We start from the raw sequence: 117,502 nt of genomic DNA, 5'->3' as shown, positions 1-117,502 counted from the left end.
TGAAGCGCGTGGCGTCATTTGTGTACAGCGCTTAAAGATGAGTATGACGTCATCTGTGTGACTCAAGGAAATGCGTGACCTCATCATCAGACATGGTCCATCCACTGCTGGACGAGTCGTCCCCAAAGTCTCCGTCACCCCTCACGATCCTGCGAAGCAGCGATCCCTCCCAATTGGCAACGTTTCGGTGCAACTGCCCTTATTCGTGTATGCGCTGTCTCCCTTGATACTGGTTTCATTTTAATGGTCGCGCAGTGTTGGTGACGGACACGTGCTGGGTTGTTGCTGTTGACTGATCCTGTTGGCTGTGCACCGCTGCCATCACCACGGGGGAATTCCTCACCGCGCACCATCACCGTTCACCCCCAAACAAAGAAAAAGATCCCCCGTGTAGCCTGTAACAATGTTAGGGCAAGTGCTGTTAGCGAGTGGCACCGATTAAGGCCGGCACTGTGGCACACGATGGGATGGGTGCCCAGCGCCACGCCCGGCCGCCTTTGTCTCCCCAGTGGCGATGTTTGTGGCTGAGTCGACCTGGGGGAGGCCCAGGACCGGCTCACCGCCACGCTACTGCCCCCCACCACCATCAATACTAACAGCCGCCATTCGCCACTAAGTGGCGGTGATGTCACCACGTCGCCTGTGCCAGGCTAGGTGCACTTTGAGGCGACCACGTGAAGTGTCAAAGGCTCGCTGCTGGCGGCAGGTCACGGAGCAGACCCAGCGGGTGGCAATGGGGTTGACTGACCGAGATGACACCTGGCCGATGCACCCCCACCTGTAACAAGAGGCTGTCGTCCAAAGGCGACTTCCACACAGAGAAGAGGGGGGGGGGGATCGCCCCCTCCCTGCCACGGCAGTCATCTCCACTGCATTTTCAGAGGCGGTTGGTGGGCCCCTCCTTGAGCCGATCAGACATCACCAGTGCGAGGGTGGTCGCAAGCCGCCCGCGAGACAAAATCATTCCATTCCTAAACGCAATGAATGTTACACAGCAGCTGGGTGAACTCGAGCAGGCGTCTGCGTTTAAGAATCGGTGTTTCACCCATCGTGCTCAGACGTTCAAACACCAAACAGAAACTTTTTGCTTGGAATGAAGTGCTGCATTAAGTACACGGCAGTACTTGTAGGTTGAATATGCGGCCGATATTATTATATTAGCAGAGCATGGCTTTTTTTCGGCATGTTCACCACGAGCACGTGTGGTCAATGCTGACATGATTCCTTGCAAAAAGGTGTCTGGTGTTTGAACGTCTTAACACAACTCCTGTTTTGTACGCCAGAAAGGGTGAAACATCTATCATTATACTTTGATACTGGCAAGGAAGGTCCCATGTTGATGCTGCTCACCCCAAGCTATAAATGCCCGTCTAGTGCATTGTCCTTGTACTGTTCGCCTTTTCACGTTCTCTCGTCTAACACTGGTAGTGAGACTATGCCCTAAAGAAGGATGTCTCTGGTGTAGACCAATCCGTTTCAAAGACAATGCACCACATATCATCAGAGCATGCGTTTCTTTGCGTGTTCACCACAGATACTGCCTGTGGTTAACGCAGTGCTTGATTCCTTGTGTAGTGGAGTAGAAGATACACATGGGTAAATTGGCCATATACAATACATACAAACAGTGTGGGTCATGTAAGGTCGGGCAGGTGATGAAGTCACGGGTGGCGTAAGCAAGCCAAAGTAATTAAGGGAGTCAAGGGACGAGGGCTGTGATTGGTCGAGAGGCTGTTAGCGTTAAGTGGCGGCGTCACGGAGTCTGGGCCGTTGGACAGGTGCGGAGCTGGCGGGAAAATGCCAGCGAGGCACGTGGCAATTAATTAAGGCTGATTGGAAAGGGGATAAAAACGCTAGGTGATTTGGACGGCGGGGGAGTTGTTGGCGAGAAGTGGAGACAGCAGCGGGTAGAGAGAGATGCGAAGAGGCGAAGCCGGCAAGTTTTAGTGGGAAATAGATTGAGAGCCGAACCCAGAGGACAATAAATAGCGAAAGCGAGAGTTAGCGTTAGCAGAGTGGAGATTAGGGTATAGGTAGGTACAGGGAGAGTTAGCGATAGATAAGTCACTGTGTGTGAAGAGATAGATAAGTCACTGTGTGTGAAGAGATGGATAAGTCACTGTGTGTGAAGAGATAGACGAGTCACTGTGTGTGAAGAGATAGACAAGTCACTGTGTGTGAAGAGATAGACAAGTCACTGTGTGTGAAGAGATAGACAAGTCGCTGTGTGTGAAGAGATAGACAAGTCACTGTGTGTGAGGAGATAGACAAGTCACTGTGTGTGAGGAGATAGACGAGTCACTGTGTGTGAGGAGATAGACGAGTCACTGTGTGTGAGGAGATAGACGAGTCACTGTGTGAGGAGATAGACGAGTCACTGTGTGTGAGGAGATAGACGAGTCACTGTGTGTGAGGAGATAGACGAGTCACTGTGTGTGAGGAGATAGACGAGTCACTGTGTGTGAGGAGATAGACGAGTCACTGTGTGTGAGGAGATAGACGAGTCGCTGTGTGTGAAGAGATAGACGAGTCGCTGTGTGTGAAGAGATAGACGAGTCGCTGAGTGTGAAGAGATAGACGGGTCACTGTGTGAAGAGATAGACGGGTCACTGTGTGTGAGGAGATAGACGGGTCACTGTGTGTGAGGAGATAGACGAGTCACTGTGTGTGAAGAGATAGACGAGTCACTGTGTGTGAAGAGATAGACGAGTCACTGTGTGTGAGGAGATAGACGAGTCACTGTGTGTGAGGAGATAGACGAGTCACTGTGTGTGAGGAGATAGACGAGTCACTGTGTGTGAGGAGATAGACGAGTCACTGTGTGAGAGGAGATAGACGAGTCGCTGTGTGTGAGGAGATAGACGAGTCGCTGTGTGTGAGGAGATAGACGAGTCGCTGTGTGTGAAGAGATAGACGAGTCGCTGTGTGTGAAGAGATAGACGAGTCGCTGTGTGTGAAGAGATAGACGAGTCGCTGTGTGTGAAGAGATAGACGAGTCGCTGTGTGTGAAGAGATAGACGAGTCGCTGTGTGTGAAGAGATAGACGAGTCGCTGTGTGTGAAGAGATAGACGGGTCACTGTGTGTGAAGAGATAGACGAGTCACTGTGTGTGAGGAGATAGACGAGTCACTGTGTGTGAGGAGATAGACAGGTCACTGTGTGAAGAGATAGACAGGTCACTGTGTGAGGAGATGGACGAGTCACTGTGTGTGAGGAGATAGACGAGTCACTGTGTGTGAGGAGATAGACGAGTCACTGTGTGTGAGGAGATAGACGAGTCACTGTGTGTGAGGAGATAGACGAGTCGCTGTGTGTGAGGAGATAGACGAGTCGCTGTGTGTGAGGAGATAGACGAGTCACTGTGTGTGAAGAGATAGACGAGTCACTGTGTGTGAGGAGATAGACGAGTCACTGTGTGTGAGGAGATAGACGAGTCACTGTGTGTGAGGAGATAGACGAGTCACTGTGTGAGAGGAGATAGACGAGTCGCTGTGTGTGAGGAGATAGACGAGTCGCTGTGTGTGAAGAGATAGACGAGTCGCTGTGTGTGAAGAGATAGACGAGTCGCTGTGTGTGAAGAGATAGACGAGTCGCTGTGTGTGAAGAGATAGACGAGTCACTGTGTGTGAGGAGATAGACGAGTCACTGTGTGTGAGGAGATAGACGAGTCACTGTGTGTGAGGAGATAGACGAGTCGCTGTGTGTGAGGAGATAGACGAGTCGCTGTGTGTGAAGAGATAGACGAGTCGCTGTGTGTGAAGAGATAGACGAGTCACTGTGTGTGAAGAGATAGACGAGTCACTGTGTGTGAAGAGATAGACGAGTCACTGTGTGTGAAGAGATAGACGAGTCACTGTGTGTGAGGAGATAGACGAGTCACTGTGTGTGAGGAGATAGACGAGTCACTGTGTGTGAGGAGATAGACGAGTCGCTGTGTGTGAGGAGATAGACGAGTCGCTGTGTGTGAGGAGATAGACGAGTCGCTGTGTGTGAGGAGATAGACGAGTCGCTGTGTGTGAGGAGATAGACGAGTCGCTGTGTGTGAGGAGATAGACGAGTCGCTGTGTGTGAGGAGATAGACGAGTCGCTGTGTGTGAGGAGATAGACGAGTCGCTGTGTGTGAGGAGATAGACGAGTCGCTGTGTGTGAGGAGATAGACGAGTCGCTGTGTGTGAGGAGATAGACGAGTCGCTGTGTGTGAAGAGATAGACGAGTCACTGTGTGTGAGGAGATAGACGAGTCGCTGTGTGTGAGGAGATAGACGAGTCGCTGTGTGTGAGGAGATAGACGAGTCGCTGTGTGTGAGGAGATAGACGAGTCACTGTGTGTGAGGAGATAGACGAGTCACTGTGTGTGAGGAGATAGACAAGTCGCTGTGTGTGAAGAGATAGTCACTGTGTGTGAGGAGATAGACGAGTCGTGTGTGAAGAGATAGACAGAGTCACTGTGCGTGAGGAGATAGACAGGTCACTGTGTGTGAAGAGATAGACAAGTCACTGTGAGAATAGATAGACGAGTCACTGTGTGTGAGGAGATAGACGAGTCACTGTGTGTGAGGAGATAGACAAGTCGCTGTGTGTGAAGAGATAGTCACTGTGTGTGAGGAGATAGACGAGTCGTGTGTGAAGAGATAGACAAGTCACTGTGTGAAGAGATAGACAAGTCACTCTGTGAAGAGATAGACAAGTCACTCTGTGAAGAGATAGACAAGTCACTGTGTGAAGAGATAGACAAGTCACTGTGTGACGAGATAGACAGGTCACTGTGTGTGAGGAGATAGACAAGTCACTGTGTGTGAGGAGATAGACAAGTCACTGTGTGTGAAGAGATAGACAGGTCACTGTGTGAAGAGATAGACGAGTCACTGTGTGTGAAGAGATAGACGAGTCACTGTGTGTGACGAGATAGACAGGTCACTGTGTGTGAAGAGATAGACAAGTCACTGTGTGAGGAGATAGACAGGTCACTGTGTGTGAAGAGATAGACAGTCACTGTGTGAGGAGATAGACGAGTCGTGTGTGAAGAGATAGACAGGTCACTGTGTGTGAAGAGATAGACAAGTCGCTGTGTGTGTGGAGATAGACAAGTCACTATGTGAGGAGATAGACGAGCCACTGTGTGTGAAGAGATAGACGAGTCACTGTGTGTGAGGAGATAGACAGGTCACTGTGTGAAGAGATAGACAGGTCACTGTGTGTGAAGAGATAGACAAGTCACTGTGTGAAGAGATAGACCAGTGGTTCTTAACCTTGTTGGAGGTACCGAACCCCACCAGTTTCATATGCGCATTCACCGAACCCCTCTTTAGTGAAAAATAAAATGATTTTTTTTCAAATTCAAGACATAGATATGTTTTTTACTGGTACACAAAATGAGCCGTGCATGAACATTACCTTGTTCAAAGAATAAAACCAACACAATGCATAAACTCACAACAAATTACATACCTGGAAATCAATGTGACTTCTGCTGTTGCCTTTGAGAGATCAGTTCAGATATGCGTGGCTTCACCTTGGCAAGTGCCACTCTCATGTCATTTTCACAGCAAAGTCTGTTCCTTTTCGTTTTTATGTCCAGCATCCTCGAAAAGGATTGCTCACAAAGATATGTTGTAACAAATGGTATAAAAAAAATCCAGGGCTTTCTTAGCAATAACTGGATACTTGTTCATTTGTCGACACCAAAACGTTGAGAGCGTTGTTGTTCTGAAGAGTTGCTGTTGAACCTGGCTCTGCTGAATTTCAATGATTTCGTCGAGGAATTCATCATTGACATCTGCTGTTTCAACAGCAAACGTGAACGGCTGTCTCACCCATGCTGGATATGACTCTCTTGTAGGGAAATATCCGTCGAGAGACTTTGCAAGCTCATCTAAGTGCGTGGCAATTGTTTGCTTCAGTTCCGTGGATACAGAAATATCTCCGATTCCAGACACATCTTCGATCTTACTTGCACAGTCGTACAGAAGCGGGAAGTTTGCGAAGTTATTGTTCTCTGTTCGTCGTTTCCATAACGGTAGCTTTTTTTGAAAAGCCTTCAGGTGTTCTTCCGCTTCCATGATATTGACTCCACCACCCTGCATCTGCTGATTGAGATGATTGAGAGCTGCGAATATATCAGCCATGTACGCTAAAATGAGAATGAACTCAGGATTTTTGAAGCAATCTGCATGGCAGTGTTGGTGCTCTTGCAAAAACAGGGCTAATTCCACACGCATGGCAAAAACACGATTCAGCACCTGTCCCAGGGATAACCACCGAATATTAGAATGGAGCAGAAGTACCTCAAATTCAGAGCCCATTTCTTTACACAGCTCACTGAAGATGCGGTGCCTCAGAGCACTTTTTCGCACATAGTTCACACATTCCACCACAGTTTTTAATACTTCTGCCATTTTTGGAGGTAAGGTTTTTGTTGCCAACGCATGCCTGTGCAGAATACAATGCGTCACAATGATGTGTGGTGCATCGGCCTTTACTAGCGCACCAAAACCAGACTTTCTTCCCAGCATGACTGGAGCTCCGTCCGTACAAACTGCAGAAACCATATCCCATGAAAGATTGTTGTCTCTGAAGAAGTCATCCACAAGCTTCTTCACATCGGCTGCCTTCGTTGTTGTTGTAAGAGGCTTACAAAATAAAAACTCTTCTTTTATCATGTCGTCTTTCACATAGCGTACAAAAACAGCAAGCTGGCTTAGATCAGAAACGTCTGTGGTTTCGTCGAGTTGAAGGCTGAATTTTGCCGGGCTTGAAATCAGGTCCGCGACTACTTGAGCCAAGATGTCTTTACTCATGTCTTCTATTCTGTCACTGACGGTGTCATTTGAAAGGGGAATTTGGGATAATTTACCTTCGGCCGCTGTTCCGAGTATCAGATTCGCCATCTTTAATGCAGCTGGTTTCACAAGTGTTTCACCAATGGTGTGTGGCTTGCCCTGCTTTGCGATCAGGTAAGCAACTTTGTACGATGCTGTCAGGATCGGTTTGTTAACAGGTACAAATCCAAGAGCAGGCAGAGTGGCCCTTTCATCGAATCTGGCTCTCTTCACCCTGAATTCAGCAAGTGTTGTGTTCTTGTATTCCCCGTCTCCATGCAGCTTCAAGAAGTGTTCCTTTAGTTTTGCCGGTGCAAGACTAGAGTTGCTCAACTTGGCGTTGCAAATCATGCAGATAGGACGCTCACTCCCATCACGTTCCGTGATACATGAGAATCCATGTTGTACATATTCGTCCGACCACTTTCTTCTTTTGCCCGACATAGTTAGTATGGATAAAATATTAAAGAAATCACACGACGTACGACAACAACAGTCACACGTTGACTACTGAGTACGCACTAAATTCCCCGCAGCGCTGATTGGCCAAGCAGTGTAGCATGATCATCTGCAGCCAGTGATGGCCAAGCGGGCCGTGTGTGTCATCACAAATTTACACAATAATTCAAGTGTGTCCGGACCTCCGTGGCGGGGGCTCTGCCGAACCCCTGAGATCGACTCACCGAACCCCTGGGGTTCGATCGAACCCAGGTTAAGAACCACTGAGATAGACAAGTCGCTGTGTGAGGAGATAGACGAGTCACTGTGTGAAGAGATAGACGAGTCACTGTGTGAAGAGATAGACAAGTCACTGTGTGTGAAGAGATAGACGAGTCGTGTGTGAAGAGATAGACAGAGTCACTGTGTGAGGAGATAGACAGGTCACTGTGTGTGAAGAGATAGACAGTCACTGTGTGTGAAGAGATAGACGAGTCACTGTGTGTGAAGAGATAGACGAGTCACTGTGTGTGAAGAGGTAGACGAGTCACTGTGTGTGACGAGATAGACGAGTCACTGTGAGGAGATAGACAAGTCACTGTGCGTGAGGAGATAGACAAGTCACTGTGTGTGAAGAGATAGACAGAGTCACTGTGTGTGAAGAGATAGACAGGTCACTGTGTGTGAGGGAGATGGAGATAGAACCCCTGTGTGTGCGGGGAGTGAAGAAGAGACTGTGTGGGGAGACAAGGAGTATGAGCGGACGGTGCCGAGGGGAATTCGAGTGTTCGAGTTGGCGGAGCGCGGAGAGAAGACATTATATAGTGTGTGTGTGTGACATTATATAGTGTGTGTGAAATTATATAATGTGTGTGAGAAATTATATATAGTGTGTGTGTGAAATTATATAAAGTGTGTGTGTGAAATTATATACAGTGTGTGTGTGTGATTATATATAGTGTGTGTGATTATATATAGTGTGTGTGTGATTATATATAGTGTGTGTGTGTTTGTCTGTGTGTGTGTGTGCGGAACGATGGAAATAAAAGTGACGGTGGAAGAAAGGCGATTGTCGTCCGAGTGAATCCAAGGCACCACACTTGCAAAAGGTTTCAATTTTCTGCTTAGAAACATCTTAACGCAACTCCTACTTTATTGGCAGAAAGGGTAAACACCAATTTTTAGACTTTGACACTGGCTAAGAAAGGTCCCATGTAGAAGTCTGCGTATTACAAAATTGAAATAAGATCGGCTTAATTATTAAAAACCCAAAAATGCCACCCGAAGCCAACCGACTCATTGCCGGGGGGGGGGGGGGCACTAAAGGCCACCAGGGGCAGCCATTGGCCCGCGGTGGCCTTGCAAATCAAGATCGCCGCTTCACGCCACAGCGGTTCTCAAGATCGTTTTGTCTACCGTGCAATCCCTCCCCCGTGTTCAATTTAGTGACTGTGCCTCCCTTGCCTGACCCAGCATTTGAACTAAACTACTTTGTTTCAATTTTGATTTAAAGCTTTCGTGACTGCAGTAATTCATATTCTTAGTTTTTTCGGTAAAGTCACGTTGAAGAGAAACAACAAAATAATAAAATATATATAAAACAATAAAAAAATTCTCACGACGTTTCGACCATAACTCAAGCGGTCGTCTTCAGGTGTGTTGGTTCGCATAATTTTTTTTTTAAACGGCGCATTTATTTATATATAAAAAAACGTTAGCGCCACGCGCAACGATTTGGCAGTTTACCCAGGACTAGTCCGTCTATATTCTGAAAAGAGGAGGGGGGAGACGAATTTTTTTTATAATGTATGCTGTCTGAAAGCCACTGTAAGCGTGAACAATCAATTAAGACCTGAAATGGTTTATCAAATCTTTCCAATGATTGCTAAGATAGAATCCATATTCTCGGTTGAAATTGTCTCTGTGCTTGTATATGTGGATAGCCTCATGAACGAATCTCTCATGGAAGCCAGATGGCTTACAAAGAACCTCTGTCTTGGAAAAGTCAATGGCATGTGAGCCTACTGAATTAGAACAATGATCTGCCACGGCCGAGGTGTTGGTCCTACCGTGTTTAAGGTCTGCTTTGTGTTCACGAATGCGGTCCGAGACATGGCGTTTGGTTTCTCCAATGTAACTACTACCACAGAGGCAACTTAGTTTGTAGACACCAGGGTATTGTATGTCCGGAATCACATCTTTTACAGACGGAACCAGATCACGGATTTTATGTAATGTGTTGAAACGGACCTGGATCTTGTGTTTATTCAAGATTTTGGAGATCTTTTTTGTGATCCCAGCAATGTAGGGTAAAGTGATGGTTTTGAAAGGCTCCTCAAGAGGGTTCTTCTTCATGGTTTGAGTGATAGCTTAAAAGTGATAAAATTTCGTCTCCCCCCTCCTCTTTTCAGAATATAGATGGACTAGTCCTGGGTAAACTGCCAAATCGTTGCGCGTGGCGCTAACGTTTTTTAATATATATAAATAAATGCGCCGTTTAAAAATAAATTTATGCGAACCAACACACCTGAAGACGACCGTTTGAGTTATGGTCGAAACGTCGTGAGAATTTTTTTTATTGTTATATATATTTTATTATTTTGTTGTTTCTCTTCAACGTGACTTTACCGAAAAAACTAAGAATATACTTTGTTTCATTTTAATAATGTAACGACCGACTGAGCTGTGCAGTTCTTTTTCATAAGCGACCCTGGTGATCACAAAGTGATCGCCCAACGAAGTGGCGGCTTGTCATCATCACGGGGAAATTGAGAACGGCAGCCAAATACTCGAAACGCGCGATGTCGATTCTAAATGTGGAGGGGGAAACCGGAGGACCCCGGAGAAAGATCCACGTGACCACGGAGAGAGAGTGACACGCATACTCCAAATATACAGCAGGCGTCAGGGTTGGGATCGAACCTACGACCTTCAGCACACCAGGGGAAGTAGTTAACATCTCCTAGCCACCTTGGTGATGATGATGAGAGGGAGAGACGCAAACTACAACTACACAGCAGGCGTCAGGGTCGGGATCGAACCCACGCCTCCTGCACACCAGGCAAGGTAGTTAACATCTCCTAGCCACCGTGATGATGATGAGAGAGAGACGCAAATTCCAAATATACAGCAGGCGTCGGGGTCAGGATCAAACCCTTGACCCTCTGTATACCAGGCCCTCGGTTAACGTCTCGCCAGCGCGGTGCCCAAGCATGCTTCTGAGAAATAAATGTTACGAATGATGATGTGGGGGCCGACGTCCACTCCACCGCCCTCGCTAGGCAGGTGGGGCGTGACGTCCGTCGGTAGGCTCTTGCCGGGCCCCCGCCGACAGAGTGATCAGGCCCCCCACGCTAGCGCCCTCTCTGAGGGACATAGCTGGACTGCTGGCTCACCGCCGAACGAAGTTGACGCCCCCCCTTTACATGCAAACCACAGCTAACGCTAACACAGCACGCAGCGGTAAAACTCGCGCCCACACCGGCGAGCGATTACCTCTACGCGCACTCGTGCTGCGGCTCCACGTTCATCCTCGCAGCGCCTTTCCCCCCGCAGCCGCTCCACACGTACATCACAGACGCCACACCGATGCTCTGCGCTAACTTTTATTCGCGGCGCAAACCCCGCACTGCCCGGAGGGAATGTTCTACGAGCAGAGCCTAGCCTACTGCTACCCAAGTCCCCAAATACTCACGCCCTATCACGTACCTCGTGGCTGTACTCACGGCGTCAAATGGACGCTGTAAGCATCGCAGGGACGATGACGAAAGAGGACTTTACCTATCGCTGCCTCCGTAGCGGCACTCGCTGATGTCGCACGGATGCTGCGAGCGGCTCGAGAAGGCAGGTTGGCAGGGAGTTGGTCTTGGCAGCCAAGAGGTTGAAGACGAGATCTGATCTGAACGGTTTCAAGCTCCCCTTTTTATGCCCCCTGACTTAAAAAATCCAGGGTTACGTTATCCCGCATGGCCAATCGTGCGCTTTACCTGTGATTCTCGTTCGTTTTATTTCCCTTACATGGAGCGTTGCAATCTTTGTAAGAATGTAATCAACAAGGTAGGGTGTTGACTGTTATGTTAGCCGACTCTCTGTGTTGTATTGCATTATATTTCTAAGTTTACTAGGTTTGTTTTCTCATTCATTCGTTCCTGATGACGATTTCTTGTGTTGCAATCGAAACGTCGTATGCTATTATTATTTTATTTATTTCTACGTGACTTTACCGAAAGAACCAAAGAATAATCAGAGTCAGATTTGGCACGGTACATAAAATACGGAATTTAATATCTGGTACAAAAGATGTATTACCGAAGTTGTGTACAGGATTAACTGCACGTGTGGTAAATGTGATTTTGGGCAAACAGGACGAATGATCAGCACGAGACTAAAAGAACATCAGATAAATATTAAATACTCCCAAATGCAACTGTCAGCAGTAGCAGAACACGCGTGCCAACAAGGACACTCAATTGATTTTTATAATGTTGAAGTTCTGTGCAAAACTAGCTACTACTGGCCAAGACTAATTATAGAATCTATCGAAATTTAAAGAAATCAAAATAGCTTTAACCGTTCGGATAGCTACCGTCTTAGTGCTGCGTGGAAGCGAATCATCAAATAATACATTATTTAAATGCATGCCTACAAAGGGCAGCGTACTTCAATAGCGATTAACGTTGGTAGGGCTATTTTAATAAACAATAGACGGGAAGGACAAGTTCAAAGGGCGCGCATAATGCATCATGTACGTTGACTCAATAACTCCCCCCCCCCCACCACATTGTGCAAGAGCGCAGAAGCGTGGTCACCACATCTATGCCTCTATATGAGGAACGAAACAGTAAGACTTCTCCACAAATCTGGCTGTCGCCTGATGAAGCTAGTTGTAATTACTGGCGAAACGTCGTACTCAGGTTGTAAATGTTGTGGCTTGGCTCTCCAACACACCGGTGTGCTGTACTAGTGACGAATTGGCCACGTTCTGTTTAGGTGACAACTCTTACTAGTTGGCTGTGTCGGGTGGTGGTGGGTTTTAACGACACATGTATATATTTACGCGATCTAACCCAAAAACCTGTATTATGGATGATATTAGTCCGCGAAAACCTACGTGTTAAACTCAACGAAGTGGCATATCATCATTTTGAAATTTACAGCAGCCAGGGAAAAACCACAGGACTCGGAGAAAAATCCAAGCCACCATCCCTGGCATTAGGGTCGGGATCGAACCCACGGCCTCCTGCATGCCCGGCGAGGCAGATAACATCTCCTAGCCACCCCCGGCGTCCCACACTCACCCACGTGCCCTGGCAGCCTCGCACTACCCCGACTCTCTGTGTTTGCTCGCATAGATGAACATGCTGGTGCTGACCCTGGGGAGGGGGTGCTGAGGGAGAGGGGGTGGGGTAGAGGGGGGGTGGGGTAGAGGGGGGTGCTGGGGGAGAGGGGGGGTGGGGTAGAGGGGGGTGCTGGGGGAGAGGGGGGGTGGGGTAGAGGGGGGTGCTGGGGGAGAGGGGGGGTGGGGTAGAGGGGGGTGCTGGGGAGAGGGGGGGGTGGGGTAGAGGGGGGTGCTGGGGGAGAGGGGGGGTGGGGTAGAGGGGGGTGCTGGGGTAGAGGGGGGGTGGGGTAGAGGGGGGTGCTGGGGGAGAGGGGGGGGGGTAGAGGGGGGGTGCTGGGGGAGAGGGGGGGGTGGGGTAGAGGGGGGTGCTGGGGGAGAGGGGGGGTGGGGTAGAGGGGGTGCTGGGGGAGAGGGGGGGGTGGGGTAGAAGGGGGTGCTGGGGGAGAGGGGGGGGTGGGGTAGAGGGGGGTGCTGGGGTAGAGGGGGGGGGGTAGAGGGGGGTGCTGGGGGGGGAGGGGGGGGGGTGGGTAGAGGGGGTGCTTCTTGAGCTGTGGACGCGAGTTCACGGGCGCCGTGCGTTGGAGCAACGTTGACGATCGCCGCTTTGCTCCTACCAGCCTGACCCTGCTGATGAGACACTGAAAGTGGGAGCCAATTCAGAGACAGTGTTTGCCCGGTCACTATAGACTCACAAAGAGACCCCATAGACACTCACACAGAGACCCATAGACACTCACAAAGAATCATAGGGCTCACACAGAGACCCATAAGTCGAGGTGGGTACTGCAAAGTTTGGACTCCGTATATTCTATCCGTGCAGTATAGAGCGTTGCTCCCTCACACGCGTGGGTTTTCTCTGTTGCTCCGTTTTCCTCGCACGCGTAAAGGCTCATTCATTGGCCGGTAACATCTTGTGTGTGTATTTTGAAATTTCTTTCACACTGTATGTAGCCAACCGCGCTAAGCGAGGTGCGGGGGAAGGACATCAAACCAAAACACACAAACAGCAGCTTTAAAATAAATGAGTTTTAAATCTAGATGATGATTTAAAAGTACATCATAGCTCCATTGGCTTCCTAAATATCGCAAACAAGAGCGTTCCAGACAGCCGCAGGAGCGCATCCGAAAAGCCGCGTCATGCAGTGACCACTGTCCTTGTTCAATGGCCAGCCAAAACGCCTCATATGTAGAGGACTCCAGAGCTTGGTGGCTTGGAAATTGGCGCCGGTTCCCTGACTGCGTGACCGCTGCAGCTGTTCCATTTACACTCTTCATCTGTGGGTTCTCATCCCGGCGCCTCCGAGTCGCCCCCCTCTCTGCCCACCACCCCGCCCCCCTCTCTGCGCGAGAGCGTTTGGCTGTGCGCTGCCGATTCATGCCGGAGACAGGCGGGGGTTTCCCGCCTTCGGTGGGCAATGGCGAAGGACGGCGCCAACGCTCAGACGTCGCACGGCCACGCTCTGTTTTTGGGATCTCTCCCCCCCCCATCCTTCCGTTACTCTGCTCGATATCCTAAACATCCCTCATTAGGGGTTGGATCTTCTTCCCCTCCCTCGTCACCCCCCCACCCCCCCCATTTAAACTTACACCCCCCCCCCTTCGTCTCAGATGGCCCCAATTACTTGTGTAGTTGTGACAGTTGGCCCCTCCAACCCCCCCCCCCTTCTATACCTCCATCTCCATGACCGTTGAACCCTGGGGTCGACTGAGCGCGACGGGGTCACAGTAACGGGGTCACAGTAACGGGGTCAGGGTAACGGGGTCACAGTAAGGGGGTCACATTAACGGGGTCGCAGTAACGGGGTCGCAGTAACGGGGTCGCAGTAACGGGGTCACAGTAATGAACTGGTTACCTTGCAGATAGATCGAACAGAATACGGCAGCGATGTCTGACGTTTCAGAGCAGACCACTTGCGGCAGCGTCGTCATCATCAGACATCGAGGTGTGGAGCTCATGACCAACACCTGCCGACGATGCTGATGGCCGCTGGGTGGGGTCCGCGGCGGGACACCGCTGCCCGCATTCGGCTCGTCGTGAGGCCGTGTGGTGGTGGAGGACGCACAACACAATATCCCCCGTGTAGCCTTCACAGGCTGTTGCGGCAAGTGCTGTTAGCGAGCACCACCTATGAAGGCCGGCAGGGCACACGAGCGGGTCGGTGGCCAGCACCACGCCCGGCCGCCTTTGTTTCCCCAGTGGCACCAGGTACTCGTTTGAGACCGAGTCGACCGAAGGGAGGCCCGGGACCGGTTCTGATCATCGTCACCGGTGTTGGTCGTGAGCAGGGAATCGAACTCGGCCGGCCGGGTTCGTGGTGCAGTGCGCTAACCGCTACGCACACCCACACAGACACACCCACACAGACACACAGACACACCTGCACAGACACACCCGCACAGACACACCCACACAGACACATCTGCACAGACTCACAGACACACCCGCACAGACACACCCGCACAGACACACCCGCACAGACACACCCGCACAGACACACCCGCACAGACACACCCACACAGACTCACAGACACACCCACAGAGACTCACAGACACACCTGCACAGACACACCCGCACAGACTCACAGACACACCCGCACAGACACACCCGCACAGAATCACAGACACAACCGCACAGGCACACCCGCACAGAATCACAGACACACCCGCACAGGGCACACCCGCACAGAATCACAGACACAACCGCACAGGCACACCCGCAACAGACTCACAGACACACCCGCACAGACACACCCGCACAGACTCACAGACACACCTGCCCAGACACACCCGCACAGACACACCGACACAAACACACCCACACAAACTCACAGACACACCTGCACAAACACACCCAGAACAGACTCACCAGACACACCTGCACAGACACACCAACACAGACACACGCGCACAAACACATCCACACAGACACACCCGCACAGACACACCCGCACAGACACACCCGCACAGACACACCCGCACAGACACATCCATACAAGACACATGCGCACAGACACAGTGAGACTGCGTGTTGTATAGGGGTCAGCCGACCGATAGTTTATTCCACAGAAGATTGACTTAACGTGTCCTATCAACGATTCACAGTGGTCATCTTGTGGCGTCGCGCGACTTATTCCTTCCCATTATAAAACCACCGGCGCGGAGGGCCCGTGTGCCAGAACATATGACAATCACACGTCGCCTCCTGCTACCGCGCTCCGCCTTCCGCCCCGTTTCCCGGTTCCGCTGGACAACGTCGTCGCTGCAACGCGACCCCCCCGATCCCCTGTGCGGCTCGATTGGGGTTCGCGGGTTTCGGATGCCAGGGGGCCGCCCCGGTTAACAGCGCGGACCGCGCCTCTAGCCGTGACGATGCTGCCAATTGCCGCCCGCTTCGCTCGCAGTGGACATTAAAGACCCCCCCCCCCCCCCCGTGTGACGTTGTTCCGAGCGGCAGCGAGCTTTGGTCCGCGCTGGTGACCACCCGCATGTTCCGGCTTTTTGCCAAATTCGGGGATGACTCAAAATTACTCGATCGGGATCACGCGCAGCGCCAATCATCACCTCTGCTACCCCCCACTGCCAGCAAAACGATGCCTGTCTAAACTAAACTTATCTTTTTAATTAATTTTACCAGGTAAGGCCCCATTGAGCTACCTGGCCATCACAAATGACAGCTCAAAGAAGCGGCGGCTCATGATCATCATCGTCACGTGGACATTTACAGCAAGAGCCAAATACTCTAAACACGCGACGTTGATCCTAAATGTGGAGAGAAAAACCGGAGGACCCGCAGAAAAATCCACGTGACCACTAAATAGACAGCAGGCGTCAGGGTAGGGATCGAACCCACGACCTCCTGTATATCAGGCGAGGTAGTCAACAGCTCGCCACCGTGGCACCCCACCATGGCAGCTGCTCCTTGTGCCGCACAGGAGCAGCTGCCACTGGGGGTAACCCCTTAGCACGCAGAGATACCCCACGCGGTGTGCATGAGGGCGGCTACATCACAAACACAACTCATTAAGACTCATTAGGGGGTGTCTGTAGGCCCCCTCCACCTCCCCGTCTTTACCCCCCCCCCCCCCACTCCTCCTCCTCCCTCCTCCTCTCTCTCACGGGCGGCTGAACAGCTCGGGGAGGAGGTAGTCGGAGAGGCGCCCGTCGATGAGTCCGTGGCCATTGTTGTGCACGAACCAGCAGGGGACCTCGTCCCCCTGGGCAGCGTCCTCCAGGTGGTTCTTCTGTACCCCCCTGCGCTCACCACCGCCGCCGCAGACAAACTCCTCCACTCGCCCACCAACAACAACCGCCATTCGCCACTAAGTGGCGGTGACATCACCACGACGCTTGTGCCAGGCCATGTGCACCTTGAGGCCACGTGAAGTGTCGAACGCCCGCGGGCAGGAGGTCACGGGGCAGACCCAGGTACCACGGGTCGACTGACTGAGATGACTGGCTGGTGCACCACCTGTGCCCCCTACTGTGCCAACCTGCTGTGCTTTAGCCACCCGGCGCTCCGCTCATTGTTGTGAGCGTCGCTCCTCCACCCTTCGTTGTTGTTGGAGGGCGACTGCCTCCAACTGCCCAATAGCATCCTTCACGAGCCTCCTCCACAGAGGCCGATCTTGACACCGCTGTTACCAGTCATCGGCAAGTCCACTCAGCTCCACGTCCTCCTGTACCACATCACTCCATCTCTTCTCTAGCCCGTGCCGCGCCCGTTTAGCCCCCTCGATCCGGCCGAACAAAAGCTGTTTCGGCATGCGGTGGCTGGGCATGCGGGCTACATGACCCAGCCAACGCAGCCTTGCCTGCCGGAGCAGCTCACCGATGGGACCTTGCCCAGATCTTTCAAGGATTTTTGAGCTCCTCACACAATCCAGCCTGGTTAAACCCAGGATGGATCGTAGGCAGGCCAGCCTAAATGTTTCCAACCGGCGAAGATGCTCCATTAAGGGGGTCCACGTTTCGCAAGCGCAGAGAAGGGAGGGAATGACCATGGCCGAGAAGACCTGAAGCTTAGTGCGGAGCGACAGACCAGGTAGCTTCCACACAGCATTACGCAACCGATGAAAAGATATTTCCGCTCGACTGATTCGGAGTGAGACCTCTGCTGATTAACTGGAGCCGGTCATAAGCACACTGCCCAGGTATGGGAAACTCTCCACTCTCTCCACAACTGCCCCATCACCGATTGGGAGTTGTGGGGGTGGATTGTCCGATGGTACAAAATACCTAGGCAGGTGCTTGGTTTTGGTGGGGCTGATGGTAAGGCCCCATCTCTTAGTGGCACGCTCCAGTCTCAGCAGCAGCGTCTCCAACTCCTCCTCTGAATGAGCAGCTATTACCAAATCATCAGCATACATAACGTGGTTGAGCAATAGGGAGCCATCCCTTGACCGCACCCGGGCATCGATCAGCCTCCCATTATATCTGTACCAAATGGAGATTCCCCCGGTACATCTATTGAAGGCTTCACGAACTACGTGGTCAAAATAGATGTTAAATAATGTGGGAGCCAGGACATCCCTGTCGCACCCCAAGGTGTACAGGGAATGGCTCTGACTCCCGGCCCACCACCACCACCCACACGCAACCCCCCCCCCCCCCCCCATGTATGAACCCTGGCAGGCTGCTGGGGCAGTAACGAGCGCAGCGTAAACACAGAGGGCACCCGACCATGCCACCACCGCCGAACAAGAGATAAGCGGTGGCGGCACGGAGCCTGCCCACGTGAGGTCAGTGCACGTGCGTGCGGTTGTGTGTGTCTGTGTGTGTATGTATGTGTCTGTGGAGAGCAGTAGTGTAGTGATTAGCGCATATTCCGCTGCGAACACGACGACCCGCGTTTCATTCCTGCAAACGGCCAACACCAGTGACGATTATCTGAACCGGTCCTGGGCCTCCCCTAGGTCGAATCAGTCTCAAATGAGTACCTGGTGCGGTGTATAAACATCGCCATTGGAGAGGCAAATGCGGTCGGGCGTGGATGCTGGTCACACACCCCCGCATGTGCCGTGCCGGCCTTCATAAGTGCCAACCGCTACCAGCACCTGCCCCAACAGTCTGGTTAAGGCTCGATGGGGGATCCACCACACATTGACCAACTCACCCACCCACACACTCAGTCCTGTGATGCTACCACGACCGTAGCTTCCGTTCTTGTAAAATTTTCCTCCCCGATTCCTCTGATCATATCGAATAATCGGTTTCCACTGACGTCAGCACTGTGGAGGCAAAGGCAAGCGGGCAAGGCGCTTTGCCACCCAACCCCCTCGTGCGCCACGCTGGTCCTCGAAGGCGCCACTCGCTCGTGGCACTTACCCCACCGGCCCATGGGGCACTACACGGGTGACCTTTGTCTGCTGGTGCAGCTGGTGAGCAGTGATGGTGCGGGGAGCTACAAACCCAGCGGCCCAAGTTCCATTCCCACTCACGGTCAACACCTCAGTGACGATTATCTGAACCGGTTATGGGCCTCCCCTAGGTCGACTCAGCCTCAAATGAGTACCTGGTACGATGCGTAAACATCGCCACTGGGGAGACAAAGGCGGCCGGGCGTGGTGTTGGCCACCCACCCCTTCGTGTGCCACAATGCCGGCCTTCATAGGTGCTCACTAACAGCACTTGCCCCAACAGTACGTTACAGGCTACACGAGGGATATTTGTCTTTTTGGTGCAGCGGTGATGGCGGCGTGGACTCACCGTGTGACCTTCAGCTTGTGACCCTTCACCAGCATGGTGGCTGTCGGCTTCCCCGGCTCTTCTCCGGGCTGGGTGTTGAACACCGCGACCTCGGGCTCGGCGAAGAACTGACCTGCGGCGCAGTGAAACGCGAGCGCGGTGACCAAGGGGATCCCCGGGGTCCCCTGGACGTATTTTGTTGTTGTTGCCGGGAGGGCACTCAAGGCCTGCGGCTCGCCAGCTGACAGGAGCAGCGGTCGCGTGGTGTCAGCAACGGCCGTAAGGCTGGAAGGTGAACCGGATTTTGTGACAATTCGACGTTTGGCTATGTCACGTATCTATGTGTACTTGTATATGTGTGTATGTATGTGTACATATGTATGTGTACGTGGCCTCAGGGTGCACATAGCCTGGCACAAGCGTCGTGGTGACGTCACCGCCACTTAGTGGCGAATGGCGGTTGTTGTTGTTGTGTACGTGTGTGTGAGACGCGGAAAAGCGCCGGGCAGAGACGATCTCCCACGTGAAATGCTGAGGGAAGGTGGCATCTGTGTGCAGACTGCCCTACATGACATCATCACAACTGTCTAGACCACAGGACGGTTTCCGCAGGTTTGGAAGGATGCCCACGAGGGCATTCACCAGGACATCCTTGTAACATCTATAGAGGCATTTCTCTTCTCAGTGTGCCGAGAAAGGTCCTGGCAAGGATTATTCAACATCGCCTTGCCAGACACACTGATGAGAGGCATACGGAGCCCCAATGTGGTTTCAGACCAGGGCGGTCCTGCACGTATGCCAAATTTCTGTCTGTCTGCAACAGCAGAGGTATAGGAAATTCCAACGAGACCTACATCTCTACTTTTCTGACCTGGTCAAGGCCTATGATACCATCAACAAGTCAGGGCTGTGGGCAGCTGTTTGTGCTTTCGGAGTCCCTGACTCTCGGCTCACAATCACTAAGGGCCTTAATGATGGTGGGCAGTCCGGGGTAAAGCTAGGTCACAGGAGTCGGAGCCATTCCCTGTTCTCCTTGGGGTGTGACAGGGATGTCCTCTGGCTTCCACATTACATGGTGATTTAAAAAAATGTTAACATTTCCGATAATTTTCAACAATACCACAAGAAATGTGCTGCCTCTGGGCTCTGGAGACCACCTGGAGAAGATTCCAGGCACGTGTTGATAACGATGGCGAACAAGTGGAGACCTTGACTTTTTGAAGCTATTAACATTACATTTGTTTATATTCTTAGTTTTTTCGGTAAAGTCACGTTGAAGAGAAACAACAAAATAACAAAATATATATAAAACAATAAAAAATTCTCACGACGTTTCGACCATAATTATTTCAAAATAAATTTATGCAAACCGACACACCTGATGATGACCGTTTGAGTTATGGTCGAAACGTCGTGAGAATTTTTTATTGTTTTATATATATTTTGTTATTTTGTTGTTTCTCTTCAACGTGACTTTACCGAAAAAACTAAGAATATTAATTACTGCAGTCACGAAAGCTTTAAATCAAAATTACATTTGTTATCATGCTACGGTGTATTATCCGTTCTTTTCCCATTAAAAACGATACTCCCATGTCAGTGTTCATTTTTTTTTAAAGCACGCTGTATTTAACATGAGCTTTGACCACATAGTTCGAGAAGCTTCCTATGGCTGTACTGGAGGAATTTCCATCTGGTACAGATACAACTGGAGGCTGATCGATGCTCGGGTGGGTCGAGTGATGGCTCCGTATTGATCAACGATGTTATATATGCTGATTATCTGGTGAATACTGCTCACTCAGTCGAGGAGTTGGAGGCACTACTGCTGAACATGAAGTGTACCACTAAGAGGCGGGGTCTTACCATCAGCCCCACCAAAACTAATCACATGCCTGGGTATTTTGTGCCACCAAACACTCCACCTCCTCAGCTCCTCATTGGTGATGCAGCAGTTGTGGAGAGAGTGGAGAGTTTCCCATATCTGAGTAGTGTGCTTATGTCCAGCTCCGGTTTGAGAGCAGAGGTTTAACTCCAAATCAGTCGGGCGGCATTATCTTTTCATCGGTTGCGCAATGCTATGTGGAAGCTACCTGGTCTGTCACTCCACACAAAGCTTCGGGTCTTCTCTTTCACGGTTATGCCCTTTCTTCTCGATGCCAAGAGAATGAGCCCTCACCACTGGGGTTTCCTCCAGAAACAACAGAACAAATCCACTGTGATTGGCCATGTGAAATGTCCGAATGCTCACTGTGGAGGAGAGGCTGCCACTCCTTTGTTGGAAGCTGGACTAGTACCGACTGGACCTCTGTGGAATATGGGAAGTTTGGTGGGCTGGTTCTGGTTCCAGTCTATACGAGGGGTGGACAGTCCTCCACTCAGGTAAAGAAGCTGACAAAAGAATGAAAGGGTCGTGTGAGCGTGGTGGTGGGGTGTGGGAAGCTGTATCAGGCTACTGCGGGCTCGCCTCCCCGCCAATAGGAGGTGAGTAATAGTGGTGGTAGTGGCTTAAGCCCCCAGCGAAGATGAACATCAGTGGAGGGATGCCTTCTATGACCTCCTGCCCCAGGTGTGGGCTAAAGTTGCCCATCGGGATAGAGTCATCCTGTTGACGCAGGCACCTTGCGCTGGAGTGATGGGAAACCATGGGCGAGATCAGCTCTAAGACATGGGGGAGGACACAGATCGACAAGGAGAAAGTGTGTGGCGAGGGGCCCTGTGTACCGACGAGACCGAAGTGTGTGGGGCAAGAAGGCCGGCGAACAATGTGGAGGCACGGATACCCAGAGACACAGTCACACAGAGACACAGACATGGATAACACGGAGGAGACACAGAGGCACAGACATGGATAACATGGAGACAAAGGAGATGCAGAGACAGTCCCTGGCCAGGTGGTGCCCTGGCACAATAAAAGCGTACTGCAACGGAATCACCGATCTCGCTGATAAGAGCCAATCGAGTGAAGGGGGTGCTTGCCACATCACTACTCGGCCCAAGCATCGCTTGCCAATGAATCGACAATTTTCAAGACGGCTGTCCCGATGCAACTTTGAGCCACAACCTGAGCTGAATTTATTACAGATTAAAACCTCGATTCACGATCCACTAAGAACACACACACCAATAGCCGCCACTAAGTGACAGTGACGTCAGCAGGGGCGGAGCCAGGATTTCAGGCCGGGGTGACATTCAGCAAATTTTAATTTCAAGAATGGTTAGAGAGTCAGGCTGTTGAAATAGACGCCATCGGTTGGCGACACACTCTGACAATGCAGTTGCACGGAGTCCGCCAGACCGAGTGTCGTACACTTATACGCAGAATGTCACCCGTGTCACCCCCCCCTGGCTCCGCCCCTGGACATCAGGCCAGGTGCACATTGAGGCCACGTGAAGTGTCGACGGCTCGCTGACAGGACGTCTCGCGACAGACCCAGGTGCCATGGGTTGGCCGAGTGAAATGACCGGTAGATGCACCAGTGAGTACCCCCCACTGTGCCAACTTGCTGCATTTTAGCCACCCGGCACTCTGCTCGTTGTTGTGAGCATCGCTCCTCTGTGTTCCATTGTTGCTGCAGGGCGACTGCCGCCCCCCCCCCCCCCCACTTCGACCAACCATCCTGCCGGACTTTCTTCCGTATATATGAGGGGGGGGGGGGGAGGAGGGCAAATTCTGATCGGTGATTTCGTCCGATTTGGTCGCTCCGGCATACCGATGAGGCCGTGCGTGCTAGCTGACAGGAGGCTCTGGTCCACGGTGTAGAAGCCCAGGAAGTCTCGGTGCACCTGGTGGCCTTTCCACACGCGGTGGAGGACAACGACGAAGGTGGGGCGCTCGTCCAGCAACACCGTGAGCCTGCGGCCTGCCTCCACGTGCACGCGGACGCTGCGGGGGAAGGGGTAGGGGGCACATGGGGGGACAGAGACACGGAGACACGGGGGGTGGGGAGAGACAAGGGGACGCACGGAGAGACGGGGAGAGATACGGAGAGACGCGGAGATAGGAGACACGGGGACACGGGGACACGGGGAAAGGAGATAGAGACACAGGGGCATAGGGACATGGGGTACAGAGACACGGAGACACAGCGAGAGGAGACACGGAGATACAGGGAAAGAGACACAGGGATACGTGGGACAGACACGGAAACGCGGGGAGAGGAGACACAGAGATACAGGGACAGAGACACAGGGATACGTGGGACAGAGACACGGAGACACGGGGAGAGGAGACACAGAGAGACACGGAGACACAGGGACATGGAGGACAGAAACACGGGACAAGGGAGACAAGGGACAACACTCAAATCATTCATTGTAGATTTTTGGTTAGGCCCCATGATGGCCTCTACAAATGTTGTGTTGTGTAACCCTCCACCACCCAACTCACATTCATAACCTGTGCGACACCTCATCACTTCCAACAGACCTCACTGGTCCTCTTCACACTTCATCTCTTCCAGCGCACCTCGTCACCCCTCCGCGCACATCATCGCCCCTCCCAGCACTTCTTCTCCCTTCCCCGCACCTCATCTTCCCTCCCCGCACCTCGTTGCCTCTCCCTGCCCCTCGCCACACCTCGTCGCCCCTCCACACACACCTCATCGCCCTTCCCCGCACCTTGTCGCCCCTTCCCGTATCTCGTCGCCGTGCCTCACCTGCCATGGGTGATGGTGGCCCCCGTGGCCCAGGGCAGGGTAGTCTCCCGCACGCCGCTGCCGTTGTTGGCCCCGTTGCCGACGGCGACGACAACGTCGTCCGTGCCGACGTTGAGCGTCACGTCGGCGCGGTCCATCGCCACGGCGACGCGGCCCAGGTAGGTGGCGAGCCTCGTGGCGCCGACCTCGGGCCTCTTGGCCCCCACGAGCTCGGCGTTCACCACCACACCTGGCGCCACCACGAGAGCACAACCGGCACGGTTAGCGGACGCGGGGTTACGGTGCGTGGCCAATTACCCGCGCCCACTTGAAAAGTCCGCCTGCCCGCCCACCTTTGTCTCCCCCCAGTGTGAATGTTTTTACACATCGCACCCGGGTACTCATTTGAGGCTGAGTCGACCTAGGGGAGGTCCAGGACCGGTTTAAATAATCATCACTGGCGGTGTTGGCCATGAGTGGGAATCGAACTGGGGTCGCCGGGTTCGTAGCGTGGTGCGCTAACCGCTACACTCTAGCTCCTCACCATAGACACACAAAGATCCCCCGTATAGCCTTTGAGAGGCTGTTGGGGCAAGTGCTGTTAGCGAGCAGCACCTATGAATGCCGGCATGGCACACGAGTGGGTCGGTGGCCAGCACCACGCCCGGCCGCCTTTGTCTCCCCAGTTGCGATGTTTACTACTCACCGCACCAGGTACTCGCCCAGTGCAGTGCCACGGTGGCGAGATGTTAACTCCCTCGCCTGGAATGCAGGAGCTCGCGAGTTTGATCCCGACCCTGACGCTGTATATTTGTAATTTGCGTGGTCCTCTCTCTCCCCGTGGTGGTCGCGTGGATCTTTTTTCGGGTTCCTCAGATGTTTCCCTCCACATTTATAATGAACATCAGGCGTTTATGGAGTATTTCACTGCTATAAATTTCCACGCGATGATCACAAGCCGCCACTTCGTTGAGCTACCGTTTGTGGCCAGGTCACTTCTGGAAAGAAGAGTTTACTTTAGTTTACAGACGACACATTAGCAGGAGCACAGATTGAAAAGTTCTACTGATATTAAATGGACCGTCTGTATCCATTAGTCCCACTTCTTTGGTACCAATATCTGTTGTTATTATTACGATTACTATTTAACGTCTTCCCAACATTTTCTTCTGCCGTTTCAACTCAGCTCAACGTTTTCATTGCTAAACAGGTCAAATCCCGTGTAGCCAGCAGCCCAGCTAGTTTCGGTGGCAACGGCCCAGAGGCCCCCGGACAATGGGGGAGTTACTGTCGGACATCGAGAGGAGCCCAGAGCCAGCAGCGAGCCAGCAAACCGTAGGCATCGATCGTTGTTAGCAGCAGGAAGGTACGTCCCCACAGCTGTCAACCCCTTATCAGTGCCTACCCTATTAGAGACCAATTCAGACTTTATTGGTCACTCTGTGTCCCTTATATATCTCAACGTTCATCCTACAAAGTCCCATCACAAGGGAGAAACGCAAAAAAATAGACAAACATTTTTTTGCCCATATTTAAACGACTGTATGCTGTACGGACCTGAAAACCTGTACAAGAATACGAGTGAACCGTATGGGTTGACAGCTGTGTGTGCCAATGTATAGATCAGACTTTTGATCGATACATTGGCACGTAGCACCCTGAGAACGATTGTTTAAGTGAGCCTGTCAATAATAATGATGTCTGTGCAAACAATCAAGTTTGGGTGGTTGAGGGCTGACAATGAGGATGCTGGCGTCAAACTAACACCACGTGGCGAAACCCAGAAGCAAGCATGTGTCGTAGCGCGAGCACTGTGCGAGACTACGGGTCTCTGTGTGAGTCCATGGATCTCTGTGTGAGTCTACAGGTCTCTGTGTGTGAGTCTATGGGTCTCAGTGTGAGTCTACGGGTCTCTGTGTTAAAAATCTATATTTGAAGTTTTCGTGACTGCAGGATCCATACTCTTTGGTTCTTTCGGTAAAGTCACGTAGGTAGAAAATAAAATAAATTAAATCACGACGTTTCGGGCGCAACACAAGTGTCCGTCATCATTCTTGCTGTGGGACAACCACAGCAAGAAACAATTGCTGAAGTGGGCAAAAGGGCTGCTGTAACAAGAGGCTATATAGGCAAGAGAAGGGGGGGAGGAGCCAGGGAGGAGAGACAAGGAGGGTGGGGGTGTGGGGTAGGGGGAGTGGAGGCGACAAGTAAGACACAAGCACGGCAAATATGCCGGGGTGGGGAGGGGAAGTGGGCGGGGCTGGGTGTTGGGAGGGTTCGGAAACCGGAGATGCGGATATGAAGGCAGGCCAAAAGCAGTTTAGGTTTCACCTGGTTAATAACACCCTTCCAATGATTGCTCAATCTGTATCCATCTTCCCGGTTGAAGTTATGTCTATGTTTATATATCTGGATGGCTTCATGAACAAGCCTTTGATAGTAGCCCGAATGTTTGCAGAGTACCTTGGTCTCGGAAAAAAACAACATCATGGGAGCCCACCCTCCCTGTCTCTCCTCCCTGGCTCCTCCCCCCTTCTCTTACCTATAAAGCCTCTTGTTGCAGCAGCCCTTTTGCCCACTTCAGCAATTGTTTATTGCTGTGGTTGTCCCACCTGATGACGGACACTTGTGTTGCGCCCGAAGTGTCGTGATTTAATTTATTTATTTTATACCTACGTGACTTTACCGAAAGAACCAAAAAGTCTCTGTTAGTCTAAGGGTCTCTGTGCGAGTTTGTGAGACCCCTGCATAATCGCTGTGGTTGGGCAGCTGATGATGAAACCCGGACGTGAAGCCAGACTCTCAGCAGTGCTGACTGGTGACTTCTGCACCGGTCGGCCAGCCCACACACACAGACGGAGAGGTTGTCACGACGGCCACCTCGCTCTGGGTCGGACACGAGGTTGATGATCTTCCCCGGCTCCTCGTCCACATTGAAGCAGACAGTCACCTTCCACTTGGGCAGCGCGATGATGAAGTGGGGATCATTGTCGACTGGGAGACGGCACGGGCAGAGACACACAGCCATCAACACCCCTCCTCCACCCCCCACCGCCGCTCCTCCACCCCCCACCACCTCTCCCCCATCCCCCACCACCCCTCCCACACCCCCCTACCCCATCCCTTCCACATCCCCCACCACCCCTCCCCCATCCCCCACCACCCCTCCCCCATCCCCCACCACGCCACCCACACTCCCCACCACCCATCCCCCACACCCCAAACCCCTCTACCATAACCCACCCCCATCCCCCGACTACCCCTACCATATCCCCCACCGCCCCTCCCCCATATCCACCACCCCTCCCCCTATCCACCAACCCTGCCCCCACCACCCCTCCCCCCACTACCCCAGCACCCATCCCCCACCCCTCCCACCCCTCCCCCATCCCCCACCACCCCTGCCCCATACCCCACAACACCTCCCCAACCCCCCACACATCCCCCACTACCCCCCCTCCCCCATCCCGGCGGGGTGGTGTGGGCGGCACTCACCCACGTGGGGGGGGCGCGGGGTGATTCCCACGGGGAGGACGGTGGGTGGGGTCTTGACGAGCGGAGGGCACTGCTTGGGTGGTGAACCTGGGCAGCGCAGTGGCGGCGGCGGTGGTGGTGGTGGAGAGAGGCGGGGCAGGGGGGCAGGGGGGCAGGGTAGGAATCACATAACGTGCGGTTCAAGCACCTAAAGCCACGGCCCTGGCAGCGGTGAGCGAGCACAACCGATATAAAACACAACTCGGTACCTTCGTCATCGCGTGCGGCCCCATGGGGAACAAATACACATACAGGGACCCCTCTACTTAAGAAGATTCCTCTGGAACCTAACCTGCCCGTTTGTAAGTCCAACTTTACTCTTGTCCATTCGAAACGTGTTGTACGGCATGTACACTAAACACCGGGAATAGCTTTATAATCTTCTGCAGGTATAGATGCCACTGGTTCTTCATGTTCTGCAGATGTAGATGCCACTGGTTCTTCATATTCTGCAGATGTAGATGCCACTGGTTCTTCACGTTCTGCAGATGTAGATGCCACTGGTTCTTCACGTTCTGCAGATGTAGATGCCGCCACGGTGGTGGCATCTATTTATGACTCTTGGTTCTGAATAGGCAACTGGACATACGGATCAGGTTTGTGCATATCTCTCAAAGTTCGTAAGTCGAATGTTCGTAAGTAGAGGAGGAGTCCCTGTATCATAGCTGACGTTTCGGGCAATGGCCCCTCCCCATTTATGTGCTATTATAGTAAATATACATTTATTTTCTGTTGTGGGTCACGAAGGCAAATGCCAACGTCACTCGTGAAGCCTTTAACAGACTGTTGGGGCAAGTGTTGTTCGCGAGTAGCTGCACCTATGAAGGCCGGCACGGCACACGCGGGGTTCAGTGGCCAGTACCACGTCCGGCCGCCTTTGTCTCCCCATTGGTTATGTATACACACCGCACCGGGTAACTCATTTGAGGCTGAGTCGACCTAGGGCAGGATCAAGACCGGGTCAGATAATCGTCACTGGTATTGGCCGTGAGCAGGAATCGAACCATGGTCGCCGGGTGTGTAGTGCAGCTTACTAACAGCTACATCACCGCTCCCCGCACACACACAGACACACACACACAGACCCGCACAGACACACGTACACGCACACACAGAAACGCGCAGTGTAATTGAAAAACGCGTTGCGAGTTGTTTTAGTTGGAGGCGATCTTCTCTCCGTCGGGGCATCTCAGCAACGAATGAGTTCGTGAATGAGAAAGTTCATTCATGAGCAAAGTGAATGCATGAGTGAATGTGTTAGTGAATATTGAGTGAATGTGTGAGGGAATAATTCCGTGAGTGAGTGGATGAGTATGAGTAAGTTGATAAGTGAATGAGTAAGTGGATGGTTGAATGAGTTAGTGCATGAGTTAATGAATAAATTAATGAGCGAGAAAGTGGATGAGTGAGTAGATTAGTAAGTGGATGTGTGAATGATTGAGTTAATGCATGGATGAGTGAATTAATTAGTGGATGAGTGAGTGAACGAGTGAGTGAATGAGTGAATGAGTAGGCATCTCACACACATGGAGGGTCGGGCTCGGGCTGGTAGGGTTGGGGCGTCTGTCCAGGGGGGACTCGTCCTGTGGAACACAAAGATAAAGACAGTGGTCCCCTGTTTAGCCAACACACGCTTTTAGGGCAAGTACTCTCAGTGAGCACCTATTAAGGCTGGCACGCCACACGAGAGGGCAGTGTTGCCAGAACCACGCCGGGCCGCCTTTGTCTCCCAAAATGTTGACGTTTACACACCATACAAGGTACTTGTTTAAGGCTGAGTCAACCTAGGGGAGTCCCACGACCGGTTAAGATATTTGCAACTGATGTTGGCTGTAAGTGGGAATTGAACTTGGGTTGCCAGGTTGGCAGCACAATGCGGTAACCACTACATTACCGCTCCCCACTCACAAACAAACATACAGTCGGCTCACCCAACAGCAACAATAGCCGCCATTCACCATGAAGTAACAGTGATGTAGCCACGGTGCTTGTGCCAGGCTAGGTGCACTTTGAGACCACGTGAAGTGTCAAAGGCTCGCTGCTGGCAGGTCACAGGACAGACTCAGCAGGTGCCATGGGTTGACTGACTGGGATGACCGGCAGATGCACCACCTGTGATCCCCACTATATAAACTTGCTGAGTTTTCACCGTCCGGCGCTCCGCTCGTTGCTGTAAGCATAGTTCATCTGCCCTCCGTGTTGCTGGAGGGCGACTGCCTCCAACTGCCCAGTAGCGTCCTACTCCTCCATAGGGGCAGATTTTGACATCGCTGGTAACAGTCTTCCACAAGTCCGCTCAGCTCCATATCCTCTTGTACCACATCAGTCCATTTCTTCTCTAGTCTGTTTAAACATGAACTCCTCTGGCATGCATTGGCTGGGCATGCGGTGGCTGAGAGCTTACTGATGGGAGTATGTTCAGATCTTTCAAGGATCTGTGAGCTCGTCACGCAATCCAGTCTGGTTAATCCCAGGATGGATCGCAGGCAGGCAAGCCTGAATGTTTCACACTGGTGCAGATGTTCCATAAAAGGGCTTCATATTTTGCAAGCATCGATAAGGGAGGGCATAACCGTGGTCGAGAAGACTTGACACTTCGTGTTGAGCGACAAACCGGGTAACCTCCACAAAGTGTTACGTAGCTGATAAAAGGAAAATGGCACCTAACTGATTTGGAGTGAGACCTCTGTTGTCAAACCGGAACTGGTCATAAGTACACTGACCAGGTAAGGGAACCTCTCCACTCTCCCCACAACTGCCCCACCAGTCACAATAAACAATAAGGAAGGTGCTTTGTTTTAGTGGGGCTGAGGTTAAGGCCCATTTCCAAATAGCATATGGCAGGTTCATCAGTAGCATCTCCAACTCCTTCTCAGAGTGGGCAGCAATTACCAGATCATCAGCGTACATAACACATTTGACCAACAGGGAGCTATCGCTTGACATCACCTGGGCATCGATCAGCCTCCCATCGTATTGTACAAAACAGAGATTGGTCCGGTACAGCTGTGGTGGTCAATCTGTAAACACGCACACGCTACACAGTACCTACCAGAGCGGGGTTACTGATAACCCTGACCAAGACCCCGCCTGAGGGGTCGAGGCTGTGAAGTGTGTGTGTTGTGAGTGTGTGTGTTGTGAGTGTGTGTGTTGTGAGTGTGTGGGATCCCCCAGAACCTTGGCCCTAGGCAGAAAGCGGGATCAAACAAACACAGATTGGTTGGGCTTCCTGTGGCCAGAACCCCTCCTGAGGGGAGGGGGCTGCGAGGGATCTGTGATCACTCGGAACCCCGCCCCTCGGTGGGGAATCGTATAAAAGGCAGGCTCCTGAGAGCAGAGTTCAGTTTGCCTCAAGCCGAAGTCGAGGAGCCGCCTGAAGAAGAGACCCTGGACCCCAAGCCCCGACGTCCTTCTAAGGGCCGGGGCACAGTGTGGTGCCAGCGGTCGGTAGGCTAGGACCCTGAGGTTCCCTCAGCCCGACGTCCTTCTCAGGGCCGGGTCTGGATGGGCCAGTGGTCAGAGACCCACCGGTGCCAGTGGTGGGTCAGCCTCCCCTAGGTCCAGCTAACCGGAGGACTATAGCAGTAGTCAGGCCAACGGCTAGGGTACATAGCCCGGAGGCTGTACCGCCACAGGTTGTGGGTAGAAGGGGTCATTACCCCTTCGTGTCAAGGACCTAGTGAGTCGTTGTTAAAGACATAAATAGAAGTATTGCTTCCTACTACGACTCCGTCTCCATCTACGACTACTACACAGCCATGGGAAGCTTCTCGTGGTCAAAAATAAATGTTAATTAGTGTAGGAGCCAGAGAGCATCCCTGAGAATAACCCAGTGCCCTGGCCTATTGATGGTATAATAGGCCTTGACCTCCTCGACCTGAAACGACATTCGGGTTCCGCGAGCCTCTCCTCAGCGTGCCTGGCAAGGCGATGTAGAATCATCCTTGCCAGTGACCTTTCCGGGCCTCACACTGGGGAGGGAGATGCACTTCAGCCAACCACTCACTGGGAGCGACTGCTTCCTCCAATATTTGAGGCACAGCAGCCTTAGCAGAGTCAACCCCACCTTGGCCCATGATATGTTTTTTTTTAATCTGAAGGGCTTTCGCTCCCCCAAGACCTCACAGATATGCTAAACCAACCTACGAACCTATTCTTGGGGGTTGGAGATCGGATGACCGTGCTTTATAATTAAGATTGGTGGTATGTGTAATACTGCAAGTTACTTTTTTGGAGTTAAATTGTGATTTGTGATCACGCGCTGCTGAGGTTGTATCCATCTCCTCATCAACCCGCGACCACCACACATCCCTTGCAGCACCGCACAACTCTCTGAACCTCCGAGCAAAGGCTGTGGTAAGCCTCCTCATTCTCGGCTGTGGAATGTTGTAGAGGGCGGGAGTGTGCCTGTTGATTTATGTAAGACAGCCGGAACACCTCCTCCTTTAGCCAGGGTCTCTCTGGGAGAGGTCCGGACCGTGTACCCAATGCAGCCACAGCAGCTGCATGTGCCACAGTTATGAGCGTCACCCATTTCCCCTTGGCATCGGGAGGAATCGTGGGGCGATGCCAACGCGAGCTATCAGTTATGTGCCCCATGTGTAGGGGCTGTCCCTCCCCTCGTAGTGACTGGAGCCAGAACCAGCCCACCGGAACCTCCTATAATCCACAGAAGTCCAGGCGGTACCATTCCAGCTCCCGACAGAGTAGTTGGCAAGCCACTCCTCTGCTGTGAGCATTCCAATATTTTATGTGGCCACTCGCAGTGGATTTCTGCAGGAACCCTGAGGGGATGGGGTACAGTTTTGGGTTTGACCAGAATTCGTCTTCGAAGGTCCCCTGAGGTCTCCAGCACAAGCTTAGTTGGGAGTTTTCACCGTGGGGTTTCAGTGATATAATTGAAACTGTGGAACGGTTGCCAGCACATCACACACACCAATCTAATGAGTCACCTGCACACTCATACAAGAAGACAAAAATCCCCGCTATTGCCTTAACATATTCTTAAGGCAAGTGCCGTTAGCAAGCACCTATGTAGGCTGACACGGTACTCAAGGGGGTGGGTGGCCAGCATCACACCCGGCCGCCTTTGTCTTTGAAGTGGTGAAGCTTACACACTAACACAACAGGTTAGTGATCAGCCTGAGTCGACCTAAGGCAGGCGCAGGACTGGTTCAGACAATCGTCACTGGTGTTGGCCGTGAGCGGGAATTGAACTCGGTTCACCGAGTCTGTAGCAAGGCACACATCACCGCTATGCACACAATCACTTGCTCACCTGCCTTCTCGCCCGCCCAGTCACGCTCACTCGCCCGCTCAGTCACCTGCTCACTCACCCGCCCGTTCGCCCCGCAAGCTCACCTGCCCGCCCGCCTGCACACTCGCCCGCCCACCCACACACTGGCTCACCGACGCAGCACTTGCGCTCCCCAGCGTGCCCGCCCACGAGGTTTTGCTTCGGGGCGTTAGGCACGGTGAGCACCATGGCGGTGAGCGGGGTCACGAAGCCATAGCGCAGAGAGAGGTCGAGCGCACGCTGGGACAGCCGACTCTTCTCCTGGGCGGACAGCGAGATCGTCCTGCAGGGCGAGCGGGAGGGCGAGCATGAGGGCGAGTGGCAGGGTGAGTGAGAGCGTCAGCTGGAGGGTGAGTGAGAGGGTGAGTGGATGAGAGAGTGAACCGGTGATTGAGTATAGAAGTGGGCGGGCGAGTCGGCGATTGATTGTGCTGGTGAGAAAGTGGGTAAATGAACGATTGAGGTGTGAGTGGGTGAGAGGGTGAGTGGAAGAGAGTGAATGGGTGAGCCGGTGATTAAGTATGTCAGCGGACAGGTGGGTGAGTGGGTGATGATTTATCGGGTTGTTAAGCGAGTGGGTAAGTGAACGAGTGAGGAGTGAGTGGAAGAATGAGTGAGTGAGCGATTGAGTGGATGAGAGAGTGAGTGGCTGAGCCGGTGATTAAATATGTAAGCGGGCGGGTGGGTGAGTGGGTGATGATTGGGCTGGTGAGCGAGTGGGTAAGTGAACGAGTGAGGAGTGAGTGGGAGAATGAGTGAGTGAGCGATTGAGTGGATGAGAGAGTGAGTGGCTGAGCCGGTGATTAAGTATGTAAGTGGGCGGGTGGGTGAGTGGGTGATGATTGGGCTGGTGAGCGAGTTGGTAAGTGAACGAGTGAGGAGTGAGTGGGAGAATGAGTGAATGAGGGATTGAGTGGATGGGAGAGTGAGTGGCTGAGCCGGTTATTAAGTATGTAAGTGGGCAGGTGGGTGAGTGGGTGATGATTGGCCTGGTGAGCGAGTTGGTAAGTGAACGAGTGAGGAGTGAGTGGGAGAATGAGTGAATGAGTGATTGAGTGGATGGGAGAGTGAGTGGCTGAGCCGGTGATTAAGTATGTAAGTGGGCGGGTGGGTGAGTGGGTGATGATTGGCCTGGTGAGCGAGTTGGTAAGTGAACGAGTGAGGAGTGAGTGGGAGAATGAGTGAATGAGTGATTGAGTGGATGGGAGCGTGAGTGGCTGAGCCGGTGATTAAGTATGTAAGTGGGCGGGTGGGTGAGTGGGTGATGATTGGCCTGGTGAGCGAGTTGGTAAGGGAACGCGTGAGGAGTGAGTGGGAGAATGTGTGAATGAGTGATTGAGTAGATGGGAGAGTGAGTGGCTGAGCCGGTGATTAAGTATGTAAGTGGGCGGGTGGGTGAGTGGGTGATGATTGGGCTGGTGAGCGAGTTGGTAAGCGAGCAGGCGAGGAGGAGGAGACCTCTGCAGCAGCAGCTGGTTGATGGTGAGGAACGCCCAGAGTCGCTCGGCGAAGGTCGGGTCGGTGAAGCGATGCTCGCTCAGGAATCTCTCCGTGTCACCCGCGTCGGCCACCACATCGAGCGTGAGGTCGCTATCCACCTGCCGCCACACGGTGGACTCCACTTAGAAGTCACTCGCTGACCCGGTCCCTCACCCGTCAGATTACCGGGTCACTCACGCACGCCAAAGTCACTCGCTTGATGAGTCACTCACTCGATGGCCAGTCATTCATTCGCTCACTCGTGGAGTAATTTACTAATTCACAGAGTCGTCCAATCACCGAGTCACTCACTCGATGAGACGTTCATTCATTCGCTCATTGATTCCTAGAATCCCCGCTTCACCACGTGCTGTTTGCTGGACACTCGCAGCTCTCACCCGTGTGTTCCTGTGGAGAATCCAAAAAATACTTTACATGTGATGAGTGAGCGAGCGAGTGAACAAGGGGGAAAGTTTGCGAGTGAGTGGGTGATCGATCAAGTGATAGAATGAGTGACTGAGTGAGCGATCAAATGAGTGAGCGATCGAATGGATGAGCAAGTGACGGATCAAATGAGTGAGTGTATGAGTGATTAAGCAAGTGAAGGAGTGAGCGACCGATTGAACAATCAATTAAATGCGTGAGTGAGCGAGTGATTGGATGTGCGAGTGTCGAATGAGTGAGTGTATGAGTGATCGGGTGAGTGATTTAAATATTGATTGATCAATTGAGCAAGCGAATGAGAGAGTGAGCATTCGAATGAGTCGGCAAGTGAGTGCGAGATTGAAGCAGCGAGTGACTGATAAATTGAGTGGGTGCATGAGTGAGTGAGCACGCGAGTGAGAAAGCGATTGAATGATCGATTGAGCGAGTGAGTGAGCGATCGAATGAGTGATCATTCGAATGAGTGACCATTTTAGTGAGTGAGCGAGTAATTGTATGAGTGAGTGACTGATTGAAAGAGTGAGTGCACGAGTGAGCAGGAGAGCGAGTGAGTGAGTGATTGAATGATCAAGTCAGCAAATGAGTGAGTAAACGAGCGCTTGAATGAGCGAGCGAGCGAGCACATGAGTGAACTAGCGACTGACTGAGCGAGCGAGCCAGCCAGTGAGCGAGTGACTGAATTATCTTTTGAGCGAGTGAGAGAGCGATCGCGTGATTGAGTGATCAAATGAGTGAGCGAGCGACCGAGTGACTGAACAATCAATTGAGCGAGCGAGCTTTTGAACGAGCGAACGGGCTAGCGGGCGAGCGAGGCCGCATCTCACCGACTCGGCGGTGACGTGGGCGCTCAGCTTCGGCCCCCCCGTGGCATGCGCCGCCGTCTTGCCAGCGACCACGAGCTCTGCGCCGTGGAAGTAGTTGTCGAAGGAGGTCTGCGTGAGCGCGGAGACGGGCGCGCCCGCATAATGCACTGCCACGCGCGACAGGAGCGGCGTCGCCACCTCGTCGTAGAAGCCCTGGCAATGATAATCGCGTCGGATTTTTAAACCCTCTCTGCCAATAAAACCGGAGGTATGTTAAGATGTTCAAACACCGAATAAATACCTTTTCGCAAGGCGTCAAGTCTGCGTTAACCACACGTGGGACTTGTGGCAATACATGCAAACAAACGTAATATACGCATCGAGTTTGAAACTGATTTGGCCTACACCAGAGACAGCAGCCTTCTTTATGGCCTAGTCTCACCAGTGTCAGACCAGAGAACAATACGAAGACAATGCAAATATCAGAACATGCATAGCTCAGGTAGAGCAGTTATATCCATGGGGCCTTTTGCATGTTTTGCCACAAGTATGTGTGGTTAATGAAGAATGTATGCCTTGTAAAAGGTGTCTATCTGGTGTTTGAACATTGGAACACCTGTCTTATTGCCAGAAAGTGTATGAAACCTATTCTTATTTTTCATCATTTTGGATGCTGGAAAAAAGGTCCCAGAAGATATCGACACGGCAACGCTCGTGGACAGTAATAGCTGCCACTGGGGGTTCCCTAGGATAGACCACATCGCTATCATGGTCTCCTATTGGTGGACTAATGCACAGGGACAGCTTCCACTGGGGGTGCCCTATGGTAGAGCACATCACTATCATTACCTCCTATTCACAGGCTCATGCACAGGGACAGCTGTGACTGGGGGTGCTATAGGGTAGACCACATTGCTATCATGACTCTTATTGGCAGGCTAATGCACAGGGACAGCTGCCACTGGCGGGTGCTCCTGAGATGCAATGGGATGGAAAGTGCCCTAGGCATATAAGGTGGTGCTACTTTACAGACACATCATCATCGTTATCATCATCGATTGATTTTCCAATAATAATCATCCACTATACTTGTTTTCAACTTTGTCATCATCAGCAAGATCGATATCATTATCATTGTCGTCCATGCATTGTTCATTCATCATCCTCATCGCCACCATGCGACTATGTGGGGACTGCCTGTTGGCGGGGCCCCGCATGGCCCAACATGGCCCCAACGTGGCCCCAACGTGGCCCCACAAGGCCCCTTTGGCTCGATGCGACCGCATGGCCCCACGCAGCCCCGCATGGCCCCAACGTGGCCCCACGTGACCCCCAGGTAGCCCCACACGGCGGCGCAGGCCACCGCGTGGCCCAGCACGGACCTTGAGCTGTGCGTCGGCCTTGTTGTCAGCGAGGATGCGGCGTGCGATGCCGCGGTTCTCGAGCGCGAGGCGCTCCAGGAAGTCGTAGTCGACGTCGAAGCCGAAGCCGAGGGCGAACAGAGAGAAGTTGCCGGCCATGGCCGCCTTCACGTTGGCCGAGATCTCGGCCAGGTCAATCACACCTGGGGCAAACGATCCCACATTACCGTGGCGAGCAGAAGGAGGGGGAACGCTTTAGCGTGGCACCAGAGCGAGGTCAGCGGTTTGGAATCCGGCGGACCACCACTGCGGCACTGTCCGCTCTTGCTCGCAGTGTGGACGTCTGAACAACAACCAGCAAGATATAGTGGAGACGTCTCCAAGACGTCCCGATTTGCTCACAAGTGACTACATCACATTCACCCCCACCTCTATTTAAGACCGAAACAGTAGGATTTTTACACAGCTCTGGCTGTCGCCTGATGATGCTGGTTGTTGTTGTAATTACTGGTGAAACGTCACGGTACTCGATTTGTAAATGTTGTAGTTGGTTTATTCTCCAACACACAATCTCTGAGTGCTGAACTTGTATACTAAACTACACTACTATACACTACACTATAATTGTTAATGTAGTAGTGGGTTTACTCTCCAATGCACAACCGGTTAGTGCTGTACTAGTAACAAATTCGCCACGTTTTGCTTACGTGACAAACCGCTTACTAATTGGCAGTGTGTGGTGGTGGCAGTAGTGGTGGCAGGATTTAATGAAGCATTTATATTTACACGATCTAACCCGAAAACCTATATTATTATGGATAATATTGGTCGCGAAATCCACCTCCAATTACTACTACTCGATGTTAAACTGACTTGGGGGCATTCACCACGATGCCGCTCGCAAGAGGAGCTGGCCACTCTGTGCCGGTGTCACTGCCCACAATTTGATTAACTAAAACGATGAACTAAAACAATTTTTTTATTTTACCACGTCCTACTATGTAGCTCTGAAGTCATTCGGCCATCACAAATGGCAGTTCAACCAAGTGCCAGCTCATCATCATTATCATCACGTCGAAATGCATCGCAACCAAATGCCCTGAAAATGCCGTGGGAAAAACCGGATAACTCGGAGAAAAATCCACACGACCAGGGGGGAGAGAGAGAGACGCAAATTCCAAATATACAGCAGGCGTCAGGGTCGGGATCGAACCCACGTACTCCTCTATACCAGGCAAGGTAGTTAACATCTCCTAGCCACTGTGATGATGATGAGAGAGAGAGAGACACACACGCAAACTCCAAATATACAGCAGACGTCAGGGTTGGGATCAAAACCCACGACCTCCTATATACCTGGTGAGGTAGTTAACATCTCCTAGCCACTGTGGGGTGTGCGGCGCTGCAAGGGTGAGTGGTGGTCGTGGTTTGCTAATGAGATGGAGACTCTGTCAGTCGCCCGCGATCACAAATCATTCATTTCATTCCATTAAAAAAAGTGACTTGCCGCCCACGCGCATCCAGCCACCGCATGCCCAAGCAGCTTCTGTTTGGCCGGATAGAGGTGGCTAAATGGGCACGGCATGCCCTGGAGAAGAGATGGCGCTTTTTACAGAATTAACAAAGGTACAACGTGTGGATGTAATGGTGGAGACGCGGTGAGTGAAATACATGAGAGAAGCGATGGGGACTAATCTGCGATAATCCGTGAATTCGGTGATGACAGTGAATGATAATGAATGTATTTGTAGTGAGTCCAACTGAGTCGCAGATGTTGTTCTTTAGAGGCAACACTTTTAATGTAACATCAACCTGCTAACACAAAGGGGTAGCTGCCCCTTCACCAGATACAGCCTAGGGTGGTGACCACCCAGCTAACTACTCTATACGTAGGAGTTACAGCTACGAAGGGTCAACCCTCACGCGGGTCTCCGACCACGTGTTAATGCCTTGTAGGACGTAGAGCTTCCAGCTTGTAGACGTGGAGCTTCAGCTTGTAGAATGCAGCGACCCCGGTCCCTCTCAGGGACCCACCTTATATCCCCTCCCAGGTCGGGGCTGCTCTGCCCTTGGCCCCGCCCACCTTCGAGAGCGTTCTAGCTTCCTCTCGATCCCTCTCGACAGCTCTCCCTGGACACGTGATCACCACCTAGCACCCACCACCTGGGGGCCATTCTGTGGACACTCCGGATCACGTGTCTACGGGGTCAACCAGAGTGCCATGGCCCGGGGCAACCTTGCCCCTGGGCTGACACTCTACCACTCCCCCTGGTGGGAGCTCGCACCACACGCTATGCGCGGTGCCCGCGCTATCCCTGTGTTCACCAAGCCCCGCTAGGGGCTGGTACTACACCCGCCCACGGGGTGTACGCGATGACGGTGCATCGCACGCCATGCTATGCTAGAGCCGGCCTCACACAGCAATCCACCCGGTGCTGTCCGCGATGTAGGGACATCGCACGCCATGGCCCTCTCAGGCCGGCACCATACAGTGACATCCCCGATGTCACTACATATTGAATGAATGGGGTTAATGAGTGAAAGCCGTACAATGAGACTGTGAAGAGGGAAGAGTAACGGTGGGGGTAGTCAAGAGGGGGAGATTAAGGGGGGGGGGGGTCGTGGGGTGATCTAGGAGTAATAATAAGTGAGCTATGAGTGAGGAGTGGAAACTTAGTGAGCGACGGTGACAGCTTCACGTGAAGGAGGAGCTGAGTGGAATAGCCGATGAGCGGCACGAGCGAGCGGCCGGCCGGCCATGGGGGAGGCTCCTCGGCGTACCGACTGTGGGGTCACCATCGGTGAGCAACACCAGGATGGAGGTGGAGCGCTCGGGGAGGCTTCCTTGCAGCTTGGCGGAGCAGAGCATCTCAACGGCTCGCAGCACCGCCTCGTTAATGTTCGTGCCTGGGGGGAGGGGGGTGGGGGCAGAACGAGGAGGATGCCATTGCTGCTCGTACAAGATAAAAAAAATGGTTTCTGTGCACAAAACCTTCACTGTCGTTGTCCATCATTGATCACGCCAAATCACGAGCACATTCGGACCCGAGTCCCCACATCTCCACGTCCTCCCACATCTCCGTGCGCCTCATCCCTTTGTCCTCGCGTCCGAGCGTGCCTCTGCGCACCTTCCCATGTGTTCCTTCGCGTCACCCCATGTTCCCCCAACGCATCCCCCCAAGCATTGCCCCCCCCGCCCCCCCCGTGAGTCCCCCCCCCCCCTTACCCCCTTCGGCTTGCAGCCCCTGCACATATTTCTTGGCGTCATCCACGTTGCAGGCCGAGGCCTGCATGAGCTCATCGGTCCACGCCTCCACGCGGTGGTCGAAGCGGATGATGCTGAAGTGGTCATCTGGACGCAGCTCACTCAGGATGGTGCTCAGCGCCTGCTGGGTCTGCCCGACGGCGCAAACAAACAATGTCAGACAAGGCCGGGCGCGCCACGTCGGGAAAATCATTGTCGCCCTCGGTCACCAGCGGTCGTGGCATTCATTGGTCACCTGTCACTGCCTACAGTCTGCACAGCAACACCAAAAGTATCCGCTGAGATATTAACCACCGGACGTATGGGTCTCTGTGTGAGTCTCCGGGTCTCTGTGCGAGTCTATGGGTCTCTGTGTGAGTCTATGGGTCTCTGTATGAGTCTATGGGTCTGTGTGTGTGTTTGAGTCTATTTGTCTTTGTGTGAGTGTATGTGTATGTGAATCTTTAGGTCTCTGCGTGAGGCTATGGGTATCTGTGTGTGTCGATGTGTCGCTGTGTGAGTCTATGGGTCTCTGAGTCTATGAGTCTCTGTGTGTGAGTCTATGGGTCTCTGTGTGAGTCTATGAGTCTCTGTGTGAGTGTATGGGTCTCTGTTGGAGTCTATGCGTCTCTATGTCAGTCTATGGTTCTCTGTGTGAGTCTAAAAGTCTCTGTGTGAGTCTATGGGTTTCTGTGTTAGTCTATGGGTCTCTGCGTGAGTGTATGGGTCTCTGTGCGAGTCTTTGAGTCTCTGCGTGAGTCTATGGGTCTCTGTGTGATGAGTCTACGGGTCTCTGTGTGAGTCTATGTGACTCTGTGTGAGTCTAAGAGTCTCTGTGTGTGTGAGTCTATGGGTATCTGTGTGTGTCTATGTGTTGCTGTGTGGGTCTATGGGTCTCTGTGTGAGTCTATGGGTCTCTGTATGAGTATATGGGTCTTTATGTGAGTCTGTGATTCTCTGTGTGAGTCTATGAGTCTCTGCGAGTGTATGGTGGGTCTTTGTGTGAGTCTATGCAACTATGTGTGAGTCTATGTGTCTCTGTATGAGAATATGGGTATCTATGTGAGTCTATGGGTCTGTGTGTGTTTGAGTCTATTTATCTTTGTGTGAGTGTATGTGTATGTGAATCTTTAGGTCTCTGTGTGAGGCTATGGGTATCTGAGTGTGTCTATGTGTCGCTTTGTGAGTCTATGGGTCTCTGAGTCTGAGGCTATGTGTGTGAGTCTATGGGTCTCTGTGTAAGTCTATGAGTCTCTGTGTGAGTCTCCGGGTCTCTGTACGAGTCTATGGGTCTCTGTGTGAGTCTATGGGTCTATGTATGAGTCTAAAAGTCTCTGTGTGAGTCTATGGGTGTCTGTGTGAGTCTATGAGTCTCTGTGCATGTGAGTCTATGGGTTTCTGTGTTAGTCTATGGGTCTCTGTGTGAGTGTATGGGTCTCTGTGTGAGTCTAAGAGTCTCTGTGTGTGTGAGTCTATGGGTCTCCGTGTGTGTCTATGTGTCTTTGTGTGGGTCTATGGGTCTCTGTGTGAGTCTATGGGTATCTGTGTGTGTCTATGTGTCACTGTGTGAGTCTATGGGTCTCTGTGTGAGTCTATGGGTCTCTGTATGAGCATATGGGTCTTTATGTGAGTCTATGATTCTCTTTGTGAATCTATGAGTCTCTGCGAGTGTATGGTGGGTCTTTTGTGTGAGTCTATGCAACTATGTGTGAGTCTATGGGTCTCTGTATGAGAATATGGGTATCTATGTGAGTCTATGGGTCTGTGTGTGTTTGAGTCTATTTGTCTTTGTGTGAGTGTATGTGTATGTGAATCTTTAGGTCTCTGTGTGAGGCTATGGGTATTTGTGTGTGTCTGTGTGTCGCTGTGTGAGTCTATGGGTCTCTGAGTCTATGAGTCTCTGTGTGTGAGTCTATGGGTCTCTGTGTAAGTCTATGAGTCTCTGTGTGAGTCGATGGGTGTCTGTGTGAGTCTATGAGTCTCTGTGCATGTTAGTCTATGGGTTTCTGTGTTAGTCTATGGGTCTCTGTGTGAGTCTATGAGTCTCTGTGTGAGTCTATGAGTCTCTGTGTGAGTCTATGGGTCTCTGTGTGATAAGTCTATGGGTCTCTGTGTGAGTCTATGTGTCTCTGTGTGAGTCTAAGAGTCTCTGTGTGTGTGAGTCTATGGGTCTCCGTGTGTGTCTGTGTCTTTGTGTGGGTCTATGGGTCTCTGTGTGAGTCTATGGGTATCTGTGTGTGTCTATGTGTCGCTGTGTGAGTCTATGGGTCTCTGTGTGAGTCTATGAATCTCTGTGCATGTGAGTCTATGGGTTTCTGTGTGAGTCTATGGGTATCTGTGTGAGTCTATGGGTCTCTGTGTAAGTCTATGAGTCTCTGTGTGAGTCGATGGGTGTCTGTGTGAGTCTATGAGTCTCTGTGCATGTTAGTCTATGGGTTTCTGTGTTAGTCTATGGGTCTCTGTGTGAGTGTATAGGCCTCTGTGTGAGTCTATGAGTCTCTGTGTGAGTCTATGGGTATCTGTGTGTGTCTATGTGTTGCTGTGTGGGTCTATGGGTCTCTGTGTGAGTCTATGGGTCTCTGTATGAGTGTATGGGTCTTTATGTGAGTCTATGATTCTCTGTGTGAGTCTATGAGTCTCTGAGAGTGTATGGTGGGTCTTTGTGTGAGTCTATGCAACTATGTGTGAGTCTATGTGTCTCTGTATGAGAATATGGGTATCTATGTGAGTCTATGGGTCTGTGTGTGTTTGAGTCTATTTATCTTTGTGTGAGTGTATGTGTATGTGAATCTTTAGGTCTCTGTGTGAGGCTATGGGTATCTGAGTGTGTCTATGTGTCGCTGTGCGAGTCTATGGGTCTCTGAGTCTGAGTCTATGTGTGTGAGTCTATGGGTCTCTGTGTAAGTCTATGAGTCTCTGTGTGAGTCTCCGGGTCTCTGTACGAGTCTATGGGTCTCTGTGTGAGTCTATGGGTCTATGTATGAGTCTATGGGTCTGTGTGTGTGTTTGAGTGTATTTGTCTTTGTGTGAGTGTATGTGAATCTTTAGGTCTCTGCGTGAGGCTATGGGTATCTGTGTGTGTCGATGTGTCGCTGTGTGAGTCTATGGGTCTCTGAGTCCATGAGTCTCTGTGTGTGAGTCTATGAGTCTGTGTGAGTGTATGGGTCTCTGTGGAAGTCTATGCGTCTCTATGTGAGTCTATGGTTCTCTGTGTGAGTCTAAAAGTCTCTGTGTGAGTCTATGGGTGTCTGTGTGAGTCTATGAGTCTCTGTGCATGTGAGTCTATGGGTTTCTGTGTTAGTCTATGGGTCTCTGTGTGAGTGTATGGGTCTCTGTGCGAGTCTATGAGTCTCTGTGTGAGTCTATGGGTCTCTGTGTGATGAGTCTATGGGTCTCTGTGTGAGTCTATTTGTCTCTGTGTGAGTCTAAGAGTCTCTGTGTGTGTGAGTCTATGGGTCTCCGTGTGTGTCTATGTGTCTTTGTGTGAGTCTATGGGTCTCTGTGTGAGTCTATGGGTATCTGTGTGTGTCTATGTGTCACTGTGTGAGTCTATGGGTCTCTGTGTGAGTCTATGGGTCTCTGTATGAGTATATGGGTCTTTATGTGAGTCTATGATTCTCTTTGTGAATCTATGAGTCTCTGCGAGTGAATGGTGGGTCTTTGTGTGAGTCTATGCAACTATGTGTGAGTCTATAGGTCTCTGTATGAGAATATGGGTATCTATGTGAGTCTATGGGTCTGTGTGTGTTTGAGTCTATTTGTCTTTGTGTGAGTGTATGTGTATGTGAATCTTTAGGTCTCTGTGTGAGGCTATGGGTATTTGTGTGTGTCTATGTGTCGCTGTGTGAGTCTATGGGTCTCTGAGTCTATGAGTCTCTGTGTGTGAGTCTATGGGTCGCTGTGTAAGTCTATGAGTCTCTGTGTGAGTCGATGGGTGTCTGTGTGAGTCTATGAGTCTCTGTGCATGTTAGTCTATGGGTTTCTGTGTTAGTCTATGGGTCTCTGTGTGAGTGTATGGGTCTCTGTGTGAGTCTATGAGTCTCTGTGTGAGTCTATGGGTCTCTGTGTGATAAGGCTATGGGTCTCTGTGTGAGTCTATGTGTCTCTGTGTGAGTCTAAGATTCTCTGTGTGTGTGAGTCTATGGGTCTCCGTGTGTGTCTGTGTCTTTGTGTGGGTCTATGGGTCTCTGTGTGAGTCTATGGGTATCTGTGTGTGTCTATGTGTCGCTGTGTGAGTCTATGGGTCTCTGTGTGAGTCTATGAGTCTCTGTGCATGTGAGTCTATGGGTTTCTGTGTGAGTCTATGGGTATCTGTGTGAGTCTATGGGTCTCTGTGTAAGTCTATGAGTCTCTGTGTGAGTCGATGGGTGTCTGTGTGAGTCTATGAGTCTCTGTGCATGTTAGTCTATGGGTTTCTGTGTTAGTCTATGGGTCTCTGTGTGAGTGTATAGGTCTCTGTGTGAGTCTATGAGTCTCTGTGTGAGTCTATGGGTATCTGTGTGTGTCTATGTGTTGCTGTGTGGGTCTATGGGTCGCTGTGTGAGTCTATGGGTCTCTGTATGAGTATATGGGTCTTTATGTGAGTCTATGATTCTCTGTGTGAGTCTATGAGTCTCTGCGAGTGTATGGTGGGCCTTTGTGTGAGTCTATGCAACTATGTGTGAGTCTATGTGTCTCTGTATGAGAATATGGGTATCTATGTGAGTCTATGGGTCTGTGTGTGTTTGAGTCTATTTATCTTTGTGTGAGTGTTTGTTTAAGTGAATCTTTAGGTCTCTGTGTGAGGCTATGGGTATCTGAGTGTGTCTATGTGTCGCTGTGTGAGTCTATGGGTCTCTGAGTCTGAGTCTATGTGTGTGAGTCTATGGATCTCTGTGTAAGTCTATGAGTCTCTGTGTGAGTCTCCGGGTCTCTGTACGAGTCTATGGGTCTCTGTGTGAGTCTATGGGTCTATGTATGAGTCTATGGGTCTGTGTGTGTGTTTGAGTGTATTTGTCTTTGTGTGAGTGTATGTGTACGTGAATCTTTAGGTCTCTGCGTGAGGCTATGGGTATCTGTGTGTGTCGATGTGTCGCTGTGTGAGTCTATGGGTCTCTGAGTCCATGAGTCTCTGTGTGTGAGTCTATGGGTCTCTGTGTGAGTCTATGAGTCTGTGTGAGTGTATGGGTCTCTTTGGGAGTCTATGCGTCTCTATGTGAGTATATGGTTCTCTGTGTGAGTCTAAAAGTCTCTGTGTGAGTCTATGGGTGTCTGTGTGAGTCTATGAGTCTCTGTGCATGTGAGTCTATGGGTTTCTGTGTTAGTCTATGGGTCTCTGTGTGAGTGTATGGGTCTCTGTGCGAGTCTATGAGTCTCTGTGTGAGTCTAAGAGTCTCTGTGTGTGTGAGTCTATGGGTCTCCGTGTGTGTCTATGTGTCTTTGTGTGGGTCTATGGGTCTCTGTGTGAGTCTATGGGTATCTGTTTGTGTCTATGTGTCACTGTGTGAGTCTATGGGTCTCTGTGTGAGTCTATGGGTCTCTGTATGAGTATATGGGTCTTTATGTGAGTCTATGATTCTCTTTGTGAATCTATGAGTCTCTGCGAGTGTATGGTGGGTCTTTGTGTGAGTCTATGCAACTATGTGTGAGTCTATGGGTCTCTGTATGAGAATATGGGTATCTATGTGAGTCTATGGGTCTGTGTGTGTTTGAGTCTATTTGTCTTTGTGTGAGTGTATGTGTATGTGAATCTTTAGGTCTCTGTGTGAGGCTATGGGTATTTGTGTGTGTCTATGTGTCGCTGTGTGAGTCTATGGGTCTCTGAGTCTATGAGTCTCTGTGTGTGAGTCTATGGGTCGCTGTGTAAGTCTATGAGTCTCTGTGTGAGTCGATGGGTGTCTGTGTGAGTCTATGAGTCTCTGTGCATGTTAGTCTATGGGTTTCTGTGTTAGTCTATGGGTCTCTGTGTGAGTGTATGGGTCTCTGTGTGAGTCTATGAGTCTCTGTGTGAGTCTATGGGTCTCTGTGTGATAAGTCTATGGGTCTCTGTGTGAGTCTATGTGTCTCTGTGTGAGTCTAAGATTCTCTGTGTGTGTGAGTCTATGGGTCTCCGTGTGTGTCTGTGTCTTTGTGTGGGTCTATGGGTCTCTGTGTGAGTCTATGGGTATCTGTGTGTGTCTATGTGTCGCTGTGTGAGTCTATGGGTCTCTGTGTGAGTCTATGAGTCTCTGTGCATGTGAGTCTATGGGTTTCTGTGTGAGTCTATGGGTATCTGTGTGAGTCTATGGGTCTCTGTGTAAGTCTATGAGTCTCTGTGTGAGTCGATGGGTGTCTGTGTGAGTCTATGAGTCTCTGTGCATGTTAGTCTATGGGTTTCTGTGTTAGTCTATGGGTCTCTGTGTGAGTGTATAGGTCTCTGTGTGAGTCTATGAGTCTCTGTGTGAGTCTATGGGTATCTGTGTGTGTCTATGTGTTGCTGTGTGGGTCTATGGGTCGCTGTGTGAGTCTATGGGTCTCTGTATGAGTATATGGGTCTTTATGTGAGTCTATGATTCTCTGTGTGAGTCTATGAGTCTCTGCGAGTGTATGGTGGGCCTTTGTGTGAGTCTATGCAACTATGTGTGAGTCTATGTGTCTCTGTATGAGAATATGGGTATCTATGTGAGTCTATGGGTCTGTGTGTGTTTGAGTCTATTTATCTTTGTGTGAGTGTTTGTTTAAGTGAATCTTTAGGTCTCTGTGTGAGGCTATGGGTATCTGAGTGTGTCTATGTGTCGCTGTGTGAGTCTATGGGTCTCTGAGTCTGAGTCTATGTGTGTGAGTCTATGGATCTCTGTGTAAGTCTATGAGTCTCTGTGTGAGTCTCCGGGTCTCTGTACGAGTCTATGGGTCTCTGTGTGAGTCTATGGGTCTATGTATGAGTCTATGGGTCTGTGTGTGTGTTTGAGTGTATTTGTCTTTGTGTGAGTGTATGTGTACGTGAATCTTTAGGTCTCTGCGTGAGGCTATGGGTATCTGTGTGTGTCGATGTGTCGCTGTGTGAGTCTATGGGTCTCTGAGTCCATGAGTCTCTGTGTGTGAGTCTATGGGTCTCTGTGTGAGTCTATGAGTCTGTGTGAGTGTATGGGTCTCTTTGGGAGTCTATGCGTCTCTATGTGAGTATATGGTTCTCTGTGTGAGTCTAAAAGTCTCTGTGTGAGTCTATGGGTGTCTGTGTGAGTCTATGAGTCTCTGTGCATGTGAGTCTATGGGTTTCTGTGTTAGTCTATGGGTCTCTGTGTGAGTGTATGGGTCTCTGTGCGAGTCTATGAGTCTCTGTGTGAGTCTATGGGTCTCTGTGTGATGAGTCTATGGGTCTCTGTGTGAGTCTATGTGTCTTTGTGTGGGTCTATGGGTCTCTGTGTGAGTCTATGGGTATCTGTTTGTGTCTATGTGTCACTGTGTGAGTCTATGGGTCTCTGTGTGAGTCTATGGGTCTCTGTATGAGTATATGGGTCTTTATGTGAGTCTATGATTCTCTTTGTGAATCTATGAGTCTCTGCGAGTGTATGGTGGGTCTTTGTGTGAGTCTATGCAACTATGTGTGAGTCTATGGGTCTCTGTATGAGAATATGGGTATCTATGTGAGTCTATGGGTCTGTGTGTGTTTGAGTCTATTTGTCTTTGTGTGAGTGTATGTGTATGTGAATCTTTAGGTCTCTGTGTGAGGCTATGGGTATTTGTGTGTGTCTATGTGTCGCTGTGTGAGTCTATGGGTCTCTGAGTCTATGAGTCTCTGTGTGTGAGTCTATGGGTCGCTGTGTAAGTCTATGAGTCTCTGTGTGAGTCGATGGGTGTCTGTGTGAGTCTATGAGTCTCTGTGCATGTTAGTCTATGGGTTTCTGTGTTAGTCTATGGGTCTCTGTGTGAGTGTATGGGTCTCTGTGTGAGTCTATGAGTCTCTGTGTGAGTCTATGGGTCTCTGTGTGATAAGTCTATGGGTCTCTGTGTGAGTCTATGTGTCTCTGTGTGAGTCTAAGATTCTCTGTGTGTGTGAGTCTATGGGTCTCCGTGTGTGTCTGTGTCTTTGTGTGGGTCTATGGGTCTCTGTGTGAGTCTATGGGTATCTGTGTGTGTCTATGTGTCGCTGTGTGAGTCTATGGGTCTCTGTGTGAGTCTATGAGTCTCTGTGCATGTGAGTCTATGGGTTTCTGTGTGAGTCTATGGGTATCTGTGTGAGTCTATGGGTCTCTGTGTAAGTCTATGAGGCTCTGTGTGAGTCGATGGGTGTCTGTGTGAGTCTATGAGTCTCTGTGCATGTTAGTCTATGGGTTTCTGTGTTAGTCTATGGGTCTCTGTGTGAGTGTATAGGTCTCTATGTGAGTCTATGAGTCTCTGTGTGAGTCTATGGGTATCTGTGTGTGTCTATGTGTTGCTGTGTGGGTCTATGGGTCTCTGTGTGAGTCTATGGGTCTCTGTATGAGTATATGGGTCTTTATGTGAGTCTATGAATCTCTGTGTGAGTCTATGAGTCTCTGCGAGTGTATGGTGGGTCTTTGTGTGAGTCTATGCAACTATGTGTGAGTCTATGTGTCTCTGTATGAGAATATGGGTATCTATGTGAGTCTATGGGTCTGTGTGTGTTTGAGTCTATTTATCTTTGTGTGAGTGTTGTTTATGTGAATCTTTAGGTCTCTGTGTGAGGCTATGGGTATCTGAGTGTGTCTATGTGTCGCTGTGTGAGTCTATGGGTCTCTGAGTCTGAGTCTATGTGTGTGAGTCTATGGGTCTCTGTGTAAGTCTATGAGTCTCTGTGTGAGTCTCCGGGTCTCTGTACGAGTCTATGGGTCTCTGTGTGAGTCTATGGGTCTATGTATGAGTCTATGGGTCTGTGTGTGTGTTTGAGTGTATTTGTCTTTGTGTGAGTGTATGTGAATCTTTAGGTCTCTGCGTGAGGCTATGGGTATCTGTGTGTGTCGATGTGTCGCTGTGTGAGTCTATGGGTCTCTGAGTCTATGAGTCTCTGTGTGTGAGTCTATGGGTCTCTGTGTGAGTCTATGAGTCTGTGTGAGTGTATGGGTCTCTTTGGGAGTCTATGCGTCTCTATGTGAGTATATGGTTCTCTGTGTGAGTCTAAAAGTCTCTGTGTGAGTCTATGGGTGTCTGTGTGAGTCTATGAGTCTCTGTGCATGTGAGTCTATGGGTTTCTGTGTTAGTCTATGGGTCTCTGTGTGAGTGTATGGGTCTCTGTGCGAGTCTATGAGTCTCTGTGTGAGTCTATGGGTCTCTGTGTGATGAGTCTATGGGTCTCTGTGTGAGTCTATTTGTCTCTGTGTGAGTCTAAGAGTCTGTGTGTGTGTGAGTCTATGGGTCTCCGTGTGTGTCTATGTGTCTTTGTGTGGGTCTATGGGTCTCTGTGTGAGTCTATGGGTATCTGTGTGTGTCTATGTGTCACTGTGTGAGTCTATGGGTCTCTGTGTGAGTCTATGGGTCTCTGTATGAGTATATAGGTCTTTATGTGAGTCTATGATTCTCTTTGTGAATCTATGAGTCTCTGCGAGTGTATGGTGGGTCTTTGTGTGAGTCTATGCAACTATGTGTGAGTCTATGGGTCTCTGTATGAGAATATGGGTATCTATGTGAGTCTATGGGTCTGTGTGTGTTTGAGTCTATTTATCTTTGTGTGAGTGTATGTGTATGTGAATCTTTAGGTCTCTGTGTGAGGCTATGGGTATTTTTGTGTGTCTATGTGTCGCTGTGTGAGTCTATGGGTCTCTGAGTCTATGAGTCTCTGTGTGTGAGTCTATGGGTCTCTGTGTAAGTCTATGAGTCTCTGTGTGAGTCGATGGCTGTCTGTGTGAGTCTATGAGTTTCTGTGCATGTTAGTCTATAGGTTTCTGTGTTAGTCTATGGGTCTCTGTGTGAGTGTATGGGTCTCTGTGTGAGTCTATGAGTCTCTGTGTGAGTCTATGGGTCTCTGTGTGATAAGTCTATGGGTATCTGTGTGAGTCTATGTGTCTCTGTGTGAGTCTAAGAGTCTCTGTGTGTGTGAGTCTATGGGTCTCCGTGTGTGTCTGTGTATTTGTGTGGGTCTATGGGTCTCTGTGTGAGTCTATGGGTATCTGTGTGTGTCTATGTGTCGCTGTGTGAGTCTATGGGTCTCTGTGTGAGTCTATGAGTCTCTGTGCATGTGAGTCTATGGGTTTCTGTGTGAGTCTATGGGTATCTGTGTGAGTGTATGGGTCTCTGTGTGAGACTATGAGTCTCTGTGTGAGTCGATGGGTCTCTGTGTGAGTCAAAGAGTCTGTGTGTGTGTGAGTCTATGGGTTTATGTGTGAGTCTATGGGTCTCTGTGTGAGTGTATGGGTCCTTTTGTGCGTGAATCTATGGGCCTCTTTGTGAGTCTATGGATTTCTGTGTGAGTGTATGGGTCTCTGTGTGTGTGAATCTATGGGTCTATGTGTGAGCATATGGGTCTCTGTATGAGTATATTGGGCTTTGTGTGAATCTATGGGTCTCTGTGTGAGTTCTTGGGTCTTTGTGTGAGGCTATGAGTCTCTGTTTGTGTGAGTCTATGGATCTCTGTGAGAGTCTATGAGTCTCTGTATTAGTGTATGGGTCTCTGTATGAGAATATGGGGCTCTGTGTGAGTCTATGGGTCTGTGTGTGTTTGAGTCTATGTGTCTTTGTGTGAGTGTATGTGTATGTGAATCTTTAGGTCTCTGTCTGAGGCTATGGGTATGTGTGTGTCTATGTGTCGCTGTGTGAGTCTATGGGTCTCTGAGTCTATGAGTCTCTGTGTGTGAGTCTATGGGTCTCTGTGAGAGTCTATGCGTCTCTATGTGAGTCTATGGTTCTCTGTGTGAGTCTAAAAGTCTCTGTGTGAGTCTATGGGTGTCTGTGTGAGTCTATGAGTCTCTGTGCATGTGAGTCTATGGGTTTCTGTGTTAGTCTATGAGTCTCTGTGTGAGTCTATGGGTCTCTGTGTGATGAGTCTATGAGTCTCCGTGTGTGTCTATGTGTCTTTGTGTGGGTCTATGGGTCTCTGTGTGAGTCTATGGGTATCTGTGTGTGTCTATGTGTCGCTGTGTGAGTTTATGGGTCTCTGTGTGAGACTATGAGTCTATGTGTGAGTCTATGGGTCTCTGTGTGAGTTTATGAGTCTCCGTGTGTGTGAGTCTATGGGTTTCTGTGTGAGTCTATGGGTCTCTGTGTGAGTGTATGGGTCCGTTTGTGTGTGAATCTATAGGTCTCTGTGTGAGTCTATGGATTTCTGTGTGAGTGTATGGGTCTCTGTGTGTGTGAATCTATGGGTCTATGTGTGAGTATATAGGTCTCTGTATGAGTATATGGGGCTTTGTGTAAATCTATAGGTCTCTGTGTGAGTTCTTGGGTCTTTGTGTGAGCCTATGAGTCTCTGTTTGTGTGAGTCTATGGATCTCTGCGTGAGTCTATGAGTCTCTGTATTAGTGTATGAGCCTCTGTATGAGTATATGGGGCTCTGTGTGAGTTTCTGGGTCTCTGTGTGAGTCTATGGGTCTGTGTGTGTTTGAGTCTATGTGTCTCTGTGTGACTGTATGGGTCTCTGTGTGTGTGCATCTATGGGTCTCTGTATGAATACATGGGTCTCTCTGTGAGTATATGGGTCTCTGTGTGAGTCTATGTGTCTCTGTGTGAGTCTATGAGTCTCTGCGTGTGTGAGTCTATGCGGCTGTGTGTGTGTATGTGAGTCTATTTGTCTTTGTGTGATTCTATGGGTCTCTGTGTGACTGAGTGTATGGGTCTCTGTGATGAGTCTATGCGTGTCTGTCTAGTCACCTGCTTCATCTTGAGGCCCCACATGGATCCGCTGACGTCGATGATGAAGACGATATTCTTTGGCGTGGGAGGGATGTTCGCCGGAGCAATGAAGTGAGCAAAGTAGCCATTGGAGATCTGGCGGTCACAGTGAGAGACACAGAGAGAAACACAGAGAGAGACGCACAGACACAGAGACAGTGAGAGACATACACAGTAACAGTGAGAGTGACACACACAGTGACAGTGAGAGTAACACACACACAGTGACAGTGAGAGACATACACAGTAACAGTGAGAATGACACACAATGACAGTGAGAGACACACACATTAACATTGAGAGTGACACATACAATAAGCGTGACACACAGTGAGAGTGAGAGACACACACAGATTGACAGTGAGATACACAGTGACAGTGATACACACAGTGACAGTGACACACAGTGACACACAGTGACAGAGTGAGACCTCTGTTCTCAAACCGGAGCTGGTCATAAGCAAACTGCCAAGGTATGAAAAACTATCCACTATCTCCACAACTGCCCCATCACCAACGGGGAGTCCGAGGGTGGAGTGTTTGATGGCACAAATACCCAGGCAGGTTCTTTAGTTTAGGTGGGGCTGATAGTGGCACACTCCAAGTTCAGCAGCAGTGCCTCCAAGCCTGCTCTGAGGAGCAGCAATCACCAGATCATCAGCATACGTAACATGGTTGACCAATAGGGAGCCATCCTTTGACCGCACACCGGCACCGATCAGCCTCCCATTGTATCTGTACAAGATAGAAATTCCTCCGGTACAGGCATAGAAGGCTTCACGAACTACATAGTCTAAAATGATGTTAAGTAATGTGGGAGCCAGAGGGCATCCCTGCCACACCCCAAGGTGAACAGGGAAAGGTTCCGAATTCTGGTCACGAAGTTTTACCCAGGCCTGTCCACCATCATGAAGGTCATTAATGATTGGGAGCAGAGAGTTAGGGACTCCGAAATCAAGAAAAACAACCCAGAGCCCAGACCCATTGATGGTATCATAGGCCTTGACCATGTTAATAAAGCAGAGATGTAGGTCCTTTTGGAATTTCTTATACTTCTGCTGTAGCAGACGGACAGAAAATATGGCATCTGTGCAGGAGCATCCTAGCCTGAAACAACTTTGGGGCTCCACATGCCTCAGAGTGCCTGGCAAGACGATGTTGAATAATCCTTGGTAGGACCTTTCCCAGCACACTGAGGATCGAGATGCCCCTGTAGTTGTTACAGTTACAATCTGTGCGGTCCCCCTTCTTAAAGAGGGTGACCACCATGGCATCCTTCCAATAGTGCAGAACCTGTACAGTGGCCCAGATTGTTATTATTATGTCATATAGGGCAGTTTGCACACACACGCCACCCTCCCTCAGCATTTCGCGTGGGAGATCATCTCTGCCTGGTGATTTTCCTTCGTGTGGCCACATTCCACGTAGCCACACGAAGTGGCTTTTCGTTGTTTCTGGAGGAGCCCCGAGGGTAGAGATTCAATCTCCTGGCTCCGCCAATTGGGGTTTGGCCAGGAGACGTCATAGACGCCTGTCCCCAAGGGCCTCTGGCACAAGCTTATTAGTTACATTTTTAATTCGTGGTTTCGTGGTATTTTTTTGAAGGTGGAGGGGTTACCAGCCCCTCGCACCTGTCCAGAGCCCCCGTTTAGCCACTGTGGTGGTCACAGATGCCATGAGGGGAGAGGCCAATCGGAATTGGCCCTCCCCCCACAGCACTGTCCACGACAGAGTTGCCCGTCCGGCACCAAGTACACACACATACACGTACACACAAACACACACATGTACACACAAACACGCACACACACACACGTACACACACACACACGTCCACACACACAGACACATGTACACAGACACGTACACACACACACGTACACACACACAGACACATGTACACACACACAGACATGTACACACACAGACACATGTACACAGACACGTACACACACAGACACGTACACAGACACATGTACACAGACACGTACACACACACACACGTACACACACAGACACATGTACACACACAGACACGTACACACACACACATGTACACACATGTACACAGACACGTACACAACAACAACAACCGCCATTCGCCACTAAGTGGCGGTGACGTCACCACGACGCGTGTGCCAGGCTATGTGCACCCTGAGGCCACGTGAAGTGTCGAACGCCCGCTGGCAGGAGGTCACGGGGCAGACCCAGGTGCCACGGGTCGACTGACTGAGATGACTGGCTGATGCACCACCTGTGCCCCCTACTGTGCCAACCTGCTGTGCTTTAGCCACCCGGCGCTCCGCTCGTTGTTGTGAGCGTCGCTCCTCCGCCCTCCGTTGTTGTTGGAGGGCGACTACCTCCAACTGCCCAGTAGCATCCTTCACGAGCCTCCTCCACAGAGGCCGATCTTGACACCGCTGGTACCAGTCATCGGCAAGTCCACTCAGCTCCACGTCCTCCTGTACCACATCACTCCATCTCTTCTCTAGCCCGTGCCGCGCCCGCTTAGCCCCCTCAATCCGGCCGAACAAAAGCTGTTTCAGCATGCGTTGGCTGGGCATGCGGGCTACATGACCCAGCCATCGCAGCCTTGCCCGCCGGAGGAGCTCACCGATGGGACCTTGCCCAGATCTTTCAAGGATTTGTGAGCTCCTCACACAATCCAGTCTGGTTAAACCCAGGATGGATCGTAGGCAGGCCAGCCTAAATGTTTCTAACCGGCGAAGATGTTCCATTAGGGGGGTCCACGTTTCGCAAGCGTAGAGAAGGGAGGGAATGACCGTGGCCGAGAAGACCTGAAGCTTAGTGCGGAGCGACAGACCAGGTAGCTTCCACACAGCGTTACGCAACCGATGAAAATATATTGCCGCTCGACTGATTCGGAGTGAGACCTCTGCTGTTAAACTGGAGCCAGTCATAAGCACACTGCCCAGGTATGGGAAACTCTCCACTCTCTCCACAACTGCCCCATCACCGATTGGGAATTGTGGGGGTGGAGTGTCCAATGGTACAAAATACCCAGGCAGGTGCTTAGTTTTGGTGGGGCTGATGGAAAGGCCCCACCTCCTAGTGGCATGCTCCAGTCTCAGCAGCAGTGTCTCCAACTCCTCCTCTGACTGAGCAACTATTACCAAATCATCAGCATACATAACGTGGTTGAGCAATAGGGAGCCATCCCTTGACCGCACCTGGGCATCGATCAGCCTCCCATTATATCTGTACCATATGGAGATTCCCCCGGTACAGATTTTGAAGGCTTCACAAACTACGTGGTCAAAATAGATGTTAAATAATGTGGGAGCCAGAGGACATCCCTGTCGCACCCCAAGGTGTACAGGGAATGGCTCTGACTCCCGGCCACGTAGTTTTACCCGGGCCCGCTCACCATCATGAAGGTCCTTAATGATCGTGAGCAGAGGGTCAGGTACTCCAAAAGCACGAAGAACGACCCAGAGCCCAGGCCTACTGATGGTATCATAGGCCTTGACCAGATCAATAAAGCAGAGATGTAGGTCTTGTTGGAATTCCCTACACCTCTGCTGTAGCAGACGGACAGAAAATATGGCATCTGTGCAGGACCGCCCTTTCCTGAAACCGCATTAGGGCTCCGCAAGCCTCTCCTCAGCGTGCCTGGCAAGGCGATGCTGAATAATCCTTGCCAGGACCTTTCCCGGCACACTGAGGAGTGAGATGCCCCTGTAGTTGTTACAGTCTATGCGGTCCCCCTTCTTAAAGAGGGGGACCACCAGGGCATCCTTCCAATCCTGCGGAACCCGTCCAGTGGTCCAGACCGTTGTTATAATGTCATATAGGGCAGTCTGTGCATAAACGCCACCCTCCCTCAGCATTTCGCTTGGGAGATCATCTCTGCCCGCTGCCTTTCCTGGTCTCAGACTCCGGATCGCCTTTAGTACTTCCTCAACAGATGGCACCTCAGCCAGCCACTCACAGGGGGTGATTTCTTCCAATATTTGAGGCACCGCAGCCTCAGCAGGGGCATCCTCACTTTGTGCCACGATGTTTTTCTGGCTGAGGGATTTTCCCTCCCCCAGGACCTCACAGAAATGCTCAGCAAATCTGAAAACCTGTTCCTGGGGGTCGGAGATTGGATCACCGTTTTTTCCCCTAATGATGGTAATAGGTGTGGCGCTGCAGGTTACTTTTTTGATGGAGTTAAATAGAGATTTGTGATCGCGGGCCACTGAGGCAGACTCCATCTCCTCAGCAACCCGCGACCACCCCCATCCTTGCAGCGCCTCACGGCTCTCCGAACCTCCGAGCGAAGGCTGCGGTAAGCCTCCTCATTCTCTGACGTGGGATTCTGTAGCCGATGACAGTGGGCCTGTCGCTTTTTCTCAACCATCCTGAACACCTCCTCTGTCAGCCAGGGTCTTTGGGGAGGTCTGGACCGCGTACCCAAAGCAGCCATTGCAGCTGCATGAGTCACAGTCCTAAACCTCGCCCATTTACCCTCGACATCAGGAGGAGTCGGGGACGATGCCAATCCCAGCCGCAAGCGATGATGAAATTCTCGCTTGCAACTTTCATCAGATAACTGAGACCAGGCCACTTTAGGTCGGAATGGGGTCCTGGGTGTACACCCACCACCGGAGTGGAAGAATGGCAGGCGCATCTTACAGATGACTAGTCGATGGTCAGAGGGCAGATCAGCTCCACGGTAGGCCCTGGTGTCAAGGACATGGGCTCGCATCCGCTGGTCCGTCACTATGTAGTCCAGCAGATGTTCTTGCTTGGACCCGGCATGCATCCGTGATGTTGTGTGGATGCGCCGATGCCGGAACAGCGTGTTGGTAATTACAAGCCCATGGGCTGCACAAAAATCTAGCAGCCTCCTACCGTTGTTATTGAGCTGATCTGGCCCATGCCCTCCAATCACTCCAGACCAGGTGCTAGTATCATGACCAACTCGGGCATTGAAGTCATCCAACATGATGACTCTATCCCGAGGGGCCACTTTAGCCAGCACCTGTGACAAGAGGTCATAGAAGGCATCTGACTCATCGGCTTTGCCTGCATCCCTCCACGGATGTTCATCTTCGGTGGGGGCATAAGTAACCACGACCACCATTCCTCGCCTCCGGTTGATGGGAAGGCGAGCCCAAAGTAGCCTGGGGCTTACAGCTTCCCACACCTCACCGCCACGCTCCCACGCCCCCTTCATTCTTTTGTTCAAAAGAAGAGCCACACACACACGTACACACACACACGTACACACACACACACGTACACACAGACACATGTACACACACACACACGTACACACACACAGACAGTGCACTGGCAGGCACCTGCACGTCCCCGGCGCTGAGCTCTCGCTTCACGTCGTAGCGCACCGCCATGCTGCCCTCCAGCACGGCGCTGCTGCAGCCCGGACATGGCCCCCCCTCCACGGCAGCCGGGGGGCATGGCCGCAGGCGGATGTGGGCCTGGGCAGGGGGGCAGGGGGGTAGGGGATCAGTGGGGCAGGGGGATAGGGGGGTAGGGGCTCAGTGGGGCAAGGGGGCAGCGGGGCAGGGGGGCAGTTGGGTAGAGAATCAGGGGGACAGCGTGGCAGGGGGGCATGGGCGTGATATTTGTCGTTAGGTGTCTGTGGTGAGTGCGCTGTGCGTGGCTGGTGAGCGGTCACGAGCAACTGGTGAGTGTGTTGCGCGTATACGATGAGCGATTGATCATTCAGCAGGTGAGCGTTGCTCTGCGGGTGAGCAGGCGAGTGGGTGAGCGTTTCTCTGTGGGTGATCAGGTGAGAGGGTGAGCACCACTCAGCAGGTAAGCGGGTGAGCGTTGCCCTGCGGATGAGCAGGTGAGCAGGTGAGCGTCACTCATTCGGTGAGCAGGTGAGCTTTGGTATGCGGTTGCGTAAGTGAGCGTCGCGCAGCGGGTGAGCATCGCTCAGAGGGTGAGCAGGTGAGTGTTGCTCTGCGGGTGAGCGGCGGCCTCCCTCACCTTGTTGTTGCTGTGTGTGATGTTGATGATGTTGCTGGGAATGCCGGGGATGGGCGGCACGTGGATGAAGCTGATGCCCTTGGGCTCCATGACGTAGACATCCACCTGGGGGAGAGACTCCTCACTCAGAGGTGCGTGCGCGCGCAAGCGAGTGACTACGTCGACTCAGCCTCAAATGAGTACCCGGTGCGGTTTTTAAACATCGTCGCTGGGGAGGCAAAGGTGGCCTGGTGTGGTTTTTGGGCACACCACCCCATCGTGTGCCACAGTGCCGGCCTTCATTGTGTACCTGCATGCTGTGTATGTACATGCACGCGTGTGTCAACATGCGCATATGTGTATGTGTGTGCACACGAGTACCTGCATGCCAGCATGGGCCCAGCATGGTACAGGATATTTTCCACTGGCTCTTTAACTAGCCAAGTAGAGCCGGAACCAACACGCTGACCTCCAAGTTGTCTGAATCTTGCTCGGAGCCAAGCAGGGCCAGGGGTGGGGCTAATGATGTGCGCGTTGCGTGGGACGTCGTCGCGTCTAGAAGAATAGATTAAACGGCTCTCCAAGGACCTGCTGATCCTTAGATGTGTTGAAGAATCGTGCGTGACAGTGTACATGTGTGGGTGTGTGGGATGGAGTGACGTGGTACAAGGATGTGGAGCTGAGTGGACTTGCTGATGACCGGTACCAGTGGTGGTAAGATCGGCCTCTGCGAAGGATGCTAATACTGGGCAGTTGGAGGCAGAGGAGCGATGCTAACAACAATAAGAAGTGGAGTGCCAGGTGGCTAAAACATAGCAAGTTGGCACAGCAGTGGGTACAGGTGGTGCATCGGCCTGTCATTTAAGTCAGTCTACCCATGGTACCTGGGTCTGTCCTGTGACCTCCCGTCAGCAGCGAGCCTTCAACACTTCACGTGGCCTCAAAGTGCACCGAGCCTGGTGCAAGCGCCATGGTGATGTCACCGCCACTTAGTGGCGAATGACGGTTACTGTTGTTGATGTTGTTATTGTGTGACAGTGCGAGTGTGCGCGCATGCACGGCGGTACCTGTGTAAGGACAGTGCGTGGCTTAGAGGCCGTGAGTGATAATTATGGTTACAGGAGGGGGCGGGGCACCAAGACAGTAAGCCAGGTGGGGAGAGCTGCGAGAGAGAGGGTCGAGAGAGGGGTGGGAGCTGAGTCAGGAGGAATATATAGGGGGAGCATGAAACGGGGCTCGGGGCTGCTGTGGGGAGTCTGGGTCCGGATCGTCGTGGCTGCGATCATCGCTGTCCTCATCGTTGTTGTCGTCCCTGTTATCGTCATCATATAATTTATGAAGTCAACATCGTTGCTGGCGGCTACATCGTCTTCTCCATATATAGTCAACCAGATATACAGGAAACATCGTGTAGTAGCTACATTTAGTCAGCCTACATCCTTCTGTGACACTTTGAATAAATATAAAACATACATTTTCGAATCACTGCCAGTGAGAAATCGTTGTGTGATGCCAGTGGTAAATGCGTGCGTGGCGGCTAATGTAGGGAATATGGAAATTGAGGAGCAGACGGGCACCGACTTCTTGAACAAGATGCCCCTGAAAATTTTGACCAACCAGGGGTACGTCGAGATTCCGTCGGGGCCTGGTGAGGGAATCTCTAGAGATCCCACCCAGCACGCAAATATTGGTCCCGTTGCGGTACCGCAAGCAGTTGAATCTGGATGATCTGGAGGCAGGAGTCCTCCTTACCCCATCTAAAGCAGTGACCCAGCGGCTTACGCTGGTCAGGGCGCAAACAAATTTGTGGAGGAATCAGGAACCGTTTCTGCAGGTCCTTAATGTGGGTGTAAGACCAACTGTATTTCAGGCACGAACAGTGATGGCCCATGCAACAACGGCGGGTACCGAGGCTGCCAACTCCTCCTTGGAAGCAGTTATAGGCATGGTAGAACAGGCGGTCGAGGCCTATGAGAAATGGATGGACAAATTGTGTGATGAGAACCCAAAATTGTCGCAGGTGCAACGGCTCAAGTTGCGATCGCTCCTGCGGGAGTTTTCTGATGTGTTCAGCAAATTTTACATTGACCGTACCTCCTTGCTGCAACACCATATTGACACGGGCAATGCAGCCCCTATTCGACAAAACCCATATAGGTTGAGCCCGCTGGAAAAAGAAAATATACAGCAAGCGGTGGAGGAAATGTTAGTGGCAGATATTATTTCTTTCTCCACTAGCCCTTGGGGAGCTCCTGTGGTGCTGGTAACGAAGGACGAATGTACCCTGTGGTTTTGCGTCCATTTTCAGAAATTGAATAAAGTTTCAGTCGCAGACACATACCCGCTCCCACAAATGGATGATTTCCTGGATGCGTTGTTGGGTGCTCGGTTTCTGGACTTTAGACCTGTTGTCGGGGTTTTGGCAACTTCCCCTGGATGAGTCATCCAAGCCAAAAACAGCATTTTGAACACCCCAGGGATTGTACCACCTTAACTGCCTTCCGATAGGGTTGCATTCAGCCCCTGACACATTTCAGAGGTTAATATAATTGATTCTGGCAGACCTGCCATGGGACTCGTGCCTCATTTATCTTGACAACGGCATTGTGTTTGGCCACACTTTTGAGAAGCACTTACAACGGTTGCATTCTGTGTTATCTAGGATCCGATGGGCTAATCTCAAATTAAAACCTGCCAAGTTCCATCTGTTGCAATCATCAGTGCGATATTTGGGTCACATTGTGAGCAATTCCAGGATAGCCAAGAACCCCAACAAAACGGCGTGCGTGCGCAACTGGCCAACTCCCAAATCGTAGGGGAAGTGCGCAGTTTTGTCGGGTTTGTGTTCTACTACTGACAGTTTATCCCACAATTCGCAACGGTTGCAAAACCCTTCCATGCTTTGACTATGAAGGGCCAGAAGTTAAGATGGGGGGAGGAGGAGGCCGCATTTGTTGCGTTACGCGAACGCCTTGCCAGCGCGCCTCACCTTGAGCATCCAGATTTTTCCTTGCCGTTCATTTTGGGCACAGATGCGAGTGACATGGGTATAGCGGCTGTCCTGTCACAAGTTAAAAATGGAGTCGCGTCCTGTCGACCATGGAGCAGCGTTACTGCATAACCCAAAGGGAACTGTTGGTCATGGTACACTTTGTGCTACAGTACAGACGCTGCCTTTACGGGAGGGGCTTCGTGGTCCACACGGATCACGCGGCCCTCCAGTACTTCCTATGTGTAGATCAGCCCTCCAGCCAGCTTTCACGCTGGCTGGAAATATTACAGGATTACTCGCTCCAGGTGGTCTATCGAAAGGGGTTAGGCACAGTAATGCTGACGCACTCCAATTGCCGTGAAGTGAACAATGTACACGTTCATCGGGTAAACCGCTGGGGGCAAAGTCGTCAGACATCTTGGCGACGTTAAATTACGCTGCACCTGTCGGGGAGGTCGCGAAAATGGATAAAGCATTAGGCCTCATGCATGCAGAGTGAGGACAGTTGCAGTTGGAAAATGTTTGATTATTGAAATTGCAGCAGCGTGCCGAGCGGGAGCGCGGCTTGTCCTTAGGGAAGGACTGCAGCGTTTTGGCATTGGAGTTCCCACTGCCCTGCGGGGTAAGCTAATGCGGGTGTTACACAAAAAGAAATTGTTACACCTCAGCTTTCGAAAAATGTTGCTAATCCTACAAAGATACTTTTTTTGGCCGGGAATGTCATGGGTTGCACCGACTGTGCACACCGGAAACCACCTGCCAAAAAGTCTCAACCCCCGTTGCAGTCCATCACAGTGTCCTGAGTCAATGAGCTGGTCGCGCTTGACATTCTGGGACCTTTTACCTCTGCGCAAAAAAGGGAATAAATTCCTCCTTGTCGGGGTGGAATATTTTTCAGACAGCTGCATCCATAGCCGATGCATGGCTATATGATGGACAAAGGAGCAGCTCCTTATGGACCAGGTCAGGAATTTTTCCTCTAAGCTGCTGCGCGAGGTGTGCGACGTGCTGGGCATGAAAAATATTTGGACGGCGCCTTACCATCCTCAGACAGATGGCATGGTAGAATGCCTTCACAGGACCTTGACATCGATGCTTTCCCGGAGGCGCAGACAGATTGGGACTTGCATGTTCCTGGGGTCCTTGCGGCATATAGGATGGCCCCTCATGCCTCCATTTTCTTCATGTATGGGCGGGAAAATGAACCCCCCATTAAGGCTCAATTGGGTATGGCCTCCGGGAAAAAGAAGTAGACTATGCCCGTGCCCCTGCAAGTCACGCTGGATTGGGTATCGGAAGCACACGAGGCGGCCACTGAAAACTTTGCCAGGCCACAGGCCACTAATGAAAAGAACGCGGCCCGCCGGGTGGATATGCTCCTGTGGAGAATAGGGGACAGGGCATGGTTGCACTGCCCTCATGTGTCGCTGCATACGTCCCTTAAATTGCACCGGCCATGGCAGGCCCTGTGGAAATAATAGAAATTAAGCGCCCACAGTGTGTGCGAGTGGCAGGCGGGACGTCACCATTGCTTCGTCCACCCATCGTGCCTAAAACCTTATGTGTATCCCCAGTTAGATAGCTCATCCCCAACGTCTGTGCGACCGGTGTCTGGTATGTCTGGCGAGTCGGGGCAGCTGGCCAAAGTAATTGTATGCTGAGAAAAATGCGTTGTGCCGCCCACAGTTTCCGAGCGTCTGATGTCGGGGGAGCCCCAGGATTCCGCCACAAGCGTTGGACCGCCGGTAGTGGACCGGTCGGTTTCTTCCGGATGACCAAAGAGGAGCCCACCCCTTCAAGGCTTGTGTGCAAGCCCCCTGTTTGTGAGCCCCTGTTGCCGAGGGAGGCTCAGCAACTCACCCGGAGCGATGGACTGGCATCAAGGACCCGGTCAAAATGCTTGACATTCCGTTAGCGGATCGCCAGAATTTGTGTTGTGTTAATGTTGCGATCGTTTCATCGGGAATGTTCGTCTGCTGCTGTGTTGATCGAGTTGGTTCACGCCACTTGCGTTATATTGGAAATATTGGGGGTTTTTTTTCTCTCAGGCGAGTCGGGTTATACCGCCCATTCATCCTTATACGCGTTTTGTTCGTCGGTCGTCGGGTTGTTGTTTTTAATGTAGATGGTTCTGCCATAATGTTGAATAAAAAAATCAGTGTTAGCCGGGACGGATATTTTTTTTAGAAGGGGGGGGGTGATGTAAGGACAGTGCGTGACTTAGAGGCCATGAGTGATCATTACAGTGACCGGATGAGGCGGGGCTCCTAGACAATACGCCAGGTGGGGAGAGCTGCGAGAGAGAGGGTCGAGCGAGGGGCGGGAGCTGAGTCCGGAGGAATATATAGGGGGAGCGTGGAATGGGGCTCGGGGCTGCCGTGGGGATTCTGGCTCCGTGGCTACGATCATCGCTGTCCTCATCGTTGTCGTCGTCCCTGTTATCGGCATCGTCTAATTTATGAAGTCAACATCGTCTTTGATGGCTACATCGACGTCTCCCTAAATAGTCAACCAGATATATAGGGAACGTCACGTAGTAGCTACATTTAGCCAGCCTACATCCTTCTGTGACACTTTGAATAAATATAAAACATCAATACAGCATCTCCGAGTGCTAAATTACACCTGCATGGTCTGCACGCACTGTGTGGTGCACAGGCTCAGCGTGTGAGTACACGGGTACCTGCATGGTGTGTGTGTACATGCACGTGCGTGTACCTGCATAGTCTGCACGCGCTGTGCCGTGCGCAGGCTCAGAGTGTGCTCGTAGCGGCCCAGCTGACGGCGCAGGAGTTCATCGTAGCACAGCTCGAACTGCACGGTGCTGCCCGGAGCGAGGCTCACGCCCACCATGAAGCGCTCCACGTCGCGCCCGGGGCTCCTGCGGCCAGCGGCCCCATCGCCGGTGGGACAGATGGACCCCAGGGAGTCACGGGTGGGTCACGGGTGAGCCACGAGTGAGCGAATCAAAATTGTGACGGGGCACCAGATAATAGTCACCGGTGTATGTGTGTCGACCTTGACCGAGAATCGAACCCGATTTTGCCGGGGTTCATAGCGCGGCACGCTAACCGCTATGCTACCGCTCCCCACTACAGATGCACAGAGAAAGACATATCCCCCGTGCAGCCTTAACAGACTGTTGGGTCAAGTGCTCTTAGCGAGTAGTACTTATGAAAGCCGGCATGGCACACGAGGGGGTGGGTGGCCAGCGCCACGCGCGGCCGCCTTTGTCTCCCCAGTGCCGATGTTTAAACACCGCACCAGGTACTCGCCTGGTGCGAGATGTTAACTACCTCGACTGGTATACATGAGGTTGTGCGTTCGATCCCGACCCTGATGCCTACTGTATATTTGAAGGTTGCAGTCTCTCTCTCTCCCCATGGTGGTCACGTTAATTTTTCTCCGGGTCCCCCGGTTTTTCCCTCCACATTTTAATCAACACCAAGCGTTTGGAGAGTATTTGGCTGCTGCTATGAATGTGTACGTGATGATGATAAGCCCACTGAGTTGAGCTATCATTTGTGATAGCCAGGTCGTTTCTAAGAAAGACCTATGTAGCTCAGTGGGCCTTACCTGTTAAAATAAAAATAGATTATAGTTTCGTTTAGATTATAATCTGTATGTTGAACTTATTTCGCATGGAACGCAGCCAACCGTGGCTAATCAGAGGTGCGGGGGAAGAACAACAAACTAAATACAAAAAGCAGTCTAAAGAAATGAGTTTTCAATTATAAATATTTGGCTGTTATGAATTTCCACATGGCGATAAGCCACTGGGTTAAGCTGTCATTTGTGAAATTTGGGTCGCTTCTTAAAAAGAGCGACATAGCTCAGTGGGGCCTTGCCTGGTGAAATAAAAATAAATGCTTAGTCTAGAATTTAGAATCTGAATCTCTATTTTAGACTGGAGAAATCTGATAAGCCATGAAGCTCTTTTTCACAGACGTCCAGCAGGGGCGGGTCAGCGAGTTAGTGGAGGCCCTTCCGCCAGCAGTGGCGCAGGCAAGCGGCTACAGCGCTGCTACACCAATACCCCCAGCCTCACTATATTGAAGAGTTACCTCGGAAGTCACATTTGACGTGGGGCCAGTAATGTTCCTGTTCACCTGGAAGGAATCCTTCGTCTCACCTGAACCCCTTTACCCCCACCCCTCGCCCTTTCCTGCGGCACAACTGAGCCACGTTGTGTTTTGTTTTTCCACAGCACGAGCCGTGCTGCTCAGCTGTTACCATGCGCAACACGACGCACGGCGGTTTGATAAAGGCGTTGCGCGTATCATAAAACACATAGGACACACACTCGCATACCCCAGCACACACTCCATCACACAATCGGATACTCCATCACACACTCGCATACTCTATCACACACTCGCATACTCCATCACACACTCACAAACTCCAGCACACACTCGCATACTCCAGCACACACTCGCACACTCCAGCACACACTCACATACTCCATCACACACTCACATTCTCTAGCACACACTCGCATACTCCATCACACACTCGCATACTCCATCACACACTCACAAACTCCAGCACACACATACTCCAGCACACACTCGCACACTCCAGCACACACTCGCATACTGCAGCACACACTCGCATACTCCATCACACACTCGCATACTCCATCACACACTCACATATTACAGCACACACTCGCATACTCCATCACACACTCACAAACTCCAGCACTCACATACTCCGTCACACACTCACATACTCGATCACACACTCGCATACTCCATCACACACTCGAATACTCCATCACACACTCGCATACTCCATCACACACTCACATATTACAGCACACACTCGCATACTCCATCACACACTCACATGCTCCAGCACACACTCGCATACTCCATCACACACTCGCATACTCCATCACACACTCACATACTCCATCACACACTCGCATACTCCATCACACACTCGCATACGCCATCACACACTCGCATACGCCATCACACACTCACATACTCCAGCACACACTCACATACTCCATCACACACTCGCATACTCCAGCACACACTCACATACTCCATCACACACTCGCATACGCCATTACACACTCACATACTCCAGCACACACTCACATACTTCATCACACTCGCATACTCCACCACACACTCGCATACTCCATCACACACTCACATATTCCAGCACACACTCGCATACGCCATCAAACACTCACATACTCCACCACACACTCGCATACTCCATCACACACTCGCATACTCCATCACACACTCACATACTCCAGCACACACTCGCATACTCCATCACACACTCGCATACTCCATCACACACTCACAAACTCCAGCACACACTCACATACTCCAGCACACACTCGCACACTCCAGCACACACTCGCATACTGCAGCACACACTCGCATACTCCATCACACACTCGCATACTCCATCACACACTCGCATACTCCATCACACACTCACATATTACAGCACACACTCGCATACTCCATCACACACTCACAAACTCCAGCACTCACATACTCCGTCACACACTCACATACTCGATCACACACTCGCATACTCCATCACACACTCGAATACTCCATCACGCACTCACATATTACAGCACACACTCGCATACTCCATCACACACTCACATGCTCCAGCACACACTCGCATACTCCATCACACACTCGCATACTCCATCACACACTCACATAGTCCATCACACACTCGCATACTCCATCACACACTCGCATATGCCATCACACACTCACATACTCCAGCACACACTCGCATACTCCAGCACATACTCACATGCTCCAGCACACACTCGCATACTCCATCACACACTCGCATACGCCATCAAACACTCACATACTCCACCACACACTCGCATACTCCATCACACACTCGCATACTCCATCACACACTCACATACTCCAGCACACACTCGCATACTCCATCACACACTCGCATACTCCATCACACACTCCCAAACTCCAGCACACACTCACATACTCCAGCACACACTCGCACACTCCAGCACACACTCGCATACTGCAGCACACACTCGCATACTCCATCACACACTCGCATACTGCAGCACACACTCGCATACTCCATCACACACTCACAAACTCCAGCACTCACATACTCCGTCACACACTCACATACTCGATCACACACTCGCATACTCCATCACACACTCGAATACTCCATCACGCACTCACATATTACAGCACACACTCGCATACTCCATCACACACTCACATGCTCCAGCACACACTCGCATACTCCATCACACACTCGCATACTCCATCACACACTCACATAGTCCATCACACACTCGCATACTCCATCACACACTCGCATATGCCATCACACACTCACATACTCCAGCACACACTCGCATACTCCAGCACATACTCACATGCTCCAGCACACACTCGCATACTCCATCACACACTCGCATACGCCATCAAACACTCACATACTCCACCACACACTCGCATACTCCATCACACACTCGCATACTCCATCACACACTCACATACTCCAGCACACACTCGCATACTCCATCACACACTCGCATACTCCATCACACACTCACAAACTCCAGCACACACTCACATACTCCAGCACACACTCGCACACTCCAGCACACACTCGCATACTGCAGCACACACTCGCATACTCCAGCACACACTCGCATACTGCAGCACACACTCGCATACTCCATCACACACTCGCATACTCCATCACACACTCGCATACTCCATCACACACTCACATATTACAGCACACACTCGCATACTCCATCACACACTCACAAACTCCAGCACTCACATACTCCGTCACACACTCGCATACTCCATCACACACTCGAATACTCCATCACGCACTCACATATTACAGCACACACTCGCATACTCCATCACACACTCACATGCTCCAGCACACACTCGCATACTCCATCACACACTCGCATACTCCATCACACACTCACATACTCCATCACACACTCGCATACTCCATCACACACTCGCATATGCCATCACACACTCACATACTCCAGCACACACTCGCATACTCCAGCACATACTCACATATTCCAGCACACACTCGCATACGCCATCACACACTCACATACTCCATCACACACTCGCATACTCCAGCACATACTCACATATTCCAGCACACACTCGCATACGCCATCACACACTCACATACTCCACCACACACTCGCATACTCCATCACACACTCACAAACTCCAGCACACACTCACATACTCCATCACACACTCACATACTCCACCACACACTCGCATACTCCATCACACACTCGCATACGCCATCACACACTCACATACTCCAGCACACACTCGCATACTCCATCACACACTCACATACTCCATCACACACTCACATACTCCATCACACACTCGCATACTCCATCACACACTCGCATATGCCATCACACACTCACATACTCCAGCACACACTCGCATACTCCATCACACACTCACATATTCCAGCACACACTCACATACTCCAACACACACTCGCATACTCCAACACACACTCGCATACTCCATCACACACTCACATACTCCAGCACACACTCACACACTCCAAGGCAAAGATAAATATCACCCGTGTAGCCTTAACAGACTGTTGAGGAAAGTGCTGTTAGCGAGCACCTGTAAAGGCCGGAACGGTACACGAGGGGGTGGTTGGCCAGCACCACGTCCGACCGCCTTTGTCTCCCCAGTGACGATGTTTACACACCGCACAAGGTACTCATTTGAGAGTGAGTCGATCTAGGGTAGGCCCAGGTACCGGCTCAGATAATCGTCACTGGTGTTCGCCGAGAGCTGCGCTATGAACCCGGGTCGCCGGGTTCATAGCGCAGCGCGCTAACCGCTGCATGACCCTCCCCACTTCACTCTCATGCACGATTGGCGGATCCTTGGAGAATCGTTTAATCCCTTCTCTTGGACCTGACGATGCCCACGCAACGCGCACGTCATTAGCCTATACCATGCTGGCCCCATGCCAGCTCCAATATGCTCGTGGAGACGGAGAGTGTGTGTCCGTGTATGTCTTCTCGCTAACAGTACTCACCCCGATCGTCGGTTAAGGCGATACGGGCCATCTTCATGTTTGCTCGTTAGAGAATGGCGCAGTAGTGTTGCAGTTAGCGCACCGCACTATGAACCCCGGCTATCCGAGTTGGATTCCTGCTCACGGCTAATACCAGTGATGATTATCTGAACCAGTGCTGGGCCTCCCCTAGGTCGGCTCAGCCTCAAATGAGTACCTGGAGCAGTGTGTATAGGGGGCCATCCATAAATGACGTCACACGATTTTGGACGATTTTTGACCCCCCCCCCTTCGTCACACGGCGTCACAAAAAGTCAGACCCCCCCCTCAAATATGACGTCACAAAGCTCTGCCCCACCCCCCCCCAAAAAAACACATGCTTCAAATCGCTTTAAACTATTGTCATTGTAGTGCGTATTTAATGTGGCGCTGCACTCTGATGCTGTAGGAAAAAAACATTTATTAAAAAGTCTATTTAATTAAGTAGAACGTGTTGTCTATATTTATTTAAAGTTGCGCATTTTGATGTGACGACACATTTCTCAACCCCCCTCCCCCCTTGTCACACATTGTCACAAATGTCTGACCTCCCCACCCCCCAGGTGCGTGACGCCATTTATGGACGGCCCCTAACACATCGCCACCCACCCCCTCGTGTGCCGAGCCCCAACAGTCTGTTCAGGCTTTACGGGGGATCTTTGTCTTTGTCTTTGCTCACCGGAGCAGAACAGGTGGCAGGTGGGACTGTCGCGCCCGCTGGTACTGCAGCTTTGCCTGCAGTCTGTCCTTGACGCTGCCCAGGTAAGTCTTCCCGTCCACCGTCCTGTGGGACAGGTGAGACCCATCGACGAAGTTCAGACACACGGACGCAGGTGAGAGCCAGACAGCTGAGACACTCGTACTGGTGAGATAGGCAGATATGACGTACGGACAGGTGAGACGTGTACACAAGTGAGATCGACAAGTGACACACACAGCCAGGTGAGATGCAGAGACAAGGAAGACACACAGATGAGACAGAGATGAGATATGTTGTACACATGTGAGTTACAAAAAACAGATGAGACGTACAATTGTGTATGTATGTATGAGTCCGCACAGAGTGTATAGTGTACAGTCGTGTGGGGTAGTGCAGTGTATAGCACAGTGTGCAGCATAACGTAGCATGTACGGTGCATAGTTTGTTGTGAAGTGTAGTGTGGTATTGAAGTGTAGTGTGGTACAAGGGTGAACACGGTGAGGTTGAGGTGAGGACGAGTAGGAGTCAGTAGGGGTAAAGCGTTGAGTGTGGTGAGGTTTGGCTGAATTGAGTGTGAATAAGGGTGAGTGGGGAGCGGTAGTGTAGCGGTAAGTGCACTGCACTACGAAGCCGGCGATCAGGGTTCGAGTCCCGTTCACGGCCAACCCCAGTGACGATTATGTGAACAGGTCCAGGTATCCCCTAGGTCTTGCATGCGTAGGGCAGATAACTCCTCCACCTTGCATTGAATTGACCAAAAACCACAAAGGAAACAGCCTACCAAGCTGGAGGCCCCGGGGGGGAGAGGCGTTTGGTGGAGGAGGTGTAAGTCCCCCTCCCCCCTTCTGTTCCACCACGTACACTCACACGCTCCCTCCGGCGCTCACCCCGGACAAAATCAGAAGACCGGGCATGGCTGCAATAACCCCTCTTGATTAGCTCCAACAACACCATCACCACCACAACTACAATTCCAGTCCCAGGTCCTTGTGGCTCCTCGTTCTGGAGAAGACGAGTCGCTAGGGAACAGTGCGGTGCAGAAACAGCCCCAGGGTGCAAGGGCATGGTTCTTGGCAGACCGGGCCCTGGGTAAACGATGGCTGTGAATGCCACACCGGTGCAGGTCACGGATGCATTAAAGCAGGGGGCGGATAGCTTCCGCCAAGGTGGGTCGCGTCATTACCCCCCACACGGACCGAGAGCCACCGGCAGCACGAAGTCGCGAAGAGCGCCAGGCAGCCCGATAATCCCAGCCTGGGGTCAACCGTTAATACCGAAAATGCAACCAAGCGAAAGGGCACTTTGTATTTATATCTGCTGGAATTCCCTGCACCCTGTCCCATGGTTGCAAGGTCAGAAGAGTAAAACGGATAATCCTTGGACTCGCTGCACTCTGTTATTTCGGTTCATTTTCACACTGGGACTCTGGATCTCTTCTTTTTTTATTGTGGTCTTTGATGTCGATGCAGAGCAACAACTACAATTTCCCATTCAGGTGGTTGAGCCAGAGAACCTCGCCAGGAGCAAACAGAGTAGTGTATCATCATCATCATCATAATCGCCGTGATGTCTCCTTCGTATTTGTTGATCAGAGCGTTGGGTCATTATACGTTGTACTACGGTCTGTCCTGGATGACCACAGTCGCACACTGCAGGAGAGAGTTTTTAATCGCCAATTTGTGCATCAGGTATTCGTATGTGCCATTGTTTTTGGAGTGGATGCGGTTTAGGGTGGACAATGAGCTTCGTGGAAAATCAAACTCAGAGGTCTTTTACTTTGGGTCTTTCACAACCAGGTGTTTGTGAGTCATTTTGAACTCCATTCAGCTCTCCAGGCTTCATTAAGGGGGTTGAACCCGCATTGATTAAAGTTAAGCACGTGCATCCAAAAGTGCGTGGCGTGACTTCAAGCGATGACGAGGGACGTTATCGAGGTCCTGATGAATGGGAAGGGGCGACTGTTTACCTCGATTCGCAGGGTTTCAGCGTTGTGGCAAATGGGTGTGGGAGAGATTTGTGACAGCATGGGCAGCCAGGGTGGTGGGGTCTACTTGAGGGTTCCATTGATTTACCGCATTTTCAGTGCTGGCCACCCACACCCTCGTCTGCTGTGTCGGCCATCGTAGGTCCTTGCAAACTTGACCAGCAGTCTGCTATGGTTATATGGGGGATTTTTTCTGTATGCGAATACATGCGCATGTATGTACACGTGCACGCATGCGGGCGTGTGTGTGTACACGTGTGTGTGTACACGTGTGTGTGGGTGTACACGTGTGTGTGTAGGGGATACAGCTGGTGCATCTACTGGTCATCTCTGTCAGCCAACCCATGATACCTGGGTCTGCACCGAGACCTCCTGTCAGCAAACCTTCGACACTTCACGTGGCTTCAAAGTGCACCTGCCCTGGCACAGGCACCGTGGTGACGTCACCGTCACTTAGTGGCGGTATTGGTCTGTGTACACGCACGTATGTGTGTGTGCTAGTGTGTGTGTGTGCTAGTGTGTGTGTACACGCGTGTGTGTGTGTGCTAGTGTGTGTGTACACGTGTGTGTGTACACGTGTGTGTGTGTACACGTGTGTGTGTGTAGACACGCGTGTGTGTGTACACGCGTGTGCGTGCTCACATGCTGAAGTTGGAGATAAACGCTCCCTTGGGCACGAGCACGTGGAAGAGGCTGTGGCGCGCGCGGTCCCCGTCGTTGTGCGCGCGGCTTATGACGCGCGTGCGTGCGAACCGCGACGTCACGATGGACACCACGTGGACGCTCTGCAGCTCCGCTGGCTTGCACGTGGGGGAGTCCCCTGCCTGAGGGCACAGGTGAGGATACTACCTCACACTCCTCAACACCCTCACCACCCTGAGTGTACAGGTAAGGATACTACGTCACACTCCTCACCACCCTCACGATCCTGAGTGTACAGGTGAGGATACTACGTCACACTCCTCACCACCCTCACCATCCTGAGTGTACAGGTGAGGATACTACGTCACACTCCTCACCACCCTCACCACCCTGAGTGTACAGGTAAGGATACTACGTCACACTCCTCACCACCCTGAGTGTACAGGTGAGGATACTATGTCACACTCCTCACCACCCTCACGATCCTGAGTGTACAGGTGAGGATACTATGTCACACTCCTCACCACCCTCACCACCCTGAGTGTACAGGTAAGGATACTACGTCACACTCCTCACCACCCTGAGTGTACAGGTGAGGATACTACGTCACACTCCTCACCACCCTCACCACCCTGAGTGTACAGGTAAGGATACTACGTCACACTCCTCAACACCCTCACCACCCTGAGTGTACAGGTGAGGATACTACGTCACACTCCTCACCACCCTCACCATCCTGAGTGTACAGGTGAGGATACTACGTCACAGTCCTCACCACCCTCACCACCCTGAGTGTACAGGTGAGGATACTACGTCACACTCCTCACCACCCTCACCATCCTGAGTGTACAGGTGAGGATACTATGTCACACGCCTCACCACCCTGAGTGTACAGGTGAGTTTCATTACAGTCCATTACTGAGGCATAATTAATCGGGTTTTCCGTCCGTCCGTCTGTCCCAACCAATGTATCTGAGATAAGATCAAATAGAGACACGCAACATTTTCAGAATATATATTGTACACGCCAACTCGATATTTCAGTCAAATTTACGGTATTTATTCTTGCAGTAAATACAATATTTTGCATTGATACATTTTCAGAAATTAACTATAATTCACATTCCCTTTCTGTTGACATCTGAGTTGGATTTATTGTGGTTCCTGGACATTGTCTGGGAGGGGGTGGTTGCGTGTGGGGGTGGTTGTTTGAAACTGATTGGCATACACCAGAGACAGCCTTCAGTTTCAAAGACAATGCATATATTATCAGAGCGTGTTTGTTTGCATGTTCACGACAAGTACTGCGTGTGGTTAACGCAGTAACTTTATTCCTTGCAAAAGGTTTCTGCTTGGTGTTTGAACATCGTAACACAACTTCTGTTTTATTGCCCAAAAGGGTAAACACCGATTCTTATTTTTCATACTTTTGCAGTGATGATGAGACATGGAGGCACTTATTAACAAGCACCGTTGGGGTTAACACTCTTCATAAGTAGTCCGTCAATTGTCGGCGACAATACTCAGTCAGCAGAGTTGGTAGGCTGCCTGACTGGTGGCGCTCCGAGATGGTGATGACGGAGACAACGACACCAAGAATGGTGAAGATGCCGAGAAGAATGGTGAAGATGACAAGAAGAATGGTGACGAAGACTTCAGCAGCACGCTGGGGATCCCACTCCAACCACAGCCCCGAGGTCCCCTACAGGGGCCCCTCTTTTACTCTCAGCATGGCCTGGCTCCGCCCCCGGCCACGCCCCCTTTCTGGAACCTACCAGCGGGTTCTTGGTGTGCCCCTTCTGTGATTTTTCCCCTAGATTTCCCTCTGGTGTGTATCCTAGCCTGCTGACGTGAGGGCTGCCGTACGCTGCAGATCTCCTTTCCTGCCAGCAGCCAGCGCTATGCCACTGCGCTATGCCACTACACTATGCCACTACGCTATGCCACTGTGCTATGCCACTACACTATGCTGCTACACTATGCCACTGCGCTATGCCACTACACTATGCCACTACACTATGCCACTGTGCTATGCCACTGCGCTATGCCACTACACTATGCCACTACGCTATGCCACTGCGCTATGCCACTGTGCTATGCCACTACACTATGCCACTACGCTATGCCACTACGCTATGCCACTGCGCTATGCCACTACACTATGCCACTTCACTATGCCACTACACTATGCCACTATGCTTTGCCACTATGCTATGCCACTACACTATGCCACTACACTATGCCACTACGCTATGCCACTATGCTATGCCACTACACTATGCCACTACACTATGCCACTATGCTATGCCACTACACTATGCCCCTACACTTTGATACTGGCATAAAGGTCCCATGCTCTTTTTCTTATCTTGCTTGTCAACCCCTGGGCGAGACCCACGAACAGTTTTCTATATCCATAAGTATGTAACAAAAACAGTTTTAAAAAGTTAATTCTGTCTGTCATTGATACTACATATTCCCCCACCTCCAATTACCACGGTTGGCTTACGTACAGTGCGAAAGAAGTTCAATATACACACCTCTTACACTCACCATCATCATTACGGCTCACTCACTTGTAAAGCTATCAATATCTCCTCCCCAGGCTGTGTGCACGTTGGGTAACCAGATCGCTCACAACCACCATCATCGCCAAAGATCCCCCATATAGCCTTGAACAGACTGTTTGAACAAGTGCTGTTAGCGAGTAGCACCTATGAAGGCCGGCACGGCACATGAGGGGTGGGTGGCCGGCACCACCCACGACCGCCTTTGTCCCCCCCAGTGCTGATGTTTACACACCGCACTAGGTACTCGTTGTTTAGGCTGAGTCGACCTAGGGGAGGCCCAGGACCAGTTCAGATCGTTGTCACTGGTGTTGGCCGCCATGAGCGGGAATCGAACAACCCAGGCACACACTACCCACAACCCACACACGCACTACCCACAACCCCATACACGACCATACTAACCACAACCCACACACGCACATGTAGTGGCGTAACGCGCGCAGAGTTTGCACACTGCAGTTGCATTATGTACGGGGTTGCAGACAGTGAGGTCAGCTAAAGATAAGCAGGTGCAGGCGGGTGGCCTGGGTGACAGCAGAGAGAGGGAGACACGCCAGCAATTAGGGTAAGAGGCAGTGATTGGCTGGCTGCAAATGCAAATGCGGAAAAGGCGTCACAGAGGCGAGAGATAGTGGCGATAATGGGGAGAACACGTGCGTGAGGCGTGGGGAAGACGCTGGCTTAATGAGGGCTATCTGGGGCCACTTAATGAGGAGGAGGATAAAAAGGGAACGTGTGAGGCAGAGGAGTTGAGTTGGTTGGAGTGGAGACAAGGGAGGATCCAAGAGAAGTCCGGGACCCCGCTCTCCACACCTCGTCCTCTCCAGCGGTGTTGGCTGATCCAACGCTGGATGCAAGGGCGGTTGGAGGAGTGAGGGTAGACAGGCTAGCAGTAGAGAAGCTAGTGGAATCCTAAGTGTGAGTGTGTGACAGGCTAGCAGTGGAGAGGCTAGCGGAATCCTAAGTGTGAGTGTGTGACAGGCTAGCAGAAGAGAGGCTAGTGGAATCCTAAGTGAGTGTGAGACAGGCTAGCAGTGGAGAGGCTAGCAGAATTCTAAGTGTGAGTGTGAGACAGGCTAGAAGTAGAGAGGCGAGCAGAATCCTAAGTGTGAGTGTGTGACAGGCTAGCAGTAGAGAGGCTAGTAGAATTATAAGTGTGAGACAGGCTAGCAGTGGAGAGGCTAGAATATTCCTAAGTGTGAGTGTGTGACAGGCTAGCAGTGGAGACGCTAGTGGAATCCTAAGTGTGAGTGTGTGACAGGCTAGCAGTGGAGAGGCTAGCAGAATCCTAAGTGTGAGACAGGCTAGCAGTAGAGAGGCTAGTAGAATCCTAAGTGTGAGTGTGTGACAGGCTAGCAGTGGAGAGGCTAGCAGAATCCTAAGTGTGAGTGTGTGACAGGCTACATATAATTAAGCCGATATTTTTTATTTACGATCAGACACTAATAACTACTCCAAACATTTGTATTGTTGACGACTTGATTCAACTTCATTCATTTAAAGACGTCCCCATCAGAAACCGCTCAATTTAAAGATTATGTTCTTTCTTTGTTAAAAAGAACAGACATTTATGAACGTAAAACTCCATGAGGGGAAGCTCTCCCATCTTTTACCGTTTTCGGATTATTCAGATTTGAGCATCATAGAATCCGAAATATCTCAAAAGCATTAAAATATAGAACAATGGTTCTCGCTTTAATTGTATTTGCTCTTTAACGCTCTATCAAATGAAACAACTCGCAATCTTATATTTTGAACGATTTCTGAATGACACCAGGCACAAACATCTTTGTGGGGCACTTCAATTCGAGATTTGGGGGCCTTTAAATAAAAAATCTCGGAATTTCAGATGTTCCCTGTTTGTGTCCTAAAAGCTGCCTGTGTACCAAATTTCAGCTTTGTACCTTTGCGGGAAGTACCCTAGAGGTTTTTGAGACATACAGATTAAGGTCTTTATATAGATCGTATACAGCACAGTCCGCGATAACGAGTGAGATGCATCACGCAGGGCCGAACAAAGAATGAGGCGCGCCTCAGTCTGCGGGTGAGTAGCATCTAGAAGCATCCAGCAGCATCCCAATGCCTTGTTGTGCGATGCCATCCCGAGGCAGCCATTATGACCACTTGTTCCTACTCACGCTGTGACGTAGTTCGCTCGATCGTGTTATATCCAATTCGTATCCGCGTTATAAACAATACGTTCACTCATACATTCACTGCGTCGTATCCACTCTACGTTGTGAAAACAACATGCGGCGTTATAGGAGAACGGACCGCATGCATGTTGAACTTCTTTCGCACTGTACGTAGCCGACCGTGCCAATCGTGGACAATTCAGGGTCCGCAAATCAGTGAGCAACAAGAAAGATAGACAGCAGCAGCAAGACGTCTCGTGCTCGCGAGGAACCACAGGTGAGTGCGGAATCCCCAGCAGCGTTACCCCAATGCGAGCAACACTCCGGATTGGTTTCAGCACACCATGGGGCGCCTCATCAGCAGGGTCAGGCTGGCCTCAACCAATGCTGGTGAACTGCCAGATGTGTAGAGGAGAGGTTCCTCTCTGTTAGGATGCATGTAGAGGGACTCATCGACTTACGAATGAGTTAGGTTCCTGAGGTCTGTTCGTAAGTCGATTTGTTCGCAAGATCAAACTTTACTCCTGTCAATTGCAAACACGTTGTATGGCATGTACACTAAACAAATTGTATAAACTCCTGTAGACGTAGATGCTACTGGTTGTTCATATTCTGCAGATGTAGATTGTACTGGTGCTTCATGTTCTGCAGATGTAGATGCCACTGATTGTTCATGTTCTGCAGATGTAGATGCCACTGGTTGTTCATGTTCTGCAGATGAAGATGCCACTGGTTCTTTATGTTTTGCAGATGTAGATGCCACTGGTATCTTCATGTTCTTCAGATGATCCACCGCCGCCATATATTGAGCAGCGGTTGAACCTACGACTTGCAGTTCCGAACAGGCAACTGGACATGCGGACCAGGTTTGTTATCTCTGAAAGTTTGTAAGTCGAATGTTCATAAGTAGAGGTGGAGTCCCTGTAGAGCGATAATATTGTACCCCCGACAAGATCTCCGATCAGAGATTTGCCCTCCACCCCCCATATTTGGAAGAAAGTTGGCGTGTCTTTGGCCGAAGGGGGCGTGTTTTGCCCATATATAGGCATCACGGATCGTTAATCGAGACTAATCGTATCGATTCCCGCTCAGTCGATCCGTAATTAAACAAACATCGGTTTAATCGCCGTGTGAGATTAACCTGCCAATCGATTCGCGGATCGAGTAATGGTGTGACATGCCTCGACTTCATTTAAATGGCTGCTATCAGCGATATCGATGATTGGGGGCACCATTTTTTTTAGGGTCGTGGTGGCCCTCACTTGGAACGTCGACTGCCAACTAAGTGCCCATTGTTTTTTTGCGGTAAAGTCACGTATGTAGAAATACAATAAAATGATATTAAACAAAAAACAATTATGACGTTTGGATCACAACGCAAGCGATCTTCATCAAGTGTCAAGAACAAATCACGGAGGTAAATACAACAAAAAGATGAGAGACGAGAATTCAACAAACCTGAAAAAACATTATGTGAAGCACTTCCAGTCAGGCCAACAACACAGTTAGACACTTCCTGGCGGACCACGAATTTCAGAAGAGTGTTAAATTTCGTGTTCAACCTTTGGATTGCACATACTAGCATAGATAGAATGAAAAATACGAGGTACACGGTCAGTAGAAATACATATACAAGTCCACCAAGAGGTAAGGAGGGAGGAAAGACGGACAGGGAGGCAGAGAGAGAGGGGGTGGGGGGATGAACAGAAGTTTAAATAGGAAATACGGTTGGAGGGGGGGGAGGGGCCAGAGCGAGAGTGGCAGCTCAAACGCGCACATCTTACACATACAAAACGGCAGCTCAAAAAAGGACCACCTCTTGTAAATACAAAACAGCAGCTCAAAAAATGACCACCTCTTGTAAATACAAAACGGCAGCTCAAAAAAGGGCACATCTTACACATGATTACAACGGTAACTTCCCCGTAGAAGTGTGATAATAAAATATTAAAGCTTTCGTGACTGCATAAAATTACTCATTGTTTTTTTCGGTAAAGTCACGTATGTAGAAATACAATAAAATGATATTAAAACAAAAAACAATCACGACGTTTCGATCACAACGCAAGCGATCTTCATCAGGTGTAAAGAACAAATCATTTATTAAAAAGGAGTTGGAAAGCTGAAATTCAGCATAAAATTCACTTGAAAATATTCGTCTAACTAAAACTGAAAATGTTCAGAATATTACATTTGAATTCTCTTATTATTCTATAATATTAAAAGTAATTATAACTATTAAAAAATACTTGAAACTTTGTAGTCGAACGAAGCAAAATGGAGAGTACAATTATAACAATCACATTTTCATTCCACAGAATAAAAAGCCCTGGTAGAATCATTAGAATCAAAATGTTTAATAACAATTTTTAAAAAATGACAAAATGTATGCTTCTCCATTCTCCCATTGAGAAGCAAAATGCTCCTTCATGGAATAAATAGGGAGAGCTTGGATCTCTTCATCCTGTGGAATGGATATTTTATTCAGATGAAGCTCTTCTTCGTCTATCCAATCTGCACTCTCTCCATTTTCTTCGTTCGCGATTACAACCATTAGTTCACGTTGCCGACGTGCAGCCACTGTCTGTGGCCTGATGCGTTGGGCGGAATAATAATTGATTCCTGCTTGTGTGTTACAGAGTGGCTGCGCAGCATGACTAACGACGCGAAGTATGTGTGACATTTCTTGCAAATTCTATCGCTAAGCACGGATTGTATTGACGGACAGTGACAAGTCATGGAATCGACCGATATGGATTTGAAGGTGCGAAGAAGGATGTCATCCACTTTCAAACTTTGTGCTGAAAACAGATGGGAATTTATGCGATGTTCCTTCTGTTGTCCGTTCTGGAATTTTAAGACCTTCACTTGTTTGAACAACTGGTAAAGGAGGAGGAAGAAATATGTCTGTTACCACACTAAAACAGGAGCTTCTTGGTTTCAAACAGCACTTGTTGTCGGTGCATTTTACAATGTGTGTCAAGTATTGGCTTGTTCGTACGTGGACTTCGTACCATTTATGATAATCTGGACAAGAGGTTTTGTTCCTGGAGCTCAGACTCTGTTGGCTCGATGTATTCAGCAACTGTCGGAAAATGATCGACAATCAACTGTGACCAAATTTCGGCTAAAGTGTTTCCTGCAAACTTAAAATTCTTCTTCTAAAAAGCAGCATCGATGGTAAACCCTCTTTCGTTTAAATGACTACCGTAGCGGTAATGTGGTAACATCAATCCAATAGGTTCCTTATTGAGTGGCGCCATTTTTCTCTCAACCCTATTAAATGCGCTTCTTCCTGTAGCGTTGGTAGCGAGGAATAAAGCATCGAAATCGTGCTGAAGAAAGTGGTGGATGTCTCGTCCGGGCCACCATCAACTTTCGACACTAAAATTAGTTTGACTTATCGATCAATACCACTCCTTGTAATGACGTCAAACTCCTCGAGAGTAAGCAATTTTTTTTTAATCAAATCAATGGCTGAATGCTGTTGATGACGAGTGTTTACTAGATCTGATTGCTATGTAGGTCGGTCCCAAATAACCAACAGCTTCTCAGTTTCCAAGACCATTAGACTGAATTTGGATTCCGGCATAGACCGAAGGAATTAGCTTGTGTCCTGCGGCCACAACCCAGCCATGGTCAGGCATACTGACTCTGTACTCGACGTGCATCAGCAATGGACTTTGCTTGTTAGCAGCGGCCAACCCTATTGGAACACGAGCTTTGTCGTCTTGACTCACAAAGCACACATCGTTCAGTCCTAGCATGGACGCCAACTCTTCCAAGTACCTTATTGTTGCCGTACAAAACAAACCATCAATATGTTTGGCATGGTGATCGTTCTGTGCTCGAGTGAGTTTCACAGGGACCGTTGACATATGATGCAGCTCTTCAAGAGATGACCTGCACTTCGGCAAAAGACGAAGGTAAAGCCCACTTCTACTGATTGTCAAGCTATCCATCTTCAGCTGATCTAATGTTTTTATGCTTCTGTACACATCGCTCTGCCTTCTTTCATGTGATGCCAATCCATGCATAGCAATATCCATAATAGCTTCCAGTAATTTAGGCTGATCTTCCTCAATTTTCGGCCTAGCAGGCTTGGCCCTGGCGATCAGAGATGTGCGTAGGTCTTGATTATCTTCAAACAGAACTTTTAATTTTATTTTCTTCTCATTTACTGGTTTTTGTGCTCTTTTTTGATCACCCTTTTTCTTCTTCAACTGGTTTTCCAATTAAGTTTTTTCTTCTTCTCTGTCAGTTCTACATCCTGTTGCTGTGTAAACATTCCACGTTTTTGGCGTTCGTACAAGCCGACCAGATCAGAATTCAGAATGTCAATCTGTGACTGCAAATGCAGCTGGGCTGTAGCAATTCTTGATGTTGCTGAATTGCTACTACTAGGCACTGAATCGTCAGCCTGAGCATCGGTCACTTGTCGATCAGACTGCGATACAGAATTCTGAGGTATTTCGGCAGGCACATTTTTTTTTTTATCGGCAGATAATGTTTGTTTAGCCCAAAACGTAAAAAGTTATCCTTTTCGCGTGGTGGAATCGCCTTAAATTCTTCCAACTTTTACTTGCAAATCTGTATCCATTTTTTTATTATTTAATTCCACTTTTGAACCAGTTCTTCTTGGTAAACCTTTCTGCCTTTTGCACGCACGCGTCAAAAAGACACCGGTACACTTTTATTTGTATCCATCGTAGCAGTCAGTTCGTTTTAAAAAAATTGTATTTTATTTTATTGGTGTAATATAAACTTTCATTATTCAATTTTATAAATGTTGCATATTTTAATTATGATTTGAGTTGAAAGTAATGACCAGCCTGAATATTTTAAATAGATAACGTTAAATTAATGAATTATTTGATTAGCTATTCTATGATTATTTGATTACTATGATTACTCAATTAACTCAAACTTACACTGATACGAAGTTTGTAAAAAAATAAAATGAGCTAGTACGGAGCACCTTTATAGAAACATGTCAAAAAACTAAATTTCAATTATAAGCGCAATTTATTTTATTTGTGCGAATGGTTAGTTCGTGCGCACAATGAAACAATTTTTTGCGCGTAAAATACTAAATCGTACTCTTTGGTTCTTTCGGTGGTGGGTACAACCTAAGGGTAAGTGGGCGGGACTAGGGATGGAATTTGCAAGTAAATGTAATCGCAGAGAGGGTAGGGGTGAGTGTCGGCTAATCCGAGGAGGGGGGAGCTGTCGCAACGGGCGGGAGGGTTGGGGTGAAATTTACAGAGGGAAAAAGGTGATAGAGAGAAAAGAAAAACATATCAAACTTAGCAAACTTAGAAATGTAATGCAACTGAGAGAGTCGGCCAACACAACGGTTAACACTATACCAGGTTGATCAACGTCCTTCCAAAGATTGCTACATTTTACATCCATCTTCTCGGTTGATGTCATGTCTGAGTTATGTGGAAATCCTCTCCGTAGAGGCGGTTCGATCTGGATTGGAAGCTTTCGTGACTGCAGGAATGCATACTCTTTGGTTCTTTCGGTAAAGTCACGTAGATAGAAAAACTAACTAATAAATCACGACGTTTCGATAGCAACACAAGCCATCGTCTTCAGGTGAAAAAAATGACATACAGCAGTCGGACTGCTGAGGAGGAAATGTAGCGAGAAAGCTTCAAATCAATGCTAAATCATGCACACGATATACTGAATCGTGAGCGGTGAAATTTCTTTTTTCATTTCCATAAGGGAACTCCGTAGTTAAATAAAATATCCTAAATGGTTAAATGCAGTCACTCATGGTTCATAGTCGGACAATGGCGAAAAGAAGCATGACGCCATTGTCTGGGTACAAAGAACTAAAATGTAATGGAGGAATAATGAATCATGGAGGACGCGTTGGCTATTGTACGCTTGCCGAATGACGTCTATTTAGTAGCTACTCCATGATTCATTACCCCACCATGCTCAAAAATGGCTGTTTGATATTTTGTACCCAAAAACTTGTCTCTCTATATTATTATAAATGTTATTGTAACATAATAGTAGAAAAATGTAATACTGATATAAAAAAATGTATATTTAATACACAAATGCGTGTGATGAAAAATTATGTCGATTGATATGACAGGAATGATAGTACTTACGTTTTTAAAATTCTTATTCGAAACTATCTAGCGTTTTTAATGTAACGATTGCATTACAATTTTATTTTCACTTCCTCCTCCTGACGAAGTATTATTCTCTATAAAAGTGTGATGTAGTTTGAATTCCGGTTCTTATGTTTAACATAATATAATCTATACTATAAATAAAAGGTTACCTTAATACATTTAAATAATCAAAAAAATAATAATGAAATATTCTTGGGTCTTTCTGTGAAGCCAAATAGATAGGTTCAAGGAAAATAACAAAACATGACAAAAAACTACGACGTTTCGATCGCAACACAAGCGGTCGTCATCATTTTCTCCTTTGTTTTGTTATTTTATTTGAACCTATCTACGTGACTTTACCGATAAACCCAATAATATGAATTCCTGCAGTCACGAAAGCTTTAAGTCAAGACTTAATAATGAAAATTAATCAAAATTTGTGTTGCTATAACAATAATATTTATTTAAGTAGAACGTGTTGTTTATACTTATTTTTTTTTCTTGTTTTCTTTTATTTTCTACCAACGTGACTTTACCGAAAGAACCAGAGAGTATGGATTCCTGCAGTCACGAAAGCTTCAAATCATGATCTTTATTTAAAGTTGCGCATTTTGACGTGACGTCACATTTCTCACCCCTCCTGGTCATCATCACCATCACGTTGAAATGTTATTGCAGAAGCCAATTCCTCTGAACTGCAGCGTCACTCGTCTGGGTCGCGCAGGCGTGAGCGTGGACGTTTGGTCGCGGTGGCTCGGAGATGTGAACTCCCTCACCTGGTGTGAAGGAGGTCGTGGGTTCGATCTCGACCCTGACGCCTGCTGCTGCTGCTGTGTATTTGGAGTTTGTGAGTGTCTCTCTCTCTCTCTCACCGGTTTCTCCGTTTTTCCCCCCTCCACATTATGAATCCACGTCACGCGTTTAGACCGAGTCTTTGGCTGCTGCTCTCAATGTCCACATGATGATGATAACGCTCTTTGTCGAGCTATCATTTGTGGGCAGGTCGCTTCAGAAAAAAATATAAATACAACTCAGTGGGCCTGAGCTGGTAAAGTAAAAAAAATTTTTAGTTTAGATTATAATCTGTGTTGAATTTCTTTTACACCGTACATAGCCAACTGTGCTCATTGGAGGTGAGACGGGGAGAACAATACACTAAACACAAAAAGCAGTTTAATTAAATTAGTTTTCAATCTAGATGATTTAAAAGTGAGTTGCTCGCAGTGGCTTGCTCATATCTGAAAGGAAGAGCATTCCAGACGGCCGCAGAAGCGCATCCGAAAGCGCCGCGTGACGATGCGGTGGCCGTTTTTGTTTCGATGGCGAGCCAGAAGCTGCCGCTGCTGCTGCGATGATGACGACCGGGGGTCGAGTTAACGATGATTTACATTGTTCCTTGACGAGATCAGCAAAGGTACAACACGCTGGGTGACGTGCGGTGGGTGACCGTGGGTGGTGGAGCTGTCAACCTGGAATCAGGGGCCTACTTTATTAAGGACCAATTCAGACCTTATTTGTGCCCCGTGCACGTATAAATCTCAACGATCATCCTACAAAGTCCCATCACAAGGGAGAAACACAAACAAATAGAAAATCATTTTTGTTCCCGTATTGAAACGGCTGTTCGCCGTTCGGACCTGGAAACTACATTTCCCTGTACAAGAACAGGGGCTAAATCGTGTGGGGTGGTGAGTGTCTGAGGGAACTCACCCGTCCATTGAGGCCCTCCTGCAGAGACGAAGCGAGCAACGCGGAAAGGACGCAAAGCAGCAGCAGCCGCGACATGATCGCGTGTGGAGGAGGAGTTGGTGGTGGTGGCGACGGCGAGGCGGCGATGATTCCGAGTTCCCCAGGTCTCAGACCCGCCGTGCGGCGCTCAGTGAGGTCTTATTGTCAAGGGAGGCGGGCGTGTTGAGGGGGGTGGGAGGGGATACAAAGAGGGGTGGAACACGGGGAGGGGACACTGATGGATGAGCCCTCGGTCATTCCTGGTTTTTGTGAGACATTCTCATCGGTGATGTCGAGGAATTTTTTTAATGCTTTTTGTAACTTGTCCAAAAATTAGAAGCACTCGGAGAAGTCGGTTCCACGAAAAGCCGATTGTGTCATCTCATCCGTTACACCGTGATCAACCACCACCACCACACCACCACGTTCAACCAACACCACAACCACCACAACCACCACCACACCACGTTCAACCACCACACCACCACGTTCAACCAACACCACAACCACCACAACCACCACCACACCACGTTCAACCACCACCACACCACGTTCAACCACCACCACAATCACCATCACAACCACCACCACAGCGTGTTCAACCAACACCACCACACCGTGTTCAACCACCACCACCACACCGTGTTCAACCATCGCCACGACAACACCGTGTTCAACCACAACCACCACCACACCACGTTCAACCACCACACCACCACGTTCAACCAACACCACAACCACCACAACCACCACCACACCACGTTCAACCACCACCACTCCACGTTCAACCACCACCACACTGTGTTCAACCACCACACTGTGTTCAACAACCACCACCACAGCGTGTTCAACCACCACGACCACCACCGTATTCAACAACCACCACCACACCGTGTTCAACAACCACCACCACACCGTGTTCAACCACTACCACCAAAACACCGTGTTCAACCACCACCACCACCACACTGTGTTCAACTATCACCACTTCCACAACCACCACACCCTGTTCAACCACAACCACACCGTGTTCAACTACCACCACCACAAAGTGTTCAACTAAAACCACCACCAGCACCACCACCTCACCGTGTTCAACCACCACCACCACCACCACACCGTGTTCAACTACCACCACGACCACCACAAAGTGTTCAACTAACACCAACACCAGCACCACACAGTGTTCAACTACCACCACACAGTGTTCAACCACCACCACACCGTGCTCAACTAACACCACCACACTGTGTCTAACCACCACCAAAAAGTGTTCAACTACCACCATAACCACTACCACCACCACCACCACACCGTGTTCAACCTCCACCATCACCACACTGTGTTCAACTAACACCACCACCACCACAAATTGTTCAACTAACACCTCCACCAGCACCACCACCACAAATTGTTTAACACCACCACCAGCACCACCACACCGTGTTCAACCACCACCACCACACTGTGTTCAACTAACACAACAAACCACCACCACTACCACACCGTGTTCCACTATCACCATCACCACCACACTGTGTTCAACCACCACCATCACCACCACACCGTGTTCAACCACCACCACTAAAATCGTGTTCAACTACCACCACGACCATCACCAAACACCATCACCACACCGTGTTCAACCATGACCAACCACTACCACACCGAATTCAACCACCACCACTCTGTGTTCAAATATCATCACCACCACCCCACCGTGTTCAACCAGCACTACCACCACCACCACACCATGTTCAACAACCACCACCATCACACTGTGTTTACACATCCCATCAGGCAAACCTGCATTCCTCCCAAGAGTGTTCTTTAAGCGGCATTGGCTCAACAGAAGCAAAACAGAATCGGTTTCGAATTTCAGCGGTTTCATCAGCAGTGTCGGTCTTTTGTTGGACCAATGCTCAATAATCATCACCATGATTTCTTTATCACCATCGTCATTTCCCTACCATCATTATTCCCCCGCTCCTCCGATTAGCACGGTTGGCTACTGACGGTGCTCAAAGAACATCATCATTTTCCTTCATACCATCATCATCATTCTCCATTCATGTCCAATGGCAGTTTGCCTTATTTGCGCCCCCCCCCCCAAAAAAAACCCTTATTTTTTTGTTGCCAATCGTTTTTTTTACTTATTTAAAAAATGCGGTCAATATTTGCTCGGAGAGATAGGAGCGACCACGACCTTCACGGGCCGAGATAAAAATCAAAGCGCTCATCTCGGCAGCCTCCACCCCCGCGTTGCACACGCAGCACAAACACGCGGGCCGTGTGCGGGGAGGAGGGCCGTGCTTGCCGGCCGGAGAGGGTCCCATACGGGGGGTGGTCGTGGTGGTGGCCAATACCCGCCCAGAAGCCCCATTGGGAACGTTTCCAAAGAGTTAAGAACGCGTGCTAATTTCGAGCATTGCGATGCGTAATCGAATTTACATTTTTTCGCATCACATCACGTGAGCACAATGCCAAATGATGTCGTGCATCCTCCGCCACCCGACAAAGCCAAATAAATATAGGTTTGTTGTCTCCACCCACTTACCTCAGAATGAGGTGGTCGCCGTTGGGAGAGAGAAGATGGGAATGAGAGCCTGCGTGGAAGACATCTCAGCCGCCACCGAAGAAGGGCTCGTGATGTAGAGGCCTCACCTCGTCAGCAGGCGGTGATGGGTGAGCCCCCGCCTGGGGCAGACGAGGGGGTAGGCATAAGGGAAGCCGTACCGGGGCGTAGATAGCTGAGGGATGTCCGCGTAAAGGACAGAGTTCTGACGTGTCTAAGCGTCGAGTATAGAGAGTGTAAACAGTGTATAAGAGTGTTCAAGAGTGTGAATAAACGGCAAGCAGCCCTCGGTAAGAATCCTCGTCTCCGTCTTCCTCTACAAGTCTCCTGGGAGTCAAGAGGTACGACACAACATTTGGTGTCGGAAGTGGCCATCGAACCTTCGCCGCTTAAATTCAAGGAAGTTGGCACCTTCCGCTGGCATGGTGTAAAAGCCGGTAGCGGAGTGCAAGACCCAACCGGAGGAGCGGATGGACGGCAAGGGCTGCACCAAAGCTCTCCCCGCGACGACCCCGGAGTCCGGGGCCCGGTGATGTGCCCCGGGGTGCGAATGCAGCCTGCGCAGGAGGCTGCGGGCCCCGACTGTCCGCCATCGACGGCGAGCTGGGGCGACGTCCCTGGCCGGCTCGACCAGTTGCTGGCGTCGATGGAGCGGCTGGGAGTTGGTGGGTGGATGGCGGAGCTGCGGGGGGACGTGGCCACCGTCGGGTTGCTGTGGCGGTTCCCGCCATCCCCGCGGGTGCGGGTGTTCCCGCCATTTTCACGGCGGCGGTGTTCCCGCCGTTTTGCACGCGGCTGCGACGTGGCCGTCAGCCGCCATTGCCGCCGCTGGAACCCGGCGACTGCGAGCGGGGTATGCTTCCCTCCCCGCCATTGTAGAGGTGGGCTCCGACGTCTGGAGCCTGGGGAGCCGCCTGCTTCGTGCTGGTGGGGTGAGCCGGCACGAATGAGAGCGCACCACCAATGCGCGATGGGCCTGCTGCTTGCGGGGGGGAGCAGGCCGCCTCGTTGGTGTGACGGGCACAGCGGGACATTGCTTCGAGGGACTTTTTGACGTCGGCCGTCAAGTATTATGTTCCTCACTGACATTCATTCCCTCTTTGTTTTATTGCATTTTTAGGTTGTTGGCGGTGTTACAATGTTATGTTGTGGCTATTGCGATGTCAGCATGTGGGTTTAGTGTTATAGTGTGCTGTTGTTTGTGACGTTTTTTCCGCTTATCGTAGGGGTTGTCTAAGTTTTTTTTGTGATTATATAATGTGACGTTGACAGCCGAGACGGCTGATTTTTCTTCACGGGGAGGGTGATGTAGAGGAGTAGTGGGATGACGCCATGTCATCTGTAGAGGATTGGGATGACGTGCTGTGATGATGTCATGTCATCGAGGCAGCGGGGTACTTAAGGGGGACCCCGGGACGAGGGCGGGGTCGCTGTGGGGAGAGTGAGGTGGTCGCCATGGGGAGAGAGAAGATGGGAACGAGAGCCTGCGTGGAAGACATCTCAGCCGCCGCCGAAGATGGGCTCGTGATGTAGAGGCCTCACCTCATTGCCGGGCGGTGATGGACGAGCCCCCGCCTGGGGCAGACGAGGGGGTAGGCATAAGGGAAGCCATACTGGGGCGTAGATAGCTGAGGGATGTCCACGTAAAGGACAGAGTTCTGACGTGTCTAAGCGTCGAGTATAGAGAGTGTAAATAGTGTATAAGAGTGTGCAAGTGTGTGAATAAACGGCAAGCAGCCCTATGTAAGAATCCTCATCTCCGTCTTCCTCTACAAGTCTCCTGGGTGTCCAGAGTTACTACACAACACATGTGTAGTGACTGAATCGGAGACACTAAGAGTTGGAGGCACTTTGTTTATTAACACGCACCAACCAATAAATCGGTCTATAGTCGACTACGGCTCCCAGTCAGGACAGTTGGTAGACTGCCTGACTGGCGACGCCGAGATGGTGAAGACGGAGACGATGAGAAGAACGGTGAAGACTCTAGCTGCAGGACAGGGATCCCACTCCAGGGGTCCCTCTTTTCCTGCCATCGTGGTCTGGCTCCACCCCCGGCCACGCCCCCTGTCTAGAACCTACCCGCGGGTTTCTGGTGTGCTCCTTCCGTGACCTTTCCCCTAGATCTCCCTCTGGTGTATCACCTGGCCTGCTGCTGTCAGGGCTGCTGTAAGCTGCAGATGCCCTTCCCCGCAAGCAGCCAGCACTATGCTGCTACATAGCTAATTCTGTGTCACTACATATGTACAGAGGTTTAACACGTAGGCTTTCGTGACCAGTATTATTTAAAATAAAGGCTTTTGGGTTAGATTGCATAAGTATAAATGTGTTGCAACCCTCCACCACCAGACACGGGCAATCAGTAAAAAATATTATGAACATGTACAGCGCACTGAATCAGTTTCAAAATTCAGTGTCTCATCAGCGGTGCCAGTCTTTAGGGTGTTTTTGGTTGCTTTTCAGCACACCAGTGGTTCCCGCCAGCACACTGCATCGGTTTTCAACATTCAATGTCTCAATTTAAAGCTTTCGTGACTGCAGGGATTCATATGCTTGGTTCTTTCAGTAAAGTCACGTAAAAGGGAAATAATAAAATAATAAAAAAGAAAACATAATAAACATTCTCACGACGTTTCCCGCTACCACTCTCATTGACATATTTCTTTGTTTCCTCCTTAGTACCTTTCACGCAGCGGTCAATGGTATGGTGTATAGTAGATTGTATAATAAATAGTATAATAGCGTAATGAGACTAAGGTGCTCTGCAAACCTTCTGGCTACTTTCAAAGGTTTGTCCATGAAGCCATCCAGATACATAAACATAGACATAACTTAAACCGAGAAGATGGATACAATTTGAGCAATCAATGGAAGGATGTTATTAACCAGGTAAAACGTGAACTGTCTATGGTTGTTCCATCATATTAACTGGGCACTAGTCTATTCTGCCGAGTTATTTGCATACCCAGCGTTTGGCAGTACTGCTACTGTTGCTTTGTTGTGTTTCATTGGCTTTACTGTAGTGGTGTTGGCTTTTTTGTACTTCTCCAACGTCTGCTAGTGTTGCTTTGTTGTCTTTCATTGGCTTTGCTGCAGTGGCATTGGTTTTCTGCACCTTTCTAGCCCCGCCCATTCCCCCCCCCCCGTCCAGTAGCATTCCACGCAATGCTCCCCTCCCCTCCTCCCCCCCTCTCTTGCTCCTCCCCCCTCTCTAACCTATATAACCCCTTACCACAGCATATTTCCCACTTCAGTTAAAATTTTCTTGCTGTAGTTTTTACACCTGATGATTGCTTGTGTTGCAATCGAAACGTCGTGAGAATTTTTATTATGTTTAATTTTTTATAATTTTATTATTTCCCTTCTACGTGACTTTACCGAAAGAACCAAGAATATTCAATGTCTCTTCAACGGTGTCAGTCTTTTCGGTTGCCCAGTGCTCTGGTGGTGCTGAAGCAATCACGTCTTGGTGCGTTTGTTCACGTGACAATTTTTTATTAAACGCTTTGGGTGGAGGAGGACGCACGATGGCTCACTGTAATTGTTACTCACGCGCCATCTAGCCCTAGCCAGAATAACAATCATCACTTGTGAATTTAACAGACTCGAGTCGGGCAAGCGCTGTTAGAGAGTCGCGCTGTAACAGGATAAAATTAATCCGTGACAGAATGAATGATAAATTGCGTGTAATGTTTTATGCCCACATATGGAGTAATTGGGCGTATCTGTGCCCATATCAGGAATACTGGAACGGGACTCGACATATTTTTAACGATCCATCGCTCGATTAAATGGAAATTGACCGATTTGTTTTATTAATAGTGTTTGAGCATGGATCGCAAGCTGTCACATTTCGCATGCAATTTCTTTTTAAATTGGTAAAGTGATTCCTGGTCACGTGATTTGTCACGGATTCATTACATCCTGTTACATCACCTATTAAGGCCGAACACGGCGCTCGGGGGGGAGGTGGCTATATGCCACGCCCCCGGCCGCCTTTGTCTCCCCAGTCTATAAAATGGTGCGCGTGACTTCACCAGGGGGAGGTGGTGTCACTTAGCATGTGTTTCGTGAGTGAGTGAGAGAGATACGCGCGGGTCGTTGTTGCCTAAAGGCACATTTGCCACTCCCGAAGTTGACTGAAGACCCGCTTCTCGTGATGAGACTCACTCCGAGGGCGTTCACCTGGAGACTACGTCATCACCGAGGTGTCGAGGAGTAACAATCATACCTGTCAACCCATAGGGGCCGTCCATAATGACGTCACGCACCTGGAGGGGGAGGGGGTCAGACATTTGTGACGATGTGTGACGGGGGGGGGTTGAGAAATGTGACGTCATTTTAAAATGCGCAACTTAAAATAAATATAGACAACACGTTCTACTTAATTAACTAGACTTTTAAATAAATGTTTTCTTCTACAACATCAGAGTGCAGCGCCACATTAAATACGCACTCCAATGATAATAGTTTAAATCGATTTAAAGCCTGTTTTATTTTTGGGAGGGGGGCATAGCTTTGTGACGTCATATTTGAGGGCGGGTCTGACTTTTTGTGACGCCGTGTGACGAAGGGGGGGGAGGGGGGGGGCAAAAATCGTCCAAAATCGCGTGACGTCATTTATGGACGGCCCCATATGGTGGACCATACGTTCATGTCCATACGTTGTACAGACATTTCAATACGGGCAATTTTTTGTTCTATTTGTGTTTCTCCCTTCTGATGGGACTTTGTAGGATGAACATTGATATTTATAAGGACACAGGGTGACCAATAAGATCTGACTTGGTAGGTAATGATGTCGGCGCTAAGGGGTTGACAGGTATGAATAATAGACAACGCGTCCCGAGAAGTCGGTGCTGTTGTGTGCTCGAGAGATTGCGTGTCAAGACCAACACAGAGAGGTATGGAGTCCTTTCATAACAGACGCCTAAGTCGAATCCGCTGCATCTTCTGGCCAAACAAAATCAACGACACCGTACTGTACAAGAAAACCCAGTTGTCCTAATATCATTCATGAGGCATCTAGAGACGGCGACTCAGATAGCCCGTACATGTTATCAGAATGGGCCAGGGGATCGTATACCAAAAATTGCCCTCAGATGGACGCCACCGGGCAAAAGAAAACCTGGGAGACCCAAGACCACGTGGTGCAAGGCTGTGAAGGATGAGCTGACAGCAATCAACCTCTCTTGGGGCGAGGCTCAACATGTTGCCAAGGACAGGAAGAAGTGGAGGGAACTCATTGTGGCCTTATGTCCAAGAGCGGGATGAAAAGGATTAACGAACGAACAACATCCCGAGAAAAGACGTTTAAAAAAGTAAAGTCTCACCATCAGACAACCACGGTGTGGCTGCAGCGAGCGCATCGTCTCTGCGTGTTGACGTCACTGCGGTTCAACGTCTCCCACACTTTGACGTCACTGCGGTTCGACGTCCCCCACACTTCGACGTCACAGCAGTTTGACGTCTCCCACACTGTGACATCACGGTGGTTCGACGTCTCCCACACTAAATTTCGATTTAAAAACCATCACCTTACCCTACATTGCAGGGGTCACTAAAAAGATCTCCAAAATCCTGAATAAACACAAGATCCAGGTCCGATTCAACACAGTACATAAAATCCGTGATCTGGTTCCATCTGTAAAAGATGCTGTTCCAGACATACAGTACCCGGGCGTTTACAAACTAAAGTGCCTCTGTGGTAGTAGCTACATTGGAGAAACCAAACGACATATCTCGGACAGCATCCGCAAACATAAAGCAGACTTGAAACATGGTAGGACGAACTCCTCAGTCGTGGCAGATCACTGTTATAATTCAGTGGGCTCACATGATATTGACTTCTCCAAGACGGAGGTTATTTGCAAGCCAACCGGCTACCATGAGAGATTCGTTCATGAGGCCATTCACATATACAAGCACAGAGACAATTTCAACCGAAAAGATGGATTCTGGCTTAGTAACCATTGGAAATATGTTTTAAACCATTTCGGTTCTTAATTAATTGTATTTTACGGTGACCTTCAGACCGCAGCTCTTTCGCTGGCATTGCCTCTTAATACCTCTCACACCACGGTTACTTAGTTTTTTCACATCGGTTTAATAGTTGATAGTTGGGTAGTTGCAGCCCTTTAGCGTCCATATACTAAATGCCTCTGTTGATATGTAAACTTTGACTTTAACATAGCTATTTCTGTGATCAGTCACAAGCTAATCCCTCAGCTATTTCAATGCTAAATTCTCCTGTTTGATATGTAAACTCCTTTGTCAACGCGATTTACTTCTCTCACCTAGCTTGAAAGACGCTACAAATCTTAGCAGCGTTCATTGAAGTGCTGTCGTCCCGACAGTTCTGTTCCTTCACCTGAAGAAGGCTACTTGTGTTGTGGCCGAAACGTCGTGAGAATTTTATTTTATTATGTTTTATTTTTATTATTTTGTTTCCATTCTACGTGACTTTACCGAAAGAACCAAGAAGATGTCTCCCACACTGTGACATCACGGCAGTTCAATGTCTCCCACACTGTGACATCACGGCGGTTCGACGTCTCCTACACTGTGACATCACAGCAGTTCAATGTCTCCCACACTGTGACATCACGGCGGTTCGACGTCTCCCACACTGTGACATCACGGCAGTTCAATGTGTCCCACACTGTGACATCACGGCAGTTCAATGTCTCCCACACTGTGACCTCACGGCAGTTCAATGTCTCCCACACTGTGACATCACGGCAGTTCAATGTCTCCCACACTGTGACATCACGGCAGTTCAATGTCTCCCACACTGTGACATCACGGCAGTTCAATGTCTCCCACACTGTGACATCACGGCAGTTCAATGTCTCCCACACTGTGACATCACGGCAGTTCAATGTCTCCCACACTGTGACATCACGGCGGCTCGACATCTCTCAACGCTTCCACGCTGCTCTGTTGCAGCCACCGTCGTCTCCTCCACGCTTCAGCGTTGGTGACAGCGCCGGCGGCTCTGTGTCACTTTGCCACTCGAGCGCTAACTCTGCGCTCCGTCGTCGTCGTTGTCTCGATGAATGGCGGGGAAGGGAAGTCGCCGAGATTATTTGAAACCACGACTCGAACGAGGCACACCACGTGCAGTGGGGACCCCCCCCCCTCACCCCCACTGTGTGCTCTGGCATTGCGAGTGGAAGCGTTAAACGGCTAACAAAGCCAGATTCACGGCTTCTCCAGAAGCATGATGACAGCTCTTCGAGACCACCAGTAGAGGCGATAGGATCAGAATCAAAATATTTATATATATACCGTAGAAATCCAATGAGCTATAAAGCTATTTTTGTGTAGGGGCGGGTAAGAACGTTATAACAACAAACTGTACAGAAACATGATAGTACAAGCTATAAGAATGATAAACAAATAACCCAAACGCAGACAAAACTCAATCGTCCCCATCCCACCAGGCAATGCCCACTGAGCTATTCAATTATTTTTCAGAAGCGACCTGGCCGTAAATGATAGCTCAATAAAATGGCCCATCATTTGGACATTTATCACAGCAAAATGATCTAAATAGTCGCAATGCGTGTTTCTAAATGTGGAGGGAAAAACCAGAAGACCCAGAGAAAATAACCCACGCGACCACGAGGAAAAGAGACACGCAAACTCCAAATACACAGGCATCAGGGTCGGGATCAAACCCCCGACCTTTTGCTTACCCGGCGAGGAAGAGAGCATCTCGCCACCGTGGTGCCCCTTTATAAATAAATGAAGATAATGATGATGATGGTGGTGGTGATAATGGACGTGATCAGCTGCATCGTGTCCATACAGCCGGTCTGCCCTGTCCCTCTCCTGTGAATTGTAATGAAGGAGACAGGCCGGCTAAATAGACAAGAACAAGACTAAAGTTAGGAGACGATAAGTAGATACTCTGTGTAACGGAGTGCACGAAATTATACGTGTTAGTCATCACAGGGAAAGCTCACACAGACTACATCGGGATCGACGAACTATGAGGTGATGACGCCTGACCTGAGTCAAAAGTCATCCCGGAGTTCCACCAGTGAAGAAACGAGTGATTCAGCACAGGACTGGCTGCACACCATTAAGACAACGGCGGAACCATCACCGATGGCCGGACACGTTCACGCTATCGTTGGCTCGATTGCATCTCAAGTGAGCCGCACTCAACCAGTATCTGACATGTGCAGACAACATTGAGTCACGGTGGGATTCCGTGCATTGCTTCAAGTGGATTTTTCATTGGCACGCTTTGAGCCTGCCGCCAACTTTGGGAGCGGACAAAGGCCTTCGAGTTCAAGGGAAGCGATGGGCAGGTGCAGTGGAAAAATCGACATATCGAAGTCCGACGATACGCGTAGGTTCAGCCGGACTTGCGAGACGTGAAACAATGGCTGTTTGAGCTGTGGTCACGAGAGCCTTACACTAACACACTACCGCCTGCTCGACAGCCTCCGTGAGTTTGAAGAGATGAGCAGAGGGTGTCCAAACCACCTCCACACTGGTCAATCGGAACAGCGGAAGCCAGGCAAGATGCCACCCAAGTGCAAAAGAAGTTATCACCAGAAACACGAAGTTCTACGGCACCAACTATCCGTCTCTGCAAGGTCTGCTGAGTCGTCAAAGGGCCATTGATGCTCCGGACTGTAGTCATTTGGGGCACATTGTAGTGGACAGCCCATTGCCCCGAAAACCCTTGCACGTGTGGCATCCGTAAGAGGGAGGGACATGGTCCTTTAACCTGCCCTGAGCAGTCGTGTCACAGCGGACGTCCTGAAAGGCACGTTGCTAGTCAACGTAGTGAGTTAATCCGTGTCGCCTGTGTTAACATTTGTCAAGCCAACGCTGGTCAAGGGAATGAACGTGAAATCGATGATTGATCCAGGGAGCGGCGCGATTGAAGCTTAGAGGGCCTCGAGTTACCAATTAAACATCAACGTGAACGGAGCGAAGGCGCTCATCCGATTCGTAGCGGACATAACGCACCCGGTGGATCTATTAGTTGAATGTACATGGACCAGGCACACCCACACTGCCTTCGCCTAGTAATAATAACAATCTATATTTTATAAAGCGCCTTCCATATTGAAATATCTCAAAGCGCTGTACATAAGAATAAAACTACTCACAAAATATAGATACTATCTAAGCGAAATAGAAAGCTGATAATAACAATATCAATAACTTGTCTCGAAATTCCAATAAAATCAAGAACTGTGATAAAGTAATACGTTTTACCCTTTTAACTGGCACAAAAACTGACACCTTTATTCAAGGCATCATGTTTGCAATAACCACAACACAAGCGGTCAAAATGCAAACAAAAGAGACAACTCTGATAATAATATGCACTGTCCTTGAATTTGATTGGACCACACCCGAGACGGATTTTCTTTGAGCCTAGTCTCCACTGGTGTTGGACCAGAAGACGCCAAAAGGCGTACCACTCAAACACAGTGCACTATCAGAGTAGTGAGGGCTCGGGGTGAGCATTTACATTATGAGACCTCCTTTGCCAGTAACAAGATATAGTAATAGGTTTTACCCTTTTAACTGGCACAAAAACTGACACCTTTATTCAAGGCATCATGTTTGCAAAAACCACAAGACAAGCAGTCAAAATGCAAACAAAAGAGACAACTCTGATAATAATATCCACTGTCCTTGAATTTGATTGGTCCACACCCGAGACGGCTTTTCTTAGAGCCTAGTCTCCATTGGTGTTGGACCAGAAGACGCCAAAAGGTGTACAACTCAAAAACAGTGCACTATCAGAGTATTGAGGGCTCGGGGTGAGCATTTACATTATGAGACCTCCTTTGCCAGTAACAAGATACAGTGATAGGTTTTACCCTTTTAACTGGCACAAAAACTGACACCTTTATTCAAGGCATCATGTTTGCAATAACCACAAGACAAGCAGTCAAAATGCAAACAAAAGAGACAACTCTGATAATAATATGCACTGTCCTTGAATTTGATTGGTCCACACCCGAGACGGCTTTTCTTAGAGCCTAGTCTCCACTGGTGTTGGACCAGTTAAAAGGGTAAAATCTATTATTATATCTTGTTACTGGCAAAGGAGGTCTCATAATGTAACTGTGATAAAAGCTAATAACAATTGCAGAGTAATCCAATCAGATAACATTGTTCTTTTAAAATCTGAAGTTACAGGGAAAGCCTGCAGGTACAAATGTGTGAGTTTTAAGGCGGTGATTTAAAAAGTAAAACGGACTGAATCCCTGATGGACCGAGGAAACGGATTCCACAATCTGCAGCCACGCGGAGCATGGCTGCAGAATGCTCCGTGTCTCCCATAGAACAACATCAACAACATCACAGTCTTCTTGTATTTGGCATGATGAGTAGTAGACTAGAATCAGCTGTTCTACATTTTTGCAGTGGTATGCAAAACTTGAGCAGATCGGCAATATATTTAGGAGCCAGCCCATTCGAGGCATTGACGGACTGGGAACTAAACATCCGCCAGGTCACTTGTAAACAAATCGGGCCCAAATTGGGGCTACGAAGGTAGGTGGATGTTGCGATGTGACAGACAGCGTTGTGATTTTTCCGTGCGATCTCTCTGGCACCATTTGGGGCTGGGTCCAAAAACACAAATAGGGGGTGCCGGTGAGGAAGAATCTTTGGGGGGCTGCCGAATATACGGACACTTAATGCAACCTGAGAGCGGAAATAAACAATGAAGCATGGCATGCTAGAGGTTTATAAGAACCGGTTTTCCCATTTTTTCTGGCAATAAAACAGGTGTTAAGATTTTGATTTAAAGCTTTCGTGACTGCAGTAATTCATATTCTTAGCTCTTTCGGTAAAGTCACGTTGAAGGGAAACAATAAAATAATAAAAAAATATATAAAACAACAGTTTTTTAAACAATAGTTTTTATTGTTTTATATATATTTTATTATTTTATTGTTTCCCTTCAACATGACTTTACCGAAAGAGCTAAGAATATATAGGTGTTAAGATGTTAAAAACATCTTAAAACATCTTAACACATGTTTTGTTGCCAGAAAAAAATGGAAAAAACTATTCTTATATTTTGACACTGGCAAAGGAGGTCCCATGATGCGAGAGGTTATTAAAACATTCACTTATTGATTTGATAAAATACCCTGGAGCACACATGCAGTTTGCAAAGGGCGCCACAGTGGTGATATGTTAACAGTCTCGCCTGCCTGGTATGTAGGAGGTTACGTAGGTGAAAATAAAATAACAAAAAATCACGACGTTTCAGCCACAACACAAGCGGCCTTCATCAGGTGAAGGGACGAGACTGTCTGGAGGACAGCGCTGGAGTGGAAGAAGCCACGCTTAGATCACGACCTTTAAGCTGTGTGAGAAGAAAAAGACCACGCGCCTTGACAAAGGAATTAGCATATAATTTAGCATGGAAATGGCTCATTGAAATAGCTAAGTTAAAGTATACACATCCGCAGAGGTACCCCTTGACAAAGGAATTAGCGCTGGAGTGGAAGAAGCCACGCTTAGATCACGACCTTTAAGCTGTGTGAGAAGAAAAAGGCCAAGTGCCTTGACAAAGGAATTAGCATATAATTTAGCATTGAAATGGCTCATTTAAATAGCTAAGTTAAAGTATACACATCCGCAGAGGTACCCCTTGACAAAGGAATTATCATCGAATTTAGCATTGAAATAGCTGAGTGATTAGCTTGTAACTGGTCACAGAAATAGCTACGTTAAAGTTAGAGCATATACATTCACCGAGGCACCTAGTACTCATCAAACAGGAGAATTTAGCGAAACACAACCACGCTCAGACATCGGACCTGTGTGTGAGCAAACAAGGTGTTCTGACAAAGAAATTAGCATAAAAAATAGCATTTCATTGGCGGATTTTAGGAAAGAGGTGGTGTACGTGCCGGTGGACTCGCAGTTTTGCGCATGTACACCACCTCTTTCCTAAAATCCGCCATTGAAATGCTAATGTTTATGCTAATTTCTTTGTCAGAACACCTTGTTTGCTCGCACACAGGTCCGATGTCTGAGCGTGGTTGTGTTTCGCTAAATTCTCCTGTTTGATGAGTACTAGGTGCCTCGGTGAATGTATATGCTCTAACTTTAACATAGCTATTTCTGTGACCAGTTACAAGCTAATCACTCAGCTATTTCAATGCTAAATTCGATGCTAATTCCTTTGTCAAGGGGTACCTCTGCGGATGTGTATACTTTAACTTAGCTATTTCAATGAGCCATTTCAATGCTAAATTATATGCTAATTCCTTTGTCAAGGCACGTGGTCTTTTTCTTCTCACACAGCTTAAAGGTCGTGATCTAAGCGTGGCTTCTTCCACTCCAGCGCTGTCCTCCAGACAGTCTCGTCCCTTCACCTGATGAAGGCCGCTTGTGTTGTGGCCGAAACGTCGTGATTTTTTGTTATTTTATTTTCACCTACGTGACTTTACCCAATAGAACCAAAGAGTATGGATCCTAGCAGTCACGAAAGCTTTAAATCTAGAAATGTAGGAGGTTGTGGGTTCAATACCGAACCTGAACGCCTGCTGTAGATTTGGAGTTAGAATGTTCTCTCCGTGGTCGCATGGATTTTTCTCCTGTTTCTCCGGGTTTTCCCTGCACATTTATAAACATGCGTTTAGAGGAGTGGTGTTCACGCACCCCCTGTGGGTGAGAGATGCCCTTTCGAACCAAATTAAGCACGAGGCACGTAAGTAACAACTTACTTTGTTCATCAAAACCTATGTATGTATTAACATAGATTTTTTTAGGATTGAAAATCAAAGGGGTGCATGGCTGCAGGAAAGGTTAAGAACCACTGGTTTAGAGTATTTGGCTACTATAACAGTTCCATGTGATAAGCCACTTCGTTGAGCTATCATCTGTGTTAGCCAGGGTCACTTCTGCAAAAGAGCCACGCAGCTCAGTGTGCCTTACCCAGTAAAATAAAACAAAATACAGTGAAACCTTGGATTGCGAGTAACTTGGTCTACGAGTGTTTTGCAAGACGAGCAAAATTTGTAAATAAATAATAATTTGATAAACGAGTGATGTCTTGCAATACGAGCAGTACGTACACGATACGCTTTGTCTGCCGAGCGTCACGTGATCACAACTGAGCCAATGGTTCTTCTCTCTCTCGCTGCGGGATTGTGGGTAATCATCTCCCATGCTCGGTCTCAGTCGGCGTGACTCACTCGTATAGTCAACATCCGTGCGAGCGTATACAATAAAACTACAGTATAGTGGTGTGACCACGTGTGTGTGTGTAAAGCATTTTTTTAATTTGTGTCAAAGTGTAGTGACTATTCTTTAGTAACTGTACTGCAAGTGAAAGTCGTCCTACACAACAACCCTCCTCTTCTCCTCTCTATCGTCTCACACCAGCCACTATTAAATGTAATTAGTAAATTTGATTACTTTATATTAAATTTAAATAATAAAACTATGAAAAGGTATTTTGAATTAATCATTTTTAGATGAATACAATATTTTTGGGTTGTGGAACGAATAATCTGAGTTTCCATTATTTCTTACGGGGAAATTCGCTTTGATATACGAGTGCTTTGGATTACGAGCACGTTTCCGGAACGAATTATGCTCGCAATCCAAGGTTTCACTGTATAGATTGTGGAGTGCACTTCTATGCAGCTGCAGTGGTCAGTCATCAATCGAGTGGGGCACTGCTCAATTTTCGTTGTCAGACAGAAATATTGAAAGTCGAGTGAAGGAGCTCGCAATTACATTTCACCCGATTCGTCTTCCAGAAAGAAACCTCGGCGATGAATGCCGTGATGCGACCACGAATTTGCATGTGCGGTGTCTCCGCGCTTAGAGATGGACGTCTCTTTTCAAATCGCAGGACACAAACAACGGTGGGCCTCTACCAAATTATTACTCTTGAAAAAACACTCGATGCGTACGACGGAGGAAATGCTGCCGTGACCTCCGTGGTCATTTGCCGGTGGATCGCACTGTGGTCACGATCCACGATTCCCACAGGTACAGCGGAATGCGTCGCTTCGCGTTTGACGCATTGCTCCCTGCCTTGGGTGTTTTTTTTTCTCTCAGTGTCCTCCGGGTTTTCCCTCCACGTTTTGAAACACGCATTGGCATTATTTAGATTGCTTTGCCGCTATCCATTTCCACAGGACAGGTTACTTTATTGAGCAATTGTTTGTGGCCAGGTCGCTTCTGAGAAATAAGCGAATACCTCGATGGGCTTTGCCTGGTAAGATGGGGATCGTTTAGTTTTCTTTGTATGCGTTTGGGTGATTTGTTGACCTTTCCTGTAATTTGCACTGATATCTTGTTTTTGTATTGTTGTAACGTTCTAAACTCGTGCCCCTACTTGACATCTGTGAAAAGAGCTTCATAGCTCATCAGATTCGTCCTCCTGCAGTATAAATAAATAATTCTGCTTGCTTCCCAGGAACGTAGCGGGTAGATGGATGACAACCCGGGACACTGCATCCAATAACCAATGGGGCCGACGCCGATTCTAAGCAGTTCACCAAGGATCACTAACGTGGAGCCTCATGCGAGAAGCGTTCACGGGCACGGCTGAGATCCACTGTCGCCGCTCATCACCCCGAGTTCACCCAACGGTGTCCAACCCTGCACGCGGGGACCTCGTCACAAGGTGCACCCGAATCGCCGGCTCTCTTTCATCGCTGACAACGGACCGCGCGCTCACCATCACCGACGGCCGCGAGTTCCTGTCGATGACCGAGTTCTGCAGGAACGCCGGGTGTCGAGCGCATTCTCAATTCGAATGAAACACTCACGCAACGCGACTCGCTAGTGGAGCATATCAATTGAACGGTTACGTCTCTCATCGTGAGGGGCGCCACCGCGGTGGCTAGGAGATGCTAACTACCTCGCCCGATATGCAGCAGTTCATGGGTTCGATTCCCACCCTGACGCCTTGATGTATATTTGGAGTTTGCGTGTCTCTCTCCATGTGGTTCCGTGGGTTTTTCTAGTGGTCCTCTGGGTTTCCCCTCCACATTTAGAAACATACGTTTAGAGGAGTGGTTCTTAACCTTTGTACCCCTTTGGTTTTGATCATAGGATTTGATGACACAAAGTACTTACGTGCCCGTGCTTAATTTATCTTTGGATGATTTACCTTCTAAAACAATCTGGTCATGTCTCGTACCCACAGGGGGTGCGTGCACCCCAGAGAGTATTTGATTGCTTTGAATGTCCATATGATAAGCCACTTCGTTGAGCTACATAGCTCAGTGGGACTTACCCGGTAAAATAAAAATAGTTTTGTTCATTTATTTTAGTTTAGTGAGCCAAAGAGAAGTTCATTGGGATAGCAATATTTAGATCAGTTTAGCACGTAGGCTTTCGCGACCAATATCCATAAGTTTTTGGGTTAGATTGCGTAAATATAAATGTGCGATTAACTGTGAATAACCCAACCAATAATATATGTCCTTTGTAATATAAATACATATAACTCCTCCTCTGGTCTTTGCACCTGATGGGTTCACAGATGACAACTTCACATTCATCCCTCTATTTAAGACCGAAACAGGAGGAGGATTTCTCCACAATTCTGACTGTCACTTGATGATGCTGGTTGTTGTTGTAATTATTGGCAAAACGTCACGGTACTCGAATTGTTAATGTTGCAGTGGGTTTACTCTCCTACACACCGGTTTGCTGAAATGGTATCTAATTAGATTGTTTTGTTTACATGACTTAACATTACCAATTGGCTGTCAGATGGTGGTAATAGAAAACACCTATTATTATGGATGATTCAGATGAGTCCACTTGCTGTACTACCATCTCGTCGCATGTCCATACATGTAGTGTCATTGATTCAGAGACAGAGTTTCAAGGAGGCACCTTCATTATTAACAACTTCATAGTCTCGTCCACACACTCTCCACAGTAGCTTAGCCAAGCCTGTACACAACACTAGCCGGCTAACGCTGACGGCGCTGACTGAGATAGCGCAATATCTAGCGAAGAAGTTTAGCAACGACAGCGAAGAGATGAGAGCAACGACGAGACGAGTCCATTCCCAGAACCGGAACCCTCCATCTCCCACTCTCGGCTCCTTTTATGCTACCAGCGCGGCCTGGCTCCGTCCTGACCACGCCTCCCTTCTCCAGATGGGGTCCTCCATGACCCTTGTCCTAGATCCTCCTCTATGCCACACACCGTGCACACCCTCACCGGCATGTGTACTGTCTGTCCACCAAAGTTGCCGCCTGCTGTCCACCAGCCAGCTAGCACTATTACACTACATCACCCCCCCCCCCTTGTTTAAAAAAAAAACAGTCGTCCCAACTTATACACAGCAATGCAACTGGGTGGAGAGGCAGAGCAACTCCCACAACCGAGGAACATCACAACCATCAAAAACACAAAACAACTATCCAAAACCATCGTTGCGATACTCCCCACGAACCAGCAACCCAACAACTGCTCCACCCAAGCAAGTCGGCATGTGCACAGGCAAACCACACAACCGCGTCGCCCCCTGCCGACCAACAACACAACAGCTGTGACACTCGGCACGCGGTGCAGGCAAAAAAAATCTATCAACAACGACAATAACAAAAACCACCAACACAAAGCATGCAGCACCACACAACACCTTCTCAGCGCCCATTAGCCTTTAACACGCCATTTTTCCCCAATCAGAGTGTACAAGGGATAGTCCGCTTTACAATGCTCACATGAACCGAGTCCTTGACGCCAGACCCCCACCTTGGGCAGGATATTGTACTTCTTGGAGGTTCCGAGGACCAAAAAAAACGGCCTAAAGGGTGCGGCCCCTTCCTGGATTCAATAGCAGCACTTCACCGGGCTCCAGCCTCCGATCCCTCGCACACGGCGACCTCGTAATATATTCCGGCATCAGAGGCTTGGATCCTGTGGGGCTTGGGGAGCAGAAGCAGGCAGGATGGAGGCCATCGCTGGTGCTACCGATGTCAGATTAACACGTGGCCCGGCCGACCACACCTGAATCAGGTGCCCATGGGTCTCCAGGGCGGAAGGGGCTGCCCTTCTCGCCAAGTCCATCACGTCGGCCTTCTGTAGTGGCCCTTACCGCGTGGCCCATAGCCGTACACCACAGCCACCATCTCCACCTCCCGGCACGTGGGCCCCTGTGCCTGGGCGTCCCCCATCCAAGCCGCCACCTTGGGCCATTACTGCATATTTACGTGGGCCTGAATTCACCGGGCCACCTTCAAGGATGTCAATTCATCATCTTCCGTGATCGTTAGGATGACCCCGAACTCCTGCGCCAATGACAGCAGCATTTGCACTGCTAAGGAGTCAAACGCTGTCCTGTACATGTGAGGATACGCCTCTTGCCCCAATGCCAGCAGAGTGCTGCGAAAAGCGAGAGGCATCTCGGCCTCCCCCCGCTTACGCTGCAAAAATCTCCTGGGGGGAATTGTACGGTGGGTTGAAGACCTCCGCCATTGGGGCACATGCCCGCTGGAAAGTTGACCGATCACCTTTCAGGATGGCCCAGAACGCCGCAAATGCATCGTCGTCGAGGCCCGTCGGTAGGGCTCGCAGGGCCTCCTGTTCCAACGCCCATCCAATAGACAACCAAGCTACTGTGAAGCGATGACGGAGCGCCGTCCAATCGCCTCCCGCCACCACGAACTCCCGAACGGGAGGCAGTCGTCGTGGATGGCACGCGGCTCCTTGCATCGACGTCTTAATGTTGACCCGCCTAAATTGCCGCTACAGGCGCCAGCTCAAATGCCCCCCGCGGCCCACCCCAAATGGCACCCGCCAGCCATGCCATGCCCTCCGTGGAAAAATTGGCGCCCGGCAACCTCGTAGTTTCTACTGCGGGAACCGCCGCTGCAAACGGCATCTCCAGCGAGCCCCGCGGCTCACTCGCCGTCCCCTGGATGGCAGGCGCGGACGCAGAGAGCTGCGTGACCAGCTGGGCGATGGTCATGAGCAGCAGGTCGAGGCGGCCAACCACCTCGCACCACCCATCCTCGGCTCGTGACTCCGGAGGATCGGTGCCCCTCTCCTGCTGATCCGCAGTTGCCGCTCCTGTAGCGATGGGGTTTGTAACTGGGGTCCTGGGGCTGTCAGAAGGATGACCGTCTTTCTGTCCTCGTCCTCTGATGATACTATGGGTGGGGTTCCGCTTCCTGGATAACTTCGACATTGTAACATATACCCAAATATCTATTGAATTTTCCAACCACTTCTGACACCAGTTGTAGTGTCAATGACAGTTTCTAGGAGGCACCTTCTTTATTAACAACTCCACGGTCTCGTCCATCTAGTCTCCACAGTAGCTTAACCTGGCGTGTACACAATACTAGCCATCTAAAGCTGACGGTGCTGACTGAGATAGCGAACTACTATCCTTCGTAGCACAATATCTAGTGCCCTAGTTCCTCCTTTCTGTCACGCACTGTGCACATCCTCACCAGCGTGTGTATCGTCTATCCAGTTGCCGCCTCTGTCCACCAGCCGGCGTTATTAAACTACACATACATGTACATACCTACATGTCCATACGTACATGTACACACATGTACGTACATGTAGGTATGGACATGTACATACACGTACATATATACACGTAACTACATACACGTACATACCTTCATAATAAAGGTTTTTGGGTTAGATCGCGTTTATTTATAAATGTGTCGTAACCCTTCACCACCCGACACGGCCCATCAGCAAAAAAGTGTCACGTTGACAAAAGACAAATAATTCACTACTTCAGCCCACCGGTGTGTTGAAGAGTTAATCCACATTTACAGTTTGAGTACGACGTTTCGCTGGTAAATACTTCCAGCATCATTGGGCAATTTGCCCGATAATGTGGATTAACTCTTCAACACACCGGTGGGCTGAAGTAGTGAATTATTTGTCTTTTGTCAACGTGACACTTTTTTGCTAATTGGCCGTGTCGGGTGGTGGAGGGTTACGACACATTTATAAATAAACGCGATCTAACCCAAAAACCTTTATTATGAATAATATTGGTCGCGAAAGCCTACGTGTTAAACTGACGTACATACCTACATGTATATACGTACACGTACATACACGTACATATACGTGCATACAACAACCGCCATTCGCCACTAAGTGGCGGTGATGTCACCACGACGCTTGTGCCAGGCTATGTGCACCTTGAGGCCACGTGAAGTGTCGAACGCCCGCTGGCAGGAGGTCACGGGGCAGACCCAGATGCCACAGGTCGACTGACTGAGACGACTGGCTGATGCACCACCTGTGCCCCCTACTGTACTAACTTGCTGTGCTTTAGCCACCTGGCGCTCCATTCGTTGTTGTGAGCGTCGCTCCTCCGCCCTCCGTTGTTGTAGCGTCCTTCACGAGCCTCCTCCACAGAGGCTGATCTTGACACCACTGGTACAGGTCATCGGCAAGTCCACTCAACTCCACGTCCTCCTGTACAACATCACTCCATCTCTTCTCTTGCATGTGCCGAGCCCGTTTAGCCCCCTCGATTCGGTCAAACAAAAGCTGTTTAGGCATGCGGTGGCTGGGCATGCGGGCTACATGACCCAGCCAATGCAACCTTGCCTGCCGGAGGAGCTCACCAATGGGATACAATCGGATGATGATAATTATCATCCGATTGTATCTGTACCAGATAGAAATTCCTCTGGTACACCCATCGACTGCTTTACGGACTACGTGGTAAAAATAGATGTTAAAACAATTTTGGAGCCAGAGGACATCCCTGTCGCACCCCAAGGTAAACAGGGAATGGCTCCAACTCCCAGCCACGTAGTTTTACCCGGGCCTGCTCACCATCATGAAAGCCCTTAATGATTGTGAGTAGAGACAGGGACTCCGAAAGCACAAAGAACAACCCAGAGCCCAGGCCTCCTGATGGTATGATAAACCTTGACCAGGTCAATAAAGCAAAGATGTAGGTCCTCTTCTTTGGTTCTTTCGGTAAAGTCACGTAGAATGAGAATAAAATAATAAATTGATAAAATAAAATAACACAATAATATTCTCACGACGTTTCGGCCACAACACAAGCGGCCTTCATCAGGTGAAGGGACGAGACTGTCTGGTAGGACAGCGCTGGAGTGAAAGAGCCACGTTCAGATCACGACCTTTAAGCTGTGTGAGAGGAAACAAAGCGCCTTGACAAAGGAATTAGCATATAATTTAGCATTGAAATGGCTGAGTGATTAGCTTGTGACTGGTCACAGAAATAGCTATGTTAAAAGTTAAAGCATACACATCCGCAGAGGCACCCCTTGATAAAGGAATTAGCATAGAATTTAGCAATGAAATAGCTAAGTTAAAGCATACACATCCGCAGAGGCACCCCTTGACAAAGGAATTAGCATAGAATTTAGCATTGAAATAGCTGAGTGATTAGCTTGTAACTGGTCACAGAAATAGCTACGTTAAAGTCAGAGCATACACATTCACCGAGGCACTTAGTACAAATCAAACAGGAGAATTTAGCATTGAAATAACTAGGCGAATTTATCATTGTAATAACTGAGTGATTAGCTAGTGACTGGTCACAGAAATGACTATGTTGAAGTCAAGGCCTACACACCTGAGCTATTCACAGTACTATATAGTGAACCAATAAAAAAACTAAAATATAAATTACCTTAATGTTATCAATAAACTCTATATTCTCCAATCAGCTAAGCTACCAACAATAAGTCGTTATATATCACAATGCTATATGGCGAAAAAATGGGTGGATTCTTACCCTCAAGTTTAGCACCACGGATAGCTACGGGTCCCGTTCAGACGGACGAGTTCATCCATGGTCGGAACAGAGGAGGGGGAGAGAGACAGCTGCGAGGCGCTATTATACTCCATGTTGTAAACCATACCATTAACCGTGGTGTGAGAGGTATTAAGAGTCAATGCTGGCGAAAGAGCTGCTGTCTGAAGGTCATCGTAAAATACAATTAATTAAGAACAGAAATGGTTTAAAACATCTTTCCAATGGTTACTAAGCCAGAATCCATCTTCTCGGTTGAAATTGTCTCTGTGCTTGTATATGTAAATGGCCTCATGAACGAATCTCTCATGGTAGCTGGTTGGTTTGCAAAGAACCTCCGTCTTGGAGAAGTCAATGTCATGTGAGCCCACTGAATTATAACAGTGATCTGCCAGGGCAGAGGAGTTCGTCCTACCGTGTTTCAAGTCTGCTTTATGTTCGCGGATGCGGTCCGAGATATGTCGTTTGGTTTCTCCAATGTAGCTACTACCACAGAGGCACTTTAGTTTGTAAACGCCCGGGTACTGTATGTCTGGAACAGCATCTTTTACAGATGGAACTAAATCACGGATTTTATGTACTGTGTTGAATGGGACCTGGATCTTGTGTTTATTCAGGATTTTGGAGATCTTTTTAGTGACTCCTGCAATGTAGGGTAAGGTGATGGTTTTGAGTGGCTCCATAAGAGGATCCTTCTTCATGACTGGAGTGATGGCTTTGCGGATTGTGTAGTCGGAGTAACCATTAGCCCTGAGAGCCTGGTGTACGTGCTTGAGTTCACTGGTAATGTGTTCCTGGTCGGAAATGCATTGGGCTCTATGGTATAGAGTCTTGATGAGGGAGTTCTTCTGGGACGGATGGTGGTGGGAATCCGGTTTCAAGTAAGCATCTGTATGGGTAGCTTTCCTGTAGACAGAGTGGCTCATTGAACCATCATGTCTCCTTTTAATTAAGACATCCAAAAAGGGTAGTTTGCCATCTTTTTCGACCTCCATGGTAAATCTGATGGCTGGGTGTATGGAATTGATGTGGTCGCGGAATTGGTCTAGAGCAGGCTGGCCATGTGGCCAGATGACAAAGGTGTCATCAACGTACCTCTTCCATAAGGTCGGGCGTAGAGTGGCAGTCTGGATGGCGTCAGTTTCAAATTTTTCCATGAATACGTTGGCTACAACCGGAGATAGGGGGGAGCCCATTGGGGAGCCCTCAGTTTGTTTGTAGAAAGTTCCATTCCAGGTGAAGTATGTGTTGGTTAAGCAATGTCTCACCAGGGGGGGTACATCAGTATGCAGTCCTTGATGAACCAGGTCTTCAATGATAGCGATGGTGTCAGGTACCGGGACTTTGGTGAACAAGGACACCACATCAAAACTGACAAGCAGGTCGTCTGGGGACAGGGAAATGCCTTTGATTGTCGATACCAGGTGAGTAGAATTTAGTACCGCAGAGGTGTTTTTTCCAGTGAAAGGTCGCAGTATATCAGCAAGAAAACGTGCCAGTTTGTAGGTGGGGGAGTTGATAATAGAGACGATGGGACGAAGGGGTGTATCTTCTTTGTGTATCTTTGGAAGGCCATATAATCTTGGTGGTCTGGCAGCAGAGGGTTTCAACGAGAACTGTTTGATCTCATCAATTAATGCTGTTGAATCAGAGATGATTTTGTTCGTTTTGGTGACCAGGCTGTTGGTGGGATCTCTTTTTATTTTTTGTATAGCTGCCATCGTTGAGTAGTTCTTGAATTTTGTTGTTATATTCTGTTTTGTCCATGATGACAGTGGCATTGCCCTTGTCGGCTGAGAGGACGACAATATCATCCCTCTTTTTTAATTGAGATAATTCAAAACGTTCGTCTTTGCTGATGTTGCTGGGTGGCAACTTAGCGTTTTTGAGGGTTGCAGCGATTTCAGATCTTGCTACGTCTGCAGAGATGTGACTCAAGCCCTTGAGTGCAACGTCGACATGGGCAATGATATCATTAACCGGTAAGTGTCTCGGTGTGACAGCAAAGTTTAGACCTTTAGCTAAAACGGATTTCAGACCATCAGAAATGGAACTGTTACTGCGATTAATTACGACTTTGTTGACGTCTATCTTTTCGGTGTGTGGATCCGATTTTTTGCTGGAGAGGTGATTGAATTTGGAAATCAAATTGTCCCTACATTTGGTCGACATAGTGGCAGCCGAAGAGGTAGTCATATTGTCTACATGTTCCCAATCCGATGTAGACATTGTTGCTGTCAATTTTAAGTGTGATTTGTAGAGTGTCTTGTCTAACTGATCGAGTTCGGTGCGTGTAAGTCTGATTTTTTCCGAGATAAGAGCGAAGCTAGTTCTAGCTAGAATTCGCTTTGCATTGAGAGAAGTTGCAACAGCAGAGGTTAGTGTAAATGCGGTTGGTATTACCTTAGAGTCGCGGCATCTCTTCAGAAAGGTGAGAGACTCGATTAGTTGAGCCTTCTTATCCCGGAGTCTGTTGAATGATCTTAAGGATGTGTGGAATCCCTCCCTGTAGAGGCGGTTAAATTTCGATTTAAAGATTTCGTGACTGCGATGATTCATCTTCTTTTGTTCTTTCGGTAAAGTCACGTAGAATGAGAATAAAATAATAAATTGATAAAATAAAATAACACAATAATATTCTCATGTAGGTCCTGTTGGAATTTCCTATACCTATACTGTAGCAGATAGACCGAAAATATGGCATCTGTGCAGGACCGCCCTTTCCTGAAACCACAAGGCAATGTTCAATGATCCTTGCCATGACCTTTACTGGCACACTGAGGAGCGAGATCCCCCTGTAGTTGTTACAGTCTATGCTGTTCCTCTTCTTAAACAGGTGGACCACCAGGGCATCCTTCCAATCATGCGGAACCTGTCCAGTGGACTAGACCGTTATTATGATGTCATGTAGGGCAGTCTGTGCACAAAAGCCACCCTCCATCAGCATGTCGCTTGGGAGATCATCTCTGCCCAGTGCTTTTGGTGGTCTCAGCCTCTGGATCGTCTTCTGTACTTCCTCACCACATGGCACCTCAGCCAGTCACTCACAGTGGGTGGTGACTACTTCTTCCAACATTTGAGGCACGACAACCTCAGGAGGGTCATCCCCACTTTTCCCCATGATGTTTTCCAGGCTGAGAGATTTACCTTCCCCCAAGATATCATAGAAATGCTCAGCAAATCTGAAAACTTGTTCCTGGGGGTCGGAGATTGGATTACCTTTCTTTCCCCTAATGGTGGTGATAGGTTTGGCACTGCAAGTTACTTTTTTGATGCAGTTAAAGAGTGATTTGTGATCGTGGGCTACTGAGGCAGACTCCATCTCCTCAGCAGCCCGAGACCACCACCCATCCTTGCAGCACCTCATGGCTCTCCAAACCTCCGAGCGGACGCTGCGGTAAGCCTCTGCATTCTCTGAAGTGGATGTTGTAGACAGTGAGAGTGGGCCTGTCTCTTTTTCTTAGCCAGCTTGAACATCTCCTCTGTCAGCCAGGGTCTCTAGGGAAGTCTGGACCATGTACATACACGTACATACCTAAACGTAGATATATACCTACATGTCCATACATACATGTACATACATGCACGTACATATATACACGTACATACCTGCATGTACATAAATACACGTACATACATATACGTACATATATCGTCGGCTAGTTCTTCACTTGTGAATAACAGGGAGGAATATGAGGTTCATGTAGTTGGCAGGCACGTTGGTGGCTATACAGGCCGATTCTTGACTTTCAGATTTTGAGGCAGGTGGTGCATTTGAACACCTGACCAGTCGGGGCCAGAGTGGGGGACGTCTTCCATGGTGGTAGTCTTTTTGCACCTCCATTTATTCTTGAAGCTTTCTGCCTCATTCGGTCTGCAATTTTAACTGCTTCCTTGGCTGTGAAGTGCCAGCGGTCTTTGTCCACAGCCCTGAGCTCCCAGATGCGGGTGTCGATACCCGCAGTAGTCAGTTGATATTTGAGCTGGTCCTTGAAGCGTCTGCGAGGTCCACTCCTGTCTAGCTTTCCATGACACAGCTCGCTGTAGAGGGCTGCTTTGGGCATCTTGTTGTCCTCCATGTGCGAGACGTGGCCAGCCCAGCATAGCTGACAAAGCAGCAGGATAGATTCAATACTGGGTGTCTGAGCTCTCTCCAGGACTATTTTGTTTGTGACATAGTCCTGCCATCTGATGTTAATGATGGAATGCAGGCAACGCTGGTGGAAACGCTCCAGCATCCTAAGCTGTTTCCTGTACAGGACCCAGGATTCTGAGCTGTAGAGAAGGGTGGTTCCTACAACTTCCCTGTGTACCTGTATCTTTGTGGTGAGGCGAAGTGAGTGGCTCTGCCAGACGTGCTTGTGGAGTCTGCCAAAGGGGCATTTTGCCTTGGCAAGTTTGTTGTCAATGTCCTTGGTGATGAATGCGTCGTTGGATATTACGCAGCCTAGGTATGTGAACTGTTCCACTGCGTTGAGATGGGTGTTGCCGATGGTAATTGATTGTAGGGTGTACACTTCACGAGGTGGGGTCTGGTATAACACCTCAGTTTTCTTGAGGCTGATGGTCAGGCCAAAAGCATTAGCTGCCTGAGAGAAACAGTTCACGATGAGCTGTATGTAGGGCCTTCTCTGTGTGTGCAAATAGTGCACAGTCATCAGCACAGAGCAGTTCCAGAACATGTTGCTCCATGGTTTTGGCCTTGGAAAAGAGACGCCGAAGATTGAACAGACTGCCATTAGTTAGGAATCGGATGTATTATCAGGCTGAAGAATATGGTGAAGAGTGTCGGTGCCAGCACGCAACCTTGCTTAACCCCAATGTTGATGAGGAAGCTGTCTGAGAGAGTTCCATTGTGGTTGACCTGGCCTGTCTGTCCGACGTATAGTTGCTGCACGATGGTACGGAACTTAGGAGGGCAGCCCATTTCGGACAGTATTCTCCAGAGACTATCACGACTGTCAAAAGCCTTGTTCAGATCAATGAATGCAGTATAGGGGGCCCATGTTCTGTTCTCTGCACTTTTCTCGTAACTGCCTCCGGACAAAAACATGCATGCTGTTCCCCTCCCTGACCTGAAGCTGCACTGGCGTTCAGGGAAGACTTATTTGGCAATAGTGGGAACTAATATGTCAAGTAGGACCCTGGCCATAATTTTACCTTAAATAGAAAGAGAGGGATTCCACGATATCATCGGAGCAGTTAGATTTCACCCCCTTGTTCTTGTATAGGAAGACAATCACTGCATCCCAGAGATCTTGGGGTATTACTCCCTTCTCCCAGAAAGATGAGAAAAGGTCTGTGAAGCTGTCCAGAAGGGCTTCTCCTCCCTCCTTGTACACTTTGGCTGGGATCCCATCGACACCATGTGCCTTGTGTGATTTAAGTTTCTTGATGGCAGATGCAATCTCTGCCCGTGTTGGTGGTATATCCAGTTCAGTCCTCACTTCACGCTGTTGGATCTTGGCTATGGATGCTTCTTGGACTGTCCGCTTGTCTGCGAAGAGACTGCTAAAGTGTTCTGACCATCGATGTATGATAGCTTCCTTATCTGTCACAATGTTTGTGCCATCTGATTATCATAGTGGGGCCTGTGTCTAGTGCGAGGGTCCATATACTGAGTGTAGGGCTTCATGTGCCCCCCCATATCTGTAAACAGCTGTGCCCTTTATGCGAGGTCTGTCCATCAGTTGTTTTTGAGGACTCTCAGCTTTTTTTGCAAGGGTTTGCATGCAGCACTCTGTGCAGCTTTTGTGGCTTTGTCACTGGGACAGGCAAGTAATCTGGAATGACAGGACCGTTTATTCTGGAGGAGTGATGCGATTTCCAGATCATTCTAATCAAACCAATCTTCGTGTTTCCCTGTTGATAAGCCAACCACCTCCGCAGCTGTGTCCTGAAAAGCCGTTTTTAGATGATTCCACTGCTCTTCAGGGTCTGCATCCGTGCCTGGGTCTTGATGTTCACTGAGTTTGGTCTTGAGCTTGTTATGGAATTCATCCCTTAACAAGGGGAGCTTCTCTACTTGGAGCTTCTTGGGGTGAAGACCTTTCTTCTTGGGTGGTGGTTTGATCCTGAGTGTGACTTTTGCTCTGACCAATCTGTGGTCTGTATATCAGTCAGCGGTGGGCATGACTCAGGTGTGTGGTATGTTCCTTGCATCCTGTTGGCGTACAAGTAATCCAGTAGATGCCAATGCTTGGAACGCGGGTGTCTCTACGAGGTATTATGTCTGGCTTTTTATTGGAACAATGTGTTATGCAGAGGTTGTGTTCTGCGCAGAGCTCCACTAGCATACGACCATTGTCCATGCTTTGGAAGGGATCCCTGCCAGAGGGCATGGTTCTGACCGACTCTTGCGTTGAAGTCTCCTATCACAAGAAGCTTGTCTTTGCGGTCAACCTCCCGGAGAAGTGTTCCGAGGCCATGATAAAATGATTCCTTGACGTCTTGATCAGCCTGTAAGGTTGGTGCATAAACACTGATTGTGGTGGCAAATTGGTTACCCTGGATGGGTAGCCATAGAGACATTAGGTGGTCTTAATGGCCATTGGAAGGCTCAGGAGTTTGCCAGCGATGGTGTTCTTCATCATGAGGCCAGCACCTAATAGCCGTTTCTCCTCTTTGGCTTTGCCTGACCAGAACAGGGTGTAGCCCACCCCATATTCAAAAAGGGACCCCTGCTCGACAAAGCAAACTTCTCTGAGTGCTGCGATGTCAAGGTCAAGTTTGGCAAGCACCCTTGCCATGAGAGCTGAGTGTCTTTGTGGTCGGTTGTTTTCAACTGAGTCCATCATTGTGCGAACGTTCTAGCATACAAATGTTGAGAAGTTTGGTTTCTTTCTTTCTGAACTCGTAAAAAGATGCCCGTTGGCTGCGGTTAGCCAACCGGGTGAGTTGAGGCAAGCTTTGCTTAGGCCACATTTTCTAGGCCTCTCTCCACCAGCAGCAACCAATGTTCTAGATTTGAAGTTTTCGTGACTGCAAAGACCAATACTCTTTGGTTCTTTTGGTAAAGTCCTGTAGGTGAAAAATAAAAAGAAATTAAATAAAAGTAAATTAAATCACGACGTTTCGGATGCAACACTAGCGTCCATCATCAGGTGGGAACAATCACAGCAAAAAACAGTTGCTGAAATAGGCAAAAGAGCTGCGATTACCAATGGGTTATATAAGTGAGGAGGGGGGGGGGCGGAGCCAAGGAGAGAGAGGGTGGAGGGGAAAGGAGGCAAATGAGACATTGAGGGTCAATAGCCTGAAGAGCAGAGGGCGGTACATGGGGCACGTAAGGCAAATTTCTAAATGATGGGACTGAGCAGAATACCAGCCGGGACCCGGCTTATATTCTCTGTGGTGTGGCCGGCTCCACCCTTGGCCACGTCCACCTTCCAGAATCCTCGGGAAGGATCTGGCTCCCAATCATTTGACCCCTCCTAGCTCCCTCTTGGAGCCCCTCTGTCAACCTAACCGGTCACGTGTCCTCCCGGGTCAACCAGAGTGCCATGGCCTCACACAACCTTATCCTTCGGTCGGCACCCACACATCACGTCCTGTAGGGCCAGCACTGCACTTACAGCATGGTGCTATCCAGCGCTATTATTCAGCGCACACCGTGCCCCTCTAGGGCCGGTACTGCACCCACAGCATGGTGACATCCAGTGATGTCACTACACATACAAAGACACAGATCCCCCATATAGCCTTAACATACTGTAGGGGCAAGTGATGTTAGCAGGCACCTATGAAGACTGGCATGGCACACGAGGGGGTAGCCAACACCACGCCCGGCCGCCTTTGTCTCCCTAGTGGCGATGTTTACACATCTCACCAGGTACTCATTTGAGGCTGAGTCGACTTAGGGGAGGCCCAGGAATGGTTCAAATAATCGTCACTGGTATTGGCCGTAAGCGGGAATCGAACCCGGTTCGACAGGTTTGTAATGCAGCAAGCTAACAACTACACTACCGCTCCCCACACATACATATGTAATGACCGTATGCCATCTGGTGGCAATGGGTGCTAACTACGAGTATGGGTGCAGTATAGAATGACATATGCAAGAGACCACAATGGAAGCATGACTGGGCCAAGGGTCAAAGATGGGATCGAACTGGAAGCTCCGGGAACCCGCGAGAGAGTTCCAGAAGAGCAGCCGAGCCCTTGGCCACGCTGGGCGAATATAAGGGAGAGGCAAACGGGGGTTCGGGGCTGTCGTGGGGGTTCGGGTCCTGGTTGTTGTCACTGTCATCGCTGGCATCTCTTCGTCGTCGTCGTCGTCGCCGCATAGCCAGCCAGCTTTATAGTTGTACATCGCCGATGTCGCTGTATGTGTAGAGGTGTTAACTATGCGCTGTTGCGTAACCTGCGTTGCCACCAGGGCAGTGCAGCATTACCCCTGGGTACAACGGTTGGGGTCAGTCGAGGTGAAACGGATCGTGGCCAGGGTTTGGTGCGAACCAATCAAACGGTTCCACGTGGGAATGCATGATTGGTTCTACCTGGCCATGAATGGGTATAAGACGGGTGACCCAACGGACCTCGGGGAGTTCTCTCCCTGCACGAAGATAGAAGACTGGGCTGAAGCCTAGCTAGGACCCTGGACCAGCCCTTCAGCCCTTCTAAGGGCTAAGGCTCGGCATACCCAGTGGTCAGGACCCACCGGGCCAGCGGTGGGTCAGATAGCCTCCCCTAGGTCCTACCCGGAGGACTAGGATAGCGGTAGACGTGTGAGTCCCGCCAAGTCCGGAGGTTGTACCTCCTTAGGTATCAAGGAGGTTAGCGGTAGACGTGTGAGTCCCGCCAGGTCCGGAGGCTGTACCTCCCTAGGGTATCGGGTGAGGGGACCGAATATCCCTCTGTGTGTTAAGCGTTGTATAAGGAAATAATACAATAAACAGAGTGTGCCTCCTAAAGAAGTCTGCTCGTCCTTACAACACTACATATGGATGGCTAAGCTATAAATCAGTCAGTGCTTATGTTACTCTGTGACCCTGTCGTTAACGTATTACTAATATAAGCCAATAATGTGTCCCGCGCGTGACGTCACTCCACATGAGCCCCACCCCCTAATTAATAATGAGTGGGTGACATCACTCCACGTGCCGCAACCCTCCCCAATAACCATGGGGGTGACATAACTCCACATGCTGCACCTCTCCTCAATAACCATTAGCGGGTGACGTCACTCCACATGGGGCAACCCCCCCCCCCCCTCATTAATAATCATGAGCAGAAATAAATAAGAAACCCTCTACAAGTCGTGTCTCTGAAGTCGTCTCACTCCACATACATAACTACCTGCACATACTTACACATACATACCTACACGTA

The 117,502-nt window shown here is 49.7% G+C and overlaps 1 protein-coding gene across 1 annotated transcript; it reads right to left on the bottom strand.

Moving 5' to 3' along the window:
• Window positions 1-15,622: 15,622 nt before the first annotated feature.
• LOC116952756 (inter-alpha-trypsin inhibitor heavy chain H2) lies at window positions 15,623-88,076 on the bottom strand. The gene is made up of 21 exons (XM_076074545.1): window positions 87,400-88,076; window positions 84,825-85,000; window positions 72,270-72,451; window positions 69,623-69,727; window positions 63,529-63,691; window positions 57,840-57,944; window positions 57,185-57,322; window positions 51,852-51,968; window positions 40,059-40,227; window positions 39,614-39,739; window positions 36,854-37,035; window positions 35,493-35,684; window positions 34,204-34,343; window positions 32,859-33,028; window positions 28,976-29,032; window positions 27,411-27,497; window positions 26,796-26,909; window positions 23,937-24,165; window positions 22,992-23,164; window positions 19,300-19,411; window positions 15,623-16,845 (listed from the first exon to the last, which is right to left on the bottom strand). The coding sequence occupies exons 2-21, from the start codon at window positions 84,897-84,899 to the stop codon at window positions 16,707-16,709; spliced, it is 2,775 nt and encodes a 924-aa protein (XP_075930660.1). The 5' UTR covers window positions 84,900-85,000; window positions 87,400-88,076; the 3' UTR covers window positions 15,623-16,706.
• Window positions 88,077-117,502: the final 29,426 nt, after the last annotated feature.

Source organism: Petromyzon marinus, chromosome 48, assembly GCF_048934315.1.
Source record: "Petromyzon marinus isolate PM22_M1 ecotype Great Lakes invasive population chromosome 48, UKy_Petmar_22M1.pri1.0, whole genome shotgun sequence".
Classification (NCBI taxonomy): Eukaryota; Metazoa; Chordata; class Hyperoartia; order Petromyzontiformes; family Petromyzontidae; genus Petromyzon; species Petromyzon marinus.
This window is presented reverse-complemented; position numbering and strand designations above follow the sequence as displayed.

Bases quoted from the DNA above. Each gene is read 5' to 3' on its own strand.
- LOC116952756 (XM_076074545.1), bottom strand. From the start codon at position 84,899: ATGTCGCGGCTGCTGCTGCTTTGCGTCCTTTCCGCGTTGCTCGCTTCG. The intron at 40,228-51,851 runs GTGACTAGACAG...GCCGTCGGGCAG, and splicing joins GGGGCCTCAAGATGAAGCAG to ACCCAGCAGGCGCTGAGCAC. The intron at 37,036-39,613 runs GTACGCCGAGGA...CGTTTGCCCCAG, and splicing joins CGATGGTGACCCCACAGTCG to GTGTGATTGACCTGGCCGAG.